Source organism: Leuresthes tenuis, unplaced genomic scaffold, assembly GCF_036924035.1.
Source record: "Leuresthes tenuis unplaced genomic scaffold, fLeuTen1.0.hap1 SCAF_10, whole genome shotgun sequence".
In the NCBI taxonomy this organism is placed as follows: Eukaryota; Metazoa; Chordata; class Actinopteri; order Atheriniformes; family Atherinopsidae; genus Leuresthes; species Leuresthes tenuis.
In genome coordinates, this window is record NW_027325364.1 from 27,352,763 (window position 1) to 27,496,941 (window position 144,179).

Consider the following 144,179-nt stretch of genomic DNA (forward strand, 5'->3'; position numbering starts at 1 on the left):
GTGAGGCCTCTACAGGCCCCTCCCCTTTTTGCTCCTCACTTCCAATCCAAGCTTTTGGCGGGAAGTTTGAATTTATTGGGTCAACCTCTTCACTTTGTTCACCAACTGCCACCTTTGGTCCTTCTCTTTGTTGGCTTGACTGTGGCTTTACCGTCTTTAATTTGTTGGCAAAAGATTTAGGGCAATCTCTGAAGAGGTGATTTAATTCTCCACAGAGATTACATTTCCTGCCATTTGGACACTCTCCAAAAGTTTGCCAAATTTCTCTGCTCTTCCCACATAACACCTTGGTACAAGCCTCAACCAGGTGCCCATGCTCACCACACTTGCGGCAGAACTTGGGCTGCCCCTGGTAGTGGATGTAACCTCGGTTTTCAAGGTGGCCAGAGTGTCGCCCACCCGCTGCACTGAGCACTCTTCAGCCCTTTTAAATGGTATAACTTTGCACTCCCGCACGCTCCAGCAAGCACCATTCAAGCAACAACTTTGCACTCCAGCTTCGAACATCGGCACAGTCGCAACAAGTAAGGCGACTCTACTCAGAGAAGTCACTCTGCACAGTAAGAAGATTTCCTTTTGCACAGACAGAAAGGGCTTCACCCGCAAAGGTAAAGCCTGCCAAAAATAGAAACAACTCATTAGTGCTGCTCTCCACAGAAATCTTTAGTAAAGGCGAAAGACTTTTGTACGTTATGAAGAGAAACCAGAGTACGATTATCCGTCACTGCGGGAGCAGGGCATCAGGCTAGTTGGCATAGCCACCTTCTCCATGGTGAGCTTTGCTTGGTTGGGACGCTTGCTCCCCCCCCCCTTGCTCCTCGGCTGACCAACTAGGAACAATCGGGCCCTATTCGATGGCTGCCTTGTCTTTTACTCTGTGCAAAAGACAAGGCAGCAACAAAAACACCACGAGAATCCCGTATTGAGGCTTTGTTCTGATCGCTCATTCGGTGTCGCGTTTCTTTCAAGCAATTCTCCCCGTTAGCCCACACTCGGCTCGCTCCCATAGCCGTATTAAAGTCTACTTCGCATTCACTCTCTTTTCTCAGCAGACCCTTGGGATTTTATCTATAAAATGAATTCCTTCACTCAAACTATGTGAAAACTGCTTTGTCCTTAATATTTACCATGTCTAGAAAGATTTAAACAAAAAAAACAACGTTGTACTTTGCAGTAAAAGAAAGAGCAAATCTAAAGTTTCAGGAATCCGAGAATAAGCTTACTTTCATGAGTTCTTCACGATTTCGGATTTTGCTATAAAATGAATTCCTTCACTCATACTAAATTAAAACTGCTAACCGCTAATCTGTTATATGTAAGGCAGATGTCAAATTCACCGAAATAGAATCAAAGGGTATTCGGCCAATCGAGCTGTAGCAACTTCGTAAAAGAGTATAAGTTGAAGAGTTTGTGAATAAAGGTGTGCACACACATAGTGTGCTGTACGGAAATAGGCAGGGAGCAATGCCGGCTGGGGTATATGTTCTTGTATGTTGTCTGACTGTTTGATTTGAATGTGTTGTGTAAGTGTCCTGTTGAATGTTACATGTTTGGGCTTTGACACGCTTCACTGTGGTTGTTAACTGTGTGGTGTGTCCTGAAATGTTATATGTTTTGGCTGTGTGACATGCTTAATGCTTGTCAGTAGCTACCCCACTTATTCATATATAGCAACTGACAACATAAGAAGTCCGGACATACTTTGATAGTAGTTGTAGAAGTATCCTTATTGATAATAGATCACTAATTCATAGTGATAGAACAGTAGATGAACAGGTGCTTGCACATGTCTCACGAAATTAAAATGGGTGTATGATTGCTGACGCAGAGCAATACTGCCAAACTTATGAGTTCTTGTGGCAAACTTGATTCAGTGTCTTGACGTGTGTACGCTGTTTCGCTGACTTGATTGTCACAAGAAACAAAGTGTGTTTGATAAGATCCGACCATTTTATTACGGGAGGATCAGTATGTATGGATTCTGATGTGACTGATAAACCCATTCGTATCTAAGCATAATCTAATACGTGAGACAACGCCCTGGCACACGATAAAAAAAAAAAAAGAGAGAGAGCGGTTTTGTGTCCCCACAGTCCATAATGTAGAAAAGAGAGAAAAAAGCCTTTCTGATTTGGTGTGTGTGCTCATAGTGCAGAGTGTAGAGAAAAGAAAGCCGTTTTGGTGTCACGGGTGTTGTGACTTACAAACACACATTTCTAAATTGAGAAAGGAAATTATTTTAGAGGAAGCACTAGAGTTTAGATCCCACATTTGTTGATAGGCATTCATTTATTTCTTCACTTCTGATGAAGTTTCAACAATAAACAACAAACTTTGTATTATGAGAAAGAACCAGACTCATTCTTCAGGAATCCGAAAATAAGCTCTATTTTATGAGTTATGCACGAATTCGGATTCTCCTATAAAACGAATTCATTAACTCAAACCAAGTTAAGACTGCTTTGTCCTTCATATTTATTCATGGCTAATCAAGTTTCAACGATAAACAACGTTGTACTTTGTAGAATGAGAAAGAACTTCTTCAGCAATAAGCATCTCTTGACATATGACGAAATACAGATTTTGCTATAAAATTAATTCCTTCTATCAGCCTGACTTAAAACTGTTTGTCCTCCTTATTTATCCACTTCAAATCAAGTTTCAACAATTAAAAAAAATTTGTAGTTTGAGAAAGAACAACTTAATCTTCAGCAATCAGTATAAAAAGAGGTGCAGATGCCAACCATACATACCTAAAAGGTGGAGCGGAAGTATTCAGCTGCAAGTAGGTGTGAATGTTCGACCATAATTTGTAAAAAGCGGGTAAGAAAAGGTTCGAATGCACGACTATATATTAACAAAAGCGGGAGGAGAGGTCTTCGGATGAGAGTGGGTGAGAATTTCCAACCATAATCTATAAAATACGGTGAAAAAAAATATGTGAATGCCTCATAGAACACTAAAAGCGGAAGTGTTCGGCTGCAAGAAGGTGTGAATGTCCGACTATATTTGGTGAAAAGCAGGTGAAGCAAGGTCTGAATGCCCAACCTTACATCATCAAAAGCGAGATCAGAGGTGTTTGGCTGCAAGAAGGCCATAGTTTGCCAAAAGCGGGTAAGGTGCGAATGACTGACTAAATATCAACAAATGTGGGGGCGGAGGTCTTCGGATGCAAGTGGGTGTGAATATCCCACCATACAAGTATGGTGGAGAGGAAGCTGTGAATGGCCGACCATAGTAAAAGGCGGGTGAGAGAAGGTGCGAATGTCAAACCATACATAATCAAAACAGGGAGCGGAGGTGTTCTGCTGTAAGAAGGTGTGAATGTCCAACCATAGTTGGTAAAAAGCGGGTAAGAAAAGGTTAAAATACCCGACTGTACACAATCAATAGCGGGAGCGGAGTTGTTCGGCTACTAAAAGGTGTGAAAGTCCGACCATGGTTTGTAAAAAGCGGGTAAGAAAAGGTGCGAATGCCCGACAATGTATGATCAAAAGAGGGAGTGGAGGTTTTCGGCTGCAAGAAGGTCTGAATGTCCAACCATAATTTGTAAAAACCGGGGAAGAAAAGGCTCGAAAGCCCGACTATACACCATCAAAAGCGGGAGAGGAGGTGTTCAACTGCAAGAAGGTGTGAATGTCTACCCATGATTACTGAAAAATGGGTAAGAAAAGGTGCGAATGCCTAACCATACATCATCAAAAGAGGGAGCGGAGGTGTTCCGCTGTAAGACGGTGTGAATGTCCGACCATAGATGGTATAAAGCGGGTAAGAAAAGGTTAAATTACCCGACTGTACACAATCAAAAGAGGGAGCGGAGTTGTTCAGCTAAGAGAAGGTGTGAAAGTCCGACCTTGGTTTGTAAAAAGCGGGTAAGAAAAGGTTCGTATGCCCGAATATATACCATCAAAAGCGGAAGCGGAGGTGTTCGGCTGCAAGATATTGTGAACGTCCGACCAAAGTTTGTAAAAAGCAGTTAAGAAAAGGTTAGAATATCTAACCAAACATAATCAAAAGCGGGAGCAGAGCTGTTCGACTGGAAGTAGCTGTGAATGTCAGATCATAATTTGCAAAAAGCTGATGAGAAAGGGTGAGAATGCCCGACTATACACCATCAAATGCGGTAGCGGAGTTGTTCGGCTGTGAGTAGGTGTGAATCTCCAACAATAATTGCTGAAAAATGTGTTAGAAAAGGTAAAAATGCCGGTCCATACATAATCAAAATCGGGAGAGGTGGTGTTCAGCTGCAAGAAGGTCTAAATGTCCATCAATAATTGCTAGAAAACATGAAAGAAAATTTTCGAAAATCAAACCACACATGATCATAAGTGGGAGAGGAGGTGTTCAGCTGCAAGAAGGTGTGAATGTCCACCCATAATACCTGAAAAATGGGTAAAAAAAAGGTGCGAATGCCCAACCATACATCATCAAAAGCAGGAGTGCATGTGTTCGGCTACAAGAAGGTGTGAACGTCCAACCAAAGTTTGTAAAAAGCAGTTAAGAAAAGGTTTGAATATCCAACCATACATAATCAAAAGCGGGAGCAGAGCTGTTCGAATGCAAGTAGGTGTGAATGTCAGATCATAATTTGCAAAAAGCTGATGAGAAAGGGTGAGAATGCCCGACTATACACCATCAAATGCGGTAGCGGAGTTGTTCGGCTGTGAGTAGGTGTGAATCTCCAACCATAATTGCTGAAAAATGTGTTAGAAAAGGTAAAAATGCCGGTCCATACATAATCAAAATCGGGAGAGGTGGTGTTCAGCTGCAAGAAGGTCTAAATGTCCATCAATAATTGCTAGAAAACATGAAAGAAAATTTTCGAAAATCAAACCACACATGATCATAAGTGGGAGAGGAGGTGTTCAGCTGCAAGAAGGTGTGAATGTCCACCCATAATACCTGAAAAATGGTTAAAAAAAAGGTGCGAATGCCCAACCATACATCATCAAAAGCAGGAGTGCATGTGTTCGGCTACAAGAAGGTGTGAACGTCCAACCAAAGTGTGTAAAAAGCAGTTAAGAAAAGGTTCGAATATCCAACCATACATAATCAAAAGCTGGAGCAGAGCTGTTCGACTGCAAGTAGGTGTGAATGTCAGATCATAATTTGCAAAAAGCTGATGAGAAAGGGTGAGAATTGCCCGACTATACACCATCAAATGCGGGAGCGGAGTTGTTCGGCTGTGAGTAGGTGTGAATCTCCGACCATAATTGCTGAAAAATGTGTTAGAAAAGGTAAAAATGCCGGTCCATACATCATCAAAAGCGAGAGAGGTTGTGTTCGGCTGCAAGTAGGTGTGAATGTCCAGCCATAATTACTCACAAACGGGTAAGAAAAGGTAGTATTGCCAGACCATATATGATCAAAACAGGGAGCGGAGGTGGTTCAGCTGCAAGAAGGTTTGAATGTCCGACTAAAGTTCAAATATATTAACAAAAGCGGGAGGAGAGGTCTTCGGATGAGAGTGGTTGAAAATTTCCAACCATAATGTATAAAATGCGGTGAAAAAAAGGTGTGATAGAACACTAAAAGGTGGAGCGGAAGTGTTCGGCTGCAAGAAGGTGTGAATGTCCGACTATATTTGGTGAAAAGCAGGTGAAGCAAGGTCTGAATGCCCAACCTTACATCATCAAAAGCGAGATCAGAAGTGTTTGGCTGCAAGAAGGCCATAGTTTGCCAAAAGCGGGTAAGGTGCGAATGACCGACTAAATATCAACAAAAGTGGGGGCGGAGGTCTTCGGATGCAAGTGGGTGTGAATATCCCACCATACAAGTATGGTGGAGAGGAAGCTGTGAATGGCCGACCATAGTAAAAGGCGGGTGAGAGAAGGTGCGAATGTCAAACCATACATAATCAAAACAGGGAGCGGAGGTGTTCTGCTGTAAGAAGGTGTGAATGTCCAACCATAGTTGGTAAAAAGCGGGTAAGAAAAGGTTAAAATACCCGACTGTACACAATCAATAGCGGGAGCGGAGTTGTTCGGCTACTAAAAGGTGTGAAAGTCCGACCATGGTTTGTAAAAAGCGGGTAAGAAAAGGTGCGAATGCCCGACAATGTATGATCAAAAGAGGGAGTGGAGGTTTTCGGCTGCAAGAAGGTCTGAATGTCCAACCATAATTTGTAAAAACCGGGGAAGAAAAGGCTCGAAAGCCCGACTATACACCATCATAAGTGGGAGAGGAGGTGTTCAGCTGCAAGAAGGTGTGAATGTCCACCCATAATACCTGAAAAATGGGTAAAAAAAAGGTGCGAATGCCCAACCATACATCATCAAAAGCAGGAGTGCATGTGTTCGGCTACAAGAAGGTGTGAACGTCCAACCAAAGTTTGTAAAAAGCAGTTAAGAAAAGGTTCGAATATCCAACCATATATAATCAAAAGCGGGAGCAGAGCTGTTCGACTGCAAGTAGGTGTGAATGTCAGATCATAATTTGCAAAAAGCTGATGAGAAAGGGTGAGAATGCCCGACTATACACCATCAAATGCGGGAGCGGAGTTGTTCGGCTGTGAGCAGGTGTGAATCTCCGACCATAATTGCTGAAAAATGTGTTAGAAAAGGTAAGAATGCCGGTCCATACATAATCAAAATCGGGAGAGGTGGTGTTCGGCTGCAAGTAGGTGTGAATTTCCATTAATAATTGCTTTAAAACATGAAAGAAAATTTTCGAATATCAAACCTTACATGATCATTAGCGGGAGAGGAGGTGTTCAGCTGCAAGAAGATGTGAATATCCACCCATAATTACTGAAAAATGGGTAGGAAAAGATGCGAATGTCCAACCATAAATCATCAAAAGCAGGAGTGGAGTTGTTCAGCTACAAGAAGGTTTGAATGTCCAACCATAGTAAGTAATAGGCGGGTAAGAAAAGGCTCGAATGCCCGACTACATACCATCAAAAGCGGAAGCGGAGGTGTTCGGCTGCAAGACGGTGTGAACGTCCGACCAAAGTTTGTAAAAAGCAGTTAAGAAAATGTTCGAATATCCAACCAAACATAATCAAAAGCGGGAGCAGAGCTGTTCGACTGCAAGTAGGTGTGAATATCAGATCATAATTTGCAAAAAGCTGTTGAGAAAGGGTGAGAATGCCCGACTATACACTATCAAATGTGGGAGCGGAGGTGTTCGTCTGTGAGTAGGTGTGAATGTCCGACCATAATTGCTGAAAAATGTGTTAGAAAAGGTAAGAATGCCGGTCCATACATAATCAAAATCGGGAGAGGTGGTGTTCGGCTGCAAGTAGGTGTGAATTTCCATTAATAATTGCTTTAAAACATGAAAGAAAATTTTCGAATATCAAACCTTACATGATCATTAGCGGGAGAGGAGGTGTTCAGCTGCAAGAAGATGTGAATATCCACCCATAATTACTGAAAAATGGGTAGGAAAAGATGCGAATGTCCAACCATAAATCATCAAAAGCAGGAGTGGAGTTGTTCAGCTACAAGAAGGTTTGAATGTCCAACCATAGTAAGTAATAGGCGGGTAAGAAAAGGCTCGAATGCCCGACTATATACCATCAAAAGCGGAAGCGGAGGTGTTCGGCTGCAAGACGGTGTGAACGTCCGACCAAAGTTTGTAAAAAGCAGTTAAGAAAATGTTCGAATATCCAACCAAACATAATCAAAAGCGGGAGCAGAGCTGTTCGACTGCAAGTAGGTGTGAATATCAGATCATAATTTGCAAATAGCTGTTGAGAAAGGGTGAGAATGCCCGACTATACACTATCAAATGTGGGAGCGGAGGTGTTCGTCTGTGAGTAGGTGTGAATGTCCGACCATAATTGCTGAAAAATGTGTTAGAAAAGGTAAGAATGCCGGACCATATATCATCAAAAGCGGGAGAGGTTGTGTTCGGCTGCAAGTAGGTGTGAATGTCCATCCATAATTACTCACAAACGGGTAAGAAAAGGTACTATTGCCAGACCATATATGATCAAAACAGGGAGCGGAGGTGGTTCAGCTGCAAGAAGGTTTGAATGTCCGACTAAAGTTTGTAAAAAGCGGGTAAGACAAGGTGTGAATGCCCGACAATGTATGATCAAAAGAGGAGCGGAGGTTTTCGGCTGCAAGAAGGTCAGAATGTCCACCCATAATTACTGAAAAATGGGTAAGAAAAGGTGCGAAAGCCCAACCGCACATGATCATAAGTGGATGAGAAGGTGTTCGACTGCAAGTAGGTGTGAATGTAAGATCATAATTTGTAAAAAGCGGGTAAGAAATGGTAAGAATGCCCAACCATAAATTATCAAAAGCGGCAGCAGAGTTTCGGCTGGTATTTATCAATGTCTGCATAGATTTCAACAAAAAAAAAAGTTGTTCTTTGCAGTAAAAGAAATTGCAAATCAAAAGTTTTAGGAATCCGAGAATAAGCTTATTTTCATGAGTTCTGCACGATTTCGGATTTTATGTATAAAATGAATTCCTTCACGCAAACTAAGTTAACACTGCTTTGTCCTTCATATGTAACCATTTCTACATATATTTCAAGCATAAACTTCCTCATACTACCCTGAATGAGAAAGAGCCACACTTGTGATTAAGTCATACACCCCTTTTGAGGAGTTCTGCATGGTTTGGGATTTTATCTATAAAATTAATTCCTTCACTCAAACTATGTTAAAACGGCTTTTACCTTCATATTTATCAATGTCTCGATAGATTTAAACAAAAAAACAACGTTGTACTTTGCAATAAAAGAAAGAGCAAATCAAAAGTTTTAGGAATCCGAGAATAAGCTTATTTTCATGAGTTCTGCACGATTTCGGATTTTATGTATAAAATGAATTAATTCACTCAAACCAAGTTAAAACTGCTTTTTCCTTCATATTTATCAATGTCTAGATCGACTTCAACAAAGAACAACATTGTATTTTGCAGTAGAAGAAAGAGCAAAACTGAAGGATCAGGAATCCGAGAATAAGCTTCTTTTCATACGTTCTGCATGATTTGGGATTTTATGTATAAAATGAATTCCTTCACTCAAACTAAGTTAACACTGCTTTGTCCTTCATATGTACCCATTTCTACATATATTTCAAGCATAAACTTCCTCATACTACCCTAAATGAGAAAGAGCCACACTTGTGATTAAGCCATACGCCCCTTTTGAGGAGTTCTGCATGATTTGGGATTTTATGTATAAAATGAATTCCTTCACTCAAACTATGTTAAAACGGCTTTTACCTTCATATTTATCAATGTCTCGATAGATTTAAACAAAAAAAACAACGTTGTACTTTGCAGTAAAAGAAAGAGCCAATCAAAAGTTTTAGGAATCCGAGAATAAGCTTATTTTCATGAGTTCTGCACGATTTCGGATTTTATGTATAGAATGAATTCATTCACTCAAACCAAGTTAAAACTGCTTTTTCATTCATATTTATCAATGTCTAGATCGACTTCAACAAAGAACAACATTGTATTTTGCAGTAGAAGAAAGAGCAACACTGAAGGATCAGGAATCCGAGAATAAGCTTATTTTCTTATGGGCAAGTGGGAACTGCTTTGTCCTTCATATTTATCAATTTTCTTCTACTGCAAAGTCCAATGTTTTTCTTTGTTGAAGTCGATCTAGACATTGATGAATATGGAAGGACAAAGCAGTTTTAACTTGGTTTGAGCAAAGCAATTCATTTTATAGCAAAATCCGAAATCGTGCAGAACTCATGAAAGCAGGCTTATACTCGGATTCCTGAAACTTTAGATTTGCTCTTTCTTTTACTTCAAAGTACAACGTTGTTTTTTTTGTTTAAATCTTTCTAGACATGGTAAATATGAAGGACAAATCAGTTTTAACATAGTTTGAGTGAAGTAATGCATTTTATAAGCAAAATCCCAAATCATGCAGAACTCACGAAAAGCTTTTTCTCGCTTTTCACTGCTTTTTACAAACTTTGGTCGGACGTTCACACCTTCTTGCATCCGAACACCTCCGCTTCCGTTTTTGATGATGTATATTTGGGCATTCGAACCTTTTATTACCCGCTTTTTACAAACCATTGTCGGACTTTCACACCTTCTTGCAGCCGAACACCACCTCTCCCGCTTTTGATGATGTATGGTCCAGTATTCTTACCTTTTCTAACACATTTTTCAGCAATTATGGTCGGACATTCACACCTACTCACAGCTGGACACCTCCGCTCCCGCTTTTGATCATACAATGTCGGGACATCGCTCCTTGTCTTACCAGCTTTTTACAAACTTTAGTCGAACATTCACACCTTCTTGCAGCTGAACACCTCCGCTCCCGCTTTTGATGATGTATGAGTCGGGCTTTCGAGCATTTTCTTACCCGGTTTTTACAAATTATGGTTGGACATTCAGACCTTGCAGCCGAACACCTCCGCTCTCTCTTTTGATCATACATTGTCGGGCATTCGCACCTTGTCTTACCCGCTTTTTACAAACTATAGTCAGACATTCACACCTTGCAGCTGAACCTCCGCTCCCTGTTTTGATCATGTATGGTCTGGCAATACTACCTTTTCTTCCCCCGTTTGTGAGTAATTATGGCTCGACATTCACACCTACTTGCAGTCGAACAGCTCTGCTCCCGCTTTTGATTATGTTTGGTTGGATATTCGAACCTTTTCTTAACTGCTTTTTACAAACCATGGTCGGACTTTCACACCTTCTTGTAGCCGAACAACTCCGCTCCCGCTATTGATTGTGTACAGTCGGGTATTTTAACCTTTTCTTACCCGCTTTTTACCAAGTATGGTCGGACATTCACACCTTCGTACAGCGGAACACCTCCGCTCCCTCTTTTGATGGTGTATGTTCAGGCATTCAAACCTTTTCTTACCCGCTTTTTCCAAACTATGGCCGGCTATTCACAGCTTCCTCTCCACCATACTTGTATGGTGGGATATTCACACCCACTTGCATCCGAAGACCTCCGCCCCAAATTTTGTTGATATTTAGTCGGACATTCGCACCTTACCCGCTTTTGGCAAACTATGACCTTCTTGCAGCCAAACACCTCTGATCTCGCTTTTGATGATGTAAGGTCGGGCATTCAGACCTTGCTTCACCTGCTTTTCACCAAATATAGTCGGACATTCACACCTTCTTGCAGCCGAACACTTCCGCTCCACCTTTTAGTGTTCTATCACACCTTTTTTTCACCGCATTTTAAACATTATGGTCGGAAATTTTCAACCACTCTCATCCGAAGACCTCTCCTCCCGCTTTTGTTAATATATTTGAACTTTAGTCGGACATTCAAACCTTCTTGCAGCTGAACCACCTCCGCTCCCTGTTTTGATCATATATGGTCTGGCAATACTACCTTTTCTTACCCGTTTGTGAGTAATTATGGCTGGACATTCACACCTACTTGCAGCCGAACACAACCTCTGTCGCTTTTGATGATGTATGGACCGGCATTCTTACCTTTTCTAACACATTTTTCAGCAATTATGGTCGGAGATTCACACCTACTCACAGCCGAACAACTCCGCTCCCGCATTTGATGGTGTATAGTCGGGCATTCTCACCCTTTCTCATCAGCTTTTTGCAAATTATGATCTGACATTCTTACCTACTTGCAGTCGAACAGCTCTGCTCCCGCTTTTGATTATGTTTGGTTGGATATTCGAACCTTTTCTTAACTTCTTTTTACATATTTTGGTTGGACGTTCACACCTTCTTGTAGCCGAACACTTCCACTCCTGCTTTTGATGATTGTATGGTTGGGCATTCACACCTTTTTTTTGCCCATTTTTCAGGAATTATGGGTGGACATTCACACCTTGCAGCTGAACACCTCCTATCCCACTTATGATCATGTGCGGTTTGATTTTCGAAAAGTTTCTTTCATGTTTTCTAGCAATTATTGATGGACATGTAGACCTTCTTGCAGCTGAACACCTCCGCTCCCGCTTTTGATCATACATTGTCAGGCATTCGCACCTTGTCTTACCCACTTTTTACAAACTTTAGTCGAACAGTCACACCTTTTTGCAGCCGAACACCACCTCTCCCGCTTTTGATGATGTATGGTCCAGCATTCTTACCTTTTCTAACACATTCTTCAGCAATTATGGTCGGACATTCACACCTACTCAGAGCCGAACACCTCCGCTCCCGCATTTGATGGTGTATAGTCGGGCATTCTCACCCTTTCTCATCAGCTTTTTACAAATTATGATCTGACATTCACACCTGCTTTTGATAATGTATTGTTAGGCATTCGCACCTTTTTTTTACCCATTTTTCATGAATTATGGGTGGACATTCACACCTTCTTGCAGCCGAACACCTCCTCTCCCGCTTATGATCATGTGCGGCTTGATATTCAAAAATTTACTTTCTTGTTTTAAAGCAATTATTGATGGACATTCAAACCTTATTTTTGATGGTGTATAGTCGGGCTTTCGAGCCTTTTCTTCCCGGTTTTTACAAACCATGGTCGGACTTTCACACCTTCTTGTAGCCGAACAACTCCGCTCCCGCTATTGATTGTGTACAGTCGGGTATTTTAACCTTTTCTTACCCGCTTTTTACCAACTATGGTCGGACATTCACACCGTCTTACAGCGGAACACCTCTGCTCCCGCTTTTGATGGTGTATAGTCGGGCATTCGAACCTTTTCTTACCCGCTTTTTACAAACTATGGTGGGACATTCAAACCTTCTTGTATCCGAAAACCTCCGCTCTCTCTTTTGATCATACATTGTCGGACATTCGCACCTTTTCTTATCCGCTTTTTACAAACCATGGTCGGACTTTCACATCTTCTTGTAGCCGAACACATCCGCTCCCGCTATTGATTGTGTACAGTCGGGTATTTTAACCTTTTCTTACCCGCTTTTTACCAACTATGGTCGGACATTCACACCTTCGTACAGCGGAACACCTCCGCTCCCTCTTTTGATGGTGTATGTTCGGGCATTCAAACCTTTTCTTACCCGCTTTTTCCAAACTATGGTCGGCTATTCACAGCTTCCTCTCCACCATACTTGTATGGTGGAATATTCACACCCACTTGCATCCGAAGACCTCCGCCCAAAATTTTGTTGATATTTAGTCGGACATTCGCACCTTACCCGCTTTTGGCAAACTATGGCCTTCTTGCAGCCAAACACCTCTGATCTCGCTTTTGATGATGTAAGGTTGGGCATTCAGACCTTGCTTCACCTGCTTTTCACCAAATATAGTCGGACATTCACACCTTCTTGCAGCCGAACACTTCCGCTTTTAGTGTTCTATGAGGCATTCACATATTTTTTTTCACCGTATTTTATAGATTATGGTTGGAAATTCTCACCCACTCTCATCCGAAGACCTCTCCTCCCGCTTTTGTTAATATATAGTCGGGCATTCGAACCTTTTCTTACCCGCTTTTTACAAATTATAGTCGAACATTCACACCTACTTGTAGCTGAATACTTCCGCTCCACCTTTTAGGTATGTATGGTTGGCATTTGCACCTCTTTTTATACTGATTGCTGAAGATTAAGTTGTACTTTCTCAAACTACAACATCTTTTTTATTTGTTGAAACTTGATTTGAAGTGGATAAATAAGGAGGACAAACAGTTTTAAGTCAGGCTGATAGAAGGAATTAATTTTCTAGCAAAATCTGTACTTCGTCATATGTCGAGAGATGCTTATTGCTGAAGAAGTTCTTTCTCATTCTACAAAGTACAACGTTGTTTATCGTTGAAACTTGATTAGACATGAATAAATATGAAGGACAAGGCAGTCTTAACTTGGTTTGAGTTAATTAATTCGTTTTATAGGAGAATCCGAATTCGTGCTTATTTTCGGATTCCTGAAGAATGAGTCTGGTTCTTTCTCATAATACAAAGTTTGTTGTTTATTGTTGAAACTTCATCAGAAGTGAAGAAATAAATGAATGCCTATCAACAAATGTGGGATCTAAACTCTACTGCTTCCTCTAAAATAATTTCTTTTCTCAATTCAGAAATGTGTGTGTGTAAGTCACAACACCCGTGACACCAAAACGGCTTTCTTTTCTCTCTTTTCTCTACACTCTGCACTATGAGCACACACACCAAATCAGAAAGGCTTTTTTCTCTCTTTTCTACATTATGGACTGTGGGGACACAAAACCGCTCTCTCTTTTTTTTTTTGATTGTGTGCCAGGGCGTTGTCTCACGTATTAGATTATGCTTAAGATACGAATGGGTTTATCAGTCACATCAGAATCCATACATACTGATCCTCCCGTAATAAAATGGTCGGATCTTATCAAACACACTTTGTTTCTTGTGACAATCAAGTCAGCGAAACAGCGTATACACGTCAAGACACTGAATCAAGTTTGCCACAAGAACTCATAAGTTTGGCAGTATTGCTCTGCCGTCAGCAATCATACACCCATTTTATTTTCGTGAGACGTGCAGGCACCTGTTCATCTACTGTTCTATCACTATGAATTAGTTTATCTATTATCAATAAGGATACTTCTACAACTACTATCAAAGTATGTCCAGACTTCTTATGTTGTCAGTTGCTATATATGAATAAGTGGGTAGCTACTGACAAGCATTAAGCATGTCACACAGCCCAAACATATAACATTTCAGGACACACCACACAGTTAACAACCACAGTGAAGTGTCAAAGCCCAAACATTCAACAGGACACTTACACAACACATTCAAATCAAACAGTCAGACAACATACAAGAACATATACCCCAGCCGGCATTGCTCCCTGCCTATTTTCCTACAGCTCACTATGTGTGCGCACACCTTTATTCACAAACTCTTCAACTTATACTCTTTTACCGAAGCTGCTACAGCTCGATTGGCCGAATACCCTTAGATCCTATTTCGGTGAATTTGACATCTGCCTTACATGTAACAGATTAGCGGTTTAGCAGTTTTAATTTAGTTTGAGTGAAGGAATTCATTTTATAGCAAAATCCGAAATCGTGAAGCACTCATGAAAGTAAGCTTATTCTCGGATTCCTGAAACTTTAGATTTGCTCTTTCTTTTACTGCAAAGTACAACGTTGTTTTTTTTGTTTAAATCTTTCTAGACATGGTAAATATGAACGACAAAGCAGTTTTAACATAGTTTGAGTGAAGGAATTCATTTTATAGATAAAATCCCAAGAGTCTGCAGAGAAAAGAGAGTGAATGCGAAGTAGACTTTAACACGGCTATGGGAGCGAGCCGAGTGTGGGCTAACCGGGAGAATTGCTTGAAAGAAACGCGACACCGAATGAGCGGTCAGAACAAAGCCTCAATACGGGATTCTCGTGGTGTTTTTGTTGCTGCCTTGTCTTTTGCATAGAGTAAAAGACAAGGCAGCCATCGAATAGGGCCCGATTGTTCCTACTTGGTCAGCCGAGGAGCAAGGGGGGGGGGGGCAAGCGTCTCAACCAAGCAAAGCTCACCATGGGGAAGGTGGCTATACCAACTAGCCTGATGCCCTGCTCCCGCAGTGACGGATAATCGTACTCTGGTTTCTCTTCATAACATACAAGTCTTTCGCCTTTTACTAAAGACTTCCGTGGAGAGCAGCACTAATGAGTTGTTTCTATTATTGGCAGGCTTTACCTTTGCGGGTGAAGCCCTTTCTGTCTGTGCAAAAGAAATCTTGCTACTTTGCAGAGTGACTTCTCTGAGTAGAGTCGCCTTACTTGTTGCGACTGTGCCGATGTTCGAAGCTGGAGTGCAAAGTTGTTGCTTGAATGGTGCTTGCTGGAGCATGCGGGAGTGCAAAGTTATACCATTTAAAAGGGCTGAAGAGTGCTCAGTGCAGCTGGTGGGCGGAGGTGCAACGTGACACTCTGGCCACCTATGGCCATAAAAAGAACACTGCTACAAGTGCGCATTGTGCCAGCAAGGGCCCTCGGACCTGAAACAGTGGACAGTTATCGCTTCTCGGCCTTTTGGCTAATATCAAGTGTAGTATCTGTTCTTATCAGTTTAATATGTCCTCTATACGAGGACAACATATTAAATGGATTTTTAAGAATAGGAGTTGAAAAAGAAGCTTGCTCCGTTCACTCCAAGCCTCGACCCGGTACTGCAGTGCCGCTGGGAACGGTGCGCTCTCCTCTGCTCTTGTGAAAAAGCAAACAGTGGTGCAGGATGGAAGTTTCAGGGAGCCCAAGATGAAACTTTCTTTTAATCTGCTGAGAAAAGAGAGTGAATGCGAGGTGGACTTTAACACAGCTCTGGGAGCGAGCCGAGTGCGGGCTAACCGGGAGAATTGCTTGAAAGAAACGCGACACCGAATGAGTGGTCAGAACAAAGCCTCAATACGGTGTTCCCGTGGTGTTTGTGGCTGCCTTGTCTTTTGCACAGAGTAAAAGACAAAGCGTCTCAACCAAGCAAAGCTCACCAAGTAGGAACAATCGGGCCCTTTTCGATGGCTGCAACACCTGAAAGAGATATTGATGCGAGACCCGATCAAAGTCTAAATTTAAGATGACAAGCCGGGTGTTTCTGTCTCTAGCGTAATCAATGATGTCTCGAATCAGTACGAGGCTGTCGGTGAGTTGTCTCCCTGAGATGGCACAAGCTTGGTCTGGGTGAATTACCTCCTCTAAAACAGAGGACATCCGTGTCGCTAAAACCTTGCTAAAAAGTTTACAGTCAAAGTTTAAAAGTGTGATGGGCCTCCAATTCTTTAGGTCAGTCTTATCATTTTTTTTATAAAGTAGAGTCACTATTCCCACTCTAAAACTGTCAGGCAGTCGGTCGAGTTTTTCAAAATCTTTAAAAACATCTAAAATGTCTCATGATAAAAGGTCCCAATAGGTCAGATAGAATTCTGCAGGAAGCCCGTCTAAACCCGGAGCTCGACTTCTCTTAAAACCTGTTAGGCATTTTTTTAACTCTAAAGCAGTAAAATTCTGTGTCAAGTGTGCATTCTCTTTTACGGTTTTGTCAACGAATTTTAAGATTTCTGCCGATGTTTCCAAGTGCACTGGTTTCTCTTTGTACATGTTACGATAAAAGGTATGTACAGTTTCAATCATCTCTTGTGTGGATTTTGTTAAAAACCCATCTTCTCTTTTTAGATTTTGAATACACTCCTTTTTATTTATAACTTTCTTTCTTTTTCACCTTCCTCAATTTCCTGCTCCCTGCTTCTTACAAAAATTCCTTTACTCTTTATTTCTGCTAAAACTGACATTTCCTTTTTGACATCTTTGATTTCTTCTTTAAAGTCTATGCCACACTGATTTAGTTTAAAGTAGCGCTGTAAGCGTTTATGTAGTCCCATCATACATCTATTCTCTTTCCTTTTTTTACGTTTACCTTGCTGTTTAAAAAAAGTCTGGGTCGTTTCCTTCACCATTTCCCACCATTGTGCATGTGTTTCGTAGAGGTCTTGAAGGGTCTGCCACTCTTTATAACATTCCCTGTACTGACTGACTATGATTTCATCCTCCAACAGGGAACAGTTGAGTTTCCACAGACCACTTCCTACCGTCACATCAGAAGGGGGTGAAAGGGTGCAGGAGAGCATAAGGTGGTCTGAAAAGAAAACAGGGGTTAATCTAACATCAGTGGGTGGGCAATCTCTAGTAAAGAAATAATCAATGCGAGAGGCTCTGGTGCCATCATGACTAAACCAGGTGAAGCCCTCCTCTCTGGGATGCATGGTTTTAAAACAGTCAGTAAGCTTAAAATCCCTGCATATGCCCTGAAGTAAAATCGAAGTCTTATCCACTTTAAAATCTACCCCTGCTCTTTTTCTATCTTTCCTGCTCAAGATACAGTTAAAATCCCCTCCTACAACTAAAGGTACTTGCCCTAGCATGTAAAGCTGTATATCTTCTAAAAGGTCATACCTTTCATTTTTTCCATTGAAACCATAAATATTTAAGAGGTTAAAGTCTTGCCCCATAAAATTCAAGTGTGCTAAAAGTGCCCGTCCGTCTCTCACCACTGTGCTACCTTTCACCAGAACATGCGGATTTTTAATTAGAATGGCCACACCATCATTTTTATTTTGATTTGAGCCACTCCATATCGATAAATGGGGCCACATTTCCTCCCATTGTCTATGTTTTTTTAAAAAAGGTAGTCCACATTCTTGTATTAAAAACACATCTGATTTTATGGAGTCTAAGAAGGATAAAATACTCTGGGCTCTTGTCTTTGATTTCACACTTCTCACATTTAGTGTTGAGAAGGTGAGAACCATTAAAAGCATAAAGGAAAGTAGGTATGTCATTTTCGTTTTTCTAAGTTATCAAAACAAATTACACACAGGTTATTTCTTGGGAAACTAGCTCTTCCTTCATTTCTTTAGGTGAAAAGTGAGTAGGGTGATCTATATTTCCTTTTCGGACTCTCGGTGTTGGCCTCTGACGCAATGTTGCATTTAACTTTGAGTCCCTGGGGGTTGATTGCAGAGCTGAAGTTAAAAAGGAGACCTCATTTGGTGAGTCGGAGGGGAAGACTCTAGGTTCTTCCACTGAAGAACTGTCTGAAAGGGACCTAACCCTTCCCCTCTTCTCTGATACCACTGGGGAATCAGAGGCTCAGATGCCGTCCTCTTCGGCTGTTGACCTTCGGGGAGGTGAGTATCTTCACTAGACTCACCTGTCTGCTCTTCCTCCTCATTTAGCGTAGCTCCACCCTCTGCCTGTGAATTCTCACAGACTTCAACACTGAGTGGTGAGGCCTCTACAGGCCCCTCCCCTTTTTGCTCCTCACTTCCAATCCAAGCTTTTGGCGGGAAGTTTGAATTTATTGGGTCAACCTCTTCACTTTGTTCACCAACTGCCACCTTTGGTCCTTCTCTTTGTTGGCTTGACTGTGGCTTTACCGTCTTTAATTTGTTGGCAAAAGATTTAGGGCAATCTCTGAAGAGGTGATTTAATTCTCCACAGAGATTACATTTCCTGCCATTTGGACACTCTCCAAAAGTTTGCCCAATTTCTCTGCTCTTCCCACATAACACCTTGGTACAAGCCTCAACCAGGTGCCCATGCTCACCACACTTGCGGCAGAACTTGGGCTGCCCCTGGTAGTGGATGTAACCTCGGTTTTCAAGGTGGCCAGAGTGTCGCCCACCCGCTGCACTGAGCACTCTTCAGCCCTTTTAAATGGTATAACTTTGCACTCCCGCACGCTCCAGCAAGCACCATTCAAGCAACAACTTTGCACTCCAGCTTCGAACATCGGCACAGTCGCAACAAGTAAGGCGACTCTACTCAGAGAAGTCACTCTGCACAGTAAGAAGATTTCTTTTGCACAGACAGAAAGGGCTTCACCCGCAAAGGTAAAGCCTGCCAAAAATAGAAACAACTCATTAGTGCTGCTCTCCACAGAAATCTTTAGTAAAAGGCGAAAGACTTGTACGTTATGAAGAGAAACCAGAGTACGATTATCCGTCACTGCGGGAGCAGGGCATCAGGCTAGTTGGCATAGCCACCTTCCCCATGGTGAGCTTTGCTTGGTTGAGACGCTTGCTCCCCCCCCCCCCTTGCTCCTCGGCTGACCAACTAGGAACAATCGGGCCCTATTCGATGGCTGCCTTGTCTTTTACTCTGTGCAAAAGACAAGGCAGCAACAAAAACACCACAAGAATCCCGTATTGAGGCTTTGTTCTGATCGCTCATTCGGTGTCGTGTTTCTTTCAAGCAATTCTCCCGGTTAGCCCACACTCGGCTCGCTCCCATAGCCGTGTTAAAGTCTACTTCGCATTCACTCTCTTTTCTCAGCAGACTCTTGGGATTTTATCTATAAAATGAATTCCTTCACTCAAACTATGTGAAAACTGCTTTGTCCTTAATATTTACCATGTCTAGAAAGATTTAAACAAAAAAAAACAACGTTGTACTTTGCAGTAAAAGAAAGAGCAAATCTAAAGTTTCAGGAATCCGAGAATAAGCTTACTTTCATGAGTTCTTCACGATTTCGGATTTTGCTATAAAATGAATTCCTTCACTCAAACTAAATTAAAACTGCTAAACCGCTAATCTGTTATATGTAAGGCAGATGTCAAATTCACCGAAATAGGATCAAAGGGTATTCGGCCAATCGAGCTGTAGCAGCTTCGGTAAAAGAGTATAAGTTGAAGAGTTTGTGAATAAAGGTGTGCGCACACATAGTGTGCTGTACGAAAATAGGCAGGGAGCAATGCCGGCTTGGGTATATGTTCTTGTATGTTGTCTGACTGTTTGATTTGAATGTGTTGTGTAAGTGTCCTGTTGAATGTTACATGTTTGGGCTTTGACACGCTTCACTGTGGTTGTTAACTGTGTGGTGTGTCCTGAAATGTTATATGTTTGGGCTGTGTGACATGCTTAATGCTTGTCAGTAGCTATCCACTTATTCATATATAGCAACTGACAACATAAGAAGTCCGGACATACTTTGATAGTAGAAGTATCCTTATTGATAATAGATCACTAATTCATAGTGATAGAACAGTAGATGAACAGGTGCTTGCACATGTCTCACGAAAATAAAATGGGTGTATGATTGCTGACGGCAGAGCAATACTGCCAAACTTATGAGTTCTTGTGGCAAACTTGATTCAGTGTCTTGACGTGTATACGCTGTTTCGCTGACTTGATTGTCACAAGAAACAAAGTGTGTTTGATAAGATCCGACCATTTTATTACGGGAGGATCAGTATGTATGGATTCTGATGTGACTGATAAACCCATTCGTATCTTAAGCATAATCTAATACGTGAGACAACGCCCTGGCACACGATAAAAAAAAAAAGAGAGAGAGAGCGGTTTTGTGTCCCCACAGTCCATAGTGTAGAAAAGAGAGAAAAAAGCCTTTCTGATTTGGTGTGTGTGCTCATAGTGCAGAGTGTAGAGAAAAGAAAGCCGTTTTGGTGTCACGGGTGTTGTGACTTACACACACACATTTCTAAATTGAGAAAGGAAATTATTTTAGAGGAAGCACTAGAGTTTAGATCCCACATTTGTTGATAGGCATTCATTTATTTCTTCACTTCTGATGAAGTTTCAACAATAAACAACAAACTTTGTATTATGAGAAAGAACCAGACTCATTCTTCAGGAATCCGAAAATAAGCTCTATTTTATGAATTATGAACGAATTCGGATTCTCCTATAAAACGAATTTATTAACTCTAACCAAGTTAAGACTGCCTTGTCCTTCATATTTATTCATGTCTAATCAAGTTTCAACGATAAACAACGTTGTACTTTGTAGAATGAGAAAGAACTTCTTCAGCAATAAGCATCTCTCGACATATGACGAAATACAGATTTTGCTAAAAAATTAATTCCTTCTATCAGCCTGACTTAAAACTGTTTGTCCTCCTTATTTATCCACTTCAAATCAAGTTTCAACAATTAAAAAAAATTTGTAGTTTGAGAAAGAACAACTTAATCTTCAGCAATCAGTATAAAAAGAGGTGCAAATGCCAACCATACATACCTAAAAGGTGGAGCGGAAGTATTCAGCTGCAAGTAGGTGTGAATGTTCGACCATAATTTGTAAAAAGCGGGTAAGAAAAGGTTCGACTATATATTAACAAAAGCGGGAGGAGAGGTCTTCGGATGAGAGTGGGTGAGAATTTCCAACCATAATCTATAAAATACGGTGAAAAAAAATATGTGAATGCCTCATAGAACACTAAAAGCGGAAGTGTTCGGCTGCAAGAAGGTGTGAATGTCCGACTATATTTGGTGAAAAGCAGGTGAAGCAAGGTCTGAATGCCCAACCTTACATCATCAAAAGCGAGATCAGAGGTGTTTGGCTGCAAGAAGGCCATAGTTTGCCAAAAGCGGGTAAGGTGCGAATGACCGACTAAATATCAACAAAAGTGGGGGCGGAGGTCTTCGGATGCAAGTGGGTGTGAATATCCCACCATACAAGTATGGTGGAGAGGAAGCTGTGAATGGCCGACCATAGTAAAAGGCGGGTGAGAGAAGGTGCGAATGTCAAACCATACATAATCAAAACAGGGAGCGGAGGTGTTCTGCTGTAAGAAGGTGTGAATGTCCAACCATAGTTGGTAAAAAGCGGGTAAGAAAAGGTTAAAATACCCGACTGTACACAATCAATAGCGGGAGCGGAGTTGTTCGGCTACTAAAAGGTGTGAAAGTCCGACCATGGTTTGTAAAAAGCGGGTAAGAAAAGGTGCGAATGCCCGACAATGTATGATCAAAAGAGGGAGTGCAGGTTTTCGGCTGCAAGAAGGTCTGAATGTCCAACCATAATTTGTAAAAACCGGGGAAGAAAAGGCTCGAAAGCCCGACTATACACCATCAAAAGTGGGAGCGGAGGTGTTCAGCTGCAAGACGGTCTAAATGTCCATCAATAATTGCTAGAAAACATGAAAGAAAATTTTCGAAAATCAAACCACACATGATCATAAGTGGGAGAGGAGGTGTTCAGCTGCAAGAAGGTGTGAATGTCTACCCATAATTACTGAAAAATGGGTAAGAAAAGGTGCGAATGCCTAACCATACATCATCAAAAGAGGGAGCGGAGGTGTTCCGCTGTAAGACGGTGTGAATGTCCGACCATAGATGGTAAAAAGCGGGTAAGAAAAGGTTAAATTACCCGACTGTACACAATCAAAAGAGGGATCGGAGTTGTTCAGCTAAGAGAAGGTGTGAAAGTCCGACCTTGGTTTGTAAAAAGCGGGTAAGAAAAGGTTCGTATGCCCGAATATACACCATCAAAAGCGGAAGCGGAGGTGTTCGGCTGCAAGATATTGTGAACGTCCGACCAAAGTTTGTAAAAAGCAGTTAAGAAAAGGTTCGAATATCTAACCAAACATAATCAAAAGCGGGAGCAGAGCTGTTCAACTGGAAGTAGGTGTGAATGTCAGATCATAATTTGCAAAAAGCTGATGAGAAAGGGTGAGAATGCCCGACTATACACCATCAAATGCGGTATCGGAGTTGTTCGGCTGTGAGTAGGTGTGAATCTCCAACCATAATTGCTGAAAAATGTGTTAGAAAAGGTAAAAATGCCGGTCCATACATAATCAAAATCGGGAGAGGTGGTGTTCAGCTGCAAGAAGGTCTAAATGTCCATCAATAATTGCTAGAAAACATGAAAGAAAATTTTCGAAAATCAAACCACACATGATCATAAGTGGGAGAGGAGGTGTTCAGCTGCAAGAAGGTGTGAATGTCCACCCATAATCCCTGAAAAATGGGTAAAAAAAAGGTGCGAATGCCCAACCATACATCATCAAAAGCAGGAGTGCATGTGTTCGGCTACAAGAAGGTGTGAACGTCCAACCAAAGTTTGTAAAAAGCAGTTAAGAAAAGGTTCGAATATCCAACCAAACATAATCAAAAGCGGGAGCAGAGCTGTTCGACTGCAAGTAGCTGTGAATGTCAGATCATAATTTGCAAAAAGCTGATGAGAAAGGGTGAGAATGCCCGACTATACACCATCAAATGCGGGAGCGGAGTTGTTCGGCTGTGAGTAGGTGTGAATCTCCGACCATAATTGCTGAAAAATGTGTTAGAAAAGGTAAAAATGCCGGTCCATACATCATCAAAAGCGAGAGAGGTTGTGTTCGGCTGCAAGTAGGTGTGACTGTTCGACTAAAGTTTGTAAAAAGTGGGTAAGACAAGGTGCGAATGCCTGACAATGTATGATCAAAAGCGGGAGCGGAGGTGTTCAGCTGCAAGAAGGTCTACATGTCCATCAATAATTGCTAGAAAACATGAAAGAAACTTTTTGAAAATCAAACCGCACATGATCATAAGTGGGATAGGAGGTGTTCAGCTGCAAGGTGTGAATGTCCACCCATAATTCCTGAAAAATGGGCAAAAAAAAGGTGTGAATGCCCAACCATACATCATTAAAAGCAGGAGTGGAAGTGTTCGGCTACAAGAAGGTGTGAACGTCCAACCAAAATATGTAAAAAGAAGTTAAGAAAAGGTTCGAATATCCAACCAAACATAATCAAAAGCGGGAGCAGAGCTTTTCGACTGCAAGTAGGTGTGAATGTCAGATCATAATTTGCAAAAAGCTGATGAGAAAGGGTGAGAATGCCCGACTATACATCATCAAATGCGGGAGCGGAGTTGTTCGGCTGTGAGTAGGTGTGAATCTCCGACCATAATTGCTGAAAAATGTGTTAGAAAAGGTAAAAATGCCGGTCCATACATCATCAAAAGCGAGAGAGGTTGTGTTCAGCTGCAAGTAGGTGTGAATGTCCAGCCATAATTACTCACAAACGGGTAAGAAAAGGTAGTATTGCCAGACCATATATGATCAAAACAGGAAGCGGAGGTGGTTCAGCTGCAAGAAGGTTTGAATGTCCGACTAAAGTTCAAATATATTAAAGAAAGCGGGAGGAGAGGTCTTCGGATGAGAGTGGTTGAAAATTTCCGACCATAATGTATAAAATGCGGTGAAAAAAAGGTGTGATAGAACACTAAAAGGTGGAGCGGAAGTGTTCGGCTGCAAGAAGGTGTGAATGTCCGACTATATTTGGTGAAAAGCAGTTGAAGCAAGGTCTGAATGCCAAACCTTACATCATCAAAAGCGAGATCAGAGGTGTTTGGCTGCAAGAAGGCCATAGTTTGCCAAAAGCGGGTAAGGTGCGAATGTCTGACTAAATATCAACAAAATTTGGGGCAGAGGTCTTCGGATGCAAGTGGGTGTGAATATCCAACCATACAAGTATGGTGGAGAGGAAGCTGTGAATGTCCGACCATAGTTGGTAAAAAGCGGGTAAGAAAAGGTTAAAATACCCGACTGTACACAATCAATAGCGGGAGCGGATGTGTTCGGCTACAAGAAGGTGTGAAAGTCCGACCATGGTTTGTAAAAAGCGGGTAAGAAAAGGTGCGAATGTCCGACAATGTATGATCAAAAGAGAGAGCGGAGGTTTTCGGATACAATAAGGTTTGAATGTCCCACCATAGTTTGTAAAAAGCGGGTAAGAAAAGGTTCGAATGCCCGACTATACACCATCAAAAGCGGGAGCAGAGGTGTTCCGCTGTAAGACGGTGTGAATGTCCAACCATAGTTGGTAAAAAGCGGGTAAGAAAAGGTTAAAATACCCGACTTTACACAATCAATAGCGGGAGCGGAGTTGTTCGGCTACAAGAAGGTGTGAAAGTCCGACCATGGTTTGTAAAAACCGGGAAGAAAAGGCTCGAAAGCCCGACTATAAACCATCAAAAAGAAGGTTTGAATGTCCATCAATAATTGCTTTAAAACAAGAAAGTAAATTTTCGAATATCAAACCGTACATGATAATAAGCGGGAGAGGAGGTGTTCCGCTGTAAGACGGTGTGAATGTCCGACCATAGTTGGTAAAAAGCGGGTAAGAAAAGGTTAAAATACCCGACTGTACACAATCAATAGCGGGAGCGGAGTTGTTCGGCTACTAAAAGGTGTGAAAGTCCGACCCTGGTTTGTAAAAAGCGGGTAAGAAAATGTTCGAATGCCCGAACATACACAATCAAAAGAGGGAGCGGAGGTGTTCCGCTGTAAGACGGTGTGAATGTCCGATCATAGTTGGTAAAAAGCGGGTAAGAAAAGGTTAAAATACCCGACTGTACACAATCAAAAGAGGGAGCGGAGTTGTTCAGCTAAGAGAAGGTGTGAAAGTCCGACCATGGTTTGTAAAAGGGCGGGTAAGAAAAGGTTCGTATGCCCGAATATACACTATCAAAACCGGAAGTGTAGGTGTTCGGCTGCAAGAAGGTGTGAACGTCCGACCAAAGTTTGTAAAAAAGCAGTTAAGAAAAGGTTCGAATATCTAACCAAACATAATCAAAAGCGGGAGCAGAGCTGTTCGACTGCAAGTAGGTGTGAATGTCAGAGAATAATTTGCAAAAAGCTGATGAGAAAGGGTGAGAAATCCCGACTATACACCATCAAATGCGGTAGCGGAGTTGTTCGGCTGTGAGTAGGTGTGATTCTCCAACCATAATTGCTGAAAAATGTGTTAGAAAAGGTAAGAATGCCGGTCCATACATCATCAAAAGCGGGAGAGGTGGTGTTCAGCTGCAAGTAGGTGTGAATGTCCATTAATAATTGCTTTAAAACATGAAAGAAAATTTTCGAAAATCAAACCTTACATGATCATTAGCGGGAGAGGAGGTGTTCAGCTGCAAGAAGATGTGAATATCCAACTATAATTACTGAAAAATGGGTAGGAAAAGATGCGAATGTCCAACCATAAATCATCAAAAGCAGGAGTGGAGTTGTTGAGCTACAAGAAGGTATGAAAGTCCAACCATGGTTTGTAAAAAGCGGGTAAGAGAAGGTTCGAATACCCGAATATATACCATCAAAAGCGGAAGCGGGGGTGTTCGGCTGCAAGAAGGTGTGAAAGTCCGACCAAAGTTTGTAAAAAGCAGTTAAGAAAAGGTTTGAATATCCAACCGAACATAATCAAAAGCGGGAGCAGAGCTGTTCGACTGCAAGTAGGTGTGAATGTCAGATCATAATTGCTGAAAAATGTGATAGAAAAGACTAGAATGCCAGACAATACATCATCAAAAGCGGGAGAGGTGGTTTTTCGGCTGCAAGTAGGTGTGAATGTCCAGCCATAATTACTCACAAACGGGGGAAGAAAAGGTAGTATTTCCAGACCACACATGATCAAATGGAGGTGGTTCAGCTGCAAGGTGTGAATGTCTGACTAAAGTTTGTAAAAACCGTGTAAGACAAGGGGCGAATGCCCGACAATGTATGATCAAAAGAGGGAGCGGAGGTTTTCGGCTGCAAGGTCTGAATGTCCAACCATAATTTGTAAAAATCGGGGAAGAAAAGGCTCGAAAGCCCGACTATACACCATCAAAAGCGGGAGCAGAGGTGTTCAGGTGCAAGAAGGTCTGAATGTCCGACCAATAATTACTGAAAAATGGGTAAGAAAAGGTGCGAATGCCAAATCATACATCATCAAAAGCAGCAGCGGATGTGTTCGGCTACAAGAAGGTTTGAATGTCCAACCATAGTAAGTAATAGGTGGGTAAGAAAAGGCTCGAAAGCCCGACTATACACCATCAAAAGCGGAAGCGGAGGTGTTCGGCTGCAAGACGGTGTGAACGTCCGACCAAAGTTTGTAAAAAGCATTAAGAAAATGTTCGAATATCCAACCAAACATAATCAAAAGCGGGAGCAGAGCTGTTCGACTGCAAGTAGGTGTGAATATCAGATCATAATTTGCAAAAAGCTGATGAGAAAGGGTGAGAATGCCCGACTATACACTATCAAATGTGGGAGCGGAGGTGTTCGTCTGTGAGTAGGTGTGAATGTCCGACCATAATTGCTGAAAAATGTGTTAGAAAAGGTAAGAATGCCGGACCATATATCATCAAAAGCGGGAGAGGTTGTGTTTGGCTGCAAGAAGGTGTGAATGTCCAGCCATAATTACTCACAAACGGGTAAGAAAAGGTACTATTGCCAGACCATATATGATCAAAACAGGGAGTGGAGGTGGTTCAGCTGCAAGAAGGTTTGAATGTCCGACTAAAGTTTGTAAAAAGCGGGTAAGACAAGGTGTGAATGCCCGACAATGTATGATCAAAAGAGGAGTGGAGGTTTTCGGCTGCAAGAAGGTCTGAATGTCCACCCATAATTACTGAAAAATGGGTAAGAAAAGGTGCGAAAGCCCAACCGCACATGATCATAAGTGGATGAGAAGGTGTTCGACTGCAAGTAGGTGTGAATGTAAGATCATAATTTGTAAAAAGCGGGTAAGAAAAGGTAAGAATGCCCAACCATAAATTATCAAAAGCGGCAGCAGAGTTTCGGCTGGTATTTATCAATGTCTCGATAGATTTCAACAAAAAACAACGTTGTACTTTGCAGTAAAAGAAAGTGCAAATCAAAAGTTTTAGGAATCCGAGAATAAGCTTATTTTCATGAGTTCTGCACGATTTCGGATTTTATGTATAAAATGAATTTCTTCACGCAAACTAAGTTAACACTGCTTTGTCCTTCATATGTACCCATTTCTACATATATTTCAAGCATAAACTTCCTCATACTACCCTGAATGAGAAAGAGCCACACTTGTGATTAAGCCATACCTCCCTTTTGAGGAGTTCTGCATGATTTGGGATTTTATCTATAAAATTAATTCCTTCACTCAAACTATGTTAAAACGGCTTTTACCTTCATATTTATCAATGTCTCGATAGATTTAAACAAAAAAACAACGTTGTACTTTGCAATAAAAGAAAGAGCAAATCAAAAGTTTTAGGAATCCGAGAATAAGCTTATTTTCATGAGTTCTGCACGATTTCGGATTTTATGTATAAAATGAATTCATTCACTCAAACCAAGTTAAAACTGCTTTTTCCTTCATATTTATCAATGTCTAGATCGACTTCAACAAAGAACAACATTGTATTTTGCAGTAGAAGAAAGAGCAAAACTGAAGGATCAGGAATCCGAGAATAAGCTTCTTTTCATACGTTCTGCATGATTTGGGATTTTATGTATAAAATGAATTCCTTCACTCAAACTAAGTTAACACTGCTTTGTCCTTCATATGTACCCATTTCTACATATATTTCAAGCATAAACTTCCTCATACTACCCTGAATGAGAAAGAACCACACTTGTGATTAAGCCATACGCCCCTTTTGAGGAGTTCTGCATGATTTGGGATTTTATCTATAAAATCAATTCCTTCACTCAAACTATGTTAAAACGGCTTTTACCTTCATATTTATCAATGTCTCGATAGATTTAAACAAAAAAAACAACGTTGTACTTTGCAGTAAAAGAAAGAGCCAATCAAAAGTTTTAGGAATCCGAGAATAAACTTATTTTCATGAGTTCTGCACGATTTCGGATTTTATGTATAAAATGAATTCATTCACTCAAACCAAGTTAAAACTGCTTTTTCCTTCATATTTATATTATTTATCATATTTTGCAGTAGAAGAAAGAGCAACACTGAAGGATCAGGAATCCGAGAATAAGCTTATTTTCTTATGGGCAAGTGGGAACTGCTTTGTCCTTCATATTTATCAATGTGTAGATGGATTTCAACTTCTTCTACTGCAAAGTCCAATGTTTTTCTTTGTTGAAGTCGATCTAGACATTGATGAATATGGAAGGACAAAGCAGTTTTAACTTGGTTTGAGCAAAGCAATTCGTTTTATAGCAAAATCCGAAATCGTGCAGAACTCATGAAAGCAGGCTTTTACTCGGATTCCTGAAACTTTAGATTTGCTCTTTCTTTTACTGCAAAGTACAACGTTGTTTTTTTGTTTAAATATTTCTAGACATGGTAAATATGACGGACAAATCAGTTTTAACATAGTTTGAGTGAAGTAATGCATTTTATAAGCAAAATCCCAAATCATGCAGAATTCACAAAATGCTTTTTCTCGCTTTTCACTGCTTTTTACAAACTTTGGTCGGACGTTCACACCTTCTTGCATCCGAACACCGCTTCCGCTTTTGATGATGTATATTCGGGCATTCGAACCTTTTATTACCCGCTTTTTACAAACAATTGTCGGACTTTCACACCTTCTTGCAGCCGAACACCACCTCTCCTGCTTTTGATGATGTATGGTCCAGTATTCTTACCTTTTCTAACACATTTTTCAGCAATTATGGTCGGACATTCACACCTACTCACAGCTGGACACCTCCGCTCCCGCTTTTGATCATACAACGTCGGGACATCGCTCCTTGTCTTACCAGCTTTTTACAAACTTTAGTCGAACATTCACACCTTCTTGCAGCTGAACACCTCCGCTCCCGCTTTTGATGATGTATAGTCGGGCTTTCGAGCCTTTTCTTACCCGGTTTTTACAAATTATGGTTGGACATTCAGACCTTGCAGCCGAACACCTCCGCTCTCTCTTTTGATCATACATTGTCGGGCATTCGCACCTTGTCTTACCCGCTTTTTACAAACTATAGTCAGACATTCACACCTTGCAGCTGAACCTCCGCTCCCTGTTTTGATCATGTATGGTCTGGCAATACTACCTTTTCTTCCCCCGTTTGTGAGTAATTATGGCTGGACATTCACACCTACTTGCAGTCGAACAACTCTGCTCCCGCTTTTGATAATGTTTGGTTGGATATTCGAACCTTTTCTTACCCGCTTTTTACAAACCATGGTCGGACTTTCACACCTTCTTGTAGCCGAACAACTCCGCTCCCGCTATTGATTGTGTACAGTAGGGTATTTTAACCTTTTCTTACCCGCTTTTTACCAAGTATGGTCGGACATTCACACCTTCGTACAGCGGAACACCTCCGCTCCCTCTTTTGATGGTGTATGTTCGGGCATTCAAACCTTTTCTTACCCGCTTTTTCCAAACTATGGTCGGCTATTCACAGCTTCCTCTCCACCATACTTGTATGGTGGGATATTCACACCCACTTGCATCCGAAAACCTCCGCCCCAAATTTTGTTGATATTTAGTCGGACATTCGCACCTTACCCGCTTTTGGCAAACTATGGCCTTCTTGCAGCCAAACAACTCTGATCTCGCTTTTGATGATGTAAGGTTGGGCATTCAGACCTTGCTTCACCTGCTTTTCACCAAATATAGTCGGACATTCACACCTTCTTGCAGTCGAACACTTCCGCTCCACCTTTTAGTGTTCTATCACACCTTTTTTTTCACCGCATTTTATACATTATGGTTGGAAATTTTCAACCACTTTCATCCGAAGACCTCTCCTCCCGCTTTTGTTCATATATTTGAACTTTAGTTTGACATTCAAACCTTCTTGCAGCTGAACCACATCCGCTCCCTGTTTTGATCATATATGGTCTGGCAATACTACCTTTTCTTACCCGTTTGTGAGTAATTATGGCTGGACATTCACACCTACTTGCAGCCGAACACAACCTCTCTCGCTTTTGATGATGTATGGACCGGCATTTTTACCTTTTCTAACACATTTTTCAGCAATTATGGTCGGAGATTCACACCTACTCACAGCCGAACAACTCCGCTCCCGCATTTGATGATGTATAGTCGGGCATTCTCACCCTTTCTCATCAGCTTTTTGCAAATTATGATCTGACATTCACACCTACTTGCAGTCGAACAGCTCTGCTCCTGCTTTTGATTATGTTTGGTTGGATATTCGAACCTTTTCTTAACTTCTTTTTACATATTTTGTTTGGACGTTCACACCTTCTTGTAGCCGAACACTTCCACTCCTGCTTTTGATGATGTATGGTTGGGCATTCACACCTTTTTTTTGCCCATTTTTCAGGAATTATGGGTGGACATTCACACCTTGCAGCTGAACACCTCCTATCCCACTTATGATCATGTGCGGTTTGATTTTCAAAAAGTTTCTTTCATGTTTTCTAGCAATTATTGATGGACATGTAGACCTTCTTGCAGCTGAACACCTCCGCTCCCGCTTTTGATCATACATTGTCAGGCATTCGCACCTTGTCTTACCCACTTTTTACAAACTTTAGTCGAACAGTCACACCTTTTTGCAGCCGAACACCACCACTACCGCTTTTGATGATGTATGGTCCAGCATTCTTACCTTTTCTAACACATTCTTCAGCAATTATGGTCGGACATTCACACCTACTCAGAGCCGAACACCTCCGCTCCCGCATTTGATGGTCTATAGTCGGGCATTCTACAGCGTAAAAGACTCATTCTTATGTTTGGTTAGATATTCGAACCTTTTCTTAACTGCTTTTTACAAACTTTGGTCGGACGTTCACAATATCTTGCAGCCGAACACCTCCGCTTCCGCTTTTGATGGTGTATATTCGGGCATACGAACCTTTTCTTACCCGCTTTTTACAAACCAAGGTCGGACTTTCACACCTTCTCTTAGCTGAACAACTCCGCTCCCTCTTTTGATTGTGTACAGTCGGGTAATTTAACCTTTTCTTACCCGCTTTTTACCATCTATGGTCGGACATTCACACCGTCTTACAGCGGAACACCTCCGCTCCCTCTTTTGATGATGTATGGTTAGGCATTCGCACCTTCTCTTACCCATTTTTCAGTAATTATGGGTAGACATTCACACCTTCTTGCAGCTGAACACCTCCTCTCCTGCTTATGATCATGTGCAGTTTGATATTTGAAAATTTTCTTTCATGTTTTCTAGCAATTATTGATGGACATTCAGACCGTCTTGCAGCTGAACACCTCCGCTCCAGCTGTTGATGGTGTATAGTCGGGCTTTCGAGCCTTTTCTTCCCCGATTTTTACAAATTATGGATGGACATTCAGACCTTCTTTCAGCCGAAAACCTCCGCTCCCTCTTTTGATCATACATTGTCGGGCATTCGCACCTTTTCTTACCCGCTTTTTACAATTCATGGTCGGACTTTCACACCTTTTAGTAGCGGAACAACTCTGCTCCCGCTATTGATTGTGTACAATCGGGTATTTTAACCTTTTCTTACCTGCTTTTTGCCAACTATGGTTGGACATTCACACCTTCTTACAGCGGAACACCTCCGCTCCCTCCTTTGATGGTGTATGTTCGGGCATTCGAACCTTTTCTTACCCGCTTTTTACAAACTATGGTCAGACATTCAAACCTTCTTGTAGCCGAACACATCCACTCCTGCTTTTGATGATGGGTATTCAAACCTACTTGTTGCCCGCTTTTCATTAATTATGGGTGGACATACACACCTTGTCGCAGCCAAACACCTCCGCTCCCTGTTAGGATCATGTATGGTTGGGCATTCGTACCTTTTCTTACCCATTTTGCAGTAATTATGGGTGGACATTCACACCTTCTTGCATTTGAACACCTCCTCTCCCGCTTATGATCATGTGCGGTTTGATTTTCGAAAATTCTCTTCCATGTTTTCTAGCAATTATTGATGGACATTCAGACCTTCTTGCTGCTGAACACCTCCGCTCCAGCTGTTGATGGTGTATAGTCGGGCTTTTGAGCCTTTTCTTCCCAGATTTTTACAAAATATGGATGGACATTCAGACCTTGTTTCAGCCGAAAACCTCCGCTCCCTCTTTTGATCATACATTGTCGGGCATTCGCACCTTTTCTTACCCGCTTTTTACAAACCATGGTCGGACTTTCACACCTTTTAGTAGCGGAACAACTCTGCTCCCGCTATTGATTGTGTACAATCGGGTATTTTAACCTTTTCTTACCTGCTTTTTGCCAACTATGGTCGGACATTCACACCTTCTTACAGCGGAACACCTCCGCTCCCTCCTTTGATGGTGTATGTTCGGGCATTCGAACCTTTTCTTAACCGCTTTTTACAAACTATGGTCAGACATTCACACCTTCTTGCAGCCGAACACTTCCGCTCTACCTTTTAGTGTTCTATGGGGTATTCACACCTTTTTTTTCACCGCATTTTATAGATTATGGTTGTAAATTCTCACCCACTCTTATCCGAAGACCTCTCCTCCTGCTTTGGTTAATATATAGTCGGGCATTCAAACCTTTTCTTACCCGCTTTTTACTAATTATGTTCGAACATTCACACCTACTTGCAGCCGAACACCTCCGCTCCCGCTTTTGATGGTGTATAGTCGGGCTTTCGAGCCTTTTCTTCCCCGGTTTTTACAAATTATGGTTGGACATTCAGACCTTGCAGCCGAAAACCTCCGCTCCCTCTTTTGATCATACATTGTCAGGCATTCGCACCTACTTGCAGCCGAATACTTCCGCTCCACCTTTTAGTGATGTATGGTTGGCATTTGCACCTTTTCTTACCCTTTCTTACCCTACTGATTACTTAAGATTAAGTTGTTTTTTCGCAAACTACAACATTTTTTTAATTGTTGAAACTTGATTTGAAGTGGATAAATAAGGAGGACAAACAGTTTTAAGTCAGGCTGATAGAAGGAATTAATTTTATAGCAAAATCTGTATTTCGTCATATGTCGAGAGATGCTTATTGCTGAAGAAGTACAAAGTACAACTTTGTTTATCGTTGAAACTTGATTAGACATGAATAAATATGAAGGACAAAGCAGTCTTAACTTGGTTAGAGTTAAGGAATTCGTTTTATAGGAGAATCCGAATTCGTGCATAACTCGTAAAATAGAGCTTATTTTCGGATTCCTGAAGAATGAGTCTGGTTCTTTCTCATAATACAAAGTTTGTTGTTTATTGTTGAAACTTCATCAGAAGTGAAGAAATAAATGAATGCCTATCAACAAATGTGGGATCTAAACTCTAGTGCTTCCTCTAAAATAATTTCCTTTCTCAATTCAGAAATGTGTGTGTGTAAGTCACAACACCCGTGACACAAAAACGGCTTTCTTTTCTCTCTTTTCTCTACACTCTGCACTGTGAGCACACACACCAAATCAGAAAGGCTTTTTTCTCTCTTTTCTACATTATGGACTGTGGGGACACAAAACCGCTCTCTCTTTTTTTTTTTTGATTGTGTGCCAGGGCGTTGTCTCACGTATTAGATTATGCTTACGATACGAATGGGTTTTATCAGTCACATCAGAATCCATACATACTGATCCTCCCGTAATAAAATGGTCGGATCTTATCAAACACACTTTGTTTCTTGTGACAATCAAGTCAGCGAAACAGCGTATACACGTCAAGACACTGAATCAAGTTTGCCACAAGAACTCATAAGTTTGGCAGTATTGCTCTGCCGTCAGCAATCATACACCCATTTTATTTTCGTGAGACATGTGCAGGCACCTGTTCATCTACTGTTCTATCACTATGAATTAGTTTATCTATTATCAATAAGGATACTTCTACAACTACTATCAAAGTATGTCCAGACTTCTTATGTTGTCAGTTGCTATATATGAATAAGTGGGTAGCTACTGACAAGCATTAAGCATGTCACACAGCCCAAACATATAACATTTCAGGACACACCACACAGTTAACAACCACCGTGAAGTGTCAAAGCCCAAACATGTAACATTCAACAGGACACTTAAACAACACATTCAAATCAAACAGTCAGACAACATACAAGAACATATACCCCAGCCGGCATTGCTCCCTGCCTATTTTCCTACAGCTCACTATGTGTGCGCACATCTTTATTCACAAAAGTTCAACTTATACTCTTTTACCCAAGCTGCTACAGCTCGATTGGCCGAATACCCTTAGATCCTATTTCGGTGAATTTGACATCTGCCTTACATGTAACAGATTAGCGGTTTAGCAGTTTTAATTTAGTTTGAGTGAAGGAATTCATTTTATAGCAAAATCCGAAATCGTGAAGAACTCATGAAAGTAAGCTTATTCTCGGATTCCTGAAACTTTAGATTTGCTCTTTCTTTTACTGCAAAGTACAACGTTGTTTTTTTTTTGTTTAAATCTTTCTAGACATGGTAAATATGAAGGACAAAGCAGTTTTAACATAGTTTGAGTGAAGGAATTCATTTTATAGATAAAATCCCAAGAGTCTGCTGAGAAAAGAATGCGAAGTAGACTTTAACACGGCTCTGGGAGCGAGCCGAGTGTGGGCTAACCGGGAGAATTGCTTGAAAGAAACGCGACACCGAATGAGCGGTCAGAACAAAGCCTCAATACGGTGTTCCCGTGGTGTTTTTGTTGCTGCCTTGTCGATTGCACAGGGGCAAGCGTTTCAACCAAGCAACGCTCACCATGGGGAAGGTGGCTATGCCAACTAGCCTGATGCCCTGCTCCCGCAGTGACGGATAATCGTACTCTGGTTTCTCTTCATAACATACAAGTCTTTCGCCTTTTACTAAAGACTTTCGTGGAGAGCAGCACTAATGAGTTGTTTCTATTTTTGGCAGGCTTTACCTTTGCGGGTGAAGCCCTTTCTGTCTGTGCAAAAGAAATCTTGTTACTGTGCAGAGTGACTTCTCTGAGTAGAGTCCCCTTACTTGTTGCGATTGTGCCGATGTTCGAAGCTGGAGTGCAAAGTTGTTGCTTGAATGGTGCTTGCTGGAGCATGCGGGAGTGCAAAGTTATACCATTTAAAAGGGCTGAAGAGTGCTCAGTGCAGCGGGTGGGCGGAGGTGCAACGTGACACTCTGGCCACCTATGGCCATAAAAAGAACACTGCTACAAGTGCGCATTGTGCCAGCAAGGGCCCTCGGACCTGAAACAGTGGACAGTTATCGCTTCTTGGCCTTTTGGCTAAGATCAAGTGTAGTATCTGTTCTTATCAGTTTAATGTGTCCTCTATACGAGGACTACATATTAAATGGATTTTTAAGAATAGGAGTTGAAAAAGAAGCTTGCTCCGTTCACTCCAAGCATCGACCCAGTACTGCAGTGCCGCTGGGAACGGTGCGCTCTTCTCTGCTCTTGTGAAAAAGCAAACAGCGGTGCAGGATGGAAGTTTCAGGGAGCCCAAGATGAAACTTTCTTTTAATCTGCTGAGAAAAGAGAGTGAATGCGAAGTAGACTTTAACACAGCTCTGGAAGCGAGCCGAGTGTGGGCTAACCGGGAAAATTGCTTGAAAGAAACGCGACACCGAATGAGTGGTCAGAACAAAGCCTCAATACGGTGTTCCCGTGGTGTTTGTGGCTGCCTTGTCTTTTGCACAGAGTAAAAGACAAGGCAGCCATCGAATAGGGCCCGATTGTTCCTACTTGGTCAGCCGAGGAGCAAGGGGGGGGAGCAAGCGTCTCAACCAAGCAAATCTCACCAAGTAGGAACAATCGGGCCCTATTCGATTGCTGCAACACCTGAAAGAGATATTGATGCGAGACCCGATCAAAAGCTTTTTCAAAGTCTAAATTTAAGATGACAAGCCGGGTGTTTCTGTCTCTAGCGTAATCAATGATGTCTCGAATCAGTACGAGGCTGTCGGTGAGTTGTCTCTCTGAGATGGCACAAGCCTGGTCTGGGTGAATTACCTCCTCTAAAACAGAGGACATCCGTGTCGTTAAAACTTTGCTAAAAAGTTTACAGTCAAAGTTTAAAAGTGTGATGGGCCTCCAATTCTTTAGGTCAGTCTTATCATTTTTATCAGAAGTGAAGAAATAAATGAATGCCTATCAACAAATGTTGGATCTAAACTCTAGTGCTTCCTCTAAAATAATTTCCTTTCTCAATTTAGAAATGTGTGTGTGTAAGTCACAACACCCGTGACACCAAAACGGCTTTCTTTTCTCTACACTCTGCACTGTGAGCACACACACCAAATCAGAAAGGCTTTTTTCTCTCTTTTCTACATTATGGACTGTGGGGACACAAAACCGCTCTCTCTTTTTTTTTTTTATCGTGTGCCAGGGCGTTGTCTCACGTATTAGATTGTGCTTAAGATACGAATGGGTTTTATCAGTCACATCAGAATCCATACATACTGATCCTCCCGTAATAAAATGGTCGGATCTTATCAAACACACTTTGTTTCTTGTGACAATCAAGTCAGCGAAACAGCGTATACACGTCAAGACACTGAATCAAGTTTGCCACAAGAACTCATAAGTTTGGCAGTATTGCTCTGCCGTCAGCAATCATACATCCATTTTATTTTCGTGAGACATGTGCAGGCACCTGTTCATCTACTGTTCTATCACTATGAATTAGTTTATCTATTATCAATAAGGATACTTCTACAACTACTCTATCAAAGTATGTCCGGACTTCTTACGTTGTCAGTTGCTATATATGAATAAGTGGGTAGCTACTGAGAAGCATTAAGCATGTCACACAGCCCAAACATATAACATTTCAGGACACACCACACAGTTAACAACCACAGTGAAGCGTGTCAAAGCCCAAACATGTAACATTCAACAGGACACTTACACAACACATTCAAATCAAACAGTCAGACAACATACAAGAACATATACCCCAGCCGGCATTGCTCCCTGCCTATTTTCCTACAGCTCACTATGTGTGCGCACACCTTTATTCACAAACTCTTCAACTTATACTCTTTTACCGAAGCTGCTACAGCTCGATTGGCCGAATACCGAATAATCCTAATTCGGTGAATTTGACATCTGCCTTACATGTAACAGATTAGCGGTTTAGCAGTTTTAATTTAGTTTGAGTGAAGGAATTCATTTTATAGCAAAATCCGAAATCGTGAAGAACTCATGAAAGTAAGCTTATTCTCGGATTCCTGAAACTTTAGATTTGCTATTTCTTTTACTGCAAAGTACAACGTTGGTTTTTTTGTTTAAATCTTTCAAGACATGGTAAATATGAAGGACAAAGCAGTTTTAACATAGTTTGAGTGAAGGAATTCATTTTATTGATAAAATCCCAAGAGTCTGCTGAGAAAAGAGAGTGAATGCGAAGTAGACTTTAACACGGCTCTGGGAGCGAGCCGAGTGCGGGCTAACCGGGAGAATTGCTTGAAAGAAACGCGACACCGAATGAGCGGTCAGAACAAAGCCTCAATACGGTTTTCTCGTGGTGTTTTTGTTGCTGCCTTGTCTTTTGCACAGAGTAAAAGACAAGGCAGCCATCGAATAGGGCCCGATTGTTCCTACTTGGTCAGCCGAGGAGCAAGGGGGGGGGGGGAGCAAGCGTCTCAACCAAGCAAAGCTCACCATGGGGAAGGTGGCTATGCCAACTAGCCTGATGCCCTGCTCCCGCAGTGACGGATAATCGTACTCTGGTTTCTCTTCATAACGTACAAGTCTTTCACCTTTTACTAAAGACTTCTGTGGAGAGCAGCACTAATGAGTTGTTTCTATTTTTGGCAGGCTTTACCTTTGCGGGTGAAGCCCTTTCTGTCTGTGCAAAAGAAATCTTGTTACTGTGCAGAGTGACTTCTCTGAGTAGAGTCGCCTTACTTGTTGCGACTGTGCCGATGTTCGAAGCTGGAGTGCAAAGTTGTTGCTTGAATGGTGCTTGCTGGAGCGTGCGGGAGTGCAAAGTTATACCATTTAAAAGGGCTGAAGAGTGCTCAGTGCAGCAGGTGGGCGGAGGTGCAAAGTGACACTCTGGCCACCTATGGCCATAAAAAGAACAGGGGTGTTAGCGGACAAGTGCGCATTGTGCCAGGAAGGGCCCTCGGACGTGAACCAGTGGACAGTTGTCGCTTCTCGGCCTTTTGGCTAAGATCAAGTGTAGTATCTGTTCTTATCAGTTTAATATCTGGTATGTCCTCTATACGAGGACTACATATTAAATGGATTTTTAGCAATAGGAGTTGAAAAAGTAGCTTGCTCCGTTCACTCCAAGCATTGACCCCGTACTGCAGTGCCGCTGGGAACGGTGCGCTCTTCTCTACTCTTGTGAAAAAGCAAACAGCGGTGCAGGATGCAAGTTTCAGGGAGCCCAAGATGAAACTTTCTTTTAGTCTGCTGAGAAAAGAGAGTGAATGCGAAGTAGACTTTAACATGGCTCTGGGAGCGAGCCGAGTGCGGGCTAACCGGGAGAATTGCTTGAAAGAAACGCCATACCAAATGAGCGGTCAGAACAAAGCCTCAATACGGTGTTCCCGTTGTGTTTTTGTTGCTGCCGCTGTTTGCTTTTTCACAAGAGCGCACCTGTTGAGGGGGGGCCTGGGGGGGCCTGGGTGATGGTGGGTCTCAGGCCCGGGCTGCTGCGACTGGTGTGACCGGGTGGTTTGTTTGTTTGTTTTTTGTTGTTGTTTGTTTGTTTTTTGTAGAGGTCCTCCGGAGTGGGGTTGGGTTGAGTGGGGTGGGGCGGGATGGGTACCTTCTGGGGGTACAGTAGCTCCCAGAATATGGTCGCTGCAGGCCCCGAGCCTGGTGGACATCAGGCCCTCCTGTCCTGTGTTGGCTCCCTTTTAAAAAGTACAGAACTTAGAACAGGTCTAGGCCCTGGCTTTCGGCAGAACTGTCTTCTTTACTTTTTTTTTTTTTCCCCTTATCGTGTTCAGCATTATGGCAGCAGAATTGTAGTCTGAATACCTTTGATGCCAAACAGATTTGCTTTGCCAAGGGAAGTTTTATAAATGTAAAGCTCCCCTTGATGCCCATTTATTTATTTCTGTTTACAATATATGACATGTAATAGAACTGAACCGGACCGGGGGACAAGGAAAGAAGAAGAGGAAAGAAGAGAAAAACAGAACATACATCGCATACAACACAGCTGTGGATATAGATGACCTGAGACGACATGATAATACATCAACTGCTTAGCGACCATGCTACTGGACTAATGAATGTGGTTGTGTGTGTGTGAGAACATGCAACACCCATGGCACAGGACCTACATGATAACCGTGCTTAGTTATGAGTGTATAAGCGTACAGGGCCACAATCCACAGCCCCCCCAAGCAATCAGAAGCAGGCAGAGAGGGCCACAAGACCCAGGCAACCAGCAGCCCCCACAGAGCACAGAACCCAGGAAGCCCACCGCAGGGGCAACCACGCATCCACCCAGAAGACTGCAGAGGAAGCCCCCGGAAAGAGCCCCCATAAGCATAGGGCAGAGGCCCTCCGGGAGCCAGGGGCAACAGCCCACCGACGTCGCCAGGCCCCAGCCGCCCAGACATGGGCCGTGCACTGGATCCGGGCCCCAGGAGCCCGAGCGCCCCCAAACCCCCCGACAGAGGCCCCACCCAATACCCAGGAGGGCCAAGCGCCCCAGACAGCCACACAGTGGGTCAGCGCCTGCCCCAGCACCCCTGGCCAAGTGCCCTGGGAGTCAAGACGTGCCCACAGGTGGGTGAAGTCGCGAGCAGCGGAGAGAGGCCACGCCGCCCCCCCCATCGGGAGAAGCACAGGCAGGCCAGGCCACAGCAAGTCCAAGATCCAGGCCCAATCATTACCACACACAGTTTCATGTCCCATACATCCACACGTCCTCCCTCCCTCGACTCCGCTGGGGTGTAGTGCAGCGGGCACACCAGGGGGCCAGCAGCCCCCCAGCCACCACAGACCCCAAACCAGCAGAACAATTAATTAATCCTCCTGGCCCCTCCCGCCCCGAGCAGCAACCAGGAAGCAGGGGTGTGCGAAGAAGACCCCTCCCCTCACCCTTCTGGCTCTTCAATATTTTCTAATAGTGAGCAATTAAAATTGAGGGGCAGCCAAACTTGTAGAACTGGGAGCGTGGCCCTCTGGGCAGCCTACATACCCAAAGAGCCCCGCCCACCAGATGCCACTCAGTGTAACCACCCCCCAAGACCTAATGTGTGTGTGTGAGTGTGTTTGATAAGTAGTAATGTCTAAGGTGTAATTAAAACAGGGGTGGGAACTGCAGAGTGCAACTACTGCAGAGTCCACTACACCCCACCGAACACACACGCCCCCAAAACCCTTCATGTGTGAGTGTGTGCTGTGTACAGGAGCCAGAAGGGAGAGGGGTATGGGGATATACACTGGGGGCAGCCAGGGACTGGCTGCAATAGGCATCCCCGCTACCAGGGAGCCAACACAGGACAGGAGGGCCTGATGTCCACCAGGCTCGGGGCCTGCAGCGACCATATTCTGGGAGCTACTGTACCCCCAGAAGGTACCCATCCCGCCCCACCCCACTCAACCCAACCCCACTCCGGAGGACCTCTACAAAAAACAAACAAACAACAACAAAAAACAAACAAACAAACCACCCGGTCACACCAGTCGCAGCAGCCCGGGCCTGAGACCCACCATCACCCAGGCCCCCCCAGGCCCCCCCTCAACAGGTGCGCTCTTGTGAAAAAGCAAACAGCGGCAGCAACAAAAACACAACGGGAACACCGTATTGAGGCTTTGTTCTGACCGCTCATTTGGTATGGCGTTTCTTTCAAGCAATTCTCCCGGTTAGCCGACACTCGGCTCGCTCCCATAGCCGGGTTAAAGTCTACTTCGCATTCACTCTCTTTTCTCAGCAGACTAAAAGAAAGTTTCATCTTGGGCTCCCTGAAACTTGCATCCTGCACCGCTGTTTGCTTTTTCACAAGAGTAGAGAAGAGCGCACCGTTCCCAGCGGCACTGCAGTACGGGGTCAATGCTTGGAGTGAACGGAGCAAGCTACTTTTTCAACTCCTATTGCTAAAAATCCATTTAATATGTAGTCCTCGTATAGAGGACATATCAGATATTAAACTGATAAGAACAGATACTACACTTGATCTTAGCCAAAAGGCCGAGAAGCGACAACTGTCCACTGGTTCACTTCCGAGGGCCCTTCCTGGCACAATGCGCACTTGTCCGCTAACACCCCTGTTCTTTTTATGGCCATAGGTGGCCAGAGTGTCACTTTGCACCTCCGCCCACCCGCTGCACTGAGCACTCTTCAGCCCTTTTAAATGGTATAACTTTGCACTCCCGCACGCTCCAGCAAGCACCATTCAAGCAACAACTTTGCACTCCAGCTTCGAACATCGGCACAGTCGCAACAAGTAAGGCGACTCTACTCAGAGAAGTCACTCTGCACAGTAACAAGATTTCTTTTGCACAGACAGAAAGGGCTTCACCCGCAAAGGTAAAGCCTGCCAAAAATAGAAACAACTCATTAGTGCTGCTCTCCACAGAAGTCTTTAGTAAAAGGTGAAAGACTTGTACGTTATGAAGAGAAACCAGAGTACGATTATCCGTCACTGCGGGAGCAGGGCATCAGGCTAGTTGGCATAGCCACCTTCCCCATGGTGAGCTTTGCTTGGTTGAGACGCTTGCTCCCCCCCCCCCTTGCTCCTCGGCTGACCAAGTAGGAACAATCGGGCCCTATTCGATGGCTGCCTTGTCTTTTACTCTGTGCAAAAGACAAGGCAGCAACAAAAACACCACGAGAAAACCGTATTGAGGCTTTGTTCTGACCGCTCATTCGGTGTCGCGTTTCTTTCAAGCAATTCTCCCGGTTAGCCCGCACTCGGCTCGCTCCCAGAGCCGTGTTAAAGTCTACTTCGCATTCACTCTCTTTTCTCAGCAGACTCTTGGGATTTTATCAATAAAATGAATTCCTTCACTCAAACTATGTTAAAACTGCTTTGTCCTTCATATTTACCATGTCTTGAAAGATTTAAACAAAAAAACCAACGTTGTACTTTGCAGTAAAAGAAATAGCAAATCTAAAGTTTCAGGAATCCGAGAATAAGCTTACTTTCATGAGTTCTTCACGATTTCGGATTTTGCTATAAAATGAATTCCTTCACTCAAACTAAATTAAAACTGCTAAACCGCTAATCTGTTACATGTAAGGCAGATGTCAAATTCACCGAATTAGGATTATTCGGTATTCGGCCAATCGAGCTGTAGCAGCTTCGGTAAAAGAGTATAAGTTGAAGAGTTTGTGAATAAAGGTGTGCGCACACATAGTGAGCTGTAGGAAAATAGGCAGGGAGCAATGCCGGCTGGGGTATATGTTCTTGTATGTTGTCTGACTGTTTGATTTGAATGTGTTGTGTAAGTGTCCTGTTGAATGTTACATGTTTGGGCTTTGACACTTCACGGTGGTTGTTAACTGTGTGGTGTGTCCTGAAATGTTATATGTTTGGGCTGTGTGACATGCTTAATGCTTGTCAGTAGCTACCCACTTATTCATATATAGCAACTGACAACATAAGAAGTCTGGACATACTTTGATAGTAGTTGTAGAAGTATCCTTATTGATAATAGATAAACTAATTCATAGTGATAGAACAGTAGATGAACAGGTGCCTGCACATGTCTCACGAAAATAAAATGGGTGTATGATTGCTGACGGCAGAGCAATACTGCCAAACTTATGAGTTCTTGTGGCAAACTTGATTCAGTGTCTTGACGTGTATACGCTGTTTCGCTGACTTGATTGTCACAAGAAACAAAGTGTGTTTGATAAGATCCGACCATTTTATTACGGGAGGATCAGTATGTATGGATTCTGATGTGACTGATAAACCCATTCGTATCGTAAGCATAATCTAATACGTGAGACAACGCCCTGGCACACAATCAAAAAAAAAAAGAGAGTGCGGTTTTGTGTCCCCACAGTCCATAATGTAGAAAAGAGAGAAAAAAGCCTTTCTGATTTGGTGTGTGTTCTCACAGTGCAGAGTGTAGAGAAAAGAGAGAAAAGAAAGCCGTTTTGGTGTCACGGGTGTTGTAACTTAGACACACACATTTCTGAATTGAGAAAGGAAATTATTTTAGAGGAAGCACTAGAGTTTAGATCCCACATTTGTTGATAGGCATTCATTTATTTCTTCACTTCTGATGAAGTTTCAACAATAAACAACAAACTTTGTATTATGAGAAAGAACCAGACTCATTCTTCAGGAATCCGAAAATAAGCTCTATTTTACGATTTATGCACGAATTCGGATTCTCCTATAAAACCTTAACTCTAACCAAGTAAAGACTGCTTTGTCCTTCATATTTATTCATGTCTAATCAAGTTTCAACGATAAACAACGTTGTACTTTTTACTTCTTCAGCAATAAGCATCTCTCGACATATGACGAAATACAGATTTTGCTATAAAATTAATTCCTTCTATCAGCCTGACTCAAAACTGTTTGTCGTCCTTATTTATCCACTTCAAATCAAGTTTCAACAATTAAAAAAATGTTGTAGTTTGAGAAAAAACAACTTAATCTTAAGCAATCAGTAGGGTAAGAAAGGGTAAGAAAAGGTGCAAATGCCAACCATACATCACTAAAAGGTGGAGCGGAAGTATTCGGCTGCAAGTAGGTGCGAATGCCTGACAATGTATGATCAAAAGAGGGAGCGGAGGTTTTCGGCTGCAAGGTCTGAATGTCCAACCATAATTTGTAAAAACCGGGGAAGAAAAGGCTCGAAAGCCCGACTATACACCATCAAAAGCGGGAGCGGAGGTGTTCGGCTGAGAGTAGGTGTGAATGTTCGACCATAATTTGTAAAAAGCGGGTAAGAAAAGGTTCGAATGCTCGACTATATATTAACCAAAGCAGGAGGAGAGGTCTTCGGATAAGAGTGGGTGAGAATTTACAACCATAATGTATAAAATGCGGTGAAAAAAAAGGTGTGAATACCCCATAGAACACTAAAAGGTAGAGCGGAAGTGTTCGGCTGCAAGAAGGTGTGAATGTCTGACCATAGTTTGTAAAAAGCGGGTAAGAAAAGGTTCGAATGCCCGAACATACACCATCAAAGGAGGGAGCGGAGGTGTTCCGCTGTAAGAAGGTGTGAATGTCCGACCATAGTTGGCAAAAAGCAGGTAAGAAAAGGTTAAAATACCCGATTGTACACAATCAATAGCGGGAGCAGAGTTGTTCTGCTACTAAAAGGTGTGAAAGTCCGACCATGGTTTGTAAAAAGCGGGTAAGAAAAGGTGCGAATGCCCGACAATGTATGATCAAAAGAGGGAGCGGAGGTTTTCGGCTGAAACAAGGTCTGAATGTCCATCCATATTTTGTAAAAATCTGGGAAGAAAAGGCTCGAAAGCCCGACTATACACCATCAACAGCTGGAGCGGAGGTGTTCAGCTGCAAGAAGGTCTGAATGTCCATCAATAATTGCTAGAAAACATGGAAGAGAATTTTCGAATATCAAACCGCACATGATCATAAGCGGGAGAGGAGGTGTTCAAATGCAAGAAGGTGTGAATGTCCACCCATAATTACTGCAAAATGGGTAAAAAAAAGTACGAATGCCCAACCATACATGATCCTAACAGGGAGCGGAGGTGTTTGGCTGTGACAAGGTGTGTATGTCCACCCATAATTAATGAAAAGCGGGCAACAAGTAGGTTTGAATACCCATCATCAAAAGCAGGAGTGGATGTGTTCGGCTACAAGAAGGTTTGAATGTCTGACCATAGTTTGTAAAAAGCGGGTAAGAAAAGGTTCGAATGCCCGAACATACACCATCAAAGGAGGGAGCGGAGGTGTTCCGCTGTAAGAAGGTGTGAATGTCCGACCATAGTTGGCAAAAAGCAGGTAAGAAAAGGTTAAAATACCCGATTGTACACAATCAATAGCGGGAGCAGAGTTGTTCTGCTACTAAAAGGTGTGAAAGTCCGACCATGGTTTGTAAAAAGCGGGTAAGAAAAGGTGCGAATGCCCGACAATGTATGATCAAAAGAGGGAGCGGAGGTTTTCGGCTGAAACAAGGTCTGAATGTCCATCCATATTTTGTAAAAATCTGGGAAGAAAAGGCTCGAAAGCCCGACTATACACCATCAACAGCTGGAGCGGAGGTGTTCAGCTGCAAGAAGGTCTGAATGTCCATCAATAATTGCTAGAAAACATGGAAGAGAATTTTCGAATATCAAACCGCACATGATCATAAGCGGGAGAGGAGGTGTTCAAATGCAAGAAGGTGTGAATGTCCACCCATAATTACTGCAAAATGGGTAAAAAAAAGTACGAATGCCCAACCATACATGATCCTAACAGGGAGCGGAGGTGTTTGGCTGCGACAAGGTGTGTATGTCCACCCATAATTAATGAAAAGCGGGCAACAAGTAGGTTTGAATACCCATCATCAAAAGCAGGAGTGGATGTGTTCGGCTACAAGAAGGTTTGAATGTCTGACCATAGTTTGTAAAAAGCGGGTAAGAAAAGGTTCGAATGCCCGAACATACACCATCAAAGGAGGGAGCGGAGGTGTTACGCTGTAAGAAGGTGTGAATGTCCAATAGTAATTGGCAAAAAGCGGGTAAGAAAAGGTTAAAATACCCTATTGTACACAATCAATAGCGGGAGCAGAGTTGTTCCGCTACTAAAAGGTGTCAAAGTCCGACCATGAATTGAAAAAGCAGGTAAGAAAAGGTGCGAATGCCCGACAATGTATGATCAAAAGAGGGAGCGGAGGTTTTCAGCTGAAAGAAGGTCTGAATGTCCATCCATAATTTGTGAAAATCGGGGAAGAAAAGGCTCGAAAGCCCGACTATACACCATCAACAGCTGGAGCGGAGGTGTTCAGCTGCAAGAAGGTCTGAATGTCCATCAATAATTGCTAGAAAACATGGAAGAGAATTTTCGAATATCAAACCGCACATGATCATAAGCGGGAGAGGAGGTGTTAAAATGCAAAAAGGTGTGAATGTCCACCCATAATTACTGCAAAATGGGTAAGAAAAGGTACGAATGCCCAACCATACATCATCAAAAGCAGGAGTGGATGTGTTCGGCTACAAGAAGGTTTTAATGTCCGACCATAGTTTGTAAAAAGCGGGTAAGAAAAGGTTCGAATGCCCGAACATACACCATCAAAAGAGGGAGTGGAGGTGTTCCACTGTAAGAAGGTATGAATGTCTGACCATAGTTGGTAAAAAGCGGGTAAGAAAAGGTGAAAATACCCGACTGTACACAATCAATAGCGGGAGCGGAGTTGTTCGGCTACTAAAAGGTGTGAAAGTCCGACCCTGGTTTGTAAAAAGCGGGTAAGAGAAGGTGCGAATGCCCGACAATGTATGATCAAAAGAGGGAGCGGAGGTTTTCGGCTGCAAGAAGGTCTGAATGTCCAACAATAATTTTGTAAAAACCGGGGAAGAAAAGGCTCGAAAGCCCGACTATACATCATCAAAAGCGGGAGCGGAGGTGTTCAGCTGCAAGAAGGTCTGAATGTCCATCAATAATTGCTAGAAAACATGAAAGAAAATTTTCGAATATCAAACCACACATCATCATAAGCGGGAGAGGAGGTGTTCAGCTGCAAGAAGGTGTGAATGTCCGACCATAGTTTGTAAAAAATGGGTAAGAAAAGGTGCGAATGCTCAACCATACATCATCAAAAGCAGGAGTGGATGTGTTCGGCTAAAAGAAGGTTTGAATGTCCGACCATAGTTCGTAAAATGCGGGTAAGAAAAGGTTCGAATGCCCGAACATACACCATCAAAAGAGGGAGCGGAGGTGTTCCGCTGTACGAAGGTGTGAATGTCCGACCATACTTGGTAAAAAGCGGGTAAGAAAAGGTTAAAATACCCGACTGTACAGAATCAATAGCGGGAGCGGATGTGTTCGGCTACAAGAAGGTGTGACAGTCCGACCATGGTTTGTAAAAAGCGGGTAGGAAAAGGTGCGAATGTCCAAAAATGTATGATCAAAAGAGAGAGCGGAGGTTTTCGGATACACGAAGGTTTGAATGTCCTACCATAGTTTGTAAATAGCGGGTAAGAAAAGGTTCGAATGCCCGACTATACACCATAAAAAGCGGGAGCGGAGGTGTTCCGCTGTAAGACGGTGTGAATGTCCGACCATAGTTGGTAAAAAGCGGGTAAGAAAAGGTTAAAATACCCGACTGTACACAATCAATAGCGGGAGCGGAAGTGTTCGGCTACAAGAAGGTGTGAAGAAGATGCAGTAGAAGAAGTTGAAATCCATCTACACATTGATAAATATGAAGGACAAAGCAGTTCCCACTTGCCCATAAGAAAATAAGCTTATTCTCGGATTCCTGATCCTTCAGTGTTGCTCTTTCTTCTACTGCAAAATACAGTGATGTTCTTTGTTGAAGTCGATCTAGACATTGATAAATATGAAGGAAAAAGCAGTTTTAACTTGGTTTGAGTGAATGAATTCATTTTATATATAAAATCCCAAATCATGCAGAACTCCTCAAAAGGGGCGTATGGCTTAATCACAAGTGTGGTTCTTTCTCATTCAGGGTAGTATGAGGAAGTTTATGCTTGAAATATATGTAGAAATGGGTACATATGAAGGACAAAACAGTGTTAACTTAGTTTGAGAGAAGGAATTCATTTTATACATAAAATCCCAAATCATGCAGAACGTATGAAAAGAAGCTTATTCTCGAATTCCTGATCCTTCAGTTTTGCTCTTTCTTCTACTGCAAAATACAATGTTGTTCTTTGTTGAAGTCGATCCAGACATTGATAAATATGAAGGAAAAAGCAGTTTTAACTTGGTTTGAGTGAATGAATTCATTTTATACATAAAATCCGAAATCGTGCAGAACTCATGAAAATAAGCTTATTCTCGGATTCCTAAAACTTTTGATTTGCTCTTTCTTTTATTGCAAAGTACAACGTTGTTTTTTGTTTAAATCTATCGAGACATTGATAAATATGAAGGTAAAAGCCGTTTTAACATAGTTTGAGTGAAGGAATTAATTTTATAGATAAAATCCCAAATCATGCAGAACTCCTCAAAAGGGAGGTATGGCTTAATCACAAGTGTGGCTCTTTCTCATTCAGGGTAGTATGAGGAAGTTTATGCTTGAAATATATGTAGAAATGGGTACATATGAAGGACAAAGCAGTGTTAACTTAGTTTGCGTGAAGAAATTCATTTTATACATAAAATCCGAAATCGTGCAGAACTCATGAAAATAAGCTTATTCTCGGATTCCTAAAACTTTTGATTTGCACTTTCTTTTACTGCAAAGTACAACGTTGTTTTTTGTTGAAATCTATCTAGACATTGATAAATACCAGCCGAAACTCTGCTGCCGCTTTTGATAAGATTCACACCTACTTGCACTACTTACTACCTTCTCATCCACTTATGATCATGTGCGGTTGGGCTTTCGCACCTTTTCTTACCCATTTTTCAGTAATTATGGGTGGACATTCAGACCTTCTTGCAGCCGAAAACCTCCGCTCCTCTTTTGATCATACATTGTCGGGCATTCACACCTTGTCTTACCCGCTTTTTACAAACTTTAGTCGGACATTCAAACCTTCTTGCAGCTGAACCACCTCCGCTCCCTGTTTTGATCATATATGGTCTGGCAATAGTACCTTTTCTTACCCGTTTGTGAGTAATTATGGCTGGACATTCACACCTTCTTGCAGCCGAACACAACCTCTCCCGCTTTTGATGATATATGGTCCGGCATTCTTACCTTTTCTAACACATTTTTCAGCAATTATGGTCGGACATTCACACCTACTCACAGACGAACACCTCCGCTCCCACATTTGATAGTGTATAGTCGGGCATTCTCACCATTTCTCATCAGCTTTTTGCAAATTATGATCTGATATTCACACCTACTTGCAGTCGAACAGCTCTGCTCCCGCTTTTGATTATGTTTGGTTGGATATTCGAACATTTTCTTAATGCTTTTCACAAACTTTGGTCGGACGTTCACACCGTCTTGCAGCCGAACACCTCCGCTTCCGCTTTTGATGGTGTATAGTCGGGCATTCGAGCCTTTTCTTACCCACCTATTACTTACTATGGTTGGACATTCAAACCTTCTTGTAGCCGAACACATCCGCTCCTGCTTTTGCTGATGTATGATTTGGCATTCGCACATTTTCTTACCCATTTTTCAGTAATTATTGGTCGGACATTCAGACCTTCTTGCACCTGAACACCTCTGCTCCCGCTTTTGATGGTGTATAATTGGGCTTTCGAGCCTTTTCTTCCCCGATTTTTACAAATTACGGTTGGACATTCAGACCTTGCAGCCGAAAACCTCCGCTCCCTCTTTTGATCATACATTGTCGGGCATTCGCCCCTTGTCTTACACGGTTTTTACAAACTTTAGTCAGACATTCACACCTTGCAGCTGAACCACCTCCATTCCCTGTTTTGATCATGTGTGGTCTGGAAATACTACCTTTTCTTCCCCCGTTTGTGAGTAATTATGGCTGGACATTCACATCTACTTGCAGCCGAAAAACAATCTCTCCCGCTTTTGATGATGTATTGTCCGGCATTCTAGTCTTTTCTATCACATTTTTCAGCAATTATGATCTGACATTCACACCTACTTGCAGTCGAACAGCTCTGCTCCCGCTTTTGATTATGTTCGGTTGGATATTCAAACCTTTTCTTAACTGCTTTTTACAAACTTTGGTCGAACGTTCACACCTTCTTGCAGCCGAACACCTACACTTCCGGTTTTGATAGTGTATATTCGGGCATACGAACCTTTTCTTACCCGCTTTTTACAAACCATGGTCGGACTTTCACACCTTCTCTTAGCTGAACAACTCCGCTCCCTCTTTTGATTGTGTACAGTCGGGTATTTTAACCTTTTCTTACCCGCTTTTTACCAACTATGATCGGACATTCACACCGTCTTACAGCGGAACACCTCCGCTCCCTCTTTTGATGGTGTATGTTCGGGCATTCAAACCTTTTCTTACCCGCTTTTTACAAACCAGGGTCGGACTTTCACACCTTTTAGTAGCCGAACAACTCCGCTCCCGCTATTGATTGTGTACAGTCGGGTATTTTAACATTTTCTTACCCGCTTTTTACCAACTATGGTCGGACATTCACACTGTCTTACAGCGGAACACCTCCTCTCCCGCTTATGATCATGTACAGTTTGATATTCGAAAATTTACTTTCTTGTTTCAAAGCAATTATTGATGGACATTCAAACCTTCTTTTTGATGGTGTATAGTCGGGCTTTCGAGCCTTTTCTTCCCGGTTTTTACAAACCATGATCGGACATCTTCTTGTAGCCGAACACATCCGCTCCCGCTATTGATTGTGTATAGTCGGGCATTCGAACCTTTTCTTACCCGCTTTTTACAAACTATGGTGGGACATTCAAACCTTCTTGTATCCGAAAACCTCCGCTCTCTCTTTTGATCATACATTGTCGGACATTCGCACCTTTTCTTACCCGCTTTTTACAAACCATGGTCGGACTTTCACACCTTCTTGTAGCCGAACACATCCGCTCCCGCTATTGATTGTGTACAGTCGGGTATTTTAACCTTTTCTTACCCGCTTTTTACCAACTATGGTTGGACATTCACACCGTCTTACAGCGGAACACCTCCGCTCCCTCTTTTGATGGTGTATGTTCGGGCACTCGAACCTTTTCTTACCCGCTTTTTACAAACTATGGTCAGACATTCAAACCTTCTTGTAGCCGAACACATCCGCTCCCGCTATTGATTGTGTACAGTCGGGTATTTTAACCTTTTCTTACCCGCTTTTTACCAACTATGGTCGGACATTCACACCTTCGTACAGCGGAACACCTCCGCTCCCTCTTTTGATGGTGTATGTTCGGGTATTCAAACCTTTTCTTACCCGCTTTTTCCAAACTATGGTCGGCTATTCACAGCTTCCTCTCCACCATACTTGTATGGTTGGATATTCACACCCACTTGCATCCGAAGACCTCTGCCCCAAATTTTATTGATATTTAGTCGGACATTCGCACCTTACCCGCTTTTGGCAAACTATTGCCTTCTTGCAGCCAAACACCTCTGATCTCGCTTTTGATGATGTAAGGTTGGGCATTCAGACCTTGCTTCACCTGCTTTTCACCAAATATAGTCGGACATTCACACCTTCTTGCAGCCGAACACTTCCGCTCCACCTTTTAGTGTTCTATCACACCTTTTTTTCACCGCATTTTATACATTATGGTCGGAAATTTTCAACCACTCTCATCCGAAGACCTCTCCTCCCGCTTTCTTTAATATATTTGAACTTTAGTCGGAGACATTCAAACCTTCTTGCAGCTGAACCACCTCCGCTCCCTGTTTTGATCATATATGGTCTGGCAATACTACCTTTTCTTACCCGTTTGTGAGTAATTATGGCTGGACATTCACACCTACTTGCAGCCGAACACAACCTTTCTCGCTTTTGATGATGTATGGACCGGCATTTTTACCTTTTCTAACACATTTTTCAGCAATTATGGTCGGAGATTCACACCTACTCACAGCCGAACAACTCCGCTCCCGCATTTGATGATGTATAGTCGGGCATTCTCACCCTTTCTCATCAGCTTTTTGCAAATTATGATCTGACATTCACACCTACTTGCAGTCGAAAAGCTCTGCTCCCGCTTTTGATTATGTTTGGTTGGATATTCGAACCTTTTCTTAACTGCTTTTTTACATATTTTGGTTGGACGTTCACACCTTCTTGTAGCCGAACACTTCCACTCCTGCTTTTGATGATGTATGGTTGGGCATTCACACCTTTTTTTTGCCCATTTTTCAGGAATTATGGGTGGACATTCACACCTTGCAGCTGAACACCTCCTATCCCACTTATGATCATGTGCGGTTTGATTTTCGAAAAGTTTCTTTCATGTTTTCTAGCAATTATTGATGGACATGTAGACCTTCTTGCAGCTGAACACCTCCGCTCCCGCTTTTGATCATACATTGTCAGGCATTCGCACCTTGTCTTACCCACTTTTTACAAACTTTAGTCGAACAGTCACACCTACTTGCAGCCGAACACAACCTCTCTCGCTTTTGATGATGTATGGACCGGCATTCTTACCTTTTCTAACACATTTTTCAGCAATTATGGTCGGAGATTCACACCTACTCACAGCCGAACAACTCCGCTCCCGCATTTGATGGTGTATAGTCGGGCATTCTCACCCTTTCTCATCAGCTTTTTGCAAATTATGATCTGACATTCACACCTACTTGCAGTCGAACAGCTCTGCTCCCGCTTTTGATTATGTTTGGTTGGATATTCGAACCTTTTCTTAACTGCTTTTTACAAACTTTGGTTGGACGTTCACACCTTCTTGTAGCCGAACACATGCACTCCTGCTTTTGATGATGTATGGTTGGGCATTCGCACCTTTTTTTTTACCCATTTTTCAGGTATTATGGGTGGACATTCACACCTTCTTGCAGCTGAACACCTCCTCTCCCACTTATGATCATGTGTGGTTTGATTTTCGAAAATTTTCTTTCATGTTTTCTAGCAATTATTGATGGACATTTAGACCTTCTTGCAGCTGAACACCACCTCTCCCGATTTTGATGATGTATGGACCGGCATTTTTACCTTTTCTAACACATTTTTCAGCAATTATGGTTGGAGATTCACACCTACTCACAGCCGAACAACTCCACTACCGCATTTGATGGTGTATATTCGGGCATTCTCACCCTTTCTCATCAGCTTTTTGCAAATTATGATCTGACATTCACACCTACTTCCAGTCGAACAGCTCTGCTCCCGCTTTTGATTATGTTTGGTTAGATATTCGAACCTTTTCTTAACTGCTTTTTACAAACTTTGGTCGGACGTTCACAATATCTTGCAGCCGAACACCTCCGCTTCCGCTTTTGATGGTGTATATTCGGGCATACGAACCTTTTCTTACCCGCTTTTTACAAACCAAGGTCGGACTTTCACACCTTCTCTTAGCTGAACAACTCCGCTCCCTCTTTTGATTGTGTACAGTCGGGTAATTTAACCTTTTCTTACCCGCTTTTTACCATCTATGGTCGGACATTCACACCGTCTTACAGCGGAACACCTCCGCTCCCTCTTTTGATGATGTATGGTTAGGCATTCGCACCTTTTCTTACCCATTTTTCAGTAATTATGGGTAGACATTCACACCTTCTTGCAGCTGAACACCTCCGCTCCCACTTTTGATGGTGTATAGTCGGGCTTTCGAGCCTTTTCTTCCCCGGTTTTTACAAATTATGGTTGGACATTCAGACCTTCTTGCAGCCGAAAACCTCCACTCCTTCTTTTGATCATACATTGTCTGGCATTCGCACCTTTTCTTACCCGCTTTTTACAAACCATGGTCGGACTTTCACACCTTTTAGTAGCCGAACAACTCCGCTCCCGCTATTGATTGTGTACAGTCGGGTATTTTAACCTTTTCTTACCCGCTTTTTACCAACTATGGTTGGACATTCACACCTTCTTACAGCAGAACACCTCCGCTCCCTGTTTTGATTATGTATGGTTTGACATTCGCACCTTCTCTCACCCGCCTTTTACTATGGTCGGCCATTCACAGCTTCCTCTCCACCATACTTGTATGGTGGGATATTCACACCCACTTGCATCCGAAGACCTCCGCCCCCACTTTTGTTGATATTTAGTCGGTCATTCGCAGCTTACCCGCTTTTGGCAAACTATGGCCTTCTTGCAGCCAAACACCTCTGATCTCGCTTTTGATGATGTAAGGTTGGGCATTCAGACCTTGCTTCACCTGCTTTTCACCAAATATAGTCGGACATTCACACCTTCTTGCAGCCGAACACTTCCGCTTTTAGTGTTCTATGAGGCATTCACATATTTTTTTTCACCGTATTTTATAGATTATGGTTGGAAATTCTCACCCACTCTCATCCGAAGACCTCTCCTCCCGCTTTTGTTAATATATAGTCGGGCATTCGAACCTTTTCTTACCCGCTTTTTACAAATTATGGTCGAACATTCACACCTACTTGCTGCTGAATACTTCCGCTCCACCTTTTAGGTATGTATGGTTGGCATTTGCACCTCTTTTTATACTGATTGCTGAAGATTAAGTTGTTCTTTCTCAAACTACAAATTTTTTTTAATTGTTGAAACTTGATTTGAAGTGGATAAATAAGGAGGACAAACAGTTTTAAGTCAGGCTGATAGAAGGAATTAATTTTATAGCAAAATCTGTATTTCGTCATATGTCGAGAGATGCTTATTGCTGAAGAAGTTCTTTCTCATTCTACAAAGTACAACGTTGTTTATCGTTGAAACTTGATTAGACATGAATAAATATGAAGGACAAAGCAGTCTTAACTTGGTTTGAGTTAATGAATTCGTTTTATAGGAGAATCCGAATTCGTGCATAACTCATAAAATAGAGCTTATTTTCGGATTCCTGAAGAATGAGTCTGGTTCTTTCTCATAATACAAAGTTTGTTGTTTATTGTTGAAACTTCATCAGAAGTGAAGAAATAAATGAATGCCTATCAACAAATGTGGGATCTAATCTCTAGTGCTTCCTCTAAAATAATTTCCTTTCTCAATTTAGAAATGTGTGTGTGTAAGTCACAACACCCGTGACACCAAAACGGCTTTCTTTTTTCTACACTCTGCACTATGAGCACACACACCAAATCAGAAAGGCTTTTCTCTCTCTTTTCTACATTATAGACTGTGGGGACACAAAACCGCTCTCTCTCTTTTTTTTTTTTTATCGTGTGCCAGGGCGTTGTCTCACGTATTAGATTATGCTTAAGATACGAATGGGTTTATCAGTCACATCAGAATCCATACATACTGATCCTCCCGTAATAAAATGGTCGGATCTTATCAAACACACTTTGTTTCTTGTGACAATCAAGTCAGCGAAACAGCGTATACACGTCAAGACACTGAATCAAGTTTGCCACAAGAACTCATAAGTTTGGCAGTATTGCTCTGCCGTCAGCAATCATACACCCATTTTATTTTCGTGAGACATGTGCAAGCACCTGTTCATCTACTGTTCTATCACTATGAATTAGTTTATCTATTATCAATAAGGATACTTCTACAACTACTATCAAAGTATGTCCGGACTTCTTATGTTGTCAGTTGCTATATATGAATAAGTGGGTAGCTACTGACAAGCATTAAGCATGTCACACAGCCCAAACATATAACATTTCAGGACACACCACACAGTTAACAACCACAGTGAAGCGTGTCAAAGCCCAAACATGTAACATTCAACAGGACACTTACACAACACATTCAAATCAAACAGTCAGACAACATACAAGAACATATACCCCAGCCGGCATTGCTCCCTGCCTATTTTCGTACAGCACACTATGTGTGCGCACACCTCTATTCACAAACTCTTCAACTTATACTCTTTTACCGAAGCTGCTACAGCTCGATTGGCCGAATACCCTTTGATCCTATTTCGGTGAATTTGACATCTGCCTTACATATAACAGATTAGCGGTTTAGCAGTTTTAATTTAGTTTGAGTGAAGGAATTCATTTTATAGCAAAATCCGAAATCGTGAAGAACTCATGAAAGTAAGCTTATTCTCGGATTCCTGAAACTTTAGATTTGCTCTTTCTTTTACTGCAAAGTACAACGTTGTTTTTTTTGTTTAAATCTTTCTAGACATGGTAAATATTAAGGACAAAGCAGTTTTCACATAGTTTGAGTGAAGGAATTCATTTTATAGATAAAATCCCAAGAGTCTGCTGAGAAAAGAGAGTGAATGCGAAGTAGACTTTAACACGGCTATGGGAGCGAGCTGAGTGTGGGCTAACCGGGAGAATTGCTTGAAAAAAACGCGACACCGAATGAGCGATCAGAACAAAGCCTCAATACGGGATTCTCGTGTTGTTTTTGTTGCTGCCTTGTCTTTTGCACATAGTAAAAGACAAGGCAGCCATCGAATAGGGCCCGATTGTTCCTACTTGGTCAGCCGAGGAGCAAGGGGGGGGGGGAGCAAGCGTCTCAACCAAGCAAAGCTCACCATGGGGAAGGTGGCTATGCCAACTAGCCTGCTCCCGCAGTGAACAAAAACACCACGAGAATCCCGTATTGAGGCTTTGTTCTGACCGCTCATTCGGTGTCGCGTTTCTTTCAAGCAATTCTCCCGGTTAGCCGACACTCGGCTCGCTCCCATAGCCGTGTTAAAGTCTACTTCGCATTCACTCTCTTTTCTATGCAGACTCTTGGGATTTTATCTATAAAATGAATTCCTTCACTCAAACTATGTTAAAACTGCTTTGTCGTTCATATTTACCATGTCTAGAAAGATTTAAACAAAAAAAACAACGTTGTACTTTGCAGTAAAAGAAAGAGCAAATCTAAAGTTTCAGGAATCCGAGAATAAGCTTACTTTCATGAGTGCTTCACGATTTCGGATTTTGCTATAAAATGAATTCCTTCACTCAAATTAAATTAAAACTGCTAAACCGCTAATCTGTTACATGTAAGGCAGATGTCAAATTCACCGAAATAGGATCTAAGGGTATTCGGCCAATCGAGCTGTAGCAGCTTCGGTAAAAGAGTATAAGTTGAAGAGTTTGTGAATAAAGGTGTGCGCACACATAGTGAGCTGTAGGAAAATAGGCAGGGAGCAATGCCGGCTGGGGTATATGTTCTTGTATGTTGTCTGACTGTTTGATTTGAATGTGTTGTGTAAGTGTCCTGTTGAATGTTTGGGCTTTGACACTTCACTGTGGTTGTTAACTGTGTGGTGTGTCCTGAAATGTTATATGTTTGGGCTGTGTGACATGCTTAATGCTTGTCAGTAGCTACCCACTTATTCATATATAGCAACTGACAACATAAGAAGTCTGGACATACTTTGATAGTAGTTGTAGAAGTATCCTTATTGATAATAGATAAACTAATTCATAGTGATAGAACAGTAGATGAACAGGTGCCTGCACATGTCTCACGAAAATAAAATGGGTGTATGATTGCTGACGGCAGAGCAATACTGCCAAACTTATGAGTTCTTGTGGCAAACTTGATTCAGTGTCTTGACGTGTATACGCTGTTTCGCTGACTTGATTGTCAGAAGAAACAAAGTGTGTTTGATAAGATCCGACCATTTTATTACGGGAGGATCAGTATGTATGGATTCTGATGTGACTGATAAACCCATTCGTATCTTAAGCATAATCTAATACGTGAGACAACGCCCTGGCACACAATAAAAAAAAAAAAAGAGAGAGCGGTTTTGTGTCCCCACAGTCCATAATGTAGAAAAGAGAGAAAAAAGCCTTTCTGATTTGGTGTGTGTGCTCATAGTGCAGAGTGTAGAGAAAAGAGAGAAAAGAAAGCCGTTTTGGTGTCACGGGTGTTGTGACTTACACACACACATTTCTGAATTGAGAAAAGAAATTATTTTAGAGGAAGCAGTAGAGTTTAGATCCCACATTTGTTGATAGGCATTCATTTATTTCTTCACTTCTGATGAAGTTTCAACAATAAACAACAAACTTTGTATTATGAGAAAGAACCAGACTCATTCTTCAGGAATCCGAAAATAAGCACGAATTCGGATTCTCCAATAAAACGAATTAATTAACTCAAACCAAGTTAAGACTGCTTTGTCCTTCATATTTATTCATGTCTAATCAAGTTTCAACGATAAACAACGTTGTACTTTGTAGAATGAGAAAGAACTTCTTCAGCAATAAGCATCTCTCGACATATGACGAAATACAGATTTTGCTATAAAATAAATTTCTTCTATCAGCGTGACTTAAAACTGTTTGTCCTCCTTATTTATCCACTTCAAATCAAGTTTCAACAATTAAAAAAAAATTGTAGTTTGAGAAAGAACAACTTAATCTTCAGCAATCAGTATAAAAAGAGGGTAACAAAAGGTGCAAATGCCAACCATACATCACTAAAAGGTGGAGCGGAAGTATTCAGCTGCAAGTAGGTGTGAATGTTCGACCATAATTTGTAAAAAGTGGGTAAGAAAAGGTTCGAATGCCCGACTAAATATTAACAAAAGCGGGAGGAGAGGCCTTCGGATGAGAGTGGGTGAGAATTTCCTACCATACAAGTATGGTGGAGAGGAAGCTGTGATTGAACGACAATAGTAAAAAGCAGGTGAGAAAAGGTGCGAATGTCAAAACATACATGATCAAAACAGGGAGCGGAGGTGTTTGGCTGCAAGAAGGTGTGAATATCCACCCATAATTACTGAAAAACGGGTAAGAAAAGGTGCGAATGCCCAACCATACATCATCAAAAGCAGGAGTGGATGTGTTCGGCTACAAGAAGGTTTGAATGTCCAACCATAGTTTGTAAAAAGCGGGTAAGAACAGGTTTGTATGCCCGACTGTACACAATCAAAAGATGGAGCGGAGTTGTTCAGCTACAAGAAGGTGTGAAAGTCCGACCATGGTTTGTAAAAAGCGGGTAAGAACAGGTTCGTATGCCCGAATATACACCATCAAATGCGGGAGCGGAGGTGTTCGGCTGTGAGTAGGTGTGAATCTCCAACCATAATTGCTGAAAAATGTGTTAGAAAAGGTAAGAATGCCGGTCCATACATCATCAAAAGCGGGAGAGGTGGTGTTCGGCTGCAAGTAGGTGTGAATGTCCAGCCATAATTACTCACAAATGGGTAAGAAAAGGTAGTATTGCCAGACCATACATGATCAAAACAGGGAGCGGAGGTGGTTAAGCTGCAAGAAGGTGTTAATGTCCGACTAAAGTTTGTAAAAAGCGGGTAAGAAAAGGTGCGAATGCCCGACAATGTATGATCAAAAGAGGGAGCGGAGGTTTTCAGCTGAAAGAAGGTCTGAATGTCCAACCATAATTTGTAAAAACCGGGGAAGAAAAGGCTCGAAAGCCCGACTATACACCATCAAACGCTGAAGCGGAGGTGTTCAGCTGCAAGAAGGTCTGAATGTCCATCAATAATTGCTAGAAAACATGAAAGAGAATTTTCGAATATCAAACCGCACATGATAATAAGCGGGAGAGGAGGTGTTCAGCTGCAAGAAGGTGTGAATGTCCACCCATAATTACTGAAAAATGGGTAAGAAAAGGTGCGAATTCCCAACCATACATCATCAAATGCACGAGTGGATGTGTTAGGCTACAAGAAGGTTTGAATGTCCGACCATAGTTTGTAAAAAGCGGGTAAGAAAAGGTTCGAATGCCCAAAAATACACCATCAAAAGAGGGAGCGGAGGTGTTCCGCTGTAAGAAGGTGTGAATGTCCGACCATAGTTGGTAAAAAGCGGGTAAGAAAAGGTTAAAATACCCGACTGTACACAATCAATAGCGGGAGCGGAGTTGTTCGGCTACTAAAAGGTGTGAAAGTCCAACCCTGGTTTTAAAAAGCGGGTAAGAAAAGGTTCGAATGCCCTAACATACACCATCAAAAGAGGTAGCAGAGGTTTTCCGCTGTAAGACGGTGTGAATGTCCGATCATAGTTGGTAAAAAGCGGGTAAGAAAAGGTTAAAATACCCGACTGTACACAATCAAAAGAGGGAGCGGAGTTGTTCAGCTAAGAGAAGGTGTGAAAGTCCGACCATGGTTTGTAAAAAGCGGGTAAGAAAAGGTTCGTATGCCCGAATATACACTATCAAAACCGGAAGCGTAGGTGTTCGGCTGCAAGAAGGTGTGAACGTCCGACCAAAGTTTGTGAAAAAGCAGTTAAGAAAAGGTTCTAATATCTAACCAAACATAATCAAAAGCGGGAGCAGAGCTGTTCGACTGCAAGTAGGTGTGAATGTCAGAGAATAATTTGCAAAAAGCTGATGAGAAAGGGTGAGAAATCCCGACTATACACCATCAAATGCGGTAGCGGAGTTGTTCGGCTGTGAGTAGGTGTGATTCTCCAACCATAATTGCTGAAAAATGTGTTAGAAAAGGTAAGAATGCCGGTCCATACATCATCAAAAGCGGGAGAGGTGGTGTTCGGCTGCAAGTAGGTGTGAATGTCCATTAATAATTGCTTTAAAACATGAAAGAAAATTTTCGGCTATCAAACCTTACATGATCATTAGCGGGAGAGGAGGTGTTCAGCTGCAAGAAGGTGTGAATATCCACCCATAATTACTGAAAAATGGGTAGGAAAAGATGCGAATGTCCAACCATAAATCATCAAAAGCAGGAGTGGAGTTGTTCAGCTACAAGAAGGTATGAAAGTACAACCATGGTTTGTAAAAAGCGGGTAAGAGAAGGTTCGAATACCCGAATATATACCATCAAAAGCGGAAGCGGAGGTGTTCGGCTGCAAGAAGGTGTGAACGTCCGACCAAAGTTTGTAAAAAGCAGTTAAGAAAAGGTTTGAATATCCAACCGAACATAATCAAAAGCGGGAGCAGAGCTGTTCGACTGCAAGTAGGTGTGAATGTCAGATCATAATTGCTGAAAAATGTGATAGAAAAGACTAGAATGCCGGACAATACATCATCAAAAGCGGGAGAGGTGGTTTTTCGGCTGCAAGTAGGTGTGAATGTCCAGCCATAATTACTCACAAACGGGGGAAGAAAAGGTAGTATTTCCAGACCACACATGATCAAAACAGGGAATGGAGGTGGTTCAGCTAGAAGGTGTGAATGTCTGAATAAAGTTTGTAAAAACCGTATAAGACAAGGGGCGAATGCCCGACAATGTATGATCAAAAGAGGGAGCGGAGGTTTTCGGCTGCAAGGTCTGAATGTCCAACCACAATTTGTAAAAATGGGGGAAGAAAAGGCTCGAAAGCCCGACTATACACCATCAAAAGCGGGAGCAGAGATGTTCAGGTGCAAGAAGGTCTGAATGTCCGACCAAAAATTACTGAAAAATGGGTAAGAAAAGGTGCGAATGCCAAATCATACATCATCAAAAGCAGGAGCGGATGTGTTCGGCTACAAGAAGGTTTGAATATCCAACCATAGTAAGTAATAGGCGGGTAAGAAAAGGCTCGAATGCCCGACTATATACCATCAAAAGCGGAAGCGGAGGTGTTCGGCTGCAAGACGGTGTGAACGTCCGACCAAAGTTTGTAAAAAGCAGTTAAGAAAATGTTCGAATATCCAACCAAACATAATCAAAAGCGGGAGCAGAGCTGTTTGACTGCAAGTATGTGTGAATATCAGATCATAATTTGCAAAAAGCTGTTGAGAAAGGGTGAGAATGCCCGACTATACACTATCAAATGTGGGAGCGGAGGTGTTCGTCTGTGAGTAGGTGTGAATGTCCGACCATAATTGCTGAAAAATGTGTTAGAAAAGGTAAGAATGCCGGACCATATATCATCAAAAGCGGGAGAGGTTGTGTTCGGCTGCAAGAAGGTGTGAATGTCCAGCCATAATTACTCACAAACGGGTAAGAAAAGGTACTATTGCCAGACCATATATGATCAAAACAGGGAGCGGAGGTGGTTCAGCTGCAAGAAGGTTTGAATGTCCGACTAAAGTTTGTAAAAAGCGGGTAAGACAAGGTGTGAATGCCCGACAATGTATGATCAAAAGAGGAGCGGAGGTTTTCGGCTGCAAGAAGGTCTGAATGTCCACCCATAATTACTGAAAAATGTGTAAGAAAAGGTGCGAAAGCCCAACCGCACATGATCATAAGTGGATGAGAAGGTGTTCGACTGCAAGTAGGTGTGAGTGTAAGATCATAATTTGTAAAAAGCGGGTAAGAAAAGGTAAGAATGCCCAACCATAAATTATCAAAAGCGGCAGCAGAGTTTTGGCTGGTATTTATCAATGTCTAGATAGATTTAAACAAAAAAAAAAGTTGTACTTTGCAGTAAAAGAAAGTGCAAATCAAAAGTTTTAGGAATCCAAGAATAAGCTTATTTTCATGAGTTCTGCACGATTTCGGATTTTATGTATAAAATGAATTCATTCACTCAAACCAAGTTAAAACTGCTTTTTCCTTCATATTTATCAATGTCTAGATCGACTTCAACAAAGAACAACATTGTATTTTGCAGTAGAAGAAAGAGCAAAACTGAAGGATCAGGAATCCGAGAATAAGCTTCTTTTCATACGTTCTGCATGATTTGGGATTTTATGTATAAAATGAATTCCTTCACTCAAACTAAGTTAACACTGCTTTGTCCTTCATATGTACCCATTTCTACATATATTTCAAGCATAAACTTCCTCATACTACCCTGAATGAGAAAGAGCCACATTTGTGATTAAGCCATACGCCCCTTTTGAGGAGTTCTGCATGATTTGGGATTTTAGGTATAAAATCAATTCCTTCACTCAAACTATGTTAAAACGGCTTTTACCTTCATATTTATCAATGTCTCGATAGATTTAAACAAAAAAACAACGTTGTACTTTGCAGTAAAAGAAAGAGCCAATCAAAAGTTTTAGGAATCCGAGAATAAGCTTATTTTCATGAGTTCTGCACGATTTCGGATTTTATGTATAGAATGAATTCATTCACTCAAACCAAGTTAAAACTGCTTTTTCATTCATATTTATCAATGTCTAGATCGACTTCAACAAAGAACAACATTGTATTTTGCAGTAGAAGAAAGAGCAACACTGAAGGATCAGGAATCCGAGAATAAGCTTATTTTCTTATGGGTAAGTGGGAACTGCTTTGTCCTTCATATTTATCAATGTGTAGATGGATTTCAACTTCTTCTACTGCAAAGTCCAATGTTTTTCTTTGTTGAAGTCGATCTAGACATTGATGAATATGGAAGGACAAAGCAGTTTTAACTTGGTTTGAGCAAAGCAATTCATTTTATAGCAAAATCCGAAATCGTGCAGAACTCATGAAAGCAGGCTTATACTCGGATTCCTGAAACTTTAGATTTGCTCTTTCTTTTACTGCAAAGTACAACGTTGTTTTTTTGTTTACCCACTTTTTACAAACTTTAGTCGAACAGTCACACCTTTTTGCAGCCGAACACCACCTCTCCCGCTTTTGATGATGTATGGTCCAGCATTCTTACCTTTTCTAACACATTCTTCAGCAATTATGGTCGGACATTCACACCTACTCAGAGCCGAACACCTCCGCTCCCGCATTTGATGGTGTATAGTCGGGCATTCTCACCCTTTCTCATCAGCTTTTTACAAATTATGATCTGACATTCACACCTGCTTTTGATAATGTATTGTTAGGCATTCGCAATTTTTTTTTTTACGCATTTTTCATGAATTATGGGTGGACATTCACACCTTCTTGCAGCCGAACACCTCCTCTCCCGCTTATGATCATGTGCGGTTTGATATTCGAAAATTCTCTTTCATGTTTTCTAGCAATTATTGATGGACATTCAGACCTTCTTGCAGCTGAACACCTCCGCTCCAGCTTTTGATGGTGTATAGTCGGGCTTTCGAGCCTTTTCTTCCCCGGTATTTACAAATTATGGTTGGACATTCAGACCTTCTTTCAGCCGAAAACCTCCGCTCCCTCTTTTGATCATACATTGTCGGGCATTCGCACCTTTTCTTACCCGCTTTTTACAAACTTTAGTCGGACATTAACACCTTCTTGCAGCTTAACCAACTCCGCTCCCTGTTTTGATCATGTATGGTCTGGCAATACTACCTTTTCTTACCAATTTGTGAGTAATTATGGCTGGACATTCACACCTACTTGCAGCCGAACACCACCTCTCCCGCTTTTGATGATGTATGGACCGACATTCTTACCTTTTCTAACACATTTTTCAGCAATTATGGTTGGAGATTCACACCTACTCACAGCCGAACACCTCCGCTCCCGCATTTGTTGGTGTATATTCGGGCATACGAACCTGTTCTTACCCGCTTTTTACAAACCATGGTCGGACTTTCACACCTTCTTGTAGCTGAACAACTCCGCTCCCTCTTTTGATTGTGTACAGTCGGGCATACAAACCTGTTCTTACCCGCTTTTTACAAACTATGGTCGGACATTCAAACCTTCTTGTAGCCGAACACATCCACTCCTGCTTTTGATGATGTATGGTTGGGCATTCGCACCTTTTCTTACCCATTTTTCAGTAATTATGGGTGGATATTCACACCTTCTTGCAGCGGAACACCTCCTCTCCCGCTTATGATTATGTGCGGTTTGATATTCGAAAATTTTCTTTCATGTTTTATAGCAATTATTGATGGACATTCATACCTTCTTGAAGCCGAACACATCCACTCCTGCTTTTGATGATGTATGGTTGGGCATTCGAACCTACTTGTTGCCCGTTTTTCATTAATTATGGGTGGACATTCACACCTTGTCGCAGCCAAACACCTCCGCTCCCTGTTTTGATCATGTATGTTTTGACATTCGCACCTTTTCTCACCTGCTTTTTACTATTGTCGGCCAATCACAGCTTCCTCTCCACCATACTTGTATGGTAGGAAATTCTCACCCACTCTCATCCGAAGACCTCTCCTCCCGCTTTTGTTAATATTCAGTCGGGCATTCGAACCTTTTCTTACCCACTTTTTACAAATTATGGTCGAACATTCACACCTACTTGCAGCTGAATACTTCCGCTCCACCTTTTAGTGATGTATGGTTGGCATTTGCACCTTTTGTTACCCTCTTTTTATACTGATTGCTGAAGATTAAGTTGTTCTTTCTCAAACTACAATTTTTTTTTAATTGTTGAAACTTGATTGGAAGTGGATAAATAAGGAGGACAAACAGTTTTAAGTCACGCTGATAGAAGAAATTAATTTTATAGCAAAATCTGTATTTCGTCATATGTCGAGAGATGCTTATTGCTGAAGAAGTTCTTTCTCATTCTACAAAGTACAACGTTGTTTATCGTTGAAACTTGATTAGACATGAATAAATATGAAGGACAAAGCAGTCTTAACTTGGTTTGAGTTAATTAATTCGTTTTATAGGAGAATCCGAATTCGTGCTTATTTTCGGATTCCTGAAGAATGAGTCTGGTTCTTTCTCATAATACAAAGTTTGTTGTTTATTGTTGAAACTTCATCAGAAGTGAAGAAATAAATGAATGCCTATCAACAAATGTGGGATCTAATCTCTAGTGCTTCCTCTAAAATAATTTCCTTTCTCAATTTAGAAATGTGTGTGTGTAAGTCACAACACCCGTGACACCAAAACGGCTTTCTTTTCTCTACACTCTGCACTATGAGCACACACACCAAATCAGAAAGGCTTTTTTCTCTCTTTTCTACATTATGGACTGTGGGGACACAAAACCGCTCTCTCTCTTTTTTTTTTTTTATCGTGTGCCAGGGCGTTGTCTCACGTATTAGATTATGCTTAAGATACGAATGGGTTTATCAGTCACATCAGAATCCATACATACTGATCCTCCCGTAATAAAATGGTCGGATCTTATCAAACACACTTTGTTTCTTGTGACAATCAAGTCAGCGAAACAGCGTATACACGTCCAGACACTGAATCAAGTTTGCCACAAGAACTCATAAGTTTGGCAGTATTGCTCTGCCGTCAGCAATCATACACCCATTTTATTTTCGTGAGACGTGCAGGCACCTGTTCATCTACTGTTCTATCACTATGAATTAGTTTATCTATTATCAATAAGGATACTTCTACAACTACTATCAAAGTATGTCCAGACTTCTTAAGTTGTCAGTTGCTATATATGAATAAGTGGGTAGCTACTGACAAGCATTAAGCATGTCACACAGCCCAAACATATAACATTTCAGGACACACCACACAGTTAACAACCACAGTGAAGTGTCAAAGCCCAAACATGTAACATTCAACAGGACACTTACACAACACATTCAAATCAAACAGGAGAATTGCTTGAAATGGTAAATGGTAAATGGACTTGTACTTGTATAGCGCTTTTCTAGTCTAGCTGACCACTCAAAGCGCTTCACTACATGCCGCATTCACCCCACTCACACACATTCATACAGCACGTCTTAGGATATAACTACGTGCTTTCTAAGCATTCACAAACATTCATACCCCCAATGATACACTGGGGGAGCAACGTGGGGTTCAGTGTCTTGCCCAAGGACGCTTCGACATGTATCCTGGGGAAGCCAGAGTCGAACCACCGACCTTCCGATTGGTGGGTGACTGCTCTTCCTCCTGAGCTACAGCCGAAACGCGACACCGAATGAGCGGTCAGAACAAAGCCTCAATACGGTGTTCCCGTGGGGTTTTTGTTGCTGCCTTGTCGATTGCACAGGGGCAAGCGTTTCAACCAAGCAACGCTCACCATGGGGAAGGTGGCTATGGCAACTAGCCTGATGCCCTGCTCCCGCAGTGACGGATAATTGTACTCTGGTTTCTCTTCATAACATACAAGTCTTTCGCCTTTTACTAAAGACTTTCGTGGAGAGCAGCACTAATGAGTTGTTTCTATTTTTGGCAGGCTTTACCTTTGCGGGTGAAGCCCTTTCTGTCTGTGCAAAAGAAATCTTGTTACTGTGCAGAGTGACTTCTCTGAGTAGAGTCGCCTTACTTGTTGCGATTGTGCCGATGTTCGAAGCTGGAGTGCAAAGTTATACCATTTAAAACGGCTGAAGAGTGCTCAGTGCAGCGGGTGGGCGGAGGTGCAACGTGACACTCTGGCCACCTATGGCCATAAAAAGAACACTGCTACAAGTGCGCATTGTGCCAGCAAGGGCCCTCGGACCTGAAACAGTGTACAGTTATCGCTTCTCGGGCCTTTTGGCTAAGATCAAGTGTAGTATCTGTTCTTATCAGTTTAATATGTCCTCTATACGAGGACTACATATTAAATGGATTTTTAAGAATAGGAGTTGAAAAAGAAGCTTGCTCCGTTCACTCCAAGCATCGACCCAGTACTGCAGTGCCACTGGGAACGGTGCGCTCTTCTCTGCTCTTGTGAAAAAGCAAACAGCGGTGCAGGATGGAAGTTTCAGGGAGCCCAAGATGAAACTTTCTTTTAATCTGCTGAGAAAAGAGAGTGAATGCGAAGTAGACTTTAACACAGCTCTGGGAGCGAGCCGAGTGTGGGCTAACCGGGAGAATTGCTTGAAAGAAACGCGACACCGAATGAGTGGTCAGAACAAAGCCTCAATACGGTGTTCCCGTGGTGTTTGTGGCTGCCTTGTCTTTTGCACAGAGTAAAAGACAAGGCAGCCATCGAATAGGGCCCGATTGTTCCTACTTGGTCAGCCGAGGAGCAAGGGGGGGGAGCAAGCGTCTCAACCAAGCAAATCTCACCAAGTAGGAACAATCGGGCCCTATTCGATGGCTGCAACACCTGAAAGAGATATTGATGCGAGACCCGATCAAAAGCTTTTTCAAAGTCTAAATTTAAGATGACAAGCCGGGTGTTTCTGTCTCTAGCGTAATCAATGATGTCTCGAATCAGTACGAGGCTGTCGGTGAGTTGTCTCTCTGAGATGGCACAAGCCTGGTCTGGGTGAATTACCTCCTCTAAAACAGAGGACATCCGTGTCGTTAAAACCTTGCAAAAAAGTTTACAGTCAAAGTTTAAAAGTGTGATGGGCCTCCAATTCTTTAGGTCAGTCTTATCATTTTTATCAGAAGTGAAGAAATAAATGAATGCCTATCAACAAATGTGGGATCTAAACTCTAGTGCTTCCTCTAAAATAATTTCCTTTCTCAATTTAGAAATGTGTGTGTGTAAGTCACAACACCCGTGACACCAAAACGGCTTTCTTTTCTCTACACTCTGCACTATGAGCACACACACCAAATCAGAAAGGCTTTTTTTTCTCTTTTCTACATTATGGACTGTGGGGACACAAAACCGCTCTGTCTTTTTTTTTTTATCGTGTGCCAGGGCGTTGTCTCACGTATTAGATTGTGCTTAAGATACGAATGGGTTTATCAGTCACATCAGAATCCATACATACTGATCCTCCCGTAATAAAATGGTCGGATCTTATCAAACACACTTTGTTTCTTGTGACAATCAAGTCAGCGAAACAGCGTATACACGTCAAGACACTGAATCAAGTTTGCCACAAGAACTCATAAGTTTGGCAGTATTGCTCTGCCGTCAGCAATCATACATCCATTTTATTTTCATGAGACGTGCAGGCACCTGTTCATCTACTGTTCTATCACTATGAATTAGTTTATCTATTATCAATAAGGATACTTCTACAACTACTCTATCAAAGTATGTCCGGACTTCTTACGTTGTCAGTTGCTATATATGAATAAGTGGGTAGCTACTGACAAGCATGTCACACAGCCCAAACATATAACATTTCAGGACACACCACAAAGTTAACAACCACAGTGAAGCGTGTCAAAGCCCAAACATGTAACATTCAACAGGACACTTACACAACACATTCAAATCAAACAGTCAGACAACATACAAGAACATATACCCCAGCCGGCATTGCTCCCTGCCTATTTTCCTACAGCTCACTATGTGTGCGCACACCTTTATTCACAAACTCTTCAACTTATACTCTTTTACCGAAGCTGCTACAGCTCAATTGGCCGAATACCGAATAATCCTAATTCGGTGAATTTGACATCTGCCTTACATGTAACAGATTAGCGGTTTAGCAGTTTTAATTTAGTTTGAGTGAAGGAATTCATTTTATAGCAAAATCCGAAATCGTGAAGAACTCATGAAAGTAAGCTTATTCTCGGATTCCTGAAACTTTAGATTTGCTATTTCTTTTACTGCAAAGTACAACGTTGGTTTTTTTGTTTAAATCTATCGAGACATTGATAAATATGAAGGTAAAAGCCGTTTTAACATAGTTTGAGTGAAGGAATTTATTTTATACATAAAATCCCAAATCATGCAGAACTCCTCAAAAGGGGCGTATGGCTTAATCACAAGTGTGGCTCTTTCTCATTCAGGGTAGTATGAGGAAGTTTATGCTTGAAATATATGTAGAAATGGGTACATATGAAGGATAAAGCAGTGTTAACTTAGTTTGAGTGAAGGAATTCATTTTATACATAAAATCCCAAATCATGCAGAACGTATGAAAAGAAGCTTATTCTCGGATTCCTGATCCTTCAGTTTTGCTCTTTCTTCTACTGCAAAATACAATGTTGTTCTTTGTTGAAGTCGATCTAGACATTGATAAATATGAAGGAAAAAGCAGTTTTAACTTGGTTTGAGTGAATGAATTCATTTTATACATAAAATCCGAAATCGTGCAGAACTCATGAAAATAAGCTTATTCTCGGATTCCTAAAACTTTTGATTTGCTCTTTCTTTTATTGCAAAGTACAACGTTGTTTTTTTGTTTAAATCTATCGAAACATTGATAAATATGAAGGTAAAAGCCGTTTTAACATAGTTTGAGTGAAGGAATTAATTTTATAGATAAAATCCCAAACCATGCAGAACTCCTCAAAAGGGGCGTATGACTTAATCACAAGTGTGGCTCTTTCTCATTCAGGGTAGTATGAGGAAGTTTATGCTTGAAATATATGTAGAAATGGGTACATATGAAGGACAAAGCAGTGTTAACTTAGTTTGCGTGAAGGAATTCATTTTATACATAAAATCCGAAATCGTGCAGAACTCATGAAAATAAGCTTATTCTCGGATTCCTAAAACTTTTGATTTGCACTTTCTTTTACTGCAAAGTACAACTTTTTTTTTGTTGAAATCTATCTAGACATTGATAAATACCAGCCGAAACTCTGCTGCCGCTTTTGATAATTTATGGTTGGGCATTCTTACCTTTTCTTACCCGCTTTTTACAAATTATGATCTTACATTCACACCTACTTGCAGTCGAACACCTTCTCATCCACTTATGATCATGTGCGGTTGGGCTTTTGCACCTTTTCTTACCCATTTTTCAGTAATTATGGGTGGACATTCAGACCTTCTTGCAGCCGAAAACCTCCGCTCCTCTTTTGATCATACATTGTCGGGCATTCACACCTTGTCTTACCCGCTTTTTACAAACTTTAGTCGGACATTCAAACCTTCTTGCAGCTGAACCACCTCCGCTCCCTGTTTTGATCATATATGGTCTGGCAATAGTACCTTTTCTTATCCGTTTGTGAGTAATTATGGCTGGACATTCACACCTACTTGCAGCCGAACACAACCTCTCCCGCTTTTGATGATATATGGTCCGGCATTCTTACCTTTTCTAACACATTTTTCAGCAATTATGGTCGGACATTCACACCTACTCACAGACGAACACCTCCGCTCCCACATTTGATAGTGTATAGTCGGGCATTCTCACCCTTTCTCAACAGCTTTTTGCAAATTATGATCTGATATTCACACCTACTTGCAGTCGAACAGCTCTGCTCCCGCTTTTGATTATGTTTGGTTGGATATTCGAACATTTTCTTAACTGCTTTTTACAAACTTTGGTCGGACGTTCACACCGTCTTGCAGCCGAACACCTCCGCTTCCGCTTTTGATGGTATATAGTCGGGCATTCGAGCCTTTTCTTACCCGCCTATTACTTACTATGGTTGGACATTCAAACCTTCTTGTAGCCGAACACATCCGCTCCTGCTTTTGATGATGTATGATTTGGCATTCGCACCTTTTCTTACCCATTTTTCAGTAATTTTTGGTCGGACATTCAGACCTTCTTGCACCTGAACACCTCTGCTCCCGCTTTTGATGGTGTATAGTCGGGCTTTCGAGCCTTTTCTTCCCCGATTTTTACAAATTGTGGTTGGACATTCAGACCTTCTTTCAGCTGAAAACCTCCGCTCCATCTTTTGATCATACATTGTCGGGCATTCGCCCCTTGTCTTACACGGTTTTTACAAACTTTAGTCAGACATTCACACCTTGCAGCTGAACCACCTCCATTCCCTGTTTTGATCATGTGTGGTCTGGAAATACTACCTTTTCTTCCCCCGTTTGTGAGTAATTATGGCTGGACATTCACACCTACTTGCAGCCGAAAAACCACCTCTCCCGCTTTTGATGATGTATTGTCCGGCATTCTAGTCTTTTCTATCACATTTTTCAGCAATTATGATCTGACATTCACACCTACTTGCAGTCGAACAGCTCTGCTCCCGCTTTTGATTATGTTCGGTTGGATATTCAAACCTTTTCTTAACTGCTTTTTACAAACTTTGGTCGGACGTTCACACCTTCTTGCAGCCGAACACCTCCGCTTCCGCTTTTGATGGTATATATTCGGGTATTCGAACCTTCTCTTACCCGCTTTTTACAAACCATGGTTGGACTTTCATACCTTCTTGTAGCTGAACAACTCCACTCCTGCTTTTGATGATTTATGGTTGGACATTCGCATCTTTTCCTACCCATTTTTCAGTAATTATGGGTGGATATTCACACCTTCTTGCAGCTGAACACCTCCTCTCCCGCTAATGATCATGTAAGGTTTGATATTCGAAAATTTTCTTTCATGTTTTAAAGCAATTATTAATGGACATTCACACCTACTTGCAGCCGAACACCACCTCTCCCGCTTTTGATGATGTATGGACCGGCATTCTTACCTTTTCTAACACATTTTTCAACAATTATGGTTGGAGAATCTTACCTACTCACAGCCGAACAACTCCGCTACCGCATTTGATGGTGTATAGTCGGGATTTCTCACCCTTTCTCATCAGCTTTTTGCAAATTATTCTCTGACATTCACACCTACTTGCAGTCGAACAGCTCTGCTCCCGCTTTTGATTATGTTTGGTTAGATATTCGAACCCTTTCTTAACTGCTTTTTCACAAACTTTGGTCGGACGTTCACACCTTCTTGCAGCCGAACACCTACGCTTCCGGTTTTGATGGTGTATGTTCGGACATTCGAACCTTTTCTTACCCGCTTTTTAAAACCAGGGTCGGACTTTCACACCTTTTAGTAGCCGAACAACTCCGCTCCCGCTATTGATTGTGTACAGTCGGGTATTTTAACCTTTTCTTACCCGCTTTTTACCAACTATGGTCGGACATTCACACCTTCTTACAGCGGAACACCTCCGCTCCCTCTTTTGATGGTGTATGTTTGGGCATTCGAACCTTTTCTTACCCGCTTTTTACAAACTATGGTCGGACATTCAAACCTTCTTGTAGCCGAACACATCCACTCGTGCATTTGATGATGTAAGGTTGGGAATTCGCACCTTTTCTTACCCATTTTTCAGAAATTATGGGTGGACATTCACACCTTCTTGCAGCTGAACACCTCCTCTCCCGCTTATTATCATGTGCGGTTTGATATTCGAAAATTCTCTTTCATGTTTTCTAGCAATTATTGATGGACATTCAGACCTTCTTGCAGCTGAACACCTCCGCTCCAGCTTTTGATGGTGTATAGTCGGGCTTTCAAGCCTTTTCTTCCCCGGTTTTTACAAATTATGGTTGGACATTCAGACCTTCTTTCAGCTGAAAACCTCCGCTCCCTCTTTTGATCATACATTGTCGGGCATTCGCACCTTTTCTTACCCGCTTTTTACAAACTTTAGTCGGACATTAACACCTTCTTGCAGCTTAACCACCTCCGCTCCCTGTTTTGATCATGTATGGTCTGGCAATACTACCTTTTCTTACCCATTTGTGAGTAATTATGGCTGGACATTCACACCTACTTGCAGCCGAACACCACCTCTCCCGCTTTTGATGATGTATGGACCGGCATTCTTACCTTTTCTAACACATTTTTCAGCAATTATGGTCGGAGATTCACACCTACTCACAGCCGAACACCTCCTCTCCCGCATTTGATGGTGTATATTCGGGCATACGAACCTGTTCTTACCCGCTTTTTACAAACCATGGTCGGACTTTCACACCTTCTTGTAGCTGAACAACTCCGCTCCCTCTTTTGATTGTGTACAGTCGGGCATACAAACCTGTTCTTACCCGCTTTTTACAAACTATGGTCGGACATTCAAACCTTCTTGTAGCCGAACACATCCACTCCTGCTTTTGATGATGTATGGTTGGGCATTCGCACCTTTTCTTACCCATTTTTCAGTAATTATGGGTGGATATTCACACCTTCTTGCAGCCAAACACCTCCGCTCCCTGTTTTGATCATGTATGTTTTGACATTCGCACCTTTTCTCACCTGCTTTTTACTATTGTCGTTCAATCACAGCTTCCTCTCCACCATACTTGTATGGTAGGAAATTCTCACCCACTCTCATCCGAAGACCTCTCCTCCCGCTTTTGTTAATATTTAGTCGGGCATTCGAACCTTTTCTTACCCACTTTTTACAAATTATGGTCGAACATTCACACCTACTTGCAGCTGAATACTTCCGCTCCACCTTTTAGTGATGTATGGTTGGCATTTGCACCTTTTGTTACCCTCTTTTTATACTGATTGCTGAAGATTAAGTTGTTCTTTCTCAAACTACAATTTTTTTTTAATTGTTGAAACTTGATTTGAAGTGGATAAATAAGGAGGACAAACAGTTTTAAGTCACGCTGATAGAAGTAATTTATTTTATAGCAAAATCTGTATTTCGTCATATGTCGAGAGATGCTTATTGCTGAAGAAGTTCTTTCTCATTCTACAAAGTACAACGTTGTTTATCGTTGAAACTTGATTAGACATGAATAAATATGAAGGACAAAGCAGTCTTAACTTGGTTTGAGTTAATTAATTCGTTTTATAGGAGAATCCGAATTCGTGCTTATTTTCGGATTCCTGAAGAATGAGTCTGGTTCTTTCTCATAATACAAAGTTTGTTGTTTATTGTTGAAACTTCATCAGAAGTGAAGAAATAAATGAATGCCTATCAACAAATGTGGGATCTAAACTCTACTGCTTCCTCTAAAATAATTTCTTTTCTCAATTCAGAAATGTGTGTGTGTAAGTCACAACACCCGTGACACCAAAACGGCTTTCTTTTCTCTCTTTTCTCTACACTCTGCACTATGAGCACACACACCAAATCAGAAAGGCTTTTTTCTCTCTTTTCTACATTATGGACTGTGGGGACACAAAACCGCTCTCTCTTTTTTTTTTTGATTGTGTGCCAGGGCGTTGTCTCACGTATTAGATTATGCTTAAGATACGAATGGGTTTATCAGTCACATCAGAATCCATACATACTGATCCTCCCGTAATAAAATGGTCGGATCTTATCAAACACACTTTGTGTCTTCTGACAATCAAGTCAGCGAAACAGCGTATACACGTCAAGACACTGAATCAAGTTTGCCACAAGAACTCATAAGTTTGGCAGTATTGCTCTGCCGTCAGCAATCATACACCCATTTTATTTTCGTGAGACATGTGCAGGCACCTGTTCATCTACTGTTCTATCACTATGAATTAGTTTATCTATTATCAATAAGGATACTTCTACAACTACTATCAAAGTATGTCCAGACTTCTTATGTTGTCAGTTGCTATATATGAATAAGTGGGTAGCTACTGACAAGCATTAAGCATGTCACACAGCCCAAACATATAACATTTCAGGACACACCACACAGTTAACAACCACAGTGAAGTGTCAAAGCCCAAACATTCAACAGGACACTTACACAACACATTCAAATCAAACAGTCAGACAACATACAAGAACATATACCCCAGCCGGCATTGCTCCCTGCCTATTTTCCTACAGCTCACTATGTGTGCGCACACCTTTATTCACAAACTCTTCAACTTATACTCTTTTACCGAAGCTGCTACAGCTCGATTGGCCGAATACCCTTAGATCCTATTTCGGTGAATTTGACATCTGCCTTACATGTAACAGATTAGCGGTTTAGCAGTTTTAATTTAATTTGAGTGAAGGAATTCATTTTATAGCAAAATCCGAAATCGTGAAGCACTCATGAAAGTAAGCTTATTCTCGGATTCCTGAAACTTTAGATTTGCTCTTTCTTTTACTGCAAAGTACAACGTTGTTTTTTTTGTTTAAATCTTTCTAGACATGGTAAATATGAACGACAAAGCAGTTTTAACATAGTTTGAGTGAAGGAATTCATTTTATAGATAAAATCCCAAGAGTCTGCATAGAAAAGAGAGTGAATGCGAAGTAGACTTTAACACGGCTATGGGAGCGAGCCGAGTGTGGGCTAACCGGGAGAATTGCTTGAAAGAAACGCGACACCGAATGAGCGGTCAGAACAAAGCCTCAATACGGGATTCTCGTGGTGTTTGTGGCTGCCTTGTCTTTTGCACAGAGTAAAAGACAAGGCAGCCATCGAATAGATTGTTTCTACTTGGTCAGCCGAGGAGCAGGGGGGGGGGGACAAGCGTCTCAACCAAGCAAAGCTCACCAAGTAGGAACAATCGGGCCCTTTTCGATGGCTGCAACACCTGAAAGAGATATTGATGCGAGACCCGATCAAATGCTTTTTCAAAGTCTAAATTTAAGATGACAAGCCGGGTGTTTCTGTCTCTAGCGTAATCAATGATGTCTCGAATCAGTACGAGGCTGTCGGTGAGTTGTCTCCCTGAGATGGCACAAGCTTGGTCTGGTGAATTACCTCCTCTAAAACAGAGGACATCCATGTCGCTAAAACCTTGCTAAAAAGTTTACAGTCAAAGTTTAAAAGTGTGATGGGCCTCCAATTCTTTAGGTCAGTCTTATCATTTTTTTTATAAAGTAGAGTCACTATTCCCACTCTAAAACTGTCAGGCAGTCGGTCGAGTTTTTCAAAATCTTTAAAAACATCTAAAATGTCTGATGATAAAAGGTCCCAATAGGTCAGATAGAATTCTGCAGGAAGCCCGTCTAAACCCGGAGCTCGACTTCTCTTAAAACCTGTTAGGCATTTTTTTAACTCTAAAGCAGTAAAATTCTGTGTCAAGTGTGCATTCTCTTTTACGGTTTTGTCAACGAATTTTAAGATTTCTGCCGATGTTTCCAAGTGCACTGGTTTCTCTTTGTACATGTTACTATAAAAGGTATGTACAGTTTCAATCATCTCTTGTGTGGATTTTGTTAAAAACCCATCTTCTCTTTTTAGATTTTGAATACACTCCTTTTTATTTATAACTTTCTTTCTTTTTCACCTTCCTCAATTTCCTGCTCCCTGCTTCTTACAAAAATTCCTTTACTCTTTATTTCTGCTAAAACTGACATTTCCTTTTTGACATCTTTGATTTCTTCTTTAAAGTCTATGCCACACTGATTTAGTTTAAAGTAGCGCTGTAAGCGTTTATGTAGTCCCATCATACATCTATTCTCTTTCCTTTTTTTACGTTTACCTTGCTGTTTAAAAAAAGTCTGGGTCGTTTCCTTCACCATTTCCCACCATTGTGCATGTGTTTCGTAGAGGTCTTGAAGGGTCTGCCACTCTTTATAACATTCCCTGTACTGACTGACTATGATTTCATCCTCCAACAGGGAACAGTTGAGTTTCCACAGACCACTTCCTACCGTCACACCAGAAGGGGGTGAAAGGGTGCAGGAGAGCATAAGGTGGTCTGAAAAGAAAACAGGGGTTAATCTAACATCAGTGGGTGGGCAATCTCTAGTAAAGAAATAATCAATGCGAGAGGCTCTGGTGCCATCATGACTAAACCAGGTGAAGCCCTCCTCTCTGGGATGCATGGTTTTAAAACAGTCAGTAAGCTTAAAATCCCTGCATATGCCCTGAAGTAAAATCGAAGTCTTATCCACTTTAAAATCTACCCCTGCTCTTTTTCTATCTTTCCTGCTCAAGATACAGTTAAAATCCCCTCCTACAACTAAAGGTACTTGCCCTAGCATGTAAAGCTGTATATCTTCTAAAAGGTCATACCTTTCATTTTTTCCATTGAAACCATAAATATTTAAGAGGTTAAAGTCTTGCCCCATAAAATTCAAGTGTGCTAAAAGTGCCCGTCTCTCACCATTGTGCTACTTTTCACATGCGGATTTTTAATTAGAATGGCCACACCATCATTTTTATTTTGATTTGAGCCACTCCATATCGATAAATGGGGCCAAATTTCCTCCCATTGTCTATGGTTTTTTAAAAAAGGTAGTCCATATTCTTGTATTAAAAACACATCTGATTTTATGGAGTCTAAGAAGGATAAAATACTCTGGGCTCTTGTCTTTGATTTCACACTTCTCACATTTAGTGTTGAGAAGGTGAGAACCATTAAAAGCATAAAGGAAAGTAGGTATGTCATTTTCGTTTTTCTAAGTTATCAAAACAAATTACACACAGGTTATTTCTTGGGAAACTAGCTCTTCCTTCATTTCTTTAGGTGAAAAGTGAGTAGGGTGATCTATATTTCCTTTTCGGACTCTCGGTGTTGGCCTCTGACGCAATGTTGCATTTAACTTTGAGTCCCTGGGGGTTGATTGCAGAGCTGAAGTTAAAAAGGAGACCTCATTTGGTGAGTCGGAGGGGAAGACTCTAGGTTCTTCCACTGAAGAACTGTCTGAAAGGGACCTAACCCTTCCCCTCTTCTCTGATACCACTGGGGAATCAGAGGCTCAGATGCCGTCCTCTTCGGCTGTTGACCTTCGGGGAGGTGAGTATCTTCACTAGACTCACCTGTCTGCTCTTCCTCCTCATTTAGCGTAGCTCCACCCTCTGCCTGTGAATTCTCACAGACTTCAACACTGAGTGGTGAGGCCTCTACAGGCCCCTCCCCTTTTTGCTCCTCACTTCCAATCCAAGCTTTTGGCGGGAAGTTTGAATTTATTGGGTCAACCTCTTCACTTTGTTCACCAACTGCCACCTTTGGTCCTTCTCTTTGTTGGCTTGACTGTGGCTTTACCGTCTTTAATTTGTTGGCAAAAGATTTAGGGCAATCTCTGAAGAGGTGATTTAATTCTCCACAGAGATTACATTTCCTGCCATTTGGACACTCTCCAAAAGTTTGCCCAATTTCTCTGCTCTTCCCACATAACACCTTGGTACAAGCCTCAACCAGGTGCCCATGCTCACCACACTTGCGGCAGAACTTGGGCTGCCCCTGGTAGTGGATGTAACCTCGGTTTTCAAGGTGGCCAGAGTGTCGCCCACCCGCTGCACTGAGCACTCTTCAGCCCTTTTAAATGGTATAACTTTGCACTCCCGCACGCTCCAGCAAGCACCATTCAAGCAACAACTTTGCACTCCAGCTTCGAACATCGGCACAGTCGCAACAACTAAGGCGACTCTACTCAGAGAAGTCACTCTGCACAGTAAGAAGATTTCTTTTGCACAGACAGAAAGGGCTTTACCCGCAAAGGTAAAGCCTGCCAAAAATAGAAACAACTCATTAGTGCTGCTCTCCACAGAAATCTTTAGTAAAAGGCGAAAGACTTGTACGTTATGAAGAGAAACCAGAGTACGATTATCCGTCACTGCGGGAGCAGGGCAACAGGCTAGTTGGCATAGCCACCTTCCCCATGGTGAGCTTTGCTTGGTTGAGACGCTTGCTCCCCCCCCCCCTTGCTCCTCGGCTGACCAACTAGGAACAAGCCCTATTCGATGGCTGCCTTGTCTTTTACTCTGTGCAAAAGACAAGGCAGCAACAAAAACACCACGAGAATCCCGTATTGAGGCTTTGTTCTGATCGCTCATTCGGTGTCGCGTTTTTTTCAAGCAATTCTCCCGGTTAGCCCACACTCGGCTCGCTCCCATAGCCGTGTTAAAGTCTACTTCGCATTCACTCTCTTTTCTCAGCAGACTCTTGGGATTTTATCTATAAAATGAATTCCTTCACTCAAACTATGTGAAAACTGCTTTGTCCTTAATATTTACCATGTCTAGAAAGATTTAAACAAAAAAAACAACGTTGTACTTTGCAGTAAAAGAAAGAGCAAATCTAAAGTTTCAGGAATCCGAGAATAAGCTTACTTTCATGAGTTCTTCACGATTTCGGATTTTGCTATAAAATGAATTCCTTCACTCAAACTAAATTAAAACTGCTAAACCGCTAATCTGTTATATGTAAGGCAGATGTCAAATTCACCGAAATAGGATCAAAGGGTATTCGGCCAATCGAGCTGTAGCAGCTTCGGTAAAAGAGTATAAGTTGAAGAGTTTGTGAATAAAGGTGTGCGCACACATAGTGTGCTGTACGAAAATAGGCAGGGAGCAATGCCGGCTGGGGTATATGTTCTTGTATGTTGTCTGACTGTTTGATTTGAATGTGTTGTGTAAGTGTCCTGTTGAATGTTACATGTTTGGGCTTTGACACGCTTCACTGTGGTTGTTAACTGTGTGGTGTGTCCTGAAATGTTATATGTTTGGGCTGTGTGACATGCTTAATGCTTGTCAGTAGCTACCCACTTATTCATATATAGCAACTGACAACATAAGAAGTCCGGACATACTTTGATAGTAGTTGTAGAAGTATCCTTATTGATAATAGATCACTAATTCATAGTGATAGAACAGTAGATGAACAGGTGCTTGCACATGTCTCACGAAAATAAAATGGGTGTATGATTGCTGACGGCAGAGCAATACTGCCAAACTTATGAGTTCTTGTGGCAAACTTGATTCAGTGTCTTGACGTGTATACGCTGTTTCGCTGACTTGATTGTCACAAGAAACAAAGTGTGTTTGATAAGATCCGACCATTTTATTACGGGAGGATCAGTATGTATGGATTCTGATGTGACTGATAAACACATTCGTATCTTAAGCATAATCTAATACGTGAGACAACGCCCTGGCACACGATAAAAAAAAAAAAAGAGAGAGAGCGGTTTTGTGTCCCCACAGTCCATAATGTAGAAAAGAGAGAAAAAACCCTTTCTGATTTGGTGTGTGTGCTCATAGTGCAGAGTGTAGAGAAAAGAAAGCCGTTTTGGTGTCACGGGTGTTGTGACTTACACACACACATTTCTAAATTGAGAAAGGAAATTATTTTAGAGGAAGCACTAGAGATTAGATCCCACATTTGTTGAGAGGCATTCATTTATTTCTTCACTTCTGATGAAGTTTCAACAATAAACAACAAACTTTGTATTATGAGAAAGAACCAGACTCATTCTTCAGGAATCCGAAAATAAGCTCTATTTTATGAGTTATGCACGAATTCGGATTCTCCTATAAAACGAATTCATTAACTCAAACCAAGTTAAGACTGCTTTGTCCTTCATATTTATTCATGTCTAATCAAGTTTCAACGATAAACAACGTTGTACTTTGTAGAATGAGAAAGAACTTCTTCAGCAATAAGCATCTCTCGACATATGACGAAATACAGATTTTGCTATAAAATTAATTCCTTCTATCAGCCTGACTTAAAACTGTTTGTCGTCCTTATTTATCCACTTCAAATCAAGTTTCAACAATTTAAAAAAATTTGTAGTTTGAGAAAGAACAACTTAATCTTCAGCAATCAGTATAAAAAGAGGTGCAAATGCCAACCATACATACCTAAAAGGTGGAGCGGAAGTATTCAGCTGCAAGTAGGTGTGAATGTTCGACCATAATTTGTAAAAAGCGGGTAAGAAAAGGTTCGAATGCCCGACTATATATTAACAAAAGCGGGAGGAGAGGTCTTCGGATGAGAGTGGGTGAGAATTTCCAACCATAATCTATAAAATACGGTGAAAAAAAATATGTGAATGCCTCATAGAACACTAAAAGCGGAAGTGTTCGGCTGCAAGAAGGTGTGAATGTCCGACTATATTTGGTGAAAAGCAGGTGAAGCAAGGTCTGAATGCCCAACCTTACATCATCAAAAGCGAGATCAGAGGTGTTTGGCTGCAAGAAGGCCATAGTTTGCCAAAAGCGGGTAAGGTGCGAATGACCGACTAAATATCAACAAAAGGGGGGCGGAGGTCTTCGGATGCAGGTGGGTGTGAATATCCCACCATACAAGTATGGTGGAGAGGAAGCTGTGAATGGCCGACCATAGTAAAAGGCGGGTGAGAGAAGGTGCGAATGTCAAACCATACATAATCAAAACAGGGAGCGGAGGTGTTCTGCTGTAAGAAGGTGTGAATGTCCAACCATAGTTGGTAAAAAGCGGGTAAGAAAAGGTTAAAATACCCGACTGTACACAATCAATAGCGGGAGCGGAGTTGTTCGGCTACTAAAAGGTGTGAAAGTCCGACCATGGTTTGTAAAAAGCGGGTAAGAAAAGGTGCGAATGCCCGACAATGTATGATCAAAAGAGGGAGTGGAGGTTTTCGGCTGCAAGAAGGTCTGAATGTCCAACCATAATTTGTAAAAACCGGGGAAGAAAAGGCTCGAAAGCCCGACTATACACCATCAAAAGTGTGAGCGGAGGTGTTCAGCTGCAAGACGGTCTGAATGTCCATCAATAATTGCTAGAAAACATGAAAGAAAATTTTCGAATATCAAACTGCACATGATCATAAGCGGGAGAGGAGGTGTTCAGCTGCAAGAAGGTGTGAATGTCTACCCATAATTACTGAAAAATGGGTAAGAAAAGGTGCGAATGCCTAACCATACATCATCAAAAGAGGGAGCGGATGTGTTCCGCTGTAAGACGGTGTGAATGTCCGACCATAGATGGTAAAAAGCGGGTAAGAAAAGGTTAAATTACCCGACTGTACACAATCAAAAGAGGGAGCGGAGTTGTTCAGCTAAGAGAAGGTGTGAAAGTCCAACCTTGGTTTGTAAAAAGCGGGTAAGAAAAGGTTCGTATGCCCGAATATACACCATCAAAAGCGGAAGCGGAGGTGTTCGGCTGCAAGATATTGTGAACGTCCGACCAAAGTTTGTAAAAAGCAGTTAAGAAAATGTTCGAATATCTAACCAAACATAATCAAAAGCGGGAGCAGAGCTGTTCAACTGGAAGTAGGTGTGAATGTCAGATCATAATTTGCAAAAAGCTGATGAGAAAGGGTGAGAATGCCCGACTATACATCATCAAATGCGGGAGCGTAGTTGTTCGGCTGTGAGTAGGTGTGAATCTCCGACCATAATTGCTGAAAAATGTGTTAGAAAAGGTAAAAATGCTGGTCCATACATCATCAAAATCGGGAGAGGTGGTGTTCAGCTGCAAGAAGGTCTAAATGTCCATCAATAATTGCTAGAAAACATGAAAGAAAATTTTCGAAAATCAAACCACACATGATCATAAGTGGGAGAGGAGGTGTTCAGCTGCAAGAAGGTGTGAATGTCCACCCATAATACCTGAAAAATGGGTAAAAAAAAGGTGCGAATGCCCAACCATACATCATCAAAAGCAGGCGTGCATGTGTTCGGCTACAAGAAGGTGTGAACGTCCAACCAAAGTTTGTAAAAAGCAGTTAAGAAAAGGTTCGAATATCCAACCAAACATAATCAAAAGCGGGAGCAGAGCTGTTCGACTGCAAGTAGGTGTGAATGTCATATCATAATTTGCAAAAAGCTGATGAGAAAGGGTGAGAATGCCCGACTATACACTATCAAATGTGGGAGCGGAGGTGTTCGTCTGTGAGTATGTGTGAATGTCCGACCATAATTGCTGAAAAATGTGTTAGAAAAGGTAAGAATGCCGGACCATATATCATCAAAAGCGGGAGAGGTTGTGTTCGGCTGCAAGAAGGTGTGAATGTCCAGCCATAATTACTCACAAACGGGTAAGAAAAGGTACTATTGCCAGACCATATATGATCAAAACAGGGAGCGGAGGTGGTTCAGCTGCAAGAAGGTTTGAATGTCCGACTAAAGTTTGTAAAAAGCGGGTAAGACAAGGTGTGAATGCCCGACAATGTATGATCAAAAGAGGAGCGGAGGTTTTCGGCTGCAAGAAGGTCTGAATGTCCACCCATAATTACTGAAAAATGGGTAAGAAAAGGTGCGAAAGCCCAACCGCACATGATCATAAGTGGATGAGAAGGTAGTAAGTAGTGCAAGTAGGTGTGAATCTAAGATCATAATTTGTAAAAAGCGGGTAAGAAAAGGTAAGAATGCCCAACCATAAATTATCAAAAGCGGCAGCAGAGTTTCGGCTGGTATTTATCAATGTCTAGATAGATTTCAACAAAAAACAACGTTGTACTTTGCAGTAAAAGAAAGTGCAAATCAAAAGTTTTAGGAATCCGAGAATAAGCTTATTTTCATGAGTTCTGCACGATTTCGGATTTTATGTATAAAATGAATTTCTTCACGCAAACTAAGTTAACACTGCTTTGTCCTTCATATGTACCCATTTCTACATATATTTCAAGCATAAACTTCCTCATACTACCCTGAATGAGAAAGAGCCACACTTGTGATTAAGCCATACCTCCCTTTTGAGGAGTTCTGCCTGATTTGGGATTTTATCTATAAAATTAATTCCTTCACTCAAACTATGTTAAAACGGTTTTTACCTTCATATCTATCAATGTCTCGATAGATTTAAACAAAAAAACAACGTTGTACTTTGCAATAAAAGAAAGAGCAAATCAAAAGTTTTAGGAATCCGAGAATAAGCTTATTTTCATGAGTTCTGCACGATTTCGGATTTTATGTATACAATGAATTCATTCACTCAAACCAAGTTAAAACTGCTTTTTCCTTCATATTTATCAATGTCTAGATCGACTTCAACAAAGAACAACATTGTATTTTGCAGTAGAAGAAAGAGCAAAACTGAAGGATCAGGAATCCGAGAATAAGCTTCTTTTCATACGTTCTGCATGATTTGGGATTTTATGTATAAAATGAATTCCTTCTCTCAAACTAAGTTAACACTGCTTTGTCCTTCATATGTACCCATTTCTACATATATTTCAAGCATAAACTTCCTCATACTACCCTGAATGAGAAAGAACCACACTTGTGATTAAGCCATACGCCCCTTTTGAGGAGTTCTGCATGATTTGGGATTTTATCTATAAAATCAATTCCTTCACTCAAACTATGTTAAAACGGCTTTTACCTTCATATTTATCAATGTCTCGATAGATTTAAACAAAAAAACAACGTTGTACTTTGCAGTAAAAGAAAGAGCCAATCAAAAGTTTTAGGAATCCGAGAATAAGCTTATTTTCATGAGTTCTGCACGATTTCGGATTTTATGTATAAAATGAATTCATTCACTCAAACCAAGTTAAAACTGCTTTTTCCTTCATATTTATCAATGTCTAGATCGACTTCAACAAAGAACAACACTGTATTTTGCAGTAGAAGAAAGAGCAACACTGAAGGATCAGGAATCCGAGAATAAGCTTATTTTCTTATGGGCAAGTGGGAACTGCTTTGTCCTTCATATTTATCAATGTGTAGATGGATTTCAACTTCTTCTACTGCATCTTCTTCACACCTTCTTGTAGCCGAACACTTCCGCTCCCGCTATTGATTGTGTACAGTCGGGTATTTTAACCTTTTCTTACCCGCTTTTTACCAACTATGATCGGACATTCACACCGTCTTACAGCGGAACACCTCCGCTACCTCTTTTGATGGTGTATGTTCGGGCATTCGAACCTTTTCTTACCCGCTTTTTAAAACCAGGGTCGGACTTTCACACCTTTTAGTAGCCGAACAACTCCGCTCCCGCTATTGATTGTGTACAGTCGGGTATTTTAACCTTTTCTTACCCGCTTTTTACCAACTATGATCGGACATTCAAACCTTCTTGTAGCCGAACACATCCACTCGTGCATTTGATGATGTATGGTTGGGAATTCGCACCTTTTCCTACCCATTTTTCAGTAATTATGGGTGGACATTCACACCTTGCAGCTGAACACCTCCTCTCCCGCTTATTATCATGTGCGGTTTGATATTCGAAAATTCTCTTTCATGTTTTCTAGCAATTATTGATGGACATTCAGACCTTCTTGCAGCTGAACACCTCCGCTCCAGCTTTTGATGGTGTATAGTCGGGCTTTCGAGCCTTTTCTTCCCCGGTTTTTACAAATTATGGTTGGACATTCAGACCTTCTTTCAGCCGAAAACCTCCGCTCCCTCTTTTGATCATACATTGTCGGGCATTCGCACCTTTTCTTACCCGCTTTTTACAAACTTTAGTCGGACATTAACACCTTCTTGCAGCTTAACCACCTCCGCTCCCTGTTTTGATCATGTATGGTCTGGCAATACTACCTTTTCTTACCAATTTGTGAGTAATTATGGCTTGACATTCACACCTACTTGCAGCCGAACACCACCTCTCCCGCTTTTGTTGATGTATGGACCGGCATTCTTACCTTTTCTAACACATTTTTCAGCAATTATGGTTGGAGATTCACACCTACTCACAGCCGAACACCTCCGCTCCCGCATTTGTTGGTGTATATTCGGGCATACGAACCTGTTCTTACCCGCTTTTTACAAACCATGGTCGGACTTTCACACCTTCTTGTAGCTGAACAACTCCGCTCCCTCTTTTGATTGTGTACAGTCGGGCATACAAACCTGTTCTTACCCGCTTTTTACAAACTATGGTCGGACATTCAAACCTTCTTGTAGCCGAACACATCCACTCCTGCTTTTGATGATGTATGGTTGGGCATTCGCACCTTTTCTTACCCATTTTTCAGTAATTATGGGTGGATATTCACACCTTCTTGCAGCGGAACACCTCCTCTCCCGCTTATGATTATGTGCGGTTTGATATTCGAAAATTTTCTTTCATGTTTTATAGCAATTATTGATGGACATTCATACCTTCTTGAAGCCGAACACATCCACTCCTGCTTTTGATGATGTATGGTTGGGCATTCGAACCTACTTGTTGCCCGTTTTTCATTAATTATGGGTGGACATTCACACCTTGTCGCAGCCAAACACCTCCGCTCCCTGTTTTGATCATGTATGTTTTGACATTCGCACCTTTTCTCACCTGCTTTTTACTATTGTCGGCCAATCACAGCTTCCTCTCCACCATACTTGTATGGTAGGAAATTCTCACCCACTCTCATCCGAAGACCTCTCCTCCCGCTTTTGTTAATATTTAGTCGGGCATTCGAACCTTTTCTTACCCACTTTTTACAAATTATGGTCGAACATTCACACCTACTTGCAGCTGAATACTTCCGCTCCACCTTTTAGTGATGTATGGTTGGCATTTGCACCTTTTGTTACCCTCTTTTTATACTGATTGCTGAAGATTAAGTTGTTCTTTCTCAAACTACAATTTTTTTTTAATTGTTGAAACTTGATTGGAAGTGGATAAATAAGGAGGACAAACAGTTTTAAGTCACGCTAATAGAAGAAATTAATTTTATAGCAAAATCTGTATTTCGTCATATGTCGAGAGATGCTTATTGCTGAAGAGGTTCTTTCTCATTCTACAAAGTACAACGTTGTTTATCGTTGAAACTTGATTAGACATGAATAAATATGAAGGACAAAGCAGTCTTAACTTGGTTTGAGTTAATTAATTCGTTTTATAGGAGAATCCGAATTCGTGCTTATTTTCGGATTCCTGAAGAATGAGTCTGGTTCTTTCTCATAATACAAAGTTTGTTGTTTATTGTTGAAACTTCATCAGAAGTGAAGAAATAAATGAATGCCTATCAACAAATGTGGGATCTAAACTCTACTGCTTCCTCTAAAATAATTTCTTTTCTCAATTCAGAAATGTGTGTGTGTAAGTCACAACACCCGTGACACCAAAACGGCTTTCTTTTCTCTCTTTTCTCTACACTCTGCACTATGAGCACACACACCAAATCAGAAAGGCTTTTTTCTCTCTTTTCTACATTATGGACTGTGGGGACACAAAACCGCTCTCTCTTTTTTTTTTTGATTGTGTGCCAGGGCGTTGTCTCACGTATTAGATTATGCTTAAGATACGAATGGGTTTATCAGTCACATCAGAATCCATACATATTGATCCTCCCGTAATAAAATGGTCGGATCTTATCAAACACACTTTGTTTCTTGTGACAATCAAGTCAGCGAAACAGCGTATACACGTCAAGACACTGAATCAAGTTTGCCACAAGAACTCATAAGTTTGGCAGTATTGCTCTGCCGTCAGCAATCATACACCCATTTTATTTTCGTGAGACGTGCAGGCACCTGTTCATCTACTGTTCTATCACTATGAATTAGTTTATCTATTATCAATAAGGATACTTCTACAACTACTATCAAAGTATGTCCAGACTTCTTATGTTGTCAGTTGCTATATATGAATAAGTGGGTAGCTACTGACAAGCATTAAGCATGTCACACAGCCCAAACATATAACATTTCAGGACACACCACACAGTTAACAACCACAGTGAAGTGTCAAAGCCCAAACATTCAACAGGACACTTACACAACACATTCAAATCAAACAGTCAGACAACATACAAGAACATATACCCCAGCCGGCATTGCTCCCTGCCTATTTTCCTACAGCTCACTATGTGTGCGCACACCTTTATTCACAAACTCTTCAACTTATACTCTTTTACCGAAGCTGCTACAGCTCGATTGGCCGAATACCCTTAGATCCTATTTCGGTGAATTTGACATCTGCCTTACATGTAACAGATTAGCGGTTTAGCAGTTTTAATTTAGTTTGAGTGAAGGAATTCATTTTATAGCAAAATCCGAAATCGTGAAGCACTCATGAAAGTAAGCTTATTCTCGGATTCCTGAAACTTTAGATTTGCTCTTTCTTTTACTGCAAAGTACAACGTTGTTTTTTTTGTTTAAATCTTTCTAGACATGGTAAATATGAACGACAAAGCAGTTTTAACATAGTTTGAGTGAAGGAATTCATTTTATAGATAAAATCCCAAGAGTCTGCAGAGAAAAGAGAGTGAATGCGAAGTAGACTTTAACACGGCTATGGGAGCGAGCCGAGTGTCGGCTAACCGGGAGAATTGCTTGAAAGAAACGCGACACCGAATGAGCGGTCAGAACATAGCCTCAATACGGGATTCTCGTGGTGTTTTTGTTGCTGCCTTGTCTTTTGCATAGAGTAAAAGACAAGGCAGCCATCGAATAGGGCCCGATTGTTCCTACTTGGTCAGCCGAGGAGCAGGGGAATGTCGTACTCTGGTTTCTCTTCATAACATACAAGTCTTTCGCCTTTTACTAAAGACTTCCGTGGAGAGCAGCACTAATGAGTTGTTTCTATTATTGGCAGGCTTTACCTTTGCGGGTGAAGCCCTTTCTGTCTGTGCAAAAGAAATCTTGCTACTTTGCAGAGTGACTTCTCTGAGTAGAGTCGCCTTACTTGTTGCGACTGTGCCGATGTTCGAAGCTGGAGTGCAAAGTTGTTGCTTGAATGGTGCTTGCTGGAGCATGCGGGAGTGCAAAGTTATACCATTTAAAAGGGCTGAAGAGTGCTCAGTGCAGCGGGTGGGCGGAGGTGCAACGTGACACTCTGGCCACCTATGGCCATAAAAAGAACACTGCTACAAGTGCGCATTGTGCCAGCAAGGGCCCTCGGACCTGAAACAGTGGAAAGTTATCGCTTCTCGGCCTTTTGGCTAAGATCAAGTGTAGTATCTGTTCTTATCAGTTTAATATGTCCTCTATACGAGGACTACATATTAAATGGATTTTTAAGAATAGGAGTTGAAAAAGAAGCTTGCTCCGTTCACTCCAAGCCTCGACCCGGTACTGCAGTGCCGCTGGGAATGGTGCGCTCTCCTCTGCTCTTGTGAAAAAGCAAACAGCGGTGCAGGATGGAAGTTTCAGGGAGCCCAAGATGAAACTTTCTTTTAATCTGCTGAGAAAAGAGAGTGAATGCGAAGTGGATTTTAACACGGCTCTGGGAGCGAGCCGAGTGCGGGCTAACCGGGATAATTGCTTGAAAGAAACGCGACACCGAATGAGTGGTCAGAACAAAGCCTCAATACGGTGTTCCCGTGGTGTTTGTGGCTGCCTTGTCTTTTGCACAGAGTAAAAGACAAGGCATCGAATAGATTGTTTCTACTTGGTGAGCCGAGGAGCAGGGGGGGGGGGGGGGGGGGGCAAGCGTCTCAACCAAGCAAAGCTCACCAAGTAGGAACAGTCGGGCCCTTTTCGATGGCTGCAACACCTGAAAGAGATATTGATGCGAGACCCGATCAAATGCTTTTTCAAAGTCTAAATTTAAGATGACAAGCCGGGTGTTTCTGTCTCTAGCGTAATCAATGATGTCTCGAATCAGTACGAGGCTGTCGGTGAGTTGTCTCCCTGAGATGGCACAAGCTTGGTCTGGGTGAATTACCTCCTCTAAAACAGAGGACATCCATGTCGCTAAAACCTTGCTAAAAAGTTTACAGTCAAAGTTTAAAAGTGTGATGGGCCTCCAATTCTTTAGGTCAGTCTTATCATTTTTTTTATAAAGTAGAGTCACTATTCCCACTCTAAAACTGTCAGGCAGTCGGTCGAGTTTTTCAAAATCTTTAAAAACATCTAAAATGTCTGATGATAAAAGGTCCCAATAGGTCAGATAGAATTCTGCAGGAAGCCCGTCTAAACCCGGAGCTCGACTTCTCTTAAAACCTGTTAGGCATTTTTTTAACTCTAAAGCAGTAAAATTCTGTGTCAAGTGTGCATTCTCTTTTACGGTTTTGTCAACGAATTTTAAGATTTCTGCCGATGTTTCCAAGGGCACTGGTTTCTCTTTGTACATGTTACTATAAAAGGTATGTACAGTTTCAATCATCTCTTGTGTGGATTTTGTTAAAAACCCATCTTCTCTTTTTAGATTTTGAATACACTCCTTTTTATTTATAACTTTCTTTCTTTTTCACCTTCCTCAATTTCCTGCTCCCTGCTTCTTACAAAAATTCCTTTACTCTTTATTTCTGCTAAAACTGACATTTCCTTTTTGACATCTTTGATTTCTTCTTTAAAGTCTATGCCACACTGATTTAGTTTAAAGTAGCGCTGTAAGCGTTTATGTAGTCCCATCATAAATCTATTCTCTTTCCTTTTTTTACGTTTACCTTGCTGTTTAAAAAAAGTCTGGGTCGTTTCCTTCACCATTTCCCACCATTGTGCATGTGTTTCGTAGAGGTCTTGAAGGGTCTGCCACTCTTTATAACATTCCCTGTACTGACTGACTATGATTTCATCCTCCAACAGGGAACAGTTGAGTTTCCACAGACCACTTCCTACCGTCACACCAGAAGGGGGTGAAAGGGTGCAGGAGAGCATAAGGTGGTCTGAAAAGAAAACAGGGGTTAATCTAACATCAGTGGGTGGGCAATCTCTAGTAAAGAAATAATCAATGCGAGAGGCTCTGGTGCCATCATGACTAAACCAGGTGAAGCCCTCCTCTCTGGGATGCATGGTTTTAAAACAGTCAGTAAGCTTAAAATCCCTGCATATGCCCTGAAGTAAAATCGAAGTCTTATCCACTTTAAAATCTACCCCTGCTCTTTTTCTATCTTTCCTGCTCAAGATACAGTTAAAATCCCCTCCTACATCTAAAGGTACTTGCCCTAGCATGTAAAGCTGTATATCTTCTAAAAGGTCATACCTTTCATTTTTTCCATTGAAACCATAAATATTTAAGAGGTTAAAGTCTTGCCCCATAAAATTCAAGTTTGCTAAAAGTGCCCGTCCGTCTCTCACCACTGTGCTACCTTTCACCAGAACATGCGGATTTTTAATTAGAATGGCCACACCATCATTTTTATTTTGATTTGAGCCACTCCATATCGATAAATGGGGCCACATTTCCTCCCATTGTCTATGGTTTTTTAAAAAAGGTAGTCCACATTCTTGTATTAAAAACACATCTGATTTTATGGAGTCTAAGAAGGATAAAATACTCTGGGCTCTTGTCTTTGATTTCACACTTCTCACATTTAGTGTTGAGAAGGTGAGAACCATTAAAAGCATAAAGGAAAATAAGTATGTCATTTTCGTTTTTCTAAGTTATCAAAACAAATTACACACAGGTTATTTCTTGGGAAACTAGCTCTTCCTTCATTTCTTTAGGTGAAAAGTGAGTAGGGTGATCTATATTTCCTTTTCGGACTCTCGGTGTTGGCCTCTGACGCAATGTTGCATTTAACTTTGAGTCCCTGGGGGTTGATTGCAGAGCTGAAGTTAAAAAGGAGACCTCATTTGGTGAGTCGGAGGGGAAGACTCTAGGTTCTTCCACTGAAGAACTGTCTGAAAGGGACCTAACCCTTCCCCTCTTCTCTGATACCACTGGGGAATCAGAGGCTCAGATGCCGTCCTCTTCGGCTGTTGACCTTCGGGGAGGTGAGTATCTTCACTAGACTCACCTGTCTGCTCTTCCTCCTCATTTAGCGTAGCTCCACCCTCTGCCTGTGAATTCTCACAGACTTCAACACTGAGTGGTGAGGCCTCTACAGGCCCCTCCCCTTTTTGCTCCTCACTTCCAATCCAAGCTTTTGGCGGGAAGTTTGAATTTATTGGGTCAACCTCTTCACTTTGTTCACCAACTGCCACCTTTGGTCCTTCTCTTTGTTGGCTTGACTGTGGCTTTACCGTCTTTAATTTGTTGGCAAAAGATTTAGGGCAATCTCTGAAGAGGTGATTTAATTCTCCACAGAGATTACATTTCCTGCCATTTGGACACTCTCCAAAAGTTTGCCCAATTTCTCTGCTCTTCCCACATAACACCTTGGTACAAGCCTCAACCAGGTGCCCATGCTCACCACACTTGCGGCAGAACTTGGGCTGCCCCTGGTAGTGGATGTAACCTCGGTTTTCAAGGTGGCCAGAGTGTCGCCCACCCGCTGCACTGAGGACTCTTCAGCCCTTTTAAATGGTATAACTTTGCACTCCCGCACGCTCCAGCAAGCACCATTCAAGCAACAACTTTGCACTCCAGCTTCGAACATCGGCACAGTCGCAACAAGTAAGGCGACTCTACTCAGAGAAGTCACTCTGCACAGTAAGAAGATTTCTTTTGCACAGACAGAAAGGGCTTCACCCGCAAAGGTAAAGCCTGCCAAAAATAGAAACAACTCATTAGTGCTGCTCTCCACAGAAATCTTTAGTAAAAGGCGAAAGACTTTGTACGTTATGAAGAGAAACCAGAGTACGATTATCCGTCACTGCGGGAGCAGGGCATCAGGCTAGTTGGCATAGCAACCTTCCCCATGGTGAGCTTTGCTTGGTTGAGACGCTTGCCCCCCCCCCCCCCCGCTCCTCGGCTGACCAAGTAGGAACAATCGGGCCCTATTCGATGGCTGCCTTGTCTTTTACTCTGTGCAAAAGACAAGGCAGCAACAAAAACACCACGAGAATCTCGTATTGAGGCTTTGTTCTGATCGCTCATTCGGTGTCGCGTTTCTTTCAAGCAATTCTCCCGGTAAGCCCACACTCGGCTCGCTCCCATAGCCGTGTTAAAGTCTACTTCGCATTCACTCTCTTTTCTCAGCAGACTCTTGGGATTTTATCTATAAAATGAATTCCTTCACTCAAACTATGTGAAAACTGCTTTGTCCTTAATATTTACCATGTCTAGAAAGATTTAAACAAAAAAAACAACGTTGTACTTTGCAGTAAAAGAAAGAGCAAATCTAAAGTTTCAGGAATCCGAGAATAAGCTTACTTTCATGAGTTCTTCACGATTTCGGATTTTGCTATAAAATGAATTCCTTCACTCATACTAAATTAAAACTGCTAAACCGCTAATCTGTTACATGTAAGGCAGATGTCAAATTCACCGAAATAGGATCTAAGGGTATTCGGCCAATCGAGCTGTAGCAGCTTTGGTAAAAGAGTATAAGTTGAAGAGTTTGTGAATAAAGGTGTGCGCACACATAGTGAGCTGTAGGAAAATAGGCAGGGAGCAATGCCGGCTGGGGTATATGTTCTTGTATGTTGTCTGACTGTTTGATTTGAATGTGTTGTGTAAGTGTCCTGTTGAATGTTACATGTTTGGGCTTTGACACTTCACTGTGGTTGTTAACTGTGTGGTGTGTCCTGAAATGTTATATGTTTGGGCTGTGTGACATGCTTAATGCTTGTCAGTAGTGTGATGGTAAAATGTCTGTCTCAGGACTGACAGACTCTCCAATCCACATTAACCATTTGTATCACCCAGACACGCTAATTGTTTTAAACTATTTACTTCTTAATTAACACTCAGACAAGATAATTGTTTTCTCATCAAGACTGCATCCTACCCCCCCTGGAGGTGTGGTTACACACCTCAAGAACAAAGCCCACCTCCCCAGGTATAAATCCTTTGTGTTCCTTTTGTCTGTATCTTTTCATACCATTGCTGCTGAATGGTGTGGACTGATCTTTTTCCTTGCAACGAAGAATAAAAACTTAGCCGGCCGGCAGAAAAAGTAAGTTTCTCTATTTCATTACTCATCAGAAGTAATAGGAAGGAAGCGATGAAAAACTTCCATAACAGTTTGGCGTTGTTGACAGGACCCCGTGAGCAGCCGTTCAGGACGAGGCACGGAAAGCGACAGGCCAACCTGGAGAAATAGATCATTTCCAGCCTCCAAACCTCAATTAATTTGTGAGACGGGAGGGCTAACCGGTAACACGTCCTGAGTCGCTGCCACCGGGGTTCCAAGAACAGAGTTCAGTGAAACTCGTCTGGTGAGTGTTGAAATATTGACTTATTGCATTTTCTTTCAAATTTGGATTTTAATTAGACAACAATTTCATTTCTCATAGTCTTCACAGTTGGCCAGCTATTTATCTGTTTTTAGCAATCAAAACAGTTAGCTTTGTTTGTCATTTGAAGCAGAAATCGAAATGTCGCTATTTATCTGTTTTTAGCAATCAAAACAGTTAGCTTTGTTTGTCATTTGAAGCAGAAATCAAAATGTCGCTATTTATCTGTTTTTAGCAATCAAAACAGTTAGCTTTATTCGCCATTTGAAGCTGAAATCGAAATGTCGCTATTTATCTGTTTATAGCAATGGAAACAGTTAGCTTTATTTGTCATTTGAAGCTGAAATCGAAATGTCGCTTTTGCCAGTTGTAGCATAACTAATTGGCTCTCGTCGTACGACCTCTTCATTCAGAATGGGGAGTAAATTTTCCGTAGAAGCGGTCCAGTCTGCGGAGGGGCCAATTGTGGAAATTATGAAAAAGAGATTTGGGGATAAAAGGTTAAAATATTAAAATTTATGGACAAATGAGCTCAGATTCCCAATAGGGGGGTCCCTTAGTTTAAAAGAAAAAAAAAAAACGAAAAAAAGAACAAAGAAAAACAGAAAAACTAGAAGAGAAACTGATTTTTAAAAAAAAAATAAAAATGTTGCTTTCTAAAATCTGTCCCAGTAACCTGACAGACAGGAACTGGATGTGTAAATGATAATACCAACCCCAGTTGTCTTCCACACCTCGAACATGACATATGCATCTGCAACCACTAACAACCTTCCCTGAGTTTGTTTCAGCAAAAAACATAATTTCAACAGCCTCAACAGACTTCATGGCCAAAGAGGACCTGCAGTGTACCTCCCATCTGTCACCAGAATCTGACGAATCGTACGAGGAAAGCTGGTTAAGGGAGAGGTTTGACAAACTAACACTGACACACATTTCTTTGGACAGAACATAAATGCGCTGTGTCAGTCTCTCTCACACCAGCTCAACGTAACATGTACACCATGGACTACTCAGTCCCACACATCCCACTAGAAAAACACACATCGGATAGCTGGGAAGATTTGAGCCCAGTTATGAAATTGTGTAAGCCTACAGCCGAAAGGCAACAAACATCTGATAGATCTATTATTTTTTCACCTTCACTGACATCTTTTGTGCACACACAAAGAACAGTCAACAGTAAGTATGATGTTAACCTTGTCAAATATTGTGAAAATGTTGTCATCATTCTAAAATCAGACTTTAAACCTTGCAAGGCTCAATACCCACTTAAACAAAAAGCCATTGATAATATACCACCATTCTTTGAGTCTCTTAAGGCAGCAGGAGTAATTGTTCCACGTAACGATTCTCCAATACACACGCCTTTGTTTAAAATCAGAGGCAAAGATCAACCAACAGACTGGCGCTATATTCAGGATCTGCAAGCAGGTGATGCAACCAACTAATGCAAAATTCTTTTCAGTGGTCAACCTTTCAGACACCTCCAGTGTTCCAGGTCACCCAGGAAGCTAATTCTGGTTTGCTTTCAAATTCAATAGGAGGGGCTACACATTCACACGTCTGTGCCAAGGATACTGTGAAAGTCCCACCATTTGCATTGAAGCTCTCAGACAGTCTTGAACCCTTTGTTCTTTCCCCAGACACTGCTTTGTTACAGTATGTGGATGACCTCATGATCTGCAGTCCGACTAAAGAGCAGTGTGAAGCCAACACAGTCACACTCTTGAAACATCTGGCACAAACTGGTCACAAAGCCAGCTTGACAAAACTCCAATTTGTCCAGGAAAGGGTTGTCTTCTTAGGTCATGTCATCACTTCTGAAGGTAAAACTCTTTCACCAAAAAGAGTGGATGCAATTCAGAACCTTCCAAAACCCATCACAAAGAAGCAGATGATGTCATTTCTTGGTATGTACTCTTACTGTCGACAATTCATTTCTAACTATGCCATTCTTGAAGCTCCACTCGCCTCCCTCATTCATGGCAAGGGCCTGCAAGCAAAACATGAGATCAAATGGACTCCTGAAGCAGAACAATCTTTCACAGAACTAAAACTTGCTTTACAAAGCACTCCAACTTTGGGCCTGCCTGACCCTACCAGACCGTTCATTCAAACAGTAGATGAAAAAGATGGATGTATGACTTCTGTTTTGTTGCAGGATCATGGAAATAAGCTGCGGCCTGTAGCTTATTTTTCTTCAAAACTGGACCCCGTGGCTGCAGGTCTCCCAAGATATATTCAGATATGTGGCGGCAGCTGAAAAGGCAGTTATGGCCTCCAGTGATATTGTGGCCTATTCTGATGTAGCTCTCCTGGTCCCACATGCTGTGTCCATGATTTTACTTGAACAAAAGACTTCTCACCTCTCCACAGCACGCTGGCTACGATACAACACAGTACTTTTAGAAATGTCTAACATTACTGTCGAACGCTGTAATGTGTTAAACCCTGCCACTCTGCTCCCCACACCAGACGATGGAGAACAGCATAACTGTGTTGCTGTCCTCCAACAGGCTTGCTCACCAAGGCCTGATCTACAAGAAACACCATTAACAAATCCTGATTTGGTTCTCTTTGCAGATGGATCAGCTTCACGTGACCCACAAACGGGTCACAACAGAGTTGGTTTTACTGTTGTCACTAACCATGAAACTCTTCTCCCCAGCTCACTCCCCCCTCACTATTCGGCACAGGCGGCAGAACTGATAGCAATGGCAGAGGCATGCAGACTAGCTAACAACAAAGCAGTAACCATCTAATCTGATTCCAGACACATCTTTGGGTTGTCCAGGATTTTGACACTCTGTGGAAACACAGACAATTCCTAAAGTCTAACGGCAAACCCATTCTCCATCATGACAAAGTCACAGCTCTTCTTGATGCCATTTTACTCCAAAAAGTCAATCTCTGTTTGTAAATGCTTTGCTCACACTAACAACACAGGTCCTGTCTCTCAAGGAAATGCAAGAGCGGATGCTGCTGAAAAAGAAGCTACACTCCAACCCACTATAATTTATCCCTGTCACTATTTCCACCTCTCTCACAACGGTGCAATCTTTTGCCTCGCCACAGGAAGATGTGTGGCGAGGAACCAATAATAAGCCTTGTCTACCTAAACATTTTTTCCCTCATTTCGCGAAATTGACACATGGATTGGACCATGTGTCAAAAGGGGGGATGATGGATGCCATAACCCAGCACTGATTCACCAAAGAATTTTCAGTTCATGCAGCAGAAGATCAGTCAACCGCGTATGGTTTGTGCAACGCATAACAGGTAAAACCAAAGCAGTCACACACATCGCTCACCCATCACCAGACAGACCATTCCAACACTTAAGGATGGATTTCATAGAAGTGTCACCAGCAGAAGGAAAGAAACGCTGCTTAGTAATAGTTGACGTGGTCAAAATAGATTGAAGTATTTCCAGCAAAACACCAGAGTAGCCAAGTGGTAGCAAAGGCTCTGCTAACAGAGATTACTCCCCATCTGGGAACTACAACTACACCAAAACTGAGCAGCAATAATGGCTCTCACTTTGTCAATTCTGCAATAACCCAAATTAGTAAATTTCTTACCATTAACCTCAGACAACATTGTGTATAACACCCTGCCAGTAGATACGTTGACAAACGAGAAAATGGCACTCTGAAATCAAAATTTCAATTTTGGCAGACCTCCATCTCTGGGAGTAAAACCTGTAACCAGGCCACTCCCCTCCACTGGCCTATGTGAGGATATATGCTACAATATTGCAAAAAACTTATTTTCTCTCTCTCTCTGCAGACTTCCAACCTGGGTGGTGAGAAACGACTTCAGAAAGGAGCACTGGAATTCCAAACGGTGACCAGATCCATTCTGACAACGCGGAGATAGCCGAGAGGGCAACGTGGGTGCATGCCAGCCACTGCAGGAAGATCCCCGAGCAAACGGAGGAGCCCAGCTGCCAACCTGATCGACGCGAGGACGGACGGTGACGGACGACACGAGGACGGACGGTGACGGACGACACGAGGACGAGCAGAGGCCAAAGACGACGGACGGTGCAAGGACGCACAGACGCCAAAGAGGACGACCCGTGGAATTGGCCCTGTGGATTCAACAAACACCAACTAGACGTGTTCCACCAAACTCCACCATGCATCACCTGATTCTGATGCTGTCATGTTTGGCACAGCTGATGGAGGCTTACACCTACAAACCTGCCAGGACTGTCACTTTGACAGAAGGTCAAAGTGCAATTTTCACCTGCCTCGTTTACCCTGAAATTTGGCGATCAGGACGGGTTCAGGCATATTATGCCAAGTATGACAAATACCTATGCAGAGACCCCTGCGGCCCACACGATTGGCACTTGATCGTTGCCACCACTGACAAAACCATTGCTCCAAACAGAAATCCCCGCTTCACAATAACAAAACTTCCAAATTCCAACGGAGCCCAGATTACCATCTCTGATGTCAAACCCACTGATGCAGGCACGTATTGGTGTGGAATTGAATATCCAAGCTCGGATATGTACAGACAACTCACAGTCATAGTCAATGGGCCACCAGACCCACATGACGCCCTACTTAACATGCTGTCAGATGTTAACACGGTCATGTTGACCTCTGGAATTGAAGACAACTACTCCGACGATTATGAGAACATTACCAACATTATCAAACACATGAAAGATGCCATTCAACTCCCTCCTGTAATAAATGACTCATGGTTCCCTTGGCTGGAATCTTTGGGCCAAGGATGGCCAGCATGGTTTTTAACAATGATAATCCCTTATGTAGTGATTTTCTTTTTGCTCTGCACCCTCATTCCATGCATATGGAAATGCCTGTCTAATGTGCTCATGAAAGGAATGACTCCTTCCTCCACATATGTTCATGCCGATGCCAATTATGCTGATCAAAATTCAACCTCTCTTCATATTCCTGACCCTGATCATTACCCCAGCTCAGACTCTGACTCTGATGTTGACATTCTGTAAATTTTATTTTATTTTGGTTGCTTTGTTTGTTTTGTTTTGATCTCCTCTAAACAACCGCCATGATGATACATTTTGAAATCTGCGTGAATTAGCGTATCGGATACTAAGTTGTGACTATTTCTTTTCTTTTCTTTTATTTGTTTATTTATTTTATTTTTTATTTTTTTTACTCCCATTTCATTTAGCTTTCTTCATTTATTTTATTTTTCTTCAGTTTGTTTTCTGATAATGATTAATTAATAATCAAAAGGGAGAATTGTGATGGTAAAATTTCTGTCTCAGGACTGACAGACTCTCCAATCCACATTAACCATTTGTATCACCCAGACACGCTAATTGTTTTAAACTATTTACTTCTTAATTAACACTCAGACAAGATAATTGTTTTATCATCAAGACTGCATCCTACCCCCCCTGGAGGTGTGGTTACACACCTCAAGAACAAAGCCCACCTCCCCAGGTATAAATCCTTTGTGTTCCTTTTGTCTGTATCTTTTCATACCATTGCTGCTGAATGGTGTGGACTGATCTTTTTCCTTGCAACGAAGAATAAAAACTTAGCCGGCCGGCAGAAAAAGTAAGTTTCTCTATTTCATTACTCATCAGAAGTATTAGGAAGGAAGCGATGAAAAACTTCCATAACAGTAGCTACCCACTTATTCATATATAGCAACTGACCACATAAGAAGTCTGGACATACTTTGATAGTAGTTGTAGAAGTATCCTTATTGATAATAGATAAACTAATTCATAGTGATAGAACAGTAGATGAACAGGTGCCTGCACATGTCTCAAGAAAATAAAATGGGTGTATGATTGCTGACGGCAGAGCAATACTGCCAAACTTATGAGTTCTTGTGGCAAACTTGATTCAGTGTCTTGACGTGTATACGCTGTTTCGCTGACTTGATTGTCACAAGAAACAAAGTGTGTTTGATAAGATCCGACCATTTTATTACGGGAGGATCAGTATGTATGGATTCTGATGTGACTGATAAACCCATTCGTATCGTAAGCATAATCTAATACGTGAGACAACGCCCTGGCACACAATCAAAAAAAAAAAGAGAGAGCGGTTTTGTGTCCCCACAGTCCATAATGTAGAAAAGAGAGAAAAAAGCCTTTCTGATTTGGTGTGTGTGCTCACAGTGCAGAGTGTAGAGAAAAGAGAGAAAAGAAAGCCGTTTTGGTGTCACGGGTGTTGTGACTTACACACACACATTTCTGAATTGAGAAAGGAAATTATTTTAGAGAAAGCACTAGAGTTTAGATCACACATTTGTTGATAGGCTTTCATTTATTTCTTCACTTCTGATGAAGTTTCAACAATAAACAACAAACTTTGTATTATGAGAAAGAACCAGACTCATTCTTCAGGAATCCGAAAATAAGCTCTATTTTACGAGTTATGCACGAATTCGGATTCTCCTATAAAACGAATTCCTTAACTCTAACCAAGTTAAGACTGCTTTGTCCTTCATATTTATTCATGTCTAATCAAGTTTCAATGATAAACAACGTTGTACTTTTTAGAATGAGAAAGAACTTCTTCAGCAATAAGCATCTCTCGACATATGACGAAATACAGATTTTGCTATAAAATTAATTCCTTCTATCAGCCTGACTTAAAACTGTTTGTCCTCCTTATTTATCCACTTCAAATCAAGTTTAAACAATTAAAAAAATGTTGTAGTTTGAGAAAAAACAACTTAATCTTAAGCAATCAGTAGGGTAAGAAAGGGTAAGAAAAGGTGCAAATGCCAACCATACATCATCAAAAGCAGGAGTGCATGTGTTCGGCTACAAGAAGGTGTGAACGTTCAACCAAAGTTTGTAAAAAGCAGTTAAGAAAAGGTTCGAATATCCAACCATACATAATCAAAAGCGGGAGCAGAGCTGTTCGACTGCAAGTAGGTGTGAATTTCAGATCATAATTTGCAAAAAGCTGATGAGAAAGGGTGAGAATGCCCGACTATACACCATCAAATGCGGGAGCGGAGTTGTTCGGCTGTGAGTAGGTGTGAATCTCCGACCATAATTGCTGAAAAATGTGTTAGAAAAGGTAAGAATGCCGGTCCATACATCATCAAAAGCGAGAGAGGTTGTGTTCGGCTGCAAGTAGGTGTGAATGTCCAGCCATAATTACTCACAAACGGGTAAGAAAAGGTAGTATTGCCAGACCATATATGATCAAAACAGGGAGCGGAGGTGGTTCAGCTGCAAGAAGGTTTGAATGTCCGACTAAAGTTCAAATATATTAACAAAAGCGGGAGGAGAGGTCTTCGGATGAGAGTGGTTGAAAATTTCCAACCATAATGTATAAAATGCGGTGAAAAAAAGGTGTGATAGAACTCTAAAAGGTGGAGCGGAAGTGTTCGGCTGCAAGAAGGTGTGAATGTCCGACTATATTTGGTAAAAAGCAGGTGAAGCAAGGTCTGAATGCCCAACCTTACATCATCAAAAGCGAGATCAGAGGTGTTTGGCTGCAAGAAGGCCATAGTTTGCCAAAAGCGGGTAAGGTGCGAATGTCCGACTAAATATCAACAAAATTTGGGGCGGAGGTCTTCGGATGCAAGTGGGTGTGAATGTCCGACTATATTTGGTGAAAAGCAGGTGAAGCAAGGTCTGAATGCCCAACCTTACATCATCAAAAGCGAGATCAGAGGTGTTTGGCTGCAAGAAGGCCATAGTTTGCCAAAAGCGGGTAAGGTGCGAATGACCGACTAAATATCAACAAAAGTGGGGGCGGAGGTCTTCGGATGCAGGTGGGTGTGAATATCCCACCATACAAGTATGGTGGAGAGTAAGCTGTGAATGGCCGACCATAGTTTGGAAAAAGCGGGTAAGAAAAGGTTTGAATACCCGAACATACACCATCAAAAGAGGGAGCGGAGGTGTTCCGCTGTACGAAGGTGTGAATGTCCGACCATGGTTTGTAAAAAGCGGGTAAGAAAAGGTGCGAATGTCCGACAATGTATGATCAAAAGAGAGAGCGGAGGTTTTCGGATACAAGAAGGTTTGAATGTCCCACCATAGTTTGTAAAAAGCGGGTAAGAAAAGGTTCGAATGCCCGACTATACACAATCAATAGCGGGAGCGGATGTGTTCGGCTACAAGAAGGTGTGAAAGTCCGATCATGGTTTGTAAAAACCGGGAAGAAAAGGCTCGAAAGCCCGACTATACACCATCAAAAAGAAGGTTTGAATTTCCATCAATAATTGCTTTGAAACAAGAAAGTAAATTTTCGAATATCAAACCGTACATGATCATAAGCGGGAGAGGAGGTGTTCCGCTGTAAGACAGTGTGAATGTCCGACCATAGTTGGTAAAAAACGGGTAAGAAAAGGTTAAAATACCCGACTGTACACAATCAATAGCGGGAGCGGAGTTGTTCGGCTACTAAAAGGTGTGAAAGTCCGACCCTGGTTTGTAAAAAGCGGGTAAGAAAAGGTTCGAATGCCCGAACATACACCATCAAAAGAGGGAGCGGAGGTGTTCCGTTGTAAGATGGTGTGAATGTCCGATCATAGTTGGTAAAAAGCGGGTAAGAAAAGGTTAAAATACCCGACTGTACACAATCAAAAGAGGGAGCGGAGTTGTTCAGCTAAGACAAGGTGTGAAAGTCCGACCATGGTTTGTAAAAAGCGGGTAAGAAAAGGTTCGTATGCCCGAATATGCACTATCAAAACCGGAAGCGTAGGTGTTCGGCTGCAAGAAGGTGTGAACGTCCGACCAAAGTTTGTAAAAAAGCAGTTAAGAAAAGGTTCGAATATCTAACCAAACATAATCAAAAGCGGGAGCAGAGCTGTTCGACTGCAAGTAGGTGTGAATGTCAGAGAATAATTTGCAAAAAGCTGATGAAAAAGGGTGAGAAATCCCGACTATACACCATCAAATGCGGTAGCGGAGTTGTTCGGCTGTGAGTAGGTGTGATTCTCCAACCATAATTGCTGAAAAATGTGTTAGAAAAGGTAAGAATGCCGGTCCATACATCATCAAAAGCGGGAGAGGTGGTGTTCGGCTGCAAGTAGGTGTGAATGTCCATTAATAATTGCTTTAAAACATGAAAAAAATTTTTCGAATATCCAACATGATATCGCACATGATCATAAGTGGGAGAGGAGGTGTTCAGCTGCAAGAAGGTGTGAATGTCCACCCATAATTCCTCAAAAATGGGTAAAAAAAAAGGTGCGAATGCCCAACCATACATCATCAAAAGCAGGACTGGAAGTGTTCGGCTACAAGAAGGTTTGAATGTCCAGCATACACCATCAAAAGAGAGAGCGGAGGTGTTCCGCCATAAGAAGGTGTGAATGTCCGACCATAGTTGGTAAAAAGTGGGTAAGAAAAGGTTAAAATACCCGACTGTACACAATCAATAGCGGGAGCGAATGTGTTCGGCTACAAGAAGGTGTGAAAGTCCGACCATGTTTTGTAAATAGCGGGTAAGAAAAGGTGCGAATGCCCGACAATGTATGATCAAAAGAGGGAGCGGAGGTTTTCGGCTAAAAGAAGGTCTGAATGTCCAACCATAATTTGTAAAAACCGGGGAAGAAAAGGCTCGAAAGCCCGATTATACACCATCAAAAGCGGGAGCAGAGGGGTTCAGCTGCAAGAAGGTCTGAATGTCCATCAATAATTGCCAGAAAACATTAAAGAAGATTTTCGAATATCAAACCGCACATAATCAAAAGTGGGAGCAGAGCTGTTCGACTGCAAGTAGGTGTGAATGTCCACCCATGATTCCGGAAAAATGGGTAAGAAAAGGTGCGAATGCCCAACCATACATCATCAAAATAAGAAGTGGATGTGTTCTGCTACAAGAAGGTTTGAATGTCCGACCATAGTTTGTAAAAAGCGGGTATGAAAAGGTTCGAATGCCTGAACATACACAATCAAAAGAGGGAGCGGAGGTGTGTCGCTGCAAGAAGGTGTGAATGTCCGAGCATAGTTTGTAAAAAGTGGGTAAGAAACGGTTCGAATGCCAGAACATACACCATCAAAAGAGGGAGCGGAGGTGTTCCGCTGTAAGAAGGTGTGAATGTCCGACCATAGTTGGTAAAAAGCGGGTAAGAAAATGTTCGAATGCCCGAATATATACCATCAAAAGCGGAAGCGGAGGTGTTCGGATGCAAGAAGGTGTGAACGTCCGACCAAAGTTTGTAAAAAGCAGTTAAGAAAAGGTTCGAATATCCAACTAAACATAATGAAAAGTGGGAGCAGAGCTGTTCGACTGCAAGTAGGTGTGAATGTCCACCCATAATTCCTGAAAAATGGGTAAGAAAAGGTGCGAATGCCCAACCATACATCATCAAAATAAGAAGTGGATGTGTTCTGCTACAAGAAGGTTTGAATGTCCGACCATAGTTTGTAAAAAGTGGGTAAGAAAAAGTTCGAATGCCCGAACATACACCATCAAAAGAGGGAGCGGAGGTGTTCCGCTGTAAGACGGTGTGAATGTCCGACCATAATTGGTAAAAAGCGGGTAAGAAAAGGTTAAAATACCCGACTGTACACAATCAATAGCGGGAGCGAATGTGTTCGGCTACAAGAAGGTGTGAAAGTCCGACCATGGTTTGTAAAACGCGGGTAAGACACGGTGCGAATGCCCGACAATGTATGATCAAAAGAGGGAGCGGAGGTGTTCGGCTGCAAGGTCTGAATTTCCAACCATAATTTGTAAACACCGTTGAAGAAAAGCCTCGAAAGCCCGACTATACACCATCAAAAGCGGGAGCGGAGGTGTTCAGCTGCAAGAAGGTCTGAATGTCCACCAATAATTACTGAAAAATGGGTAAGAAAAGGTGTGAATGCCCAACTATACATCATCAAAAGCAGAAGTGGATGTGTTCGGCCACAAGAAGGTGTGAATGTCCAACCATAATTGGTAAAAAGCGGGTAAGAAAAGGTTAAAATACCCGACTGTACACAATCAATAGCGGGAGCGGAGTTGTTTGGCTACTAAAAGGTGTGAAAGTCCAACCATGGTTTGTAATTAGCGGGTAAGAAAAGGTGCGAATGCCCGACAATGTATGATCAAAAGAGGGAGCGGAGGTTTTCGGCTGCAAGAAGGTCTAAATGTCCAACCATAATTTGTAAAAACCGGGGAAGAAAAAGCTCGGAAGCCCGACTATACACCATCAAAAGGGGGAGCGGAGGTGTTCATTTGCAAGAAGGTCTGAATGTCCATCAATGATTGCTAGAAAACATGAAAAAAATTTTTCGAATATCCAACCGCACATGATCATAAGTGGGAGAGGAGGTGTTCAGCTGCAAAAAGGTGTGAATGTCCACCCATGATTCCTCGAAAATGGGTAAAAAAAAAAGGTGCGAATGCCCAACCATACATCATCAAAAGCAGGACTGGAAGTGTTCGGCTACAAGAAGGTTTGAATGTCCGAGCATACACCATCAAAAGAGGGAGCGGAGGTGTTCCGCCATAAGAAGGTGTGAATGTCCGACCGTAGTTGGTAAAAAGTCGGTAAGAAAAGGTGCGAATGGCTGACAATGTATGATCAAAAGAGGGAGCGGAGGTGTTCGGCTAAAAGAAGGTCTGAATGTCCAACCATAATTTGTAAAAACCGGGGAAGAAAAGGCTCGAAAGCCCGACTATACACCATCAAAAGTGGGAGCAGAGGTGTTCAGCTGCAAGAAGGTCTCAATGTCCATCAATAATTGCTAGAAAACATGAAAGAAAATTTTCGAATATCAAACCGCACATGATCATATGCGGGAGAGGATGTGTTCAGCTGCAAGAAGGTGTGAATGTCCACCCACAATTCCTGAAAAATGGGTAAAAAAAGGTATGAATGCCAGATCATAATTTGCAAAAACCTGATGAGAAATGGTGAGAATACCCGACTATACACCATCAAATGCGGGAGCGGAGGTGTTCGGCTGTGAGTAGGTGTGAATGTCCGACCATACTTGCTGAAAAATATGACAAAGCAGTTTTCACTTTGTTTGAGTGAAGGAATTAATTTTATATCAAAATCCGGAATTGTGTAGAACTCGTGGAAATAAGTTTATTCTTGGATTCCTAAAGGTTTAGTGTTGTTCTTTGGTATACTGCAAAGTAATACTTTCTATTTTGTTGAAACCGATTCAGACATGGATAAATATGAAGGACAAAGCAGTTTTAACTTGGTTTGAGTGAAGGAATTCATTTTATATCAAAATCCGAAATTGTGTAGAACTCGTCAATCGACGCTTATTCTCGGATTCCTGAAAAGGTTTAGAGTTGTTCTTTCTTATCCTACAAAGTACAACGTTCTTTTTTTGTTTAAAGCTATTTAGACATGGATAAATATGAAGGACAAAGCAGTTCCTTCTGGGGTTACACTAGCTCCCGGAATATGGTGACTGCAGGCCCTGAGCCTGGTGGACATCAGGCCCTCCTGCCCTGTGTTGGGTCCCAGGTTGCGGGGATGCCTATTGCAGCCAGTCTCTGGCTGCCCTCTCCGGGGTGGGAGGGACCAGGAGGATGAATTAATTATTCTGCGTTTATATATTTTAAACATAAACAATAAACATTTATAAAACTTCCCTTGGCAAGGCAAATCTGTTTGGCATAAAAGGTATTCAGACTACAATTCTGCTGCCATAATGCACAACTCTGGATTTTGATATAAAATGAATTCCTTCACTCAAACAAAGTTAAAACTGCTTTGTCCTTCATATTTATCCATGTCTAAATAGCTTTAAACAAAAAAGAACGTTGTACTTTGCAGGATAGAAAAGAACAACTCTAAACCTTTGGGGATCCGAGAATAAGCTTCTTTTCACGAGTTCTACACAATTTCGGATTTTGATATAAAATGAATTCCTTCACTCAAACCAAGTTAAAACTGCTTTGTCCTTAATATTTATCCATGTCTGAATAGGTTTCAACAAAAAAGAAAGTATTACTTTGCAGTATACCAAAGAACAACACTAAACCTTTAAAAATCCGAGAATAAGCTTCTTTTCACCAGTTCTACACAATTTTAGATTTTGATATAAAATGAATTCCTTCACTCAAACCAAGTTAAAACTGCTTTGTCCTTCATATTTACCCATGTCTAAATAGCTTTAAACAAAAGAGAACGTAGTACTTTAAACGATAGGAAAGAACAACCCTAAATTTTTTCAGGAATCCGAGGATAAGCTTCTTTTCACGAGTTCTACACAATTTCGGATTTTGATATAAAATGAATTTCTTCACTCAAACCAAGTTAAAACTGCTTTGTCCTTAATATTTATCCATGTCTGAATAGGTTTCAACAAAATAGAAAGTATTACTTTGCAGTATACCAAAGAATAACACTAAACCTTTAGTAATCCGAGAATAAGCTTCTTTTCACCAGTTCTACACAATTTCGGATTTTGATATAAAATGAATTCCTTCACTCAAACCAAGTGAAAACTGCTTTGTCATATTTTTCAGCAAGTATGGTTGGACATTCACACCTACCCTACTCACAGCCGAACACCTCCACTCCCGCATTTGATGGTGTATAGTCGGGCATTCTCACCATTTCTCATCAGGTTTTTGCAAATTATGATCTGACATTCACACCTTTTTTTTACCCATTTTTCAGGAATTATGGGTGGACATTCAAGCCTTCTTGCAGCTGAACACCTCCTCTCCCGCATATGATCATGTGCGGTTTGATATTCGAAAATTTTCTTTAATGTTTTCTAGCAATTATTGATGGACATTGAGACCTTCTTGCAGCTGAACACCTCTGCTCCCGCTTTTGATGGTGTATAGTCGGGCTTTCGAACCTTTTCTTCCCCGGTTTTTACAAATTATGGTTGGACATTCAGACCTTCTTGCAGCCGAAAACCTCCGCACCCTCTTTTGATCATACATTGTCGGGCATTCGCACCTGTTCTTAACCGCTTTTTACAAAACATGGTCGGACTTTCACACCTTCTTGTAGCCGAACACATCTCTTCCCGTTATTGATTGTGTACAGTCGGGCATTTTAACCTTTTCTTACCCGCTTTTTACCAACTACGGTCGGTCATTCACACCTTCTTATAGCGGAACACCTCCGCTCCCTCTTTTGATGGTGTATGTTCGGGCAGTCGAACCTTTTCTTACCCGCTCTTTACAAACGATGCTCGGACATTCAAACCTTCTTGTAGCCGAACACATCCAGTCCTGCTTTTGATGATGTATGGTTGGGCATTCGCACCTTTTTTTTTTACCCATTTTTGAGGAATTATGGGTGGACATTCACACCTTCTTGCAGCTGAACACCTCCGCTCCCAATTATGATCATGTGCGGTTTGATATTCGAAAATTTTCTTTAATGTTTTCTAGCAATTATTGATGGACATTCAGACCTTCTTGCAGCTGAACCCCTCTGCTCCCGCTTTTGATGGTGTATAGTCGGGCTTTCGAGCCTTTTCTTCCCCGGTTTTTACAAATTATGGTTGGACATTCAGACCTTTTAGCCGAAAACCTCCGCTCCCTCTTTTGATCATACATTGTCGGGCATTCGCACCTTTTCTTAACCGCTATTTACAAAACATGGTCGGACTTTCACACCTTCTTGTAGCCGAACACATTCGCTCCCGCTATTGATTGTGTACAGTTGGGTATTTTAACCTTTTCTTACCCACTTTTTACCAACTACGGTCGGACATTCACTCCTTCTTATGGCGGAACACCTCCGCTCCCTCTTTTGATGGTGTATGCTCGGACATTCAAACCTTCTTGTAGCCGAACACTTCCAGTCCTGCTTTTGATGATGTATGGTTGGGCATTCGCACCTTTTTTTTTACCCATTTTCGAGGAATTATGGGTGGACATTCACACCTTCTTGCAGCTGAACACCTCCTCTCCCACTTATGATCATGTACGGTTGGATATTCGAAAAAATTTTTTCATGTTTTCTAGCAATTATTGATGGACATTCAGACCTTCTTGCAAATGAACACCTCCACTCCCGCTTTTGATGGTGTATAGTCTGGCTTCCGAGCCTTTTCTTCCCTGGTTTTTACAAATTATGGTTGGACATTTAGACCTTCTTACAGCGGAACACAACTCCGCTCCCTCTTTTGATGGTGTATGTTCGGGCATTCGCACCTTTTCTTACCCGCTTTTTACAAACTATGGTCGGACATTCAAACCTTCTTGCAGCCAAAAACCTCCGCTCCCTCTTTTGATCATACATTGTCGGGCATTCGCACCTTTTCTTACCCGCTTATTACAAACCATGGTTGGACTTTCACACCTTTTAGTAGCCAAACAACTCCGCTCCCGCTATTGATTGTGTACAGTCGGGTATTTTAACCTTTTCTTACCCGCTTTTTACCAATTATGGTTGGACATTCACACCTTCTTACAGCGGAACACCTCCGCTCCCTGTTTTGATCAATTATGGTCTGGCAATACTACCTTTTCTTACCCGTTTTTGAGTAATTATGGCTGGACATTCACAGCTTCTTGCAGCCGAACACCTCTTCTCCCGCTTTTGATGATGAATGGTCCGGCATTCTTACTTTTTTTAACACATTTTTCCGCAATTATTGTCGGTCATTCACACCTTTCTCCTCAGCTTTTTGCAAATTATGATCTGACATTCACACCTACTTGCAGCCGAACACCTCGGCTTCCGCTTTTGATGGTGTATATTTTGGCATTCGAACCTTTTCTTACCCGCTTTTTACAAACCATGGTCGGACTTTCACACCTTCTTTTAGCCGAGCAACTCCGCTCACGCTATTGATTGTGTAGAGTCGGGTACTTTAACCTTTTCTTACCCGCTTTTTACCAACTATGGTCGGACATTCACACCTTCTTGCAGCGGAACACCTCCGCTCCCTCTTTTGATTGTGTATGTTCGGGCATTCGAACCTTTTCTTACCCGCTTTTTACAAACGATGCTCGGACATTCAAACCTTCTTGTAGCCAAACACATCGACTCCAGCTTTTGTTGATGTATGGTTGGGCATTCGAACCTACTCTTTGCCCGCTTTTCATTCATTATGGGTGGACATTCACACCTTGTCGCAGCCAAACACCTCCGCTCCCTGTTTTGATCATGTATGGTTGGACATTCGCACCTTTTCTCACCCGCTTTTTGCAAACTATGGTCAGCCATTCACAGCTTCCTCTCCACCATACTTGTATGGTGGGACATTCACACCCACTTGCATCCGAAGACCTCCGCCCCCACTTTTGTTGATATTTAGTCGGTCATTCACACCTTACCCGTTTTCTTGCAGCCAAACACCTCTGATCTCGCTTTTGATGATGTAAGATTGGGCATTCAGACCTTGCTTTTCCTGCTTTTCACCAACTATAGACGGACATTCACACCTTCTTGCAGCCGAACACTTCCGCTCCATCTTTTAGGTTTCTATCACACCTTTTTTTTCACCGCATTTTATAGATTATGGTTGGAAATTCTCAACCACTCATCCGAAGACCTCTCCTCCCGCTTTTGTTAATATATTTGAACTTTAGTCAGACATTCACACCTACTTGCAGCCAAACACCACCTCTCTAGCTTTTGATGATGTATGGTCCGGCATTCTTACCGTTTCTAACACATTTTTCAGCAATTATGGTAGGACATTCACACCTTCTTGCAGCTGAACACCTCCTCTCCCACTTATGATCATGTGCGGATTGATTTTCGAAAATTTTCTTTCATGTTTTCTAGCAATTAATGATGGACATTTAGACCTTCTTGCAGCTGAACACCTCCGCTCCCGCTTTTGATCATACATTGTCAGGCATTCGCACCTTGTCTTACCCGCTTTTTACAAACTTTAGTCGAACATTCACACCTTTTTGCAGCCGAACACAGTTTTTTGCAGCCGAATTTGGGCATTCGAACCTTTTCATACCCACTTTTTACCAACTATGGTCGGACATTCACACCTTCTTACAGCGGAACACCTCCGCTCCCTCTTTTGATGGTGTATGTTCGGGCATTCGAACCTTTTCTTACCCGCTTTTTACAAACTATGCTCGGACATTCAAACCTTCTTGTAGCCGAACACATCCATTCCTGCTTTTGATGATGTATAGTTGGGCATTCGAACCTACTTGTTGCCAGCTTTTCATTAATTATGGGTGGACATTCACACCTTGTCGCAGCCAAACACCTCCGCTCCCTGTTTTGATCATGTATGGTTGGACATTCGCACCTTTTCTCACCCGCTTTTTGCAAACTATGGTCGGCCATTCACAGCTTCCTCTCCACCATACTTGTATGGTGGGATATTCACACCCACTTGCATCCGAAGACCTCTGCCCCCACTTTTGTTGATATTTAGTCGGTCATTCGCACCTTACCCGCTTTTGGCAAACTATGGCCTTCTTGCAGCCAAAAACCTCTGATCTCGCTTTTGATGATGTAAGGTTGGGCATTCAGACCTTGCTTCACCTGCTTTTCACCAAATATAGTCGGACATTCACACCTTCTTGCAGCCGAACACTTCCGCTCCACCTTTTAGTTTTCTATGGGGCATTCACACCTTTTTTTTCACCGCATTTTATAAAAACACCACAGGAACACCGTATTGAGGCTTTGTTCTGCGGGAGCAGGGCATCAGGCTAGTTGGCATAGCCACCTTCCCCATGGTTAGCTTTGCTTGGTTGAGACGCTTGCTCCCCCCCCCCTTGCTCCTCGGCTAACCAAGTAGGAACAATCGGGCCCTTTTCGATGGCTGCCTTGTCTTTTACTCTGTGCAAAAGACAAGGCAGCCACAAACAACACGGGAACACCGTATTGAGGCTTTGTTCTGACCGCCATTGTGGCTGCTGCCAGTGGACTCGAATGGAGAGCAGAGGATGAAGCTGGGACAAATCGTCCTGGAACAGTTCGTGGAGGGGCTGCCAAGTGGTACGGCGGAGTGGGTACGCTGCCACCGACCCACTGACCTGGAGGCCGCGATCACCCTTGCGGAGGACCATCTGGCCGTTTTTTTCCAGGGCCGGACACCGGAGGCTCGGCCAGCATCGCTGGGCCGGCCAACACCAGCGCCCCGGAGGAGGCTGTCAACAGCTGGCTCTCAGCTGGCAACAGCACGACCGTCTCCTCTCCCCCGCACTAACCTTTCCTGCCCTCTCTTTCCACCCCATGTTCCAGCCGCTACAAGTCCTGCTCCCGACCCACAGAGGGTCCCTCAGGTGGCGGGGCAGGGGTGTTGGAGGTGAGGGCAGCCCGGTCATTTTCGTCGCGAGTGCCCGCTCATGGAGGTCGGACAGGTGATTTGGGTTTTTGGCCCTCCAGCGCCCTCCCCCGGTCCAGGAGGGACGTACAGCGTTCCGGTAAGGATTCAGGGGGGTACACATCAGGCAATGGTGGACTCGGGCTGCACACAGTATAGTTCACCAGAATCTAATTCGACCTGGGGCTTTGATAGAGGCAGAATGGGTGGATATTAGGTGTGTGCATGGGGATATTCACAGATACCCCGTGGTCCCGGTTGAAATTCGCTATAAGGGGAAAAAGCATAGTGTGAAGGCCGCGGTTAGCTCCTGCCTGGCACACCCCCTGATTTTGGGAACCCATTGGCCCGGGTTTGATAGATTAGTGGGGCAGTGTGTGGGGGTGCGCTCACGACCGTCAGGGTCATGGGATATGTGTGCTGTCCTCAGCGGTGACGCGAGGTTGTCGAACACTGCAGACGGGGAGGGGGAGCCGACGGTACCTTCACAGGCGGCTCCGTCGGTTCCCGTGTTCGACTCCATGGAAGATTGTCCACTCGAGCAGTCTCGTGATGATACTCTACGCTATGCCTTGGATCAGGTGATAAAAATTGATGGTCATATGGTGCACCCTGACACAGTGCTAACATATCCGCATTTTTCATTGTGCAGGGACAGAGTGAGTCGTGACACTCAGACAGAGGAAATCATAACACAGCTGTTGATGCCGAAAAGCTGTCGGGAAATCGTTTTCCAGGCGGCTCATTATAACCCGATGGCGGGGCATATGGGGTATGAAAAAACAATGAATCGTATAATATTGGCCAGGCATTCGGGCAGAGGTGCGCGTCCTGCTCCGAATGCCAGTTGGTTAACCAACAGGCCGTCCTGAAAGCACTTTGCGCCCATTGCCGCTGATTGAGGTCCCATTTGAGCGTATTGGGATGGACTATCGCAAGGTGAATGATGTGTCACGATTTGATGCCTATCCTATGCCCCGGGTCGACGAGCTCCTGGATCGCCTGGGCACTGATAGTTTTTTTACGACACTGGATTTGACCAAGGGCTACTGGCAGATTCCCTTGTCTCCAGAGTCTAAGGAAAAAACGGCCTTCTCCACTCCGTACGGGTTGTACCAATTTGTCACACTTCCGTTCGGGTTGTTCGGGGCCCAAGCCACATTTCAACGCCTTATGGATCGGGTCCTGCGGCCGCATGCTGCGTATGCTGCCGCTTACCTGGATGACGTCATCATCCATAGCAACAATGATCAGCAGGTGGCGGCAGTGCTGGAGTCACTGTGGCAGGCGGGGCTCACGGCCAACCCAAAGAAGTGTGCAGTTGGACGGAGGGAGGTACGGTATCTGGGGTACCACTTGGGCGGCGGACAGGTGCGTCCACAGGTAGACAAGACAGCAACGATTGCAGCCTGCCCAAAACCTAAGACCAAGAAAGAGGTGAGGCGGTTTTTGGGGCTGGCCGGATATTACCGGCAATTTATTCCCAACTTCGCGGAGCTGACCAGCCCCTTGACCGACCTTACCCGAAAAGGTGCCTCTAATCCGGTCCGGTGGACGGAGCAGTGCCAGGCGTCACTTGAGAGGGTAAAGCAGACCCTCTGTGGGGAGCCTCTTCTCCACACACCTAACTCCTCTCTCCCATTTGTCCTGCAGACTGATGCATCGAGAAGGGGGTTGGGGGCTGTTCTGTCCCAGCAGGTGCGGGGCGTTGACCGCCCAGTGCTTTACATCAGCCGGAAACTATCCGAGAGGGAGACCAGATACAACACGGTGGAGAGGGAGTGCCTGGCCATCCGGTGGGTGGTCGGCGCCCTGCGGTATTACTTGCTGGGGCGCCCATTCACCCTCTGCTCGGACCATGCTCCCCTCCAGTGGCTCCACCGAATGAAAAATGTCAATGCATGGATCACCCGCTGGTATCTGGCACTACAGCCTTTTAAATTCAAAGTGGTCCATAGGCGGGGGGCACAGATGGCGGTGGCCGACTTCCTTTCCAGCTCGCATGGCGAGGTGGGGGGGGGAGTAGGTTAGGCCAGACCGCTCCCCGGCCAAGGTCAGGAGGTGGAGGTATGTGGAGGGGGCGTGGTGCATCAGCTGCAGGAGAGAGCTGTGGAGAGAGCTCTGGGGAGCAGGACTAGGTGAGTGATTAGTACACCGGCAGTCACTTGTCTAATCACTCTCCTCTTTTAAGAACTCAGAGCTGGAAGGAGGATTGAAGTGGAGTGGGCAGCACGAACCGGGAGGGAAGGCCTGCGAACGACTCCACATTCGTGAAAAAGGGTTAAATAAACTATAGGTTGAACCGTCCGCTGTCTCTGAGTCTCTCTGAATGAACCCGCAGTGGCAACAGGCCGCCACAATGTGGAATTTTTATCTTAGACAATAATTTATATATTTTTGATAGTAGTTTTGGAGTGCAGATGCTTAGAAATTCTGCTACCCTAATCGGGAGTTGTAAATCTGGTTGGTGGAGGATATATTTTTTTGTTATTATAGACTTAAGTTGTTGATATTCTAGGAATTTATTGCTGCCTATCTCATGTTGTGATATGAGCTCATCAAATGAAATAAAATGTCCATTTTGGATTATATGTTCCAGATGTTTGATTCCTTTGATCTTCCACAGAGTAAAGTTTAGCATTATTTTGTTTTGCAGGATGTCAGGATTGTTCCAGATGGGTGTAAGCTTACACGGGACAAGTGAAGACTTTGTTATTTTAAGAAATTCCCATCAGGCTGTCAGAGAGGTGCTGATGTTAATGCTTTTGAAACATTTGTGATTTTTTACGTTTTGACTAATAAGTGGCAGGTCAGAGATTTCCAGATTATCACACAATGCTTGTTCTATATTTATCCATGTTCATCTATTGGGCTAGGTTTAAACCATTTTGATATATACTGTAACCTATTTGCTAAGCAATAGTGCTGAAAATTAGGTAAATCTAATCCACCACTGTCCTTGGTCTTCTGTAGGGTTTTTAAACTAATACGTGGTGGTTTGTTTTTCCACAGAAACTTAGAGATGCATGAATCTAGTGACTTAAACCAAGTAGCAGGTGGTTTTATGGGGATCATTGAGAACAAATAGTTAACTTTTGGTAGTATCATCATTTTAATGGTTGTAACTCTCCCCATAAGTGATATAGGTAAGGACTTCCAACGAGAGAGATCGTCCTCTACTGTCTTTAATAATTGCACATAATTTAGCTTTGTTAGCTCTGAGAGCCTGGAGGAAATGTTTATGCCTAAATATCTAATATTTCCTGACTGTAAAGTGATCGCAGGTATATTCTGGACCCTACAGTTAATGGGCAGAACTGTGGTCTTAGACATATTGATAGAGTAGTCAGAAAATGCTGAGAATTTATTTATGAGTGTGATCGTGTGAGTGAGACGTCTGTGAGTTCTGAAGGAAAAGTAATACATCATCAGCATAAAGACTTATTTTATGCTCAATATTTCTATCTTGTCTGATAGCATCTGCTAAAGGTTCGATGAAAATAACAAAAAGTGAGGGCGAAAGTGGGCAACCCTGTCTTGTACTTCTCTGCAGACTGAAGCTTGGAGAAGTTTGATCATTTGTCCTGACACTTGCATTTGGGGAGTCAGTTATTTTCTTCTGAGGAGATAAGAGGCTTTAATAATAATATCTTGCAAGAGAGAACAACACAGTACAGAATATAGACCACTGAAGCAAAAACACACAGTTATATTGCCCGCTCACACTCACTTATATTACTCAGACACACTCGTAAATACTAGCCTAAAGTGCAGCTATCTCATTATAACAAGCCCACCATTGTAAAGAGGAATTTAAGAAAACAGGGCAGGGTGGTACCTTGCAGCTCGGTCATTTGCAGGTTATACACAGTAACACTCAATACAATGCATATAAGAATTATTTTCCATTACATTCCTCCCTTTTGATTATAATAATACCATTATATTAATCAACCCAAAAGAAACAAGGAAAATAATAACTTTATCTGTAAAACATCAGCCTGCATTTGCACACAACGCGAGTTTAAAATGCAGGCATCACAGTGATAAAGGGTCCAATGATAAACAATCAAAACATGAACAATTAAACATGATTATCTTCATCCCTCTCTAAGTCAGCGTCACTAGAGGAAAAATTTTGAAAGCAAGAAAGTTATTTGAGTCATTTGAATCATTTGGTTAGATACATACAATGAGGCCTCGCACACAGGGAACAATACAGCAGCCCTGTATTATTGCTTCCTGTGAAATCAAGATACAATGTGCACATGCTGGTTACAAATAAGAAAATACAAACAACAAACAGTTTCTGCCATGGTTCACACCATGTGTATGATCATCTTCATCGCAGGTCTCAGTAAGGATGTTTCAATCTTCGGTGTCAGAGGTTACTAGCACTTAACACACCGGTGGAGTACAGCTTTTACTGCTGACTCTTATCTTTGTCCTTCCGGGCGTGTTGTTTAGGCTGATGTTATGTCAGGGTGGAAGTCATCTACTGGTTCTGGTACCTTCTTACAGTGACTGGCATGAATCCAGGCTGCTCTCTCTGCAACTTTAACAGCTGTGTGAGTGACCAGTAGCACCTGGAACGGGCCTTGCTAACGTTTGGACTTCCGATGTTTCCTGCGAAGTTCCTTCACCACCTGTCATCTGGTTGGAGTGGGTGCAGAGGTGTGTTTTCTGTGGCTGGAAGGGCTGCTTTTACTGTCTGTGAAACTTGAGATAGAACAGTGGAAAGGTTTCGACAGTAAGACAACATAGCATCATCACAAACAGTTGTGGAAGGGAGGGGTCTGGTTACAGGTCCCAATCCCAGGTTAGGAGGTCTGCCAAATAAAATTTCAAATGGGCTGAGATTCACTCGAGCTCTGATTCTCATTCTCATGTAGGTAAGCACAATAGGTAATGCTTTTGTCCATGGCAGACCTGTTTCTTCACAACATTTGGCTAACTTGGACTTTCATGAACCATTTTCTCTTTCCACAGCACCTCCACTCTATGGATGATAAGCACAATGTGTGCGCAATCTTATTCCCATGAATTTACCAAACTCAGTCAATGCAGTGTTTACAAAATGTGTGCCATTATCACTGCTGATCTTCTCTGGAATGCTCATCTAGGAATGATTTATGTTTAGCAGTGTTTTAGTCACTGCATTACTGTTTGCATGTTTTGCAGGGAAAACTTCAACCCATTTACTAAACACGTCCACTATTACTAGTGCATATTTCTTTCCTTCAGCTGGTGTGAGTTCAACAAAATCCATCATCAAATGTTCAAAAGGTCTCTCTGGTGGAGTGTGTGCAGCTTGTGATGTGTGTAATATCTTTCCTAAATTATGTGTGGCACAAACCATACATGACTGACAGTATTTTTGCGCATATGAACTGAACCCTTTTGTGAACCACTGAGCAGTGAGTGCATTCAGCATCCCCCCTTTTGACACATGGTCCAACCCATGTGTCAATTTTGCAAAATGAGGAAAAAAATGTTTAGGTAGACAGGGTTTACCATCACGTCCCATCCAAACACCATCCGTATGACTTGCACCCACAGAGGACCAAATGTGTTTTTCATCTGCAGAGGCAAAAGTTTGCAAAGCATGGAGATCTGTGAGGGAGTCTTCTGCCTGCAAAGAGAGGGAAGCGAAAACAGGAAAAGATTTAGCTGCTTGCTTAGCTGCAGCATCAGCTCTGGCATTGCCACAAGCAACAGGATCGTCTGAGTTAGTGTGAGCCGCACACTTACAGACCGAGATTGCTGTAGGCAAAAGGATCGCATCAAGAAGATCAGAAACCTGCTTGGAGTTCAGAATAGTTTTACCATCTGATTTAAGGAAATGCCTGTGTTTCCACAGCACACCAAAGTCATGAACAACACCAAAAGCATATCTGGAATCTGTGTAAATGGTGACAGACTTACCAGCTGCCAACTTACAAGCTTCAGTAAGTGCAATAAGCTCAGCAGTTTGAGCAGAGAAATGTTTAGGAAGAGAACCAGACAGCAAAGTGTCATGTGATGAACATACTGCAAACCAAACACAGCTAGTACCTGTGGCTGGATCACGCAAAGCTGATCCATCTACAAAAAGAATCATGTCAGAGTTTGGAAGAGGAGTCTCTAAAAAATCAGGTCGGGGTGTACAAACTTGTTCCAAAACAGCTTCACAGTCATGAGGCTCCCCATCCTCAGGAGTCGGAAGCAAAGTAGCAGGATTCAGAACAGTACAACGTTTAACAGTGACATTTGGCATATCAAGGAGCACAGAGGTGTATCTGAGCCAACGAGCAGTTGAAAGATGTGAAGTTTTCTGCTCGAGAAGAATAATGGCAACAGCATGAGGAACCAAAACAGTCAAATTAGCGTAGCCCACAATATCTCGGGAGGCCAGGACAGCTTTCTCTGCAGCTGCAACAGCACGAAGACAACCAGGCAGGCCTGCAGCCACAGAGTCCAGTTTTGCTGAGAAATAAGCCACTGGCCTTTGCCTGCCCCCATGTTCCTGCATAAGAACATATGTCATACAACCATGCTTCTCATCAACTGCCATTATGAAAGGTTTATGAGGATCTGGAATGCCAAGTGTTGGTGCTGTTTGAAGAGCCAGCTTAAGCTGAATAAAGGCTGATTCAGCCTCAGGAGTCCATGGAACACGATCAGCTGACTGGAGGCCTTTTCCATGGATAAGAGCACCTAAGGGAGCTTTCTGGCCATAAGAATAAAGATGTTTCAACAGATTCACTGTGTCTTTTTCCCACTGTTGTTTAGATGGACTACATAAAAGGATGTCCTCCACATACTGCAAAAGAGCAGAGCCTGTGGTTAATTGAAGTTAATCCAGACTAGCTTTGAGGGCAGCATTGTAAATAGTGGGACTTTCACAGTACCCCTGGCATAACCGGGTAAAAGTCCAAGATCTCCCTTCAAACTAAAAAGCAAACCAAAATGGGCTATCAGGGTGCACTGGTGCAGAGAAAAATGCATTAGACAAGTCAACCACTGAGAAAAACTGTGCATCTGATGGAATTTTAGACAAAATAGTGTGTGGGTTGGGCACAGTAGGAGCACGTGGCTGAACTGCAGCATTCACCGCTTGGAGGTCCTGTACAAAACGCCATTCATCTGGCTGGCCAGCATCTTTAATCTTTTTAACAGGAAAAAATGGAGTGCGCACAGGTGAATTTTCACAAGGAACAATAACGCCTGTTTTCTGAAAAGATTGAAAAACAGGTTTAATCCCTGATTCTGTGGTAGGAATTAATTCCACAGTTCTTTGACAATGCATTGTACTCAAAAATGTTTTTTTGTATGCTGACAATCGTTCAGAAAACATCAAATTTGGATCAGCAGGTGAAACGGTCCAATCCGTTTCTTTCTGACATGTAGCAACAAACTCTCCCACACCTTGTCAATGCCAGTGTGTAGGTTTGGCCAAGGAAATGTGAGGGCGAGTACCACAAACATTAAAAAAATCAAATTGCTCTGGAGTGAGCGACACAGCCAATAAAGTAGGCGCACATATTTTTTCACTTCTTCTCATAGTCATTGTCAGGCCCCAAAGAAATGTGTGATGTGCAGTGCAAATCAGCAGGTTGCATGAAATCAGAAAGGGGTGAAACTAACGCTTTTGCTTCTTCCACTAGTTGTTGTGAAAAAGGAGAGTTGGGAAGTTTCCACTCATAAGCATATGTAAGTGCAGATGAATCAAACTGCACTGCTGTGAAAACTTTGTCAGGCTGTAACATAACGTTAACACCCTCTGGTGTAGATGTTAAAATAATGCCTAATTTACACATGAGATCACGGCCCATCAGGTTAATGGGACACAACTCTGATAACAAAAATGAGTGTTTGAAGGAGAGCCCATCGGGAGTGACACATGCAATGGGCGATGTCATTTTCTCCTTCACAACCTGGCCTGATGCAGACATAGAGTAAACGTGGTTTCCACTTAACTTTGGAGGTCAATCAAACTCCCCTGACGTCACTACTGATGAACATAAGTTCCTATATTCTGAGAGAAATATCTTTGCTCTAGGACGGAAATAGCATGCAAAACTTTACTACGTGAATCACAGTCGGCAAGCGTTTCTTCACTGCACAGAGCAGGAAAAATGTGTGAGTGTGTTGTGCTATCACCCATTAGTGGAGGCTCCGCTGGCGCGTGACGTCCAGAACCTGCCTCCCACCCTCAGTCAGCCTTTTTGCCCAATTTCATCACTTTTCAGCTGTGGACAGTCCTTCTTCCAGTGTCCAGTCTGGCCACAGTAAAAACAAATATTCGGATCATAGCTCTGGCGTGGCCCATTTCGACCTCCTCTCCCACACGTCCACGTCTTCGACTTCGGCCTCGTCCTCTGTTTACACCAACTGCGTAATACATGGTCATGGCTGCCAAATGCAGCTCCTTTTCACACTTGTCCCTTTTGGTTGTCTTACGCGTCTCAACTTGGTTATGAGCATGGCGAGCATATCGGCGAACGTCAGCCAAACGAGGACCCTCACACCATCCCACGTAAATGTTCTTTACTTCAGTGGCGACATCTGGCATGAGGCCTTTAATTATTGCATTGCATGCAATACTCTCCCGTGGTCCTGATTCATTACCCAAATCCGTTGGTCTCTGATGACCGCTGTGCTTGCTGACTTCCTCAAGGATGCGGTGTACAAAATCATCAGTCCCTTCACCGGGTTTCTGTTTGCAGGTGTAAATGTGGGACATATTGATTTTGGTTGGAAATTGAGTGGTGATGGCTTGACACAGTCTTTGGATGGCTGCTTCATATTGAGCGTTATCATTATGTCCTCGTTCACTGTTGGTAGGTTGCAAATCCAGTTGTAGCATACTGGCCTCTATTTTGCAGAGGTCGGTCGGTTTGAACTTTTTTGCCAATATGCGACGCAATTCAACCCCAGTCGGGCAGAATTGTGCGCAGAAATCTCGCAACTCGTCAGCAAAACGGGGTCCAGAATTCTCTGGATCTGGTAAGCATTGTTATGCTTCCATGATGTCAGTCTCAGTCCAGGGTCGATAAACTAGTAATGGTCCAGTGGGACCTGCAACTTTAACCATAGGCATGGTTTGAATCTGGTTTTGTTCTTTCTCACGTTTAGATCTCTGAAGTCCAGATTGTGGGTAAAGGATTTTTGTCACTTGCGTTAAAAGTTCTTGGGCAGGTACGCTGGAGAACCAAACGTCTTCCTTTTCCTCATCATCAGACCTATGTAACTGATGTTGTGAGGATGATGGAATTTCTTCCCGAGGGAGGATGGAAGAAGTCCCTTCTTCCCAAGAGCCAGAGGCTTGTGGCAGTTGTTGTTGCAGGTGTCGTGGAGGACAGGAGTCCAGGTCTGGATCCGGCACAGCGAGAGCGCTCAGGGTGGGGTAAAGAGGAGAAAAAGTGTTATCAGTGGAATATGGTGGTGGTTTAAAAGAAGATTCAGTCTTAATCAGAGCTGAATTATCTTTTCGTCCACATACTAAATTATTATCATCATTCCGTCATGGCATTTGTTTAACATTTTTCTTTCTTTCTCTTAATACACTTTATTTTTTCCAACATTCTATACCTTTCTTACTTCTTATTTAAACTTAATTTTCTTTTTTTTGCTTCATCTCTTTCTCATATTTGCAAAACTTTTCTTCTAATTTTCTTATTTCTAACATACTAAAAGAACCTTCAGGTGGAAAACCTCTGGACCATATTTCTTTTTCATTTCATCATGCTTAGGTCCCCCGGTAGGGTCAAAAGTCTGAGACCTACTGTTTCCCATTCTCAGACTTGGAATGGGGAAATATATTCCTTCACTCAAAGGACGTCTCCAATGAGGACCTTAATCTGCACTCACACTTCTTCGGAGTACTTCACACTTCTTCGGACTGCTTCAAGAGGTTCACTTACCCGTGAAATCTCTGTCTCACTAATGACACAACCGGGAAACCCTCTTTTATTCAAATAAAAACTAAAAAGCAGTCCTATCATCTCAGACTATCATATTTCAAAAATGATCCCAGCGCTGGTATTCAGGAAAAGGACCTGCCAGTCCTCTCTCTCAGAAAAGGCCTTGGAGGTATGAGGCTGGAACAGCTACTTCAGTCCAGGCTGGCCATGCACTGCGGTCCGGTCCAGAGACACCAGTCGAGGGATCCTGTTCGTGACGCCAAAATTGTGGTGGAAATTTAGTAACGCACAGAGTCAGTTATTTTCTTCTGAGGAGATAAGAAGCTTTAATAATAATATATTGCAAGAGAGAACAACACAGTACAGAATACAGAGTTGCTCTGACCACTGAAGCAAAAACACACAGTTATATTGCCCGCTCATCACGTCATCTGTCTTTGGTTGATAGTTGATTGTTCTTCTAACTTTCCTCCCCAACCATCAGTTTAGGTTACCCAAAAGGAGTGTATTGCTCCATCACAAGTATGCTTCTTTCACATACAGGGTAATATGAAGAATTTTATGCCTGAAACCTATTTAGACATGCAAAAATATGAAGGAAAAAGCAGTTTTAACTTGGTTTGAGTGAAGGAATTCATTTTATATCAAAATCCGAAGTTGTGTAGAACTCGTGTAAAGAAGCTTATTCTCGGATTCTTAAAGGTTTAGTGTTGTTCTTTTGTATACTGCAAAGTAATACTTTCTTTTTTGTTTAAACCTATTCAGATATGGATAAATATGAAGGACAAAGCAGTTTTAACTTGGTTTGAGTGAAGGAATTAATTTCATATCAAAATCCGAAATTGTGTAGAACTTGTGAAAAGAAGCTTATTCTCGGATTCCTGAAAAAAATTAGTGTTGTTGTTTCCTATCCTGAAAAGTACTACGTTCTTTTTTGTACAGAGACATTGTGTCATCTATCTTAGACAATAATCTATATATTTTTGATCGTAGTTTTGGGGTGCAGATGCTTAGAAATTCTGCTACCCTAATCGGGAGTTGTAAGTCTGGTTGGTGGAGGATATATTTCTTTGTTATTATAGACTTAAGTTGTTGATATTCTAGGAATTTATTGCTGCCTATCTCATGTTGTGATATGAGTTCATCAAATGAAATAAAATGTCCATTTTGGATTATATGTTCCAGATGTTTGATTCCTTTGATCTTCCACAGAGTAAAGTTTAGCATTTTTTTGTTTTGCAGGATGTCAGGATTGTTCCAGATGGGTGTAAGCTTACACGGGACAAGTGAAGACTTTGTTATTTTAAGAAATTCCCACCAGGCTGTCAGAGAACATTTGTGATTTTTTACGTTTTGACTAATAAGTGGCAGGTCAGAGATTTCCAGATTATCACACAATGCTTGTTCTATATTTATCCATGGTTCATCTATTGGGCTAGGTTTAAACCATTTTGATATATAACGTAACCTATTGGCTAAGGAATAGTGCTGAAAATTAGGTAAATCTAATCCACCACTGTCCTTGGTCTTCTGTAGGGTTTTTAAACTAATACGTGGTGGTTTGTTTTTCCACAGAAATTTGGAGATGCATGAATCTAGTGACTTAAACCAAGTAGCAGGTGGTTTTATGGGGATCATTGAGAACAAATAGTTAACATTTGGTAGTATCATCATTTTAATGGTTGTAACTCTCCCCATAAGTGATATAGGTAAGGACTTCCAACGAGAGAGATCGTCCTCTACTGTCTTTAAAAATTCCACATTGTGGCGGCCTGTTGTCACTGCGGGTTCATTCAGAGAGACTCAGAGACAGCGGACGGTTCAACCTATAGTTTATTTAACCCTTTTTCACGAATGTGGAGTCGTTCGCAGGCCTTCCCTCCCGGTTCGTGCTGCCCACTCCACTTCAATCCTCCTTCCAGCTCTGAGTTCTTAAAAGAGGAGAGTGATTAGACAAGTGACTGCTGGTGTACTAATCACTCACCTAGTCCTGCTCCCCAGAGCTCTCTCCACAGCTCTCTCCTGCAGCTGATGCACCACGCCCCCTCCACATACCTCAACCGCCTGACCTTGGCCGGGGAGCGGTCTGGCCTAACCTACTTCCCCCCCCACCTCGCTATGCGAGCTGGAAAGGAAGTCGGCCACCGCCATCTGTGCCCATAAAAAGGCTGTAGTGCCAGATACCAGCGGGTGATCCATGCATTGACATTTTTCATTCGGTGGAGCCACTGGAGGGGAGCATGGTCCGAGCAGAGGGTGAATGGGCGCCCCAGCAAGTAATACCGCAGGGCGCCGACCACCCACCGGATGGCCAGGCACTCCCTCTCCACCGTGTTGTATCTGGTCTCCCTCTCGGATAGTTTCCGGCTGATGTAAAGCAGTAGGCGGTCAACGCCCCGCACCTGCTGGGACAGAACAGCCCCCAACCCCCTTCTCGATGCATCAGTCTGCAGGACAAATGGGAGAGAGGAGTTAGGTGTGTGGAGAAGAGGCTCCCCACAGAGGGTCTGCTTTACCCTCTCAAGTGACGCCTGGCACTGCTCCGTCCACCGGACCGGATTAGAGGCACCTTTTGGGGTAAGGTCGGTCAAGGGGCTGGTCAGCTCCGCGAAGTTGGGAATAAATCGCCGGTAATATCCGGCCAGCCCCAAAAACCGCCTCACCTCTTTCTTGGTCTTAGGTTTTGGGCAGGCTGCAATCGTTGCTGTCTTGTCTACCTGTGGACGCACCTGTCCGCCGCCCAAGTGGTACCCCAGATACCGTACCTCCCTCCGTCCAACTGCACACTTCTTTGGGTTGGCCGTGAGCCCCGCCTGCCACAGTGACTCCAGCACTGCCCCCACCTGCTGATCATGCTCCGCCCAGCTGTTGCTATGGATGATGACGTCATCCAGGTAAGCGGCAGCATACGCAGCATGCGGCCGCAGGACCCGATCCATAAGGTGTTGAAATGTGGCTTGGGCCCCGAACAACCCGAACGGAAGTGTGACAAATTGGTACAACCCGTACGGAGTGGAGAAGGCCGTTTTTTCCTTAGACTCTGGAGACAAGGGAATCTGCCAGTAGCCCTTGGTCAAATCCAGTGTCGTAAAAAAACGATCAGTGCCCAGGCGATCCAGGAGCTCGTCGACCCGGGGCATAGGATAGGCATCAAATCGTGACACATCATTCACCTTGCGATAGTCCATCCCAATACGCTCAAATGGGACCTCAATCAGCGGCAATGGGCGCAAAGTGCTTTCAGGATGGCCTGTTGGTTAACCAACTGGCATTCGGAGCAGGACGCACACGTCTGCCCGAATGCCTGGCCAATATTATACGATTCATTGTTTTTTCATACCCCATATGCCCCGCCATCGGGTTATAATGAGCCGCCTGGAAAATGATTTCCCGACAGCTTTTCGGCACCAACAGCTGTGTTATGATTTCCTCTGTCTGAGTGTCACGACTCACTCTGTCCCTGCACAATGAAAAATGTGGATATGTTAGCACTGTGTCAGGGTGCACCATATGACCATCAATTTTTATCACCTGATCCAAGGCATAGCGTAGAGTATCATCACGAGACTGCTCGAGTGGACAATCTTCCATGGAGTCGAACACGGGAACCGACGGAGCCGCCTGTTAAGGTACCGTCGGCTCCCCCTCCCCATCTGCAGTGTCGGACAACCTCGCGTCACCGCTGAGGACAGCACACATATCCCATGACCCTGACGGTCGTGAGCGCACCCCCACACACTGCCCCACTAATCTATCAAACCCGGGCCAATGGGTTCCCAAAATCAGGGGGTGCGCCAGGCAGGAGCTAACCGCGGCCTTCACACTATGCTTTTTCCCCTTATAGCGAATTTCAACCGGGACCACGGGGTATCTGTGAATATCCCCATGCACACACCTAATATCCACCCATTCTGCCTCTATCAAAGCCCCAGGTCGAATCAGATTCTGGTGAACTATACTGTGTGCAGCCCGAGTCCACTATTGCCTGATGTGTACCCCCCTGAATCCTTACCGGAACGCTGTACGTCCCTCCTGGACCGGGGGAGGGCGCTGGAGGGCCAACAACCCGAATCACCTGTCCGACCTCCATGAGCGGGCACTCGCGACGAAAATGACCGGGCTGCCCTCAACTCCAACACCCCTGCCCCGCCACCTGAGGGACCCTCTGTGGGTCGGGAGCAGGACTTGTAGCGGCTGGGACATGGGGTGGAAAGAGAGGGCAGGAAAGGTTAGTGCGGGGGAGAGGAGACGGTCGTGCTGTTGCCAGCTGAGAGCCAGCTTTTGACAGCCTCCTCCGGGGCGCTGGTGTTGGCCGGCCCAGCGATGCTGGCCGAGCCTCCGGTGTCCGGCCCTGGAAAAAAACGGCCAGATGGTCCTCCGCATGGGTGATCGCGGCCTACAGGTCAGTGGGTCGGTGGCAGCGTACCCACTCCGCCGTACCACTTGGCAGCCCCTCCATTCGAGTCCCCTGGCAGCAGCCACCGTGTCGCTGCGTCGGTCAACTGCTGCGCATAGGTGAACGGGCGGTCCGTGGGGCCCAGTTTGGTCCTTCTGAACCGGCAGCGATGGTCCTCCGCCGAGTACCCCAGGCGATCCAGGACTGCCCTCTTGACGTCCGCGTACTGGCTTCGAGAGCGAGCAGGAAGGCTCAGCGCCGCCGTTTGGGCGTCCCCAGACAGGAGGGGAAGCAACCGCACGGCCCACTCCGCCTCCGGCCATCTGCACGCCGCCGCCGTTGCCTCGAACATCCCCAGAAATGACTAAGGGTCGTCTTCAGGCGTCATGTTATACAGGACGACCCCAGCGAGCGAGGGGGCCGGTGCCGCTGCCCCGGCTCGAGCCACCAGTGCTTCCAGCAGCTCCGTCTGCCGTTCCGCCTGGCCCTGCAGTGTGGCCAGCTGCTGCCTGCCAAGAGCCGCCTGGTCCTTATTCATCGCCGCGACCTCCGCCAGCATTTGGGCCAGAGCTGTTATGGGCTATTGCGGTTCCGTCATGTCTCCTCTGCTGAATCCCAGTTGGGTGCCAATGTGGCGGCCTGTTGCCACTGCGGGTTCTCTCAGAGAGACTCAGAGACAGCGGACGGTTCAACGTATAATTTATTTAACCCTTTTTCACGAATGTGGAGTCGTTCGCAGGCCTTACCTCCCGGTTCGTGCTGCCGACTCCACTTCAATCCTCCGTCCAGCTCCAGCACGCTACTGAGTTTTTAAAAGAGGACAGTCATTAGACAAGTGACTGCCGGTGTACTAATTACTCACCTAGTCCTGCTCCCCAGAGCTCTCTCCACAGCTCTCTCCTGCAGCTGATGCACCACGCCACCTCCACAGCCATGTTGATAGGTCCACACAGACTTCAAGCCAGAACTTCTGGACAGGCGCACAAAACCACAAAGCGTGTGCATAATCATCAGGTGTGTTATCTGTGCAATGTGAGCAGATGTTTGAGTGTGTTAGACCCATCCTGAACATCCTTTGTCCTGTATAGTGTGTTCTATGAAGAATTTTGTATTGTATGAGCTGTAAATTAGGATTTTGAGTCATTCTGAAGGTGTTCAAACATATTTGTGGCCAGAAGCTATGACTAGAACTGATGGATAAATCTGCCTCCCATTTTGAGGACGGTAGAGACATTGTGTCATCTATCTTAGTCAATAATTTATATATTTTTGATAGTAGTTTTGGGGTGCAGATGCTTAGAAATTCTGCTACCCTAAATGGGAGTTGTAAGTCTGGTTGGTGGAGGATATATTTCTTTGTTATTATAGACTTAAGTTGTTGATATTCCAGGAATTTATTGCTGCCTATCTCATGTTGTGATATGAGCTCATCAAATGAAATAAAATGTCCATTTTGGATTATATGTTCCAGATGTTTGATTCCTTTGATCTTCCACAGAGTAAAGTTTAGCATTTTTTTGTTTTACAGGATGTCAGGATGGTTCCAGATGGGTGTAAGCTTACACGGGACAAGTGAAAACTTTGTTATTTTAAGAAATTCCCACCAGGCTGTAAGAGAGGTGCTGATGTTAATGCTTTTGAAACATTTGTGATTTTTTACGTTTTGACTAATAAGTGGCAGGTCAGAGATTTCCAGATTATCACACAATGCTTGTTCTATATTTATCCATGGTTCATCTATTGGGCTAGGTTTAAACCATTTTGATATATAACGTAACCTATTGGCTAAGGAATAGTGCTGAAAATTAGGTAAATCTAATCCACCACTGTCCTTGGTCTTCTGTAGGGTTTTTAAACTAATACGTGGTGGTTTGTTTTTCCACAGAAATTTGGAGATGCATGAATCTAGTGACTTAAACCAAGTAGCAGGTGGTTTTATGGGGATCATTGAGAACAAATAGTTAACTTTTGGTAGTATCATCATTTTAATGGTTGTAACTCTCCCCATAAGTGATATAGGTAAGGACTTCCAACGAGAGAGATTGTCCTCTACTGTCTTTAATAATTGCACATAATTTAGCTTTGTTAGCTCTGAGAGCCTGGAGGAAATGTTTATGCCTAAATATCTAATATTTCCTGACTGTAAAGTGATCGCAGGTATATTCTGGACCCTACAGTTAATGGGCAGAACTGTGGTCTTAGACCAATTGATAGAGTAGTCAGAAAGTGCTGAGAATTTATTTATGAGTGTGATCGTGTGAGTGAGAGACATCTGGTAGTTCTGAAGGAAAAGTAATACATCATCAGCATAAAGACTTATTTTATGCTCAATATTTTGGGGTTGGATGCCTTTAATATTTCTATCTTGTCTGATAGCAGCTGCTAAAGGTTTGATGAAAATTGCCAAAAGTGAGGGCGAAAGTGGGCAACCCTGTCTTGTACTTCTCTGCAGACTGAAGCTTGGAGAAGTTTGATCATTTGTCCTGACACTTGCATTTGGGGAGTCAGATTATTTTCTTGTGAGGAGATAAGAGGCTTTAATAATAATATCTTGCAAGAGAGAACAACACACTACAGAATACAGAGCTGCTCTGACCACTGAAGCAAAAACACACAGTTATATTGCCCGCTCATCACGTCATCTGTTTTTGGGTATAGTTGATTGTTCTTCTAACTTTCCTCCCCAACCATCAGTTGAGGTTACCCAGACACACTCGTAAATACCAGCCTAACCCTGTCCCCCCTAAAGTGCAGCTATCTCATTATAACAAGCCCACCATTGTAAAGAGGAATTTAAGAAAACAGGGCAGGGTGGTACCTTGCAGCTCGGTCATTTGCAGGTTATACACAGTAACACTCAATACAATGCATATAAGAATTATTTTCCATTACATTCCTCCCTTTTGATTATAATAATACCATTATATTAATCAACCCAAAAGAAACAAGGAAAATAATAACTTTATCTGTAAAACATCAGCCTGCATTTGCACACAACGCGAGTTTAAAATGCAGGCATCACAGTGATAAAGGGTCCAATGATAAACAATCAAAACATGAACAATTAAACATGATTATCTTCATCCCTCTCTAAGTCAGCGTCACTAGAGGAAAAATTTTGAAAGCAAGAAAGTTATTTGAGTCATTTGAATCATTTGGTTAGATACATACAATGAGGCCTCGCACACAGGGAACAATACAGCAGCCCTGTATTATTGCTTCCTGTGAAATCAAGATACAATGTGCACATGCTGGTTACAAATAAGAAAATACAAACAACAAACAGTTTCTGCCATGGTTCACACCATGTGTATGATCATCTTCATCGCAGGTCTCAGTAAGGATGTTTCAATCTTCGGTGTCAGAGGTTACTAGCACTTAACACACCGGTGGAGTACAGCTTTTACTGCTGACTCTTATCTTTGTCCTTCCGGGCGTGTTGTTTAGGCTGATGTTATGTCAGGGTGGAAGTCATCTACTGGTTCTGGTACCTTCTTACAGTGACTGGCATGAATCCAGGCTGCTCTCTCTGCAACTTTAACAGCTGTGTGAGTGACCAGTAGCACCTGGAACGGGCCTTGCTAACGTTTGGACTTCCAATGTTTCCTGCAAAGTTCCTTCACCACCTGTCATCTGGTTGGAGTGGGTGCAGAGGTGTGTTTTCTGTGGCTGGAAGGGCTGCTTTTACTCTCTGTGAAACTTGAGATAGAACAGTGGAAAGGTTTCGACAGTAAGACAACATAGCATCATCACAAACAGTTGTGGAAGGGAGGGGTCTGGTTACAGGTCCCAATCCCAGGTTAGGAGGTCTGCCAAATAAAATTTCAAATGGGCTGAGATTCACTCGAGCTCTGATTCTCATTCTCATGTAGGTAAGCACAATAGGTAATGCTTTTGTCCATGGCAGACCTGTTTCTTCACAACATTTGGCTAACTTGGACTTTCATGAACCATTTTCTCTTTCCACAGCACCTCCACTCTATGGATGATAAGCACAATGTGTGCGCAATCTTATTCCCATGAATTTACCAACCTTAGTCAATGCAGTGTTTACAAAATGTGTGCCATTATCACTGCTGATCTTCTCTGGAATGCTCATCTAGGAATGATTTCTGTTTAGCAGTGTTTTAGTCACTGCATTACTGTTTGCATGTTTTGCAGGGAAAACTTCAACCCATTTACTAAACACGTCCACTATTACTAGTGCATATTTCTTTCCTTCAGCTGGTGTGAGTTCAACAAAATCCATCATCAAATGTTCAAAAGGTCTCTCTGGTGGAGTGTGTGCAGCTTGTGATGTGTGTAATATCTTTCCTAAATTATGTGTGGCACAAACCATACATGACTGACAGTATTTTTGCGCATATGAACTGAACCCTTTTGTGAACCACTGAGCACTGACAGGGTTTACCATCAGGTCCCATCCAAACACCATCCGTATGACTTGCACCCACAGAGGACCAAATGTGTTTTTCATCTGCAGAGGCAAAAGTTTGCAAAGCATGGAGATCTGTGAGGGAGTCTTCTGCCTGCAAAGAGAGGGAAGCGAAAACAGGACAAGATTTAGCTGCTTGCTTAGCTGCAGCATCAGCTCTGGCATTGCCACAAGCAACAGGATCGTCTGAGTTAGTGTGAGCCGCACACTTACAGACCGAGATTGCTGTAGGCAAAAGGATCGCATCAAGAAGATCAGAAACCTGCTTGGAGTTCAGAATAGTTTTACCATCTGATTTAAGGAAATGCCTGTGTTTCCACAGCGCACCAAAGTCATGAACAACACCAAAAGCATATCTGGAATCTGTGTAAATGGTGACAGACTTACCAGCTGCCAACTTACAAGCTTCAGTAAGTGCAATAAGCTCAGCAGTTTGAGCAGAGAAATGTTTAGGAAGAGAACCAGACAGCAAAGTGTCATGTGATGAACATACTGCAAACCAAACACAGTTAGTACCTGTGGCTGGATCACGCAAAGCTGATCCATCTACAAAAAGAATCATGTCAGAGTTTGGAAGAGGAGTCTCTAAAAGATCAGGTCGGGGTGTACAAACTTGTTCCAAAACAGCTTCACAGTCATGAGGCTCCCCATCCTCAGGAGTCGGAAGCAAAGTAGCAGGATTCAGAACAGTACAATGTTTAACAGTGACATTTGGCATATCAAGGAGCACAGAGGTGTATCTGAGCCAACGAGCAGTTGAAAGATGTGAAGTTTTCTGCTCGAGAAGAATAATGGCAACAGCATGAGGAACCAAAACAGTCAAATTAGCGTAGCCCACAATATCTCGGGAGGCCAGGACAGCTTTCTCTGCAGCTGCAACAGCACGAAGACAACCAGGCAGGCCTGCAGCCACAGAGTCCAGTTTTGCTGAGAAATAAGCCACTGGCCTTTGCCTGCCCCCATGTTCCTGCATAAGAACATATGTCATACAACCATGCTTCTCATCAACTGCCATTATGAAAGGTTTATGAGGATCTGGAATGCCAAGTGTTGGTGCTGTTTGAAGAGCCAGCTTAAGCTGAATAAAGGCTGATTCAGCCTCAGGAGTCCATGGAACACGATCAGCTGACTGGAGGCCTTTTCCATGGATAAGAGCACCTAAGGGAGCTTCGAGAAAAGAGTAGTTAGGAATACAGTTCCTGCAGTAAGATGTTATACCTAAGAATGACATAAGCTGTTTTTTAGTAACCGGTTTAGGAATGTTCTGAACCTCAGCAACACGTTTAGGAGAAAGTGAGCGCCCATCCTTAGAAATCACATGACCCAAAAAGGTGACTTTGTCCTGTACAAACTGTAACTTAGAAAGGCTGGTTTTATGGCCATAAGAATGAAGATGTTTCAACAGATTCACTGTGTCTTTTTCCCACTGTTGTTTAGATGGACTACATAAAAGGATGTCCTCCACATACTGCAAAAGAGCAGAGCCTGTGGTTAATTGAAGTTAATCCAGACTAGCTTTGAGGGCAGCATTGTAAATAGTTGGACTTTCACAGTACCCCTGGCATAACCGGGTAAAAGTCCAAGATCTCCCTTCAAACTAAAAAGCAAACCAAAATGGGCTATCAGGGTGCACTGGTGCAGAGAAAAATGCATTAGACAAGTCAACCACTGAGAAAAACTGTGCATCTGATGGAATTTGAGACAAAATAGTGTGTGGGTTGGGCACAGTAGGAGCACGTGGCTGAACTGCAGCATTCACCGCTTGGAGGTCCTGTACAAAACGCCATTCATCTGGCTGGCCAGCATCTTTAATCTTTTTAACAGGAAAAAATGGATTGCGCACAGGTGAATTTTCACAAGGAACAATAACGCCTGTTTTCTGAAAAGATTGAAAAACAGGTTTAATCCCTGATTCTGTGGTAGGAATTAATTCCACAGTTCTTTGACAATGCATTGTACTCAAAAATGTTTTTTTGTATGCTGACAATCGTTCAGAAAACATCAAATTTGGATCAGCAGGTGAAACGGTCCAATCCGTTTCTTTCTGACATGTAGCAACAAACTCTCCCACACCTTGTCAATGCCAGTGTGTAGGTTTGGCCAAGGAAATGTGAGGGCGAGTACCACAAACATTAAAAAAATCAAATTGCTCTGGAGTGAGCGACACAGCCAATAAAGTAGGCGCACATATTTTTTCACTTCTTCTCATAGTCATTGTCAGGCCCCAAAGAAATGTGTGATGTGCAGTGCAAATCAGCAGGTTGCATGAAATCAGAAAGGGGTGAAACTAACGCTTTTGCTTCTTCCACTAGTTGTTGTGAAAAAGGAGAGTTGGGAAGTTTCCACTCATAAGCATATGTAAGTGCAGATGAATCAAACTGCACTGCTGTGAAAACTTTGTCAGGCTGTAACATAACGTTAACACCCTCTGGTGTAGATGTTAAAATAATGCCTAATTTACACATGAGATCACGGCCCATCAGGTTAATGGGACACAACTCTGATAACAAAAATGAGTGTTTGAAGGAGAGCCCATCGGGAGTGACACATGCAATGGGCGATGTCATTTTCTCCTTCACAACCTGGCCTGATGCAGACATAGAGTAAACGTGGTTTCCACTTAACTTTGGAGGACAATCAAACTCCCCTGACGTCACTACTGATGAACATAAGTTCCTATATTCTGAGAGAAATATCTTTGCTCTAGGACGGAAATAGCATGCAAAACTTTACTACGTGAATCACAGTCGGCAAGCGTTTCTTCACTGCACAGAGCAGGAAAAATGTGTGAGTGTGTTGTGCTATCACCCATTAGTGGAGGCTCCGCTGGCGCGTGACGTCCAGAACCTGCCTCCCATACTCAGTCAGCCTTTTTGCCCAATTTCATCACTTTTCAGCTGTGGACAGTCCTTCTTCCAGTGTCCAGTCTGGCCACAGTAAAAACAAATATTCAGATCATAGCTCTGGCGTGGCCCATTTCGACCTCCTCTCCCACACGTCCACGTCTTCGACTTCGGCCTCGTCCTCTGTTTACACCAACTGCGTAATACATGGTCATGGCTGCCAAATGCAGCTCCTTTTCACACTTGTCCCTTTTGGTTGTCTTACGCGTCTCAACTTGGTTATGAGCATGGCGAGCATATCGGCGAACGTCAGCCAAACGAGGACCCTCACACCATCCCACGTAAATGTTCTTTACTTCAGTGGCGACATCTGGCATGAGGCCTTTAATTATTGCATTGCATGCAATACTCTCCCGTGGTCCTGATTCATTACCCAAATCCGTTGGTCTCTGATGACCGCTGTGCTTGCTGACTTCCTCAAGGATGCGGTGTACAAAATCATCAGTCCCTTCACCGGGTTTCTGTTTGCAGGTGTAAATGTGGGACATATTGATTTTGGTTGGAAATTGAGTGGTGATGGCTTGACACAGTCTTTGGATGGCTGCTTCATATTGAGCGTTATCATTATGTCCTCGTTCACTGTTGGTAGGTTGCAAATCCAGTTGTAGCATACTGGCCTCTATTTTGCAGAGGTCGGTCGGTTTGAACTTTTTTGCCAATATGCGACGCAATTCAACCCCAGTCGGGCAGAATTGTGCGCAGAAATCTCGCAACTCGTCAGCAAAACGGGGTCCAGAATTCTCTGGATCTGGTAAGCATTGTTATGCTTCCATGAAGTCAGTCTCAGTCCAGGGTCGATAAACCAGTAATGGTCCAATGGGACCTGCAACTTTAACCATAGGCATGGTTTGAATCTGGTTTTGTTCTTTCTCACGTTTAGATCTCTGAAGTCCAGATTGTGGGTAAAGGATTTTTGTCACTTGCGTTAAAAGTTCTTGGGCAGGTACGCTGGAGAACCAAACGTCTTCCTTTTCCTCATCATCAGACCTATGTAACTGATGTTGTGAGGATGATGGAATTTCTTCCCGAGGGAGGATGGAAGAAGTCCCTTCTTCCCAAGAGCCAGAGGCTTGTGGCAGTTGTTGTTGCAGGTGTCGTGGAGGACAGGAGTCCAGGTCTGGATCCGGCACAGCGAGAGCGCTCAGGGTGGGGTAAAGAGGAGAAAAAGTGTTATCAGTGGAATATGGTGGTGGTTTAAAAGAAGATTCAGTCTTAATCAGAGCTGAATTATCTTTTCGTCCACATACTAAATTATTATCATCATTCCGTCATGGCATTTGTTTAACATTTTTCTTTCTTTCTCTTAATACACTTTATTTTTTCCAACATTCTATACCTTTCTTACTTCTTATTTAAACTTAATTTTCTTTTTTTTGCTTCATCTCTTTCTCATATTTGCAAAACTTTTCTTCTAATTTTCTTATTTCTAACATACTAAAAGAATCTTCAGGTGGAAAACCTCTGGACCATATTTCTTTTTCATTTCATCATGCTTAGGTCCCCCGGTAGGGTCAAAAGTCTGAGACCTACTGTTTCCCATTCTCAGACTTGGAATGGGGAAATATATTCCTTCACTCAAAGGACGTCTCCAATGAGGACCTTAATCTGCACTCACACTTCTTCGGAGTACTTCACACTTCTTCGGACTGCTTCAAGAGGTTCACTTACCCGTGAAATCTCTGTCTCACTAATGACACAACCGGGAAACCCTCTTTTATTCAAATAAAAACTAAAAAGCAGTCCTATCATCTCAGACTATCATATTTCAAAAATGATCCCAGCGCTGGTATTCAGGAAAAGGACCTGCCAGTCCTCTCTCTCAGAAAAGGCCTTGGAGGTATGAGGCTGGAACAGCTACTTCAGTCCAGGCTGGCCATGCACTGCGGTCCGGTCCAGAGACACCAGTTGAGGGATCCTGTTCGTGACGCCAAAATTGTGGTGGAAATTTAGTAACGCACAGAGTCAGTTATTTTCTTCTGAGGAGATAAGAAGCTTTAATAATAATATATTGCAAGAGAGAACAACACAGTACAGAATACAGAGTTGCTCTGACCACTGAAGCAAAAACACACAGTTATATTGCCCGCTCATCACGTCATCTGTCTTTGGTTGATAGTTGATTGTTCTTCTAACTTTCCTCCCCAACCATCAGTTTAGGTTACCCAAAAGGAGTGTATTGCTTCATCACAAGTATGCTTCTTTCACATACAGGGTAATATGAAGAATTTTATGCCTGAAACCTATTTAGACATGCAAAAATATGAAGGAAAAAGCAGTTTTAACTTGGTTTGAGTGAAGGAATTCATTTTATATCAAAATCCGAAGTTGTGTAGAACTCGTGTAAAGAAGCTTATTCTCGGATTCTTAAAGGTTTAGTGTTGTTCTTTTGTATACTGCAAAGTAATACTTTCTTTTTTGTTTAAACCTATTCAGATATGGATAAATATGAAGGACAAAGCAGTTTTAACTTGGTTTGAGTGAAGGAATTAATTTCATATCAAAATCCGAAATTGTGTAGAACTTGTGAAAAGAAGCTTATTCTCGGATTCCTGAAAAAAATTAGTGTTGTTGTTTCCTATCCTGAAAAGTACTACGTTCTTTTTTGTACAGAGACATTGTGTCATCTATCTTAGACAATAATCTATATATTTTTGATAGTAGTTTTGGGGTGCAGATGCTTAGAAATTCTGCTACACTAATCGGGAGTTGTAAGTCTGCTTGGTGGAGGATATATTTCTTTGTTATTATAGACTTAAGTTGTTGATATTCTAGGAATTTATTGCTGCCTATCTCATGTTGTGATATGAGTTCATCAAATGAAATAAAATGTCCATTTTGGATTATATGTTCCAGATGTTTGATTCCTTTGATCTTCCACAGAGTAAAGTTTAGCATTTTTTTGTTTTGCAGGATGTCAGGATTGTTCCAGATGGGTGTAAGCTTACACGGGACAAGTGAAGACTTTGTTATTTTAAGAAATTCCCACCAGGCTGTCAGAGAACATTTGTGATTTTTTACGTTTTGACTAATAAGTGGCAGGTCAGAGATTTCCAGATTATCACACAATGCTTGTTCTATATTTATCCATGGTTCATCTATTGGGCTAGGTTTAAACCATTTTGATATATAACGTAACCTATTGGCTAAGGAATAGTGCTGAAAATTAGGTAAATCTAATCCACCACTGTCCTTGGTCTTCTGTAGGGTTTTTAAACTAATACGTGGTGGTTTGTTTTTCCACAGAAATTTGGAGATGCATGAATCTAGTGACTTAAACCAAGTAGCAGGTGGTTTTATGGGGATCATTGAGAACAAATAGTTAACATTTGGTAGTATCATCATTTTAATGGTTGTAACTCTCCCCATAAGTGATATAGGTAAGGACTTCCAACGAGAGAGATCGTCCTCTACTGTCTTTAAAAATTCCACATTGTGGCGGCCTGTTGCCACTGCGGGTTCATTCAGAGAGACTCAGAGACAGCGGACGGTTCAACCTATAGTTTATTTAACCCTTTTTCACGAATGTGGAGTCGTTCGCAGGCCTTCCCTCCCGGTTCGTGCTGCCCACTCCACTTCAATCCTCCTTCCAGCTCTGAGTTCTTAAAAGAGGAGAGTGATTAGACAAGTGACTGCCGGTGTACTAATCACTCACCTAGTCCTGCTCCCCAGAGCTCTCTCCACAGCTCTCTCCTGCAGCTGATGCACCACGCCCCCTCCACATACCTCAACCGCCTGACCTTGGCCGGGGAGCGGTCTGGCCTAACCTACTTCCCCCCCCACCTCGCCATGCGAGCTGGAAAGGAAGTCAGCCACCGCCATCTGTGCCCATAAAAAGGCTGTAGTGCCAGATACCAGCGGGTGATCCATGCATTGACATTTTTCATTCGGTGGAGCCACTGGAGGGGAGCATGGTCCGAGCAGAGGGTGAATGGGCGCCCCAGCAAGTAATACCGCAGGGCGCCGACCACCCACCGGATGGCCAGGCACTCCCTCTCCACCGTGTTGTATCTGGTCTCCCTCTCGGATAGTTTCCGGCTGATGTAAAGCAGTAGGCGGTCAACGCCCCGCACCTGCTGGGACAGAACAGCCCCCAACCCCCTTCTCGATGCATCAGTCTGCAGGACAAATGGGAGAGAGGAGTTAGGTGTGTGGAGAAGAGGCTCCCCACAGAGGGTCTGCTTTACCCTCTCAAGTGACGCCTGGCACTGCTCCGTCCACCGGACCGGATTAGAGGCACCTTTTGGGGTAAGGTCGGTCAAGGGGCTGGTCAGCTCCGCGAAGTTGGGAATAAATCGCCGGTAATATCCGGCCAGCCCCAAAAACCGCCTCACCTCTTTCTTGGTCTTAGGTTTTGGGCAGGCTGCAATCGTTGCTGTCTTGTCTACCTGTGGACGCACCTGTCCGCCGCCCAAGTGGTACCCCAGATACCTTACCTCCCTCCGTCCAACTGCACACTTCTTTGGGTTGGCCGTGAGCCCCGCCTGCCACAGTGACTCCAGCACTGCCGCCACCTGCTGATCATGCTCCGCCCAGCTGTTGCTATGGATGATGACGTCATCCAGGTAAGCGGCAGCATACGCAGCATGCGGCCGCAGGACCCGATCCATAAGGCGTTGAAATGTGGCTTGGGCCCCGAACAACCCGAACGGAAGTGTGACAAATTGGTACAACCCGTACGGAGTGGAGAAGGCCGTTTTTTCCTTAGACTCTGGAGACAAGGGAATCTGCCAGTAGCCCTTGGTCAAATCCAGTGTCGTAAAAAAACGATCAGTGCCCAGGCGATCCAGGAGCTCGTCGACCCGGGGCATAGGATAGGCATCAAATCGTGACACATCATTCACCTCGCGATAGTCCATCCCAATACGCTCAAATGGGACCTCAATCAGCGGCAATGGGCGCAAAGTGCTTTCAGGATGGCCTGTTGGTTAACCAACTGGCATTCGGAGCAGGACGCACACGTCTGCCCGAATGCCTGGCCAATATTATACGATTCATTGTTTTTTCATACCCCATATGCCCCGCCATCGGGTTATAATGAGCCGCCTGGAAAATGATTTCCCGACAGCTTTTCGGCACCAACAGCTGTGTTATGATTTCCTCTGTCTGAGTGTCACGACTCACTCTGTCCCTGCACAATGAAAAATGCGGATATGTTAGCACTGCGTCAGGGTGCACCATATGACCATCAATTTTTATCACCTGATCCAAGGCATAGCGTAGAGTATCATCACGAGACTGCTCGAGTGGACAATCTTCCATGGAGTCGAACACGGGAACCGACGGAGCCGCCTGTTAAGGTACCGTCGGCTCCCCCTCCCCGTCTGCAGTGTCGGACAACCTCGCGTCACCGCTGAGGACAGCACACATATCCCATGACCCTGACGGTCGTGAGCGCACCCCCACACACTGCCCCACTAATCTATCAAACCCGGGCCAATGGGTTCCCAAAATCAGGGGGTGCGCCAGGCAGGAGCTAACCGCGGCCTTCACACTATGCTTTTTCCCCTTATAGCGAATTTCAACCGGGACCACGGGGTATCTGTGAATATCCCCATGCACACACCTAATATCCACCCATTCTGCCTCTATCAAAGCCCCAGGTCGAATCAGATTCTGGTGAACTATACTGTGTGCAGCCCGAGTCCACTATTGCCTGATGTGTACCCCCCTGAATCCTTACCGGAACGCTGTACGTCCCTCCTGGACCGGGGGAGGGCGCTGGAGGGCCAACAACCCGAATCACCTGTCCGACCTCCATGAGCGGGCACTCGCGACGAAAATGACCGGGCTGCCCTCAACTCCAACACCCCTGCCCCGCCACCTGAGGGACCCTCTGTGGGTCGGGAGCAGGACTTGTAGCGGCTGGAACATGGGGTGGAAAGAGAGGGCAGGAAAGGTTAGTGCGGGGGAGAGGAGACGGTCGTGCTGTTGCCAGCTGAGAGCCAGCTTTTGACAGCCTCCTCCGGGGCGCTGGTGTTGGCCGGCCCAGCGATGCTGGCCGAGCCTCCGGTGTCCGGCCCTGGAAAAAAACGGCCAGATGGTCCTCCGCATGGGTGATCGCGGCCTCCAGGTCAGTGGGTCGGTGGCAGCGTACCCACTCCGCCGTACCACTTGGCAGCCCCTCCATTCGAGTCCCCTGGCAGCAGCCACCGTGTCGCTGCGTCGGTCAACTGCTGCGCATAGGTGAACGGGCGGTCCGTGGGGCCCAGTTTGGTCCTTCTGAACCGGCGGCGATGGTCCTCCGCCGAGTACCCCAGGCGATCCAGGACTGCCCTCTTGACGTCCGCGTACTGGCTTCGAGAGCGAGCAGGAAGGCTCAGCGCCGCCGTTTGGGCGTCCCCAGACAGGAGGGGAAGCAACCGCACGGCCCACTCCACCTCCGGCCATCTGCACGCCGCCGCCGTTGCCTCGAACATCCCCAGAAATGACTAAGGGTCGTCTTCAGGCGTCATGTTATACAGGACGACCCCTGCGAGCGAGGGGGCCGGTGCCGCTGCCCCGGCTCGAGCCACCAGTGCATCCAGCAGCTCCGTCTGCCGTTCCGCCTGGCCCTGCAGTGTGGCCAGCTGCTGCCTGCCAAGAGCCGCCTGGTCCTTATTCATCGCCGCGACCTCCGCCAGCATTTGGGCCAGAGCTGTTATGGGCTATTGCGGTTCCGTCATGTCTCCTCTGCTGAATCCCAGTTGGGTGCCAATGTGGCGGCCTGTTGCCACTGCGGGTTCTCTCAGAGAGACAGCGGACGGTTCAACGTATAATTTATTTAACCCTTTTTCACGAATGTGGAGTCGTTCGCAGGCCTTACCTCCCGGTTCGTGCTGCCGACTCCACTTCAATCCTCCTTCCAGCTCCAGCACGCTACTGAGTTTTTAAAAGAGGACAATCATTAGACAAGTGACTGCCGGTGTACTAATTACTCACCTAGTCCTGCTCCCCAGAGCTCTCTCCACAGCTCTCTCCTGCAGCTGATGCACCACGCCACCTCCACAGCCATGTTGATAGGTCCACACAGACTTCAAGCCAGAACTTCTGGACAGGCGCACAAAACCACAAAGCGTGTGCATAATCATCAGGTGTGTTATCTGTGCAATGTGAGCAGATGTTTGAGTGTGTTAGACCCATCCTGAACATCCTTTGTCCTGTATAGTGTGTTCTATGAAGAATTTTGTATTGTATGAGCTGTAAATTAGGATTTTGAGTCATTCTGAAGGTGTTCAAACATATTTGTGGCCAGAAGCTATGACTAGAACTGATGGATAAATCTGCCTCCCATTTTGAGGACGGTAGAGACATTGTGTCATCTATCTTAGACAATAATTTATATATTTTTGATAGTAGTTTTGGGGTGCAGATGCTTAGAAATTCTGCTACCCTAAATGGGAGTTGTAAGTCTGGTTGGTGGAGGATATATTTCTTTGTTATTATAGACTTAAGTTGTTGATATTCTAGGAATTTATTGCTGCCTATCTCATGTTGTGATATGAGTTCATCAAATGAAATAAAATGTCCATTTTGGATTATATGTTCCAGATGTTTGATTCCTTTGATCTTCCACAGAGTAAAGTTTAGCATTTTTTTGTTTTGCAGGATGTCAGGATTGTTCCAGATGGGTGTAAGCTTACACGGGACAAGTGAAGACTTTGTTATTTTAAGAAATTCCCACCAGGCTGTCAGAGAACATTTGTGATTTTTTACGTTTTGACTAATAAGTGGCAGGTCAGAGATTTCCAGATTATCACACAATGCTTGTTCTATATTTATCCATGGTTCATCTATTGGGCTAGGTTTAAACCATTTTGATATATAACGTAACCTATTGGCTAAGGAATAGTGCTGAAAATTAGGTAAATCTAATCCACCACTGTCCTTGGTCTTCTGTAGGGTTTTTAAACTAATACGTGGTGGTTTGTTTTTCCACAGAAATTTGGAGATGCATGAATCTAGTGACTTAAACCAAGTAGCAGGTGGTTTTATGGGGATCATTGAGAACAAATAGTTAACATTTGGTAGTATCATCATTTTAATGGTTGTAACTCTCCCCATAAGTGATATAGGTAAGGACTTCCAACGAGAGAGATCGTCCTCTACTGTCTTTAAAAATTCCACATTGTGGCGGCCTGTTGCCACTGCGGGTTCATTCAGAGAGACTCAGAGACAGCGGACGGTTCAACCTATAGTTTATTTAACCCTTTTTCACGAATGTGGAGTCGTTCGCAGGCCTTCCCTCCCGGTTCGTGCTGCCCACTCAACTTCAATCCTCCTTCCAGCTCTGAGTTCTTAAAAGAGGAGAGTGATTAGACAAGTGACTGCCGGTGTACTAATCACTCACCTAGTCCTGCTCCCCAGAGCTCTCTCCACAGCTCTCTCCTGCAGCTGATGCACCACGCCCCCTCCACATACCTCAACCGCCTGACCTTGGCCGGGGAGCGGTCTGGCCTAACCTACTCCCCCCCCCACCTCGCCATGCGAGCTGGAAAGGAAGTCGGCCACCGCCATCTGTGCCCATAAAAAGGCTGTAGTGCCAGATACCAGCGGGTGATCCATGCATTGACATTTTTCATTCGGTGGAGCCACTGGAGGGGAGCATGGTCCGAGCAGAGGGTGAATGGGCGCCCCAGCAAGTAATACCGCAGGGCGCCGACCACCCACCGGATGGCCAGGCACTCCCTCTCCACCGTGTTGTATCTGGTCTCCCTCTCGGATAGTTTCCGGCTGATGTAAAGCAGTAGGCGGTCAACGCCCCGCACCTGCTGGGACAGAACAGCCCCCAACCCCCTTCTCGATGCATCAGTCTGCAGGACAAATGGGAGAGAGGAGTTAGGTGTGTGGAGAAGAGGCTCCCCACAGAGGGTCTGCTTTACCCTCTCAAGTGACGCCTGGCACTGCTCCGTCCACCGGACCGGATTAGAGGCACCTTTTGGGGTAAGGTCGGTCAAGGGGCTGGTCAGCTCCGCGAAGTTGGGAATAAATCGCCGGTAATATCCGGCCAGCCCCAAAAACCGCCTCACCTCTTTCTTGGTCTTAGGTTTTGGGCAGGCTGCAATCGTTGCTGTCTTGTCTACCTGTGGACGCACCTGTCCGCCGCCCAAGTGGTACCCCAGATACCGTACCTCCCTCCGTCCAACTGCACACTTCTTTGGGTTGGCCGTGAGCCCCGCCTGCCACAGTGACTCCAGCACTGCCGCCCCCTGCTGATCATGCTCCGCCCAGCTGTTGCTATGGATGATGACGTCATCCAGGTAAGCGGCAGCATACGCAGCATGCGGCCGCAGGACCCGATCCATAAGGCGTTGAAATGTGGCTTGGGCCCCGAACAACCCGAACGGAAGTGTGACAAATTGGTACAACCCGTACGGAGTGGAGAAGGCCGTTTTTTCCTTAGACTCTGGAGACAAGGGAATCTGCCAGTAGCCCTTGGTCAAATCCAGTGTCGTAAAAAAACGATCAGTGCCCAGGCGATCCAGGAGCTCGTCGACCCGGGGCATAGGATAGGCATCAAATCGTGACACATCATTCACCTTGCGATAGTCCATCCCAATACGCTCAAATGGGACCTCAATCAGCGGCAATGGGCGCAAAGTGCTTTCAGGATGGCCTGTTGGTTAACCAACTGGCATTCGGAGCAGGACGCACACGTCTGCCCGAATGACTGTTTGATTTGAATGTGTTGTGTAAGTGTCCTGTTGAATGTTTGGGCTTTGACACTTCACTGTGGTTGTTAACTGTGTGGTGTGTCCTGAAATGTTATATGTTTGGGCTGTGTGACATGCTTAATGCTTGTCAGTAGCTACCCACTTATTCATATATAGCAACTGACAACATAAGAAGTCTGGACATACTTTGATAGTAGTTGTAGAAGTATCCTTATTGATTCATAGTGATAGAACAGTAGATGAACAGGTGCCTGCACGTCTCACGAAAATAAAATGGGTGTATGATTGCTGACGGCAGAGCAATACTGCCAAACTTATGAGTTCTTGTGGCAAACTTGATTCAGTGTCTTGACGTGTATACGCTGTTTCGCTGACTTGATTGTCACAAGAAACAAAGTGTGTTTGATAAGATCCGACCATTTTATTACGGGAGGATCAGTATGTATGGATTCTGATGTGACTGATAAACCAATTCGTATCTTAAGCATAATCTAATACGTGAGACAACGCCCTGGCACACAATCAAAAAAAAAAAGAGAGAGCGGTTTTGTGTCCCCACAGTCCATAATGTAGAAAAGAGAGAAAAAAGCCTTTCTGATTTGGTGTGTGTGCTCATAGTGCAGAGTGTAGAGAAAAGAGAGAAAAGAAAGCCGTTTTGGTGTCACGGGTGTTGTGACTTACACACACACATTTCTGAATTGAGAAAAGAAATTGTTTTAGAGGAAGCAGTAGAGTTTAGATCCCACATTTGTTGATAGG

The 144,179-nt window shown here is 43.0% G+C and overlaps 16 non-coding genes across 16 annotated transcripts; 10 read left to right on the top strand and 6 right to left on the bottom strand.

Moving 5' to 3' along the window:
- Positions 1 to 597: 597 nt before the first annotated feature.
- LOC140317445 (U5 spliceosomal RNA) lies at positions 598 to 712 on the bottom strand. The gene has a single exon (XR_011917758.1). It is a non-coding gene; the product is annotated as a U5 spliceosomal RNA (small nuclear RNA).
- Positions 713 to 15,441: 14,729 nt separating this feature from the next.
- LOC140317227 (U5 spliceosomal RNA) lies at positions 15,442 to 15,555 on the top strand. The gene has a single exon (XR_011917559.1). It is a non-coding gene; the product is annotated as a U5 spliceosomal RNA (small nuclear RNA).
- A 308-nt stretch (positions 15,556 to 15,863) lies between these two features.
- Positions 15,864 to 16,047, top strand: LOC140317156 (U2 spliceosomal RNA). Its single transcript, XR_011917498.1, has one exon. It is a non-coding gene; the product is annotated as a U2 spliceosomal RNA (small nuclear RNA).
- A 3,174-nt stretch (positions 16,048 to 19,221) lies between these two features.
- On the bottom strand, positions 19,222 to 19,335 carry LOC140317254 (U5 spliceosomal RNA). Its single transcript, XR_011917584.1, has one exon. It is a non-coding gene; the product is annotated as a U5 spliceosomal RNA (small nuclear RNA).
- Positions 19,336 to 35,541: 16,206 nt separating this feature from the next.
- Positions 35,542 to 35,655, top strand: LOC140317355 (U5 spliceosomal RNA). Its single transcript, XR_011917677.1, has one exon. It is a non-coding gene; the product is annotated as a U5 spliceosomal RNA (small nuclear RNA).
- A 308-nt stretch (positions 35,656 to 35,963) lies between these two features.
- Positions 35,964 to 36,147, top strand: LOC140317106 (U2 spliceosomal RNA). Its single transcript, XR_011917452.1, has one exon. It is a non-coding gene; the product is annotated as a U2 spliceosomal RNA (small nuclear RNA).
- A 2,275-nt stretch (positions 36,148 to 38,422) lies between these two features.
- LOC140317407 (U5 spliceosomal RNA) lies at positions 38,423 to 38,536 on the top strand. The gene has a single exon (XR_011917724.1). It is a non-coding gene; the product is annotated as a U5 spliceosomal RNA (small nuclear RNA).
- A 316-nt stretch (positions 38,537 to 38,852) lies between these two features.
- On the top strand, positions 38,853 to 39,043 carry LOC140317011 (U2 spliceosomal RNA). Its single transcript, XR_011917365.1, has one exon. It is a non-coding gene; the product is annotated as a U2 spliceosomal RNA (small nuclear RNA).
- A 2,639-nt stretch (positions 39,044 to 41,682) lies between these two features.
- On the bottom strand, positions 41,683 to 41,873 carry LOC140317472 (U2 spliceosomal RNA). Its single transcript, XR_011917770.1, has one exon. It is a non-coding gene; the product is annotated as a U2 spliceosomal RNA (small nuclear RNA).
- Positions 41,874 to 42,189: 316 nt separating this feature from the next.
- LOC140317409 (U5 spliceosomal RNA) lies at positions 42,190 to 42,303 on the bottom strand. Its single transcript, XR_011917726.1, has one exon. It is a non-coding gene; the product is annotated as a U5 spliceosomal RNA (small nuclear RNA).
- A 24,707-nt stretch (positions 42,304 to 67,010) lies between these two features.
- Positions 67,011 to 67,124, top strand: LOC140317356 (U5 spliceosomal RNA). The gene has a single exon (XR_011917678.1). It is a non-coding gene; the product is annotated as a U5 spliceosomal RNA (small nuclear RNA).
- A 264-nt stretch (positions 67,125 to 67,388) lies between these two features.
- On the top strand, positions 67,389 to 67,573 carry LOC140317111 (U2 spliceosomal RNA). The gene has a single exon (XR_011917457.1). It is a non-coding gene; the product is annotated as a U2 spliceosomal RNA (small nuclear RNA).
- Positions 67,574 to 78,795: 11,222 nt separating this feature from the next.
- LOC140317294 (U5 spliceosomal RNA) lies at positions 78,796 to 78,910 on the bottom strand. The gene has a single exon (XR_011917620.1). It is a non-coding gene; the product is annotated as a U5 spliceosomal RNA (small nuclear RNA).
- A 9,545-nt stretch (positions 78,911 to 88,455) lies between these two features.
- LOC140317228 (U5 spliceosomal RNA) lies at positions 88,456 to 88,569 on the top strand. Its single transcript, XR_011917560.1, has one exon. It is a non-coding gene; the product is annotated as a U5 spliceosomal RNA (small nuclear RNA).
- Positions 88,570 to 88,877: 308 nt separating this feature from the next.
- Positions 88,878 to 89,061, top strand: LOC140317135 (U2 spliceosomal RNA). The gene has a single exon (XR_011917479.1). It is a non-coding gene; the product is annotated as a U2 spliceosomal RNA (small nuclear RNA).
- A 3,249-nt stretch (positions 89,062 to 92,310) lies between these two features.
- Positions 92,311 to 92,425, bottom strand: LOC140317439 (U5 spliceosomal RNA). Its single transcript, XR_011917753.1, has one exon. It is a non-coding gene; the product is annotated as a U5 spliceosomal RNA (small nuclear RNA).
- Positions 92,426 to 144,179: the final 51,754 nt, after the last annotated feature.